The 144,179-nt window shown below is 45.5% G+C and overlaps 3 protein-coding genes across 6 annotated transcripts in view; all 3 read right to left on the bottom strand.

The window, feature by feature from the left end:
- Positions 1–12,944: 12,944 nt before the first annotated feature.
- Positions 12,945–43,273, bottom strand: LOC133347661 (tribbles homolog 2-like). 3 transcript variants are annotated; one of them, XM_061560133.1, is made up of 4 exons: positions 43,258–43,273; positions 17,082–17,425; positions 14,372–14,667; positions 12,945–13,800 (listed from the first exon to the last, which is right to left on the bottom strand). In XM_061560133.1, exons 2-4 carry the CDS (start codon positions 17,358–17,360, stop codon positions 13,302–13,304), a joined length of 1,074 nt encoding a protein of 357 aa, XP_061416117.1. In that variant the 5' UTR covers positions 17,361–17,425; positions 43,258–43,273; the 3' UTR covers positions 12,945–13,301. The 3 variants fall into 3 exon arrangements, with proteins under 3 accessions (XP_061416117.1, XP_061416115.1, XP_061416116.1); XM_061560131.1 differs by lacking the exon at positions 43,258–43,273 and adding an exon at positions 19,922–20,185; XM_061560132.1 differs by lacking the exon at positions 43,258–43,273 and adding an exon at positions 19,922–20,182 and having other exon boundaries at positions 17,082–17,418.
- Positions 43,274–63,980: 20,707 nt separating this feature from the next.
- Positions 63,981–121,674, bottom strand: LOC133347660 (cAMP-dependent protein kinase inhibitor alpha-like). The gene is made up of 3 exons (XM_061560130.1): positions 120,951–121,674; positions 73,621–73,796; positions 63,981–70,272 (listed from the first exon to the last, which is right to left on the bottom strand). Exons 2-3 carry the CDS (start codon positions 73,766–73,768, stop codon positions 70,190–70,192), a joined length of 231 nt encoding a protein of 76 aa, XP_061416114.1. The 5' UTR covers positions 73,769–73,796; positions 120,951–121,674; the 3' UTR covers positions 63,981–70,189.
- Positions 121,675–131,218: 9,544 nt separating this feature from the next.
- The window catches only part of AIG1 (androgen induced 1), a 25,336-nt gene continuing 12,375 nt past the window's right edge, over positions 131,219–144,179 (bottom strand). Inside the window, exons 4-7 of one of the 2 annotated variants that reach the window (XM_061560128.1) lie at positions 143,224–143,339; positions 136,024–136,175; positions 134,657–134,720; positions 131,219–132,257 (exon numbers count right to left, since the gene is read on the bottom strand). In XM_061560128.1, coding sequence (XP_061416112.1) covers positions 132,209–132,257; positions 134,657–134,720; positions 136,024–136,175; positions 143,224–143,339 — 381 coding nt within the window. In that variant the 3' untranslated portion in view covers positions 131,219–132,208. The remainder of the gene's footprint in view (positions 132,258–134,656; positions 134,721–136,023; positions 136,176–143,223; positions 143,340–144,179) is intronic. The other variant, XM_061560129.1, reaches the window with a different exon arrangement.

Raw genomic sequence — 144,179 nt, 5'->3', positions numbered from 1 at the left:
AAAGTGGTTTGTTGTTACGCCTGTTTGGGGCTCTTAGGTGTATTAAAATGTGCGCCTCATTTGTATTGATTTTAGTTTTGTTGTTGCGTTTTAGCTTCCTCCTGGACCCCCCCCACTCCCCCGCGAATTTGCACCCCGTGACCCTCCCATCCCAATTGGCCCACTAATGATGCCTTTTGCTAAATGAGCACGCAAAGTGTATTACACGTGGAGCCACGCACACGTATCACTGGCATGCGTGTCTTGGGCCGTGAAGGCGTAAGCCAGAATAATATTGCTCAAGCCTTTTGGGGGAATGTGGAGGTGGCAAATCCTAAAGGTTTGACATATACCATTAAATTCTATATTTTTGCCACGTATCAACAGAGGCCGGGGGCTCCACCGGCGGCAGGGCGAGCGGCTCACTGTCGGAAGGTTCTGAGTTCGATTCCTGGGGGTCGATAAAATTGGTTGCACTTTACGGGGAAAGTTAACATCCGTTGTCCTTTGAAGAGACTCCCACCATAGGAATGTGGAATTTCCACGATCGACTCTAGGCTGTAAACAATGCTAATTTAAGAAGAATATAACTTTGCCTTGGCCGAAAGTCGGGTTTCCTTCAACGATGTCTCTTGAAAATTGTTATTTTCTGTTTTTACTTTTTTGCAGCTGTCTTCGAACATTTCAAGAGTTGGCTTGAATCCTGATAAGGTAAGTGGGTTGAGAATCATCACCCACTGCTGGATGAAGGCCTCCCCAAGCTGTTGCAGAGTGCTCTCATGCCGAGATAGAAATGTAGAAAACAAACTCGCTGATAGATTAAAACGATCCTGTGATGCGACAATCCACCTAAAGCACCTGCACCCCGTGGGAATTGTGCATCGTGCATACTACAGTTTTCCTCTTGTGTGTCTGTGTTTTTCTGTCGTTGCGGGAATATGTCACGGCACGAAAGGGAGAGGCGGGGGAGCTGTTAACGACGTGAGGGTTAATTTGCTTCCAGCGGAAGCAAGTTAAATCCCGGCCACGTGTACTCAACAGTCTGAGGGCTTCGTTCAATTGCACCCATCGGCGTCGTAACCCCGATTCCTAACGCGCCTCCTGGGGCCGATGATGAGGGCAAGGCATTGATGGGAAATGTGTATTTGTACAAGTGGAACTTTTATTTTGAATTATTTTGTTTCAGGAACGATTTTTTTTCTCGTCGAAAAAAAGCACACATTTAGATGTTGTCCTCCCCACGGTATGCAAGGATTTATGAAGGTTCATTTAACGGCGCAAGTGCAAGGTCTGTCTTGTTCTTAACGCAGGAAACTCCACGCGCACAGTTGAATGTCGGCAGGTAATTACAATGCTTTGAGTCGTGTGTTTTCACACGATGTTTAAATGTTTTCCGTCAAAATAATCACATACCCGGTGTTAATGCGGATCGTGTCACCACAGAGGGTTTCTACTCGATAATGGGATTTTATATGAAACCGATTTGTCCTCGTAGAAAAGCGTTTGCAGACTTTATTACGAGTCGGCGCTAAGTTATGACCTGTCGTTTTCAGGACGAAGCAATTCGCCCGTAAGGCGCTAATTGTGCATTATTAGTTATTGTTCGCGCAGCATATATTTAACTCATTTAATGCTATCTTAGAAAATGAGAGGCTAATACATGCAGAAGGTTATGCTTGTTGCGGGGCGATTTATTACAGCAATCTCGACAGACCTTCACATGTGAATCGTCGTCGTCATCATCATCATCAGCAACCATGGTCCATTCGCTGCCTCCCCCACGCACCAAACGACGCAGCAATCGAAGCACACGAGCCGATGTCATCGCTCGCGTCTCCACGGTGGACGTCCCCTGGTTGCGTATTCCTCACAACGGTTGCCACTTGTACGCATCACACATCATAAGGCGCATTTACAGCCACCTCCGCTTTAAAATCGGGAACGAAATAACAGACTATCAACAGACACGGTCCCCCCCTACCGCTACCCCCCCCCACTCCCTTCCCAACCGTGACCTGAATTGTGCCAGGAACAAGCCACACATAATAGCCCCTCGTGGAGGCAGTCGACTTTCTCGATGTACACGGTGCACAGGAGAACCCGTCGCACCGTCCCTCCCATAGCATCCTCCTAATCGCCCCCCCCCCCCCATTTCCTTCCCCCCACCCTCCTCCATCCCTCATTGAGTGAAAAAAACCACATCGTGCACGTGGTAAGGGAATGCTAATTCATTTGCTTGTAATCAGTGCCGGGTTAAGCTAGTGCGGGGCCTGTAGCATATGGTATAAAGAGGCCCTAAATATGAAAAAAAAACATAAATATTAAAACACGACATTTTTTTACTTGCATAGTAAAGTAATTGTATTTTTTCATTCGCTATGCAGCCAGATAATACGACAAGTCGCTAACCTTAAACACCCAGTCGTTCATAAAAGTTGAAGGCAGTATAGTACTATAGTAATAGAGCAAGTGCAGAATCACTGAACCGGAATTGATAGCTTGAAAGCATTTAGCGCGGGGGGCCCTTGAAAGTGCGGGGCCCGTAGCATATGCAGCTACTTGTGCCACTAGGATAAATCCGGCACTGCTTGTAATGTGAGAACTATTTGAAACGAAACGTATGTGGCATTGCAAGACGGAAGAAGCACTTGCAGCGTGTGCTAAACAATGCTTTGGTACTTGTGTTTCGAGTTTGTTTACTCATTCTATTTCCTCCCAGCAAACAACTAAAAGCTGCGCTTCCTCGTTGCATACGACTGGTTGTAATGTATAGCTCGCAATATCGCTGCCTCCCGTGTCGCCACTTGCGTTCGCACACCAACGGGGGGGGGGGGGGGAGGTCAGAGATCATCTCTAGCCGTAAAGGAACCCCGATAATTAACGCAAATCCAACGCCAACCTGCCTGCCCACCATGCACACACAGTGTGTGTGTGTAGAGAAGGGTGTCGCAGTGGTTCGCATTCTGCACGACGAACCCGCCGAGCCGAGTTCGATTCTCGCTCACGGCTGAAATCGGTGGCGAGTATATGCACCTGTCCTGGGTCTCCCCTAGGTAGACTCAGCCTCAAATGAGTACTGTTGCGATGTTCAAACATCGCCACTGGGGAGACAAAGTCGTGCCGGGCTTCATAGGTGACCGCTAACAGCACTTGCCCCAGAAGTTTGCTAAGGCTATATGGAGGATCTTTGTCGCACCAGGCCGTACTGCGTGTAAACACTTTGTACAACACACAGGTACGTGACCTTCATGCCTTATTCGACCTTAACGCCATTAGACATGATAAGGTTTGATACTTTTTTTCATGTCGTGCTAAAAAATTGAGCAATTTCTGGCATATAACCTTCCAATGGCAATTCTGTTTGTTGTATCAAGACCTCATGTTAGTTCATCGTATTTGCCCATTGATGTATACAAAGTTTGCATGCATACATACATACAAACTCGCGCTCAGGCACGCAGTTCACAAACATATTCTGTGAAGAAAATTAAGTGGGCTTGGGCAGAACACATCGCTGAGAGGGACGATGGCCACCAATGATCGACAGTGGCAGCCACAGTGGGGTGGTGGGTGGGGTGGTGGTGGGAGGACGCAACCGAAACACGTCCACCGTGGAGATGGAGCGGTAAGATCGGCGCGCGTGGTGGTGTTGGTGGTGCTCGACGGACCGTTGCATCGCGTGGCCGCGACGGACGGCGACGACGTTGCGTAGAGATCGCGGCAAGTGCCTGTGGCTGTGGTGGGTATGAGTCACGTCACTTCTCCAGTCTATCGCCTAGAGAGAAATTAAGCCATTTCCTGGGAATATCAATCACGAGTACAGTATCTCATTATAATGAGTATCTCTAGCGTGGGTACAGTTCTAATAACGAAACCCCTTTCCTTGGCTATCCCGCGCAAATATTTGAGCATTTTATTTGTGGGTCCTTGCTGACACGGAAATGTTGGCAGTGGCTCACGTTGGCCGGACATCCAGGGCCACGTTCTTCGCAGTCGCCCGTTGCCAGGCTGTGGACTGGGGTGTTTGAGGGCAGCGCTAATCTGCCGGCTCAATGAATAGCATTGTGTTCCTGTTGGCGCCAATGGCTCCCACACATTCCTGTGCCGATATGTAAACCTGTGCGGTTGTTTACTGTATTGCCGTCATCGTGGTCATCGCCAGCTATGATCGATCTACTGCCGGATGAAGCCCTCGCCCAAGATGTCAACATTCGATGGTCATCCAATTCGGCAGTCCACTTAGATGCTGCGTGGATGCTGATGTCATCGCTCCATCTTTGAGGTGGACGTCTTCTCGGGCGTGTTCCTACTTTGGCCGTCATTCCATCGTAAATATCGACCACCATGCAAGTCACGTGACCTGCCCATGCCCCCTTACTCTGTCTCATCAGTCAACATGATATCTCAAACTTGCGTACGTTCTCTGATGCACGTGTCCCCTTTTTCTCTCAGTGCAAGGATGCTTCTTCGTGAAATTGTCTGTCGATAGGCAATGTTTCTGATCTGGGTGTCATGGCAGGTAGGAAGTGATTGTACCCTGAATAATATGATTTCCCTCCAGAGCAGTAGAGCAGTGTTTTCTCAAACTGCGTACCACTCAACCGATGCAAGGATTTTCGGCGGACCACCCAGGGGGGGCATTTAGATCTTAGGGTTAGGGTAGTTTAATCAGGATAGTTTGCCTGAGTGATTTTTTTAAAATATAAACATCATAATTAAAAACATTAATGTCCGAAAAAACGCAATTGTTGTCCGGATCAACCGGCATTTCCATCAGTCCGCGGAAAACCTGGAGGACCATCCCGGACGACTGCCGGTCCGGGGAGCAGACTTTGAGAACCACAGCGCTAGAGCCAGCTATTCATTCTTAATATAATACCGGCATATGGGGAGGTGTGCACGCTGCCGTGGTGTGACGGTTAGCGTGGGGGACTTGCAATCCAGAGGGCGCCGGTTCTAACTCCCGGCGCAGCAGTTGAAACAATGGCACGTTGCTTAAATCTCCCCGTGACGTTGTCTACCCAGCAATGCAATTGGCACTCCGCCGCTAGTTACTATGCAGGTCGCGTAAAATGCGGGCTCTCCCACCTCTCCCGAGACGTCTGGCCAGCGTGCAGGAAGAGTAGGCCAAATACCATCGAAGGGGGCTCTCTACTTGAGACTCTTTCGTCAAAAGTGGCATGGGAAGGTAATTGCAGGGATTGCGCCTTTAACTTATGTTTACGTTTAAATGGGATGTCTGTTCGGCGGCCTTCTTATAAATATCTTTCACTGGCTTAGTCTAAAGGGCGACCTTTTGTCTCTTTGTTATGAATGCATTCCCCTTTCCAATTGTCTCCACTCGGTGTATACTGCAATGGATTGGTCTGTACCGCAGTGAATTCATCAGCGATATTTTACGAGTAAAATCGAGCCAATTGGGACAAAAGGGACAACTGCTCTTACGTGCAACAGGACTGTACTATCGAGGTGGAACATTTATGAGTAAACAAGTTCCGTGCTGAAAAATCCCAACGTAAATACAGAATAAACAAACGTGAGTCCACGTGAACAGCAACGTTTACTATAAACAAACCAATCACTCGGAATGCGCCCGATCCCGTAAGATACTTAGAAGCTAAGCAGGGATTTGTGCCTGGATAGCGCTTGGATGGGTGACCACCAAACACAAACGGGCCCGTCATAGGCAGCTGCGGGGCTACACTGCCACCAGGGAACCAACCAACCAGTGCATCAAAATCCGTTGTACTGCACGATGCTCCAGCGCCTGTGCTCCCCGTCTTCACGAGCCCGCACTGAGCAGCGTGGTGATGCGTGGTTTTAATAACCCCCACGACCCGCGCAGCGTGTTGAGGTCCTCATGCAGCAGGGAATTGATTGGCCGAAAGGGGATGTGAACGGACACGTGTTTGCACCTTCCCATCCTCACTTCCCCGCACGCTATGCGCACCCCTGTTTAACCCTTCACGACGCTCGCCTTACAGCCATCTCTGGCCCGGCTTGTCCGACCATCTCGAGCGGTGTTTCTCAAACTTTTTCTCTCTAAATACAAAATGAGTAATTTTACTGGAACTGTTTCTTTTACGCAGCTATGAGGTTTATTTGGGGGGGAGGGGGAATTTCAATCTTAGAGTTAGGGTAGTTTAACCAGGGTAGTTCATTCTAGATTTTAAGTTTCCGTGACTGCTTTGGTTCTTTCGGCAAAGTCACGTAGGTGAAAACAAATATATAAAAATATAAATAAAAAATATAAATAACTAAATTAAATTAAATCACGACGTTTCAGAAGCAACACAAGCTTCCGTCATCAGGTGGGACAACCACACGTCGTGATTTAATGTATTTATTTAAATTTCTTTTTTCACCTACGTGACTTTAGCGAAAGACCCAAAGAGTATTAACCGGGGTAGTTGAGCTAACTTTTTTTTCTATTAAATACCTCGAGTAACAATATTAATGTCCGAAACAAAAGGTATAAACCTTTTCATTATTTCCGCATCAATCTAAACTTACATTACAGCCCCGCGGACCATCTGGAAGACGCTTTGAGAACCGCCGATCTCCAGCGATGCATCTGCGTTGTCATGCGGCTCTCCTGCACCACACTGCGTCTCATTGTTCCACCCTAAGCAGCTCCCCCCCCCCCCCCGCACAGGATTTTCTTCCTTGATGCGGGAATATCGCCTTTGGAAATCTAATTCTGTTAACAATGAGGGCAATGTTTCATCACAGCATACCAGCGCCTAAGTCAGCCTGCTTTGCTCGTGAGCCTATTACGGTACAAAAATAACACGAGATATTCTCAAACCGCCCACCAATGGATAAAGGTTTCCCCCTCGCCATCTCGATTGATCACGTGGGTGTTGTGTTGTTTCACAATACTTCACCACACTGTTGAGTGCGAGTTGCTGAAAGAGCAGAGGGTAGTGCCAGTTTTGATATCATTCGCCACTGATATCAGGGAAGCGTGTTAACTGCTATCACACAAAATACAAATATCTCCCATATAGCCTTTAACAGGCTGTTGGGGCAAGTGCTGTTAGAGAACATCTATGAAAACCGGCACGGCACACGAGGCTGTGAGTGGCCAGCACCACGCCTGGCCATCTTTATCTCCCTAGTAGCGATGTTTACCAATCGCACCAGGTACTCATTTGAGGCTGAATCGACCTAGACGAGGCCCAGGACCGGTTTAGATAATCGCCACTAGTGTTGGCTGCGAGCGGTTAGTCGAGCTCGGGTCAGCGGGTTTGTAGCGCAGCGCGCTAGCCACTTCACCACCGCTCCCCCACACAAACTACCCCACACACACAGCTTTGCCATTTAGCAGGCGCGATTGGTGGCTTAGGTCCTGAGGGTATTTCGCTCCTCATCAGGTGGCGGTGCTAAGCAATATCCTCCTCAGTGGGCTCTGCAACAGCGGATGGAATTTTCCGATTAAGTTCGCTCAGCGTCTTTGGAGTACAACGTGAAATTCAAGATATTACTCCACGAATGAAAACAAAAAAACATGGCTTTTTTGGGGCGGGGGGGTGGAGGTGTAAAATGCGACGTGAAAAAAATGTAAACGAAATGCGAACGAGGTGTCACTTCACTCTTCACTGAAATTGTGCTTTGCAAGATTGATGAACGAGCAATCTGGAGACGTTCAATAGCAGTACCAGTTCGGTCAATATTTCTGCAGTCACACCGCGAGATTTAAGGGTGCTTAGATAGTGAGTGGCCTAGCTTGGTAGACATAGGCTTTGGTACAAGGAATGAAATCAATTCCCCCACCCCCCTTCTCCTCCTTCGTGGCCTAGCGCCGGTCTGGTGCAGTCGCACTGCCTGCACACCCAATGGCAACATCACGAGAGTGGGTGCCTTTCGCACCTCCGATTAGCACGGTTGGCTACGTACGGTGCGAAAGAAGTACAACACACGTGTATGCCGTCAACGCTTTTTGGAAATGCACTTTGCTGTATATTGTATTTATTGCGCCTGGAACTCCCAGTAGGTCTGACTGCTTATGAAACAGCTCTCGGAGTATTTTCACTTTATTTTGAGCCTCTTTAATTTCCTGCTTACATGGTAGCGGTGTGCAGTTCACGCGTGACATTTTCATAACTTTTAGAAATGTGTGTGCATCGCCTATCAAGCGTGGCTGCGTTGTTGTTGCAGTTCTTGTTTGCGCATCTTAGCATTCTTGCAAAGCAGCTGGAAGGCACCGGCACTGCTGTTTCGTCAAATTGTATCCCGAGGCCCTAAATCATCGTTCAAGGTGGGCAAAGTTATTTTCTGGCACGTAAAGGGAATTTTATTGCTGATAAACACACAGCCGCCTGGGTGAAGCCGACCCCGGGTGTTACAGGCTTTTATTATTCACATCAAATGGAATGTACAGCAAATGCATCACTGCAACTAATGCAACAAACAGTGCAATGTTGTAGCAAGTGTGTAACAATTCACCCCCTGGCGAGTCGATGCACTATCGTGACTCAGAGCCACAATTTTAGTCAAGGTTATTATTTTTAATGACCGTATTTTTCAGTTTATATAAGACTCTCCCCACCCCCCACGCTGTTTTTTTTACAGCAAAGGTCGGCGGAGCATCTTACAATCCGGTAGGTGTGTGTGTGACCATATTAATAAACCTTAATGACCCCGAGAACACCTTTTGGGTGTGTCTTACTTTCAGGAGATTGTTATAATCCTAGAAAAATCGTATTTATATTGTGGTGAATCCAGTGGCTGCTACCGGCTGCGGGAGTCAAGTTGACCCATGACATAATACTGTGTACATGAGGTGCAGTACTGTACACGTACGAACGTGTACGGGGCTTTTGTCATCCACTGGTGTACGAAGGCCTCGGCACCACTGTGCGGTGATGGGGGTCATTGACCACACGGTATACACACCGCGTTGGTCAGTGCGGGTTGCTGAAGGTGGGCAGCACGGACAAGGAATCATACGCACACTGCAACAGATGTACAAGTATCCCTAGATTTTGCGAAAAGGGATGCGTCGTTCAAAAAAACACACGCGTATAATCGAAATTCCGCACATCGGAATGGATTTTCCCATTAACGTAATGCAAAAATGTAGGGATGGGTTTCGGACAGTCATTCCAACTCAACTTCTAACCTAAAAAAGTACACATGTCACTTTTCGCAAAGCAAAAATAATAACAATAAAGAACATGAACCGTACAACAATTGAATAATCATGCATTTTTAAAAAGAACAATTATTTACCTTTTCAGTTAACACACCAAAAGGGGTCGTCCATAAATGACGTCACGCGATTTTGGACGATTTTTTACTCCCCCCCCGCCCTTCATCACAGGGCGTCACCAAAAGTCAGACCCCCCCCCTCAAATATGACGTCATAAAGCTCTCCCCCCCCCCCCCAAGAAATATAAAACATCCTTCAAATCGCTTTAAACTATTGTGATCGTAGTGCGTATTTAATGTGGCGTTGCACTCTGATGTTGTAGGAGAAAACATTTATTAAAAAGTCCATTTAATTTTTTGATGTGACGTCACATTTCTCAACCCCCCCCCCCCCTAGGTGCGTGACGTCATTTATGGACGGCCTGAATGATGTGCATGTTGGAATGACTGTAAAGGTGACGTTTGGCGCCACTGCTGCACTGCAGGGATACACCGTCACGCTGTCGTGAAGGGTTGCCACATGTTCCCGGGTGATTTATTTTATTTTTCTACCTACGTGACTTTACCGAAAGAACCAAAGAGTATGAATTCCTGCAGTCACGAAAACTTCAAATCAAGATCGGGCGTATCTTGTTTGATCTGATGTCGCGTGCGGTGTGAAATTTCGTTGACGTGGAAAATCGATGTCGTTAAACACGAAAATGTCCATAATATGTCAATTGCGTTAACGCCAAATTTCGTGAACCGAAACGTTCGTAAATCGAGGGTTACCTGTACAGTACCGCATCTTGCTGCACTGCCCTCTGCTGCCGATGACGTCTCTTGGCAAGCCCTCTGACAACCGGGTGATGTGGCCCGGCGGTAGCGTGTTCGCCGCTTGTTATAGAGGGTCGTGTTTACAATCCGGTTGATGCGTTAATTTTATTGAGAGAGGCACAGCGCCGTTGCTTTTAAAGACATTGTACTCACCGCAGAGAGCTGTAGCGACACGACCGCCGCACTCTATGATAGCTAGCGCCAACTGTGCCACACGCCCTCCCGCATGACCTTGTGGGAGCCTTTGTACCGGTAAAGTAATTTTTTTCAGTTTTCATTATGTACACGTACGTCGACGTACACGTATGTGCACGGACGCAATCGGAACGGGAAAGGGTTAACCATGAAATATGCACCATCAGATTCACTGTGGCCGTTAATTCATCACGTGATGTCATTCAAAACCAGTATGCCACTTGTGTGTCCCGGCGTCGCGGTCCAAATTTTGCCAAATTCGAAAACGTATCCTCAATTACTCAATTGTGATCACACATGGCGGACGAATTGCTCGCAGGCCTAGTGCTGAGGAGTCACCTTGTGTCGCACAAAGTCGGTTGCCAATGAGGGTGCCCTTACACATGTGTTGGGTGACATGTCGCGTGTAAAGCGCTTCGACACACCCCGGTGCGAAGGTTGCCCTACCAAAAAACTAATAAAGATTCTGCCATTGTTATCCAGGCTCGTGGCCGCTTATTCTGCGAGATCTAGCAAGATGAGGTGCATTCCGTGTAATTTGGTCACTGTTATGCAACATGTAGCAATCAAAAACAAACAAAATGGTATTTTGAGCTTAAGAATCGATATTACTTGGCAAATCGACTCACGTTACAGACCTAATAATATGCGTGACGAGTGTCCTTTCTAAGACAACCCAGCTGGCACGTGACATGTGTGTGAAGGAATTGAAACAAATACGATGCTGCAAAAATGATCAATAGCCTCCCCAACGCATGCTAATGCATGGACGGTACTGGCCACAAACCAAACACACCGCAGTCCACAACAAAAACAGAGCAGCCTGCGACTGCTTTTCCACGAGATTCACCCCACTGTGCAGAGAAGTTATAGGGCCACCCGGAGGTTCCTGGAGACCCAGGGCAGAATGCCACGTGGGGCCCCTTATTCGCTAGCGACACAAAAAAGTCTATTCTGGGGGTCCTCTTTTGTGTGAGGGCCAGGACAAAGCTGCCCCTTTTGTCCCCACCCCTTCCGTCCATCTGGGTGGGCCTGAAAACAGATACCAGTATGAGCATTTACACTGGGGAACATTCTGAAACGCCATCTATTGGGTTCGAACAGTTTCAGCATATTTATATATCTTAAGACCACAAAAACTCAGGGAAATTTTAAGGTAATCATCACTGGCAATAGTTATCACAATGTTTTTTTTTTTATATAATGTAAATATATTTACAGTCTCCTTAAAAAGTCAATATCAGTCATAATCAAGGGTTTTGGGTTAGATCGCGTTATTTATAAATGTGTCGCATCCCTCCACCACCCGACATGGCCAATCAGTCAAAAATGTGTCAGGTTGACAAAAGACAAATAGTTCACTACTTTAGCCCACCGGTGTGTTGAAGAGTGAATCCACAACATTTACAATTTTTGAGTACGCCGTTTCGCTGGTATCCAGCATCATCGGGCAATTTGCCAGAATATCAGTATTCATCCAATTATTTTAATTGCTCAAATCTGGACAAATGTGATCTGGACAAATGCGATCGCTGCCCCCCTATTGGGTAACCGGGATGACAGCTTCCAATGAGATCACAAATAAAGGTCACATGATGGCCCAAGGATGTGTACAATGTAGACTGAACATTTTTTATGAATATAACTCTTCAGCAAACTCTGTTATCATTAGACAGATAGAACTCTGTTACTCTACGTCATTCCCATACTACGGCGCCAAAGTTGCTCATGATAAATTAGTTGCTGCCTCTAGCAGAAGTTGTTTGAAAATCATAATCAAACGTGTGTGGATAAGTGTTCGTGTTTGTATGGTGTGGCTCTCCTCCTGAAGAAAACATAAAACATATACAATTCGTCCTGACTGGGTGAGTTCAGACCAACACAGACCAATTAGAATTTGTAAACGCAGTTGTTTGGTACGAAGAGTACTTGCTCATAAAAATTAAAAAATGTGAAATGTAAAAAAACGATACTTCCAAAATAATGGTGCAAAAAAATAACACATTCCTGCGGAGGGAGCTGGTAGGAATGTTGGGTTGCTCGCTCAATGGCCAGGGTCAACGGCGGCGTGGTGTATTCTGCAAATATGGCCGACTGTGAGGGCGGGCACAAGCCGGCGTGAGTAGGTTAAACGTTGAGTTTTATAAGGGCATCACGGGGTGACCAGCCCCTCCTCACCCAGCCCCACCCCTCCCACCCCCCACCCAGCCCCTCCCCACCCTCCCCTCTCCACCCAGCCCCACCCCTCCCATTTTTGGTTGCACGACGGACGGACAGACACAATAATCCCCTGTGGGCTTTTGGAACTAGGTGGTTCCTACCAGTACTAATGTCCGTTGAGTGTTAGAGCTGTGGTGTAATGGCAAGCCTACTGCCCGAGTTCGATTCCCAGACATGGCGGCAAACATGAGCACCGAGTTCGACCTGAACCAGTCCTGGGCACCGCCCCTTCGTCACCACCCCACCCCAACCAGCGTGGTGAAGTAGGGTCAAACAACCCCCACGGCCGACCCTGTATGAGGAAGCCTTCATCCAGCAGTGACTTGACAAATGGCTTTTACATAATTCTCTTAAGAATAATAAACATTCACCATGAACATAATGAAGGTGTTTGGGTGAGATCGCGCAAGTATAAATGTGTCGTAACCCTCCACCACCCGGCACAGCCATTACCATCAACGGTGCTCTCGTTGGATCATGTTGGTGTTTTAATAAGCTCACGACGTTGGTCATAAACCTGCAAATGTTTCCACATTTGGGTGAATCCATCAACAGATGAGTCCATGTTCAGTGGCATGTAGTATAGGATGCTTATACTTTATTTGAATAATGCACGTAAAAAAAAATGTACTTGGTCATTTTGCCGTAGAAAATGTGTTTGCACCGTTTCAATTGCTTACGTGACATTTTTCACGTTACAATTCTGGTCTGCTAAACCGCTGACATGTTCTGTTTTGCTATCCTTGTACCCACCTCTCCTCTGGAGATCACCCTTGACAAAGAGCTAACAACCACAATGGAACTTCCCCCGGGAAAACCACGACATGAATTTGAAAAACGCATATTTTTCGCATCGGAATCTAACCGTCTTTACAACATTCAAAAACATTCAACAGAAGCGCGCAACGTTCACTTCAAACAGCCAGCCGTGATGCTGGTTATAAGTCGTAGCAGTCCCTGACGAGAGTCATTTCCGGCACCGTCTGATCGCACGCTGATCCCTTGGGCCCTCCAACGCCAACCGCTCCGAACGGGCCTCCTTCGGCAACGGCTGACTCGACGTGAGTGAAATCTGTCCGGAACCACGGGTGCTCGAGGATTTCCGGCGCCGTCAGCCGCTGAGCCGGATCGTAGCACAGCAGGGCTCGCAGGAGGCAGCAAGCCTCTGGCGACAGGCTCTCCCCGGACACGCCGTTCTGGCCCCAGCACATCCCGTCGCCCTCCTGGAAGGGGTAGCGTCCCAGCAGCATGGCATACAGAGACACACCGAGGCCCCACACGTCCACCGCCCGGTCCAAGCGACCGACGTCCTGTGGAAGGCCCCCCGCGCTCGTGCAAAAGTCAGAGCCGCGTTTCTCTGTGTGAAGGTCGCTCGCAAAGCGGTTGTCACTTGGAGCCGAGTGAGCATCTTCCAGACTGACCAGCATTACGTGGGTCCTGGTGGAAAGAGAAATTATTCCATAATTATGTTGAGTCACGACTGACGGGTACATTCTGTGTTGAGCATGTGCTACTGCCTGAATCATACGTTCAATTCAGGGGGTGACCTTCATTCAAAGGGGGGTGACTTGGTAACCGACAAAATATTATCGTCAAGAGGCTTTCGTTGAGTAGGTACTAGATGAAAGTGGATTTTTTAAAGTGAAATTATTAAGTTGATTGTGCAGCCATATGTGGATTGATGATATAATAAATACCATCAAAAGTAAATTGCAAACTGTTCTGATGAATTATGGTTGTCTTTAATAATGGTACATCCTGCTGATGAAAGCTTAATTGATATAATTTGTCAGGCTGATATGAGATAAAATATACATGTGGATGTGCAGCCCTTTAATCATTCCACTGCTGAAATGACCCAATTCTTGATTTTATCTGGATCTCTCCGAGCTGGTGAACGGGAAAATATCTATGCACCAGCTCTCTTGAAAATATTCAACGATAAAATGAAGCCCCGCTTAAACAAAGGCAACGTTTACAACGCGATAAATAATACAAAGTACGTTACCTCTCCGCATCTGCGAACACAAAGCGCCGCAGGCTGAGGCCTCCCAGGACCAGGCCGTTGCTGTGGCAGTGGGCCACCGCCTCGGCCATCTGTCGGAAGAGCCGGGCCGACTCCTCTTCGCTGAGCCGACCTCGTGAGCGCACGTAGGCACGTGCGTCACCTCCCGCGGCTCTCCCGAACAGTGCGTACGCGCGCGTCTCTCCCAGCACGATCGCGGACGGGCACGCTACGCATGCATGCACCGGCAGGTGGAAGTAGGGCGCCAGCACAGCCTGCCAAGTCTGCAGCTCCAGCACCTGATGGCAGCCAAGGGGCATATGCAACAAAAACGAAATGTCACTTATGTGTCCATTAATATATCTGCCCACATGCTCTGGGTTGTGTTTCGCTGTGGACTGGTACTTAGCCTCGCTCGTGCAGAAATGTGTGCTGTTCTCACGCAGCGCAGAATAATTCGTAAAACATTTTAGATTCCTCTGTGGATACCTGTATAACATTGCGACTTGTGAATTGAGTCAGTTTTGATTACCGTTTGCTACTTTTGCTGATATTTTTTTTTTGCTGGGAGTACTTGTCACTTGTTCTGCTCTGAATGTGTTTTCTGCATCGATTTTTTTTTTCGTGTGTCCAATGTTTGTTCTGTGCTCATATCTTGTACCACGGGTCCGCTTTGCGAAAGAGAATTCCATATTAATGGGCTCGCTGCACGTTACAAATACAGCTCATTGATTTGTTGTTCTGCTGAGAGATGACCTCATAGTTGGGCTTTACCGATCTAAATGCACACCCGTATTTCAGCACTTCTTCCTGGTGCAATGAAAATGTTGACCAAACTGAGATGAACAAACTCCATGGACATAGATCGGTACACTTATTATAACTGTTTTTTTCAATTCGGGTTAGAGGCCACGTTTCAAACAGAGGATTTCGGCAGCGCTGGCACGGTCAGTTTATTATCAGCTCTGAATGACCTATTGACCCTATTTTCTGGGAATGCCGAACTGACAATCACAACCCGATATATTATCCATCCCCTGTTGTAAACATTCTTTTGGTTCTTTTCTTAAGTCTTGCCAAAAAATGTAACGATACAATGAAACCGTAGTAAACCGTGATCATTTTCACGTGACTACTTGGAAACATCCACAAATGTATATGTCCTACTCGGAGCCCTTAAACAGTTGTGCAACAGCCATGTTGGCTCAACACGCCATGATAAAGATTACAACAACCATTCGCACCATCTTTGCATAGATTGTTCTCACCTGGGTAAAATAAATTTCACTAATGGACTACATTTCCTTGTGTTAATTTGTAAAAAAGAAGCTTGCTATCTTAGAATTCCCTATATAGCCAGTGTGTGTTTGCGCTACAATTCCGGCTCGCATTTATGCTGGAATAATGTGCTTGTAAATTGATCATGTGCTTTGTGTCACTGTGGTAATGGTTGTCGTGCATTGGTTTGGCCCAATGAGCACTCAGTACTATCTATGGACAATTCGAGCATTATCCCCTTGTCAGGGCGTGCAGGCCAAGCACTAAGGTTACATTACGTTGGGGCAATTAAATGGAAAACTTTAGGGCAACAGCTACCTGCATTTGTCACCGGCAATAGCTGTGGCACCATTTTTTTTGAGAAAAAATGTTCGGTACCAAAATCTGGATCAATGTGATCACTGCTACCCCTAGTGGACAACTGGGATAGCAGCTTCCAGTGAGATTCCAAACAGGTCACATGACTCCACTAGGTTTTTTGTTTCTCTCTCAAACAATCGTTGTTTGTCAAACACACTCTTCAACGAGCTTCTTACAACTTTGTCACTCATTGCAGTAGTTGCTTACATTAAATATGTTGGAAGTAATAATTTCCGGGTTAGATATCCCTAAACCTAGCTTAGAATTTCCCCAGTGCACCGTGGCCTATAAGGACTGGGTTGTCATGGTGATTGCCCAGAGCACAAAGCTGTGTTTGGCACTTAAAATGCACGATTTTATGGTGTATACCCAAGGTTACGGATCTATCATGAAGCCCAAGAGGGAGGCATGACACTTACGCACACGGGTTAAATGACAACAAATAATGAGTAATGCTTACACACACGGATTATGTGACAAATAACAACTGAGAGCGCTATTGCCAGGGGATCACTTGAAAATAGGCACTAAATATGATCCGAGGGGAGGGGTGGGGAGCCTACTGTCCGTGACTTTCATTTCACACGGTCTGCATACACTTCGACACAACCCGCAAACGATATTTACCCGTCACTGCAAGCATCTTAGCCGCATAAATCGGGTTCCGGAGTGGAGCGTTTACGTCCTGGCGACACTGTGTTTCTAACTTTAGTGACAGAAGTGACTAAAGTGTGTGTATATGTTTATGCGGTTGCCTCCCAAAGATATTTGAAAGTCCTATTCGGCCCTCGGTAGAGAAAGGATTCCCCAGTCGTGGCCTCCGGCCATCTAGGCTGGGCTTATGTTTGTCTTCTTGAAGTAGTACGGAGCTTCTTGAAGAACTACAATTTGCAGTTCAGGAACTTTCGTTTGCTGAAGCAGCTCCCAGCACGTTGAGCGAAACGGACATCGTGCCAAACAACGCACGGTTACTATTCTATTTGAAAACAGATCGGAGAACTTCACAGCATCACCACCAAAAAAACACATACTCATTCATTTTTATCAGTGCTGAGGAGGGGGCGTCTCGCCTCACCTTGCACACCAACTCCTCGCCCGTGTGCGTGTCCACTGCCCGGAGCATCCTGTCTTCCGAAGGGGCCTCCAGCAGCACGTACTTGTCGACGCGTGCCAGCGGGCACACTGGCGAGCTGGCAGAAGGCGGTGCAGGGTCAGGGGTCACCCTCGCCGAGTAGCCTCTCGACGAGAGGAGAGAAGGCCTTCTCCTCGCTCCCCTGGACGCGTGGAGCCGTTTGTGGGATTTCATCGTTCGCCGGAGGGAGCTCGACGCGACGCTAGAATCTCGGAGACTCATTGCCGCAGTCGCTTTCTTGAAACTCCAGGCGAAGGGGAGGATTCGTTTGTGGCGGTGTCTGCGGACTGTGAAAACAACGAATCCAAATTTTTGTTCCAACCGTGCTACCGTGTATCTTGTCGTGGGACAAAGTGTCGATCGGAGAGCTGTGGAACCATTCTTCTTGTTTCTTTCGGTAAAGTCACGTAGAAGGGAAGTAATAAAATAATAAAAATAAAACATAATAAAACAATTCTCACGACGTTTCGGCTACAACGCAAGCAGCCGTCTTCAGGTGAAGAATGAGACACTACCAAACTAGGAGCTTATATATAAGCTGCAGCTTATATATAAGCTCCTAGTTTGGTAGTGTCTCATTCTTCACCTGAAGAAGATGAATCCCTGCAGTCACGAAAGCTTTAAATCGAAATGTGGAACCATTGTTTACTAAATGAATGTCCCGCAGAAGCGGATGTTACAAAGCTACCTCTGAGATTCTCATCCACTGTACACGTTCTCTGCATTTGCGTGTGCGGATTTTGTAACGCGAACGTAAGTGCATATCATCGTCATCATAAGCATGATGGAAGGCCTCCCCAAACAAGCATGTGCACTATGAACCCGGCGACCTGTGTTCAATTCACAGCCATATATCAGTGGCGAGCGATAATGTGAACTAGTGCTGCCCCCCACTTTACCACCCCGCACTGCGCCGCCTGGTGAAGTATGGTCAAACAAATCCACATCACCGACACAGCGTGGTCAGGTCTTCATCCCGCAGTAAATTCACAAATAGATGTAAATATTTTTTTCAAGTAATTACTATATTCTATATGAATTTCATGCCGATAAATATAAGTGTACATGATATAAAAAAATACTACTTCAGTGAATTCTCACGATGACAAAAATAAGGTTAAATAGAAATTACAATTTCGATTTAAAGCTTTCGTGACTGCAGGGATTCATCTTCTTGGTTCTTTCGGTAAAGTCACGTAGAATGGAAATAATATTATTTTATTATTTATTACTTCCATTCTACGTGACTTTACCGAAAGAACCAAGAAGAGAAATTACAATAATAGGATTTTGGACAGGAAAGGAGGCTCTGACTGTATTTGCCAGCTCTAAAGGCTGAGCCCAATGAGACTTCCTCTTTAAGGACCCGGCAATGTTTCCATTGCTTCGATGATAAGTCTTTGCAGTCTCACCATCATTGCAATGCCTGCAATTACGTTTAAAAATATATATATATAAATTCCACAGACAGCACCTACCACAGCGCCACGCTTACCCTCCGCTCCCCGCAGATATGCGATGAAATTTTGATTTAAAGCTTTCGTGACTGCAGGGATTCATATTCTTGGTTTTTTCGGTAAAGTCACGTAGAAGGGAAATAATAAAATAATATAAATAAATTCTCCACAGCAAGATGATGATTGCTTGTGTTGCAGTCGAAACGTCGTGATACTTTTTATTGTTTTATATTTATATTATTTTATTATTTCCCTTCTACGCGACTTTACCGAAAGAACCAAGAATATAGATATGCGATGGTTGAGCATCGATCGCGATTTGGCAAGCAAAGGTTCACCTGCCCATCTCTCAGTTCCAAGTGGCTCTCATCACACTTGCGATTGCATAACAAGGCATGACTGTGAGGAGGAGTCCTTCATCTCGCAGAGCCGTAACATCATTATTACCGTTACTAATTCGCAATGCATGTAGTTACATGCGGGCACGCAAATGCCATGTCAATCATACTAATGCTGGCCAATGTACTAATAACTCGATGTTAGTCATTATTAAGATAAAAACTTGTCAAATACATTTTGAGTTTCCACAACTGGATTGAGGCCGACACTGAGGATGAGCACTGCTCCATGCTCACGTTTTAGCAAGGAAACATTTGAACTGACTGAATAATATTCAGAATAACGATGCAATTTATGTATCCGTTACAAGCCTCACTGAATCTTTCCGCTACGTTTTGCTTCAATAGTTACATAAGGACATTGTTACATAACACTGTGCATACAATTATAAGTGTTAACATGTTAGAGTGCATACGTGAGAAGTATTTTAAGACAATAAGGACCGCAGCACATAGACAATAATAACGCAAGTGAACCAGGAAAGCCTCACCGAGTATCAAGGCTCTCAGAAGAGCATCACTATTAACATTCGGAAGTTTGGCCAATTACGTTTATGATTGTTTGGCTTCTTTATAGGAAGGAAATCGGAATGCCTGGAGAAAACCCACCGTGCATACGAGTGGTGGGTGACACACTCAGCACTGCCATCTCCTGGCCACAACCCCATTGCTTCAACCGCCTGTGATCACCCATCCGAGCACGAACCAGGCTCAAAACCTGCTTAGCTGCTTGAGATCGGACAAGGGTCGGGCGCCTTTAGTTTGGTCACATGCAGCGAGACGCGATACAACGCAACCGCAGCGTATGCCCACTTCACGCCGGATGCATGAAATACTGTAAATATGAGCGCAACTCCCAGATGCACCTTTGCATTATAACCCTCATTGCAAGGCACGCGCAGCGCACGGTCTGCCGAGGAAGTCTCACCTCCGTGTCGCGTCGCCAATTCCAGCCGCATGAAAAAAAAAAGACTTGTGCCGCTACGAAAACTTGGGGGGCTCCCTCCTGCAGTCGAAGACGGGGGCGACGCTGCCGCTTCTGCCGCTGCCTGTCGCGGCGGTGATGATGTGGGAGACGGAGTGAGGAGGATGAGGCGTTTTATGACAGCGCCTCCACCGATCGGCTGGGATGACAACCGCGCGCCACCCACCCCACCTTCCCCGTGCAGTCACCGCCCCCCCCCCCAATCCTCTTCGCTTTAACACCCATGCCTCCCCTCCACTCCAGCACCTCCCCAAGGGGACGCATTCACAGAGTGTACCCAGCCGGAGGAGAGCTACGCCTCACTCGCAATTTCTCAGAGTGCAGCCAGAAGTGCGCGTGCGGGACACACCCGCGATGAGCGGGGGAGGGAGGGGAAGGGCCGTTGATGTATTTGCCGTTCAACCTCGCAATGGCAGTGCGTGCATTCTGAGAAAACGGCCACCGGGGAGATGGAGCGATGCAATCTCGTGCGAGAGACGGCGACAGGCTTTAGGAAAGCCTTCCTCTCAGCAGGCAAATAATCGGAGCTGATGACGACGATGATGATGCTTTCCCCGCGTTATGACACCGTGTGATTCTGAGTAGTCGGTCACATCAGGCTGAGTCCGTCAACCCGCTACGCTTGAAAACCCAGGTTCATCACAGACAGCAGGCGTGGATTTGAGCTCAGCAACTGAGCGTTGCCTGCTCAAGCGCTCAGAACTCCGAGTCGCGCATTGCAATTAATTAGCACGGCACTTTCCCGAATGCAGCCTTCGCCAATCAGAGTGCGTGGCTCCCAATAGGAATGTCTTGAGAACAAATTACTAGCGCTCGTCAATTCAGGTCATCATCTCCCCCGGGATGAGTTATATTAATCGCACGCGGTTGGAAGTTAACGGCGATTGGCTCCCACCATAGCGTTGTACACCGTTTTGTGTCAGTGGAAAGGATGATGGCCAGGTGGTGGAGACTAACGATGGAATGGCAGTCAAAGGGTGGAAACATATATGCTGGAGAGGAGATGGTGCATTGAAATCAGCTCGTGTGCAGGTGCTCGATAGATTGTTGCATCTTTAAGCCCTGAGAGATGGCGGCCGCTTGGGGCGGCATTTATTTAGCAGTAGAATGACCATGGCTGATAATGATGATGATGAGTTATTTGTCGTGCTGAATTGCTGCACATTTTTGACAAATGTCAGGACAATTCATCTTTGGGCTTTTTTTTAACAACCCAAATTCAACCCAACCCATGAATAAATATAGCATCTTTCCTACCCTCATCCAAATTGCCCTAAAAAAAGGAAGCATGAAATACATTCATTATTATTCACCTTGCGCCTGATTCTGTGAATGAGCACAATAGCGGAGCGTCGTGTCGGCAAGGCTCGCGTGATTTCGAGAACGCGCGTGTCGTTTCCGCGTGGATGTGCGCGTGTGCGCGAGTCGTGACTGGCAGCCTCCACCAATCCAGCCCACGCTCACAAGGCTACGTACGGTCAGTCACCGCAGAAGCAGCGATTTTTTTTTGTCTTTGTTAACGTGCAAACATCGTCCCGTTGTTATTCAGCTCCCCGGCTCTCGACGCTCGCTCGCTCGCTCGTACGCCTCCTCGCAAAGGCGCTCTTGATCCGAGAAGGTCAGCAAGGGGGGGGGGGGGGGGTTGGCGAAATGAGGAGAGGCGCTCACGGAACATTCTGTGCTCCGCGCGAGCGGCCTCACGACCCAGAGACGATCTTTATATCCCGGCAGCGGCGCGGGGAAGGTGTTGACGCGTCAATGAGGCTGAAGGAAAATCACCTGAAGAACGACTGCGCCACGCACTCGTTTCTCTAATGCCTCCGCAGGGAGAGGAAGACGGATCGTTCCAGCAAATTAAGCTGTGTCGAGATGACTCATGCATGCGTTGCGATAATTCCGCAACTGTGAGAATTCTTACATTTACATGTTTTGGCATCTCGTGTTGTCATTTAACTGGCTCGTGAATGCAGCTTGATATTGAGGTTCTAGTTGTGTTTTTGCACAAAAAAAATTCCATAGTGCGCCATTGTAAAAAAAATAACAAAATAATTATTACCGTCATCATAAGCCATGATCTGTCCGATGCGGAATGAAGGCCTCTCTACTCCGACGCAAATTCCTCATAGTCTTGCGATGTCCAAACTCCATTAATACTTTAATCAACCCAGTCTTTTAATAACAATAACAATACCCTAGCAACAATGCATCCAATTGGGTGGATTGGTGGTAAGTGCACTTGCACTATGAACCCGAATTCAATTGTGGCAAAGTAGAGAGTCGTGTCTGAACTTGTCGTGACCACCCGCTTCCCCTGTTAAAGATCCTCGTACGAAATGGAATATTTTTTCAAAAATAAAAAAAACACTCACCGACACAGCCATCCCAAACCCCCATTATCGGAAAGCCACTTGCTACTGCCAAAGCACGTTTGAGTACCAGAGTAATCCCTTCATTCATTATCACAAAAGGATAAAGATCCCACGTTAATAGTATTAAAGTGCATTAGAACATAACATCCCTGGTACATAAGAGTACCTGAGTGTTCAGTAACCGTTCTGCCATATTTTCCCCGCATAACATTGTTGGTAATAATTGCTTATTTTAATCTGAGTTGACCGAAAGTAGGTCCTCTCTTCATTCCTAACATCCCTTCTAGCGACCTATCCTGCCCAAACCAACTCACTTAGTTTAACAGTCAATATAATGTTTGTAATCTGTGTATATGATCTAGTTCACGTGTTACTCCTTTTGTTTCTCTTTGTCAATGCAAACATACACCTCTTCGTGCTTCATTGCACATTTTACAATTTTTTGCACAATTTTAATTTTGGTCAATGTCCATGTTTCTGATCCATGTCCTTAAACAAATGCAGGTGGTCTCCGGTTTATGACGGTCCTATGTATATGTACACATGCACACTTCCGATGTGTATGCCACTATGGATCGATTTACGACGCACGAACTGAATTCACGACGTTTTCTTCCGACACGACTGTGAACAGAGTCAGTATGGTTTCCGATGTTTCTTGGCGTGGAGCTTGTGTCATTCTCACGTGGTTTTGTGCGTGCATTTTTACCTATGAAACCTGTTAAATGTGGTTGATAAAAGGAAAAAAACACATCGGCAAGCGATGTTGTGAATGTTTCTGCTGTCTATGTGAACATCGGGTGCGAATTATGACGATTTGATTTACGACGACGTTTCCACGATCGCATTGTCGTCAAACCGGGGACCGCCTGTACATACTTATGAGCACAAATACATATTTGAGAGCATTACATAACCATGCATGTACATGCGTGTATCTTCCTTGTACAGTAATATGTTTTGCTTAATAAATAAATGTGAAGCAATTCGTTTATTTAAAGTCAAATCATGATCAGGGTGGACTTGACCCATCATCCCTCAGGGGCAGTTAAAATAAGTACCACTTTTCAAGACGTTTACTTTGGTTTTTATATGTCAAGACTGTTCCCTCCATAAGAATGTAGAATTTGATCACCTCATTTCACCCTCCATCTCTGCAGTTTTTTTCCCATTAACCAGCTCATTTAATCTCCACCTTCTTCCATCACCCCCTACCCACACATCCTGAAACACCCTAGATGGCTACGTACGGTGCGAAAGAAGTGCAACACATATACACATACTTAATTTTCCTCTCTGACTGCACAGCTTCCCCCATCAATGCTGATCTCCACCCCCGTCCGATCACCTTCTCTTCACCCTGACCATCACTTTACCCTCCCCTCCCACCTCTGTACCCTCGAACCTCACCCCACCCCCTTCTTCGCCACAATCTCCGTGCTCTCGTCCCTGCTGATCTCTCTCCTATCCTCCAGCACCCCCCCCCCCCTCCACCACCACCTCTGACTTTTCCTCTCTTCACGATGACAACACCGCTTCTACTCTTGCTTTGGCTCTCTCTTCTTTTCTCGACACCCTTGTTGCTCTGTGTTTATTTACTCCCCCCCTTCCCCTCAGTCCCCCACCTCTGCCTCCCTCAAGACTCTGCCAGGTTTGCAAAGCCGAGGCGTCGCTGGAAATCCCCCTCAGCCCAGACCCACATACCTTACCGTGCTCTTCTTGCAGCTTTTGAATCTGAAGAAATATAGTCAGTTTCAGCTTCATTTATTTGGTATAGCCCTGTGAGCAATTCGGCTCTTGAATCTGGTGCAACCGCAACAAACAAAAAACAAAAACATGAACAAGAAAACATCTTAAAGTGACTATGCGCAAACAGAAAAATCCAGGAAAAAACTGCAAAGTCTTCCAGAAAAAAGCACCGTTCGCCAACGCTGTGCAAAAATCCCAGTGGGATGCAAGTCAAACAACAACCACAAGACAACTTAGATTAAAGCCATCTTTCTAACTCCGTACTACAACAAACAAACATGGCCAAACCAAACATTTTTTTCGAAATCACCAAAATAAAGCCATAAGCAATGTAACAGTGATCACATTTCCTATCCCTCATATCGTCCCTTGCCCCTCATCCTCGACAACTCTTTTCCAACCGTCAACAACTTGCTCCATCCCTCTGCTTCTACCCTGTGTTGCTGTCCCTCCTCTCCCCGCCGTCACACCTACATCTTCATCTGAGCTCTCCATGGTCATTTCCAAAACTCACCCTACCTCTTCCCCCCTTGACCCCATTCCTGCCTCCCTTCTTCCTTGCCTCCCCCCCCCCCCCCTTATCCTTCTCTACCTTATGTCCCTCTTAATGCTTCCCTCTCCAAATGTGTATTCCCCTCCACTTTCAAATCTGCTATTATGTGTCCTCCCCTCAAAACACTTTCGTTTGACCCTACCATTGCTGTCAATTATCATCCTATTTCTCTTCTGCCTCACCAATCCAAACATTTGGAACGCCTTGTTCACAACCAGCTCTCACTCTACGTTTCTTTACATTTCCTCTATACCCAATTTCAGTCTGGTTTTCACCCTCTTCATTCCACCGAAAGAGCCCTTCTCATTGTCCAGAACCATCTTGCAAAGTCCTTCTATGCCGGTCTTCCATTCTCGTTCTTTTTTTTACGTTTCCTCCACCCTTGACACTGTTGATCACCGCGCTCTTATTTGCACTCTCTCCAACCCCGGCATCTATGACACCCCCCTCTCTTGGCTGAAGTCTTTACCTCTCTTATCACACTTGCTCAGTCTCTTTCAATCACTCCATAGCCCATCCCTCCCCTCTCAGTGTCAGTGTTCCGCAGGGTTCGGTTATGGGTCCCTTTATATTCTCTCACTATATTTCGCCTCTTAAATCTATTTCATCTTTCTGCTTTCCTCATTTCTTTGCTGACGATACCCAAATCCTATTCTTATTTCCTTCATTTGCCCCTGACATTTGCTGCTGTCTTGCTGCCATCCAATCCTGGATGGCGCATCACACACTCTCTCTCTCTCTCTCAATTTTTTAAAACATAAATCATTTTTTTTCCGGCCTCTCTTTCGTCCTCCCATCGCTAACCATGTCCTTCCCCCCTCTCTCCCTCACTTCTGTTTCGTCTTCCCCTCAACCTTCGGTGTCATTAAATCCTTTATATTAAGTTCGCTTGCTTGCTTAGGACCGTGCAAATCTTTCGGTCGTTTTTTAACCCACTTCCCGTGATCCAATCGAGCTGACATTTTGCACACAGACTCGTTGTGCCGGACAATTAATTTTCGTGAAAAATTTTTTTCCAAAATTTTACGCTGTTTAGGGAATTTTTTAAAATATTTATTTACCAATTGGTTAATGCTGGCACACAATCATTTCACCCATAGGTGGCAGCCATCTCAAGCCAGAGGACGAGAGGACTCTAGCCGGCACGCATATAAAGGATTTATAGTGAAAAAAATTGTTTTTACGGGTAATTTTTTTTTTTTACTCTTCCCTCACTTCTTCCACCAACACCTGCCACTTTCAACTATTCAACATCAGAAAATCCGCCCTCTCATTTAAATTTAAACCCTCAAACGCCTTCTCTGTTCTTTAACCGTCTGAACTACTGTCATTCGTTTCTTCTTGGTCCTCCTGCCACTGCCCTCCAACAAATTAAAAATGCTTCTGTACAAGTGTTTTTCAATCTCTCCTTTAACTCACACTTCACCTCTCCTCCTTCAACTCCCACTGGCTTCCCATTTACTCCCGCTGTCTTTTCAAATACCTGACGCTTGTCTTTAAATCTTTTCATGACCTTGGCCCACCATATCTTGCCTCTCTCATCTCCTTCCATGTGCCCTCTCGTCCTCTTAGTTCCCAATCTTCTCTGTACCTCGCTGTCCCTCCTTCTCCCTGTGCCAAATCACATTTGCGGTCCTTCTTCCTCCTTGCACCCCCTCCACTGGAATAAACTTTCCTTGTACATTGACCTCTTTCTATTCTAAATTTCGATTTAAAGTTTTCGTGACTGCAGGGAATCATCTTCTTGGTTCTTTCGGTAAAGTCACGTAAAGGGAAGTAATAAAATAATAAAAATAAAACATAATAAAATAATTCTCACGACGTTTCGGCCACAACGCAAGCAGCCGTCCTCAGGTGAAGAACAGGTCTGTCGAGAAGACAGAGCCTGACTCTGTGGCCGAAACGTCGTGAGAATTGTATTTTATTATGTTGTATTTTTATTATTTTATTACTTCCCTTCTACTTGATGACTTTACCGAAAGAACCAAGAAGACTCTTTCTATTCCTCTTGTAAAGGGCACCTCTTCTTCATTGCCCATTTTCTTCATCTTCCCTCCCGTCGCCTCTCCACTCAGATCTGTCCCTCGCCTACTCTGTCGTGATCCCTAAGTACCTACTATCGCTGTAACTCATCCCTCAATCTTTGAACACCCATGTCAACTGCATCATTCCATTCTGTCAAGCGTCTTGAGTGAGGCACTCTATAAATTCGATTAACAGAAATGATAACTTCCTGCTGCTTAAATGGGCATGGGGAGACTTTGACGCTCCTTTTTTTCCATGCATGACATCCCATTGAGATCCCATCATTTACCAAGAGCCAATTTATCCCGAAAGTACCTAATCTTGTCAAATCTCAGCAGCAAAGCAGGGTGCGACTGTGGTCATCCAGAACAGACCATACAACATCTAATGATGCAACGCCTGATCCACAACTACGAAAGAGACATTACAGCTCTCCACTCTACTACTCTTGACGCGATTGTCTGGCTTGACGACCTGAATGTGGAATTGTAGTTGTTGCTTTGTATCTACACCAGCCGTATAGAAGAATAACTCTGGTTTAGTACTTTGATAGGAGAATGGAAATATCAGTTGTTATAGGCAGGAGATGATCAATAAATAAATATATTCTTGGATCTATCTCTGCAGAGGTTGTCTTTTTACCCCCGCCGCCCCTGCGTTGTTTTTTTTTCGGTTCCCTCCCACATAAGGCAGAACTATCATTAGTGAACTCTGTCAAACATGCCAAGGCAAAACCCTCCTGAAAATAGTTCTGAGACTCAATGAGGCATTCCTGGGTAAATAATGTGCATTGTTATTGTACATATGCACATGCGCTGTATCTCGTATTTTCATCAAATTCTTAAAACATATAGTCAACATTTGTAATCATATCCATAATAATACGTAACATATGCCTACGGAAATACTGTTATCTGATTCTACGAATGAAAAAAAATAAGTTCAACATACATACAATGTCAACAGTTCAATAATTAATTTAAACTATTTTCTTGGTTCTTTCGGTAAAGTCACGTAGAAGGGAAATAATAAAATAATAAATATAAAACAGCCGTATAGAAGAATATTATTTTATTATTTCTCTTCTACGTGACTTTACCGAAAGAACCAAGAAGATGAATCCCTGCAGTCACGAAAGCTTTAAATCGAAATTTAATGTACACTAATTGAGCCTTTCCTCAATAAATTAAGGGCACGTGTGCTATACTGTACTTCTGCGAAAAGGTGTTTTATCTGTCTTTTCATTTTCAAATAAGTGGCAGACAATTTGCGCATTTGGGATATGTGGGCCATGAGGCCATTACACAAATCCCAATGTCATATCCCAGAAACAAGGTCCAATTTATAGCACAGAACACTTTTCTATATAGTGTGAGATTCCCCCATAGACATTAATGAGACCATTTACCGGTGTTAAGGTGTGTCTCCTGAAAAGAGAATATCAGAACATTATGGTATGAAGCCACTTCTTTAATTTGTCAACAGAAATTTGCAACAACAAAAAAACATAACCTACATGAATGTAATATCCATCATCATTAGCCCTTGTCAATTCACTGATGGATGGAGGTCTCTCCATGTTATGTCGGTTGAAGGGATTTGACCAGCTTTTTAATACACTGGTCAGTGGCAGGTTGGTGGAGGCCGGGGGAGGGGCAGGGGCAAGACAAATTCAGCTGTCACTCGCCGGTGATGTTATCCGTCACCGGGAATAAAAAAAAATAAGGTCACCAGACTCAGAGTGCAACGTGAAAATCACTGTGCCAGTGCTTCAGCACACTTGCATGTCTATAAAAAACACAACGCAGGATGAAAACGCTGCTGGTAACCATTTCCTCTTCGACCTGTACTAAATAATGAAGCGTAATTAACATGAATGGCATTTCAATCATTTTTATAACGGCGATGAACTCAATTGCTCTTTGAGGAACCCACAAAGCACGACTGCCAGCACTAAGCTAGGGGAGCTCAGGAGTGGCTTTTCTCCGCGGGTAGTGCTATTTTGAGCTCGGAATCACCAGCGAATGACATCTATGAGGTCCTGCTGATAATGCATTCTGTTTGATTCTCAAAAGGTACGGCAGGAGAAAGAAAAAGGTTCACTTTGTACCGGTGGTGACTTTGTGAGCCCGTTATGGCAACTTTGAGGGCGTCGATGCGTTATAAAAAGATGTGTTTGGTGATGTGGCATCGAGCCATACACTGCAAGGTTGCCAGTGACATTTACATTGCGGACGTTTCATGGATGTGCGTCAAAGTCACTCCATGTACATATGCGGCTCACTTCGAGACCCAACGTCTCGATGCCGAAGCGGATCGCTGCCAAAAAGAAAGGGCGGATTCGAATTCCATCTGCTGCCACGTGCCCCCAATGCCCAAATATCTGCGGATCCAGAATTGGACTCCTCAGCCACCTCGAGAGCCACCACTAAACCTGATGGACGTCATCCTCGAACCCCGAGGGACTGCCGACGACAACATGATTATGTTGTCCTGCTGAAATCACGGAAAAATTGGAGCTCATTTGTGTGAACTGTCAGGATAACTCTTTGGTTCTTTCGGTTAAGTCACGTCTAAAGATAAAATAATAAATTAGGTAATAGCATAATATGCTATTATTTAATTTAATATGCTATTATTTAATTTATTAATTTATCTTTAGACGTGACTTAACCGAAAGAATCAAAGAATAATCCCTGCAGTCACGAACGCTCCAAAATTAAGATTGTCAGGATAACCTGCAGCGTGGTGTGAATAATATTCGTGCCGTTTTATTTTCGCAATTCATATTCATAATTGTATTGTTTTTTTATATATATGTAGTTGAGTCATTCAGAGACACTATTTAGGAGGCAACAACGTTAATTCAACACTTTATGCAACACCGTTACACACGGCACAAAATACACCTATTTCTCATTCTTGTTACACATAGGCCCACAATACACCTATTTCTCTCGCATACGGGATAACTATAATCTGCTCAGAGCAGCCAACGTGCTGCCTGACCCACGCTGTCGAAGACGTAGACGTAGCACTTGGGTTTCACTTCACCTGCAGACAGCCCCGATATACGATCAGAGCTTCCCTTTTATCCTCCTCGGCGCGGCCTGGCTCCACCCTCGGCCGCGCCTACCTCTGGAATATTCCCGACGGATCCAGGCTACATCACACCTGTTCCCTCTCTGGCTCCGCCCTTAACCAGGCCCCCTTCGGGAACTCTCCAGACGTTTCTCAGCTACTCTTCCCGTGTCCCTTCGTTCACCTTTGGCCCACATTCCTCACCCCCTGCCCATCACGTGCTTAACCCGGTGCCGGGGTGACTCGTCCCCACATGCCCCCTACCGCCAGCCGCCCCCACCACACTCCCCCAGTGACCGACTTTGTGGCGATTACCTGCGGCGCCGGCGGAGGCTGCTATCCCCTACTCTGCCGGTAGGACTCATCTGGCTCTCTTCTGCGAGCACCCAGTACCGTGCCCCTAGTGGCCCGATGAGTGGTACTGCACGGTGTGTTCGCCTCGGCGCCCATTTCTATGGCACTTGGCGCTACGCGCAGTAGTGATCCATTTATCATCACTACATATTTATAAGAATATCATACGTATAAGAACAAACTTGGTATCGTATTGTTAGATTTCAGCTGACAGTGAACGAAGCTGTATAAACCAGATGGGGGAGGGTGGGAGGAATGAGATACAATACAAACGAGACAATATACAGTAACATGAGACAAAACAGGTGATTATTGAGAGGTGGCCGGGTGAATCAGAGGTCAGGGTTAGAAATGCTGAGATCCTGGGTTCGAATTCAGGCAGCCACCTGTTTAACCAGATAATGGTCTCAGGCCAGTCAACAGTCAGGGCACAAATAAAAAATGTAGTCGTGGCAAATGTAGTCTTGGCAAAATTTTATTTCCGTGAATTAAAAGCCGCAAAGTAACAGTCTGGACTGCCATGTGACAAAGCTGTTTTCCACGGCAGCATGTGGGAAACTGTGCCCCTTGGTGTGTGGGATTTAAATAATATCACTTGAAGGGATTTTTTCAGGCCATTATATCTCCTTTTGCAGGACATTCTCGAAGCACACAGTGTGATGCACTACTTGCCGGTTTCTGGATGTATATAGTTCGTCGCATGCTGATGGCAGGATTGGAATACAGTAACATGGATTAAAAATACTATATGTAGAAATTTTGTTTGTTATATATATCAAGCCATTGGTCAAGTGGGCCCAGGTTTTAAATTTCGATCCCGAGGATCAAAAAATAGAGCAGTGGTGGGAATTGCAAATTTCCTTTGTTGTGGACCAATCTTTTCTATAGTAATCCCATAGCTAGCTTCTCAACTGCAAACGGATGATGGGCTGAGTTAACCCCTGACCTTCATTTGAACTCACAACCGTCTGTGAATCAGGCACCTGACTCGCAGATAACGATACGGCCTTTAGGAATTCGATGAATTGTCAGGATTTGGGGTTGTGATTTGATTCTAGAATCTATAATTTTGTTGTTGTATAATTTCCACTCTAATATGTTTTACTGTCATCATAAAATGTGTATAATTTGTAAATAATTTAATGAGTTGTGAATGTAAAAAATAATTGACAGTAATTAATAAATCGAGTTATATACGTTCCTGTCTCGATCCTATCTCAAATCACTGTACCACCTGGCTTGATCTTCAAATACTGTATACGACAAGTAATTTGTAGCAGGCTTCCCAGGAAACATCGAATGCTGGGCCAACGTTGGCCCAACATTGCATGTTTACTGGGTTTGTTGGCGTTATATTGGCTTTAGCATCCCATTGTTCATAACAGTACCTGTTGGAAATATGTAATTGGATTCAGCGACATTCAACATCTCCAGATGTAAAATTTGTAGGGCTAGGTTTAAAAGAGGAATAAAACTAATGGACACTCATTGATTCTGTTACTCATACAGTACATTTGTCCTCAGAAGCATTTCATTGAAATCACATGTAATGCCATCACCGAAAACAGAGGGGAGTGCAAGACGTGTGACATCGCCGAAAAGACTGGCCCATCATCACAGTTTATTTATCGCCAAAATTTGACAAACCCTTTTATCAATTTTTCTCTCTTTTCTGCAGAAAAAGTCCACAACTTTAGACGAATATTTCATTTTAAATGGATCATCTTTACAAGGTTTGCCGTAACCCCTAATTACAAACAGCGCCAGTTCATTAACAATTGAAAGCATAGTTGGAAAGTGTTACAAATGAAAATGTTTTTCGGAATTTTAAGTCAGATTTCATATTTTCACTCAGCACCCTTGCATAACCTCTGGTTAGGTGTATTTGGCGTAAGTTCAAAAACATTGTTTTAAGTTTTTGTTTTGTTCTAGTTATTGGCATAGACTCGACAATGTGCCAATTTTCGTCTTTCCAGCCCGTCAATAATGATAGAATCTCAGTCACTCTTCAGTCACTCAGTCGCTCACTCACAACCGTCTATATATATTCCATGTACCTGGATTTAACATGAAACACATTGATGTCCAAATTGCTCTTGAGATCAAACAAACTTAATAAATTGTGCAACACCGAGATTCGACCTTGCATGTTCCATCACCCGCATGTTCCCTGACTTTGCCCAGGCATAAACAGACACCGCCAAAAATAATATCACACAACCTTGTGAAATGTTACAGCTGCCATGAACAGACCTTGGAATGTGGATTTAAGGAATTTTGTATTTGAGGTTTATCCTTGATTCAAGGTAAAAAAATGTGATTACAAAAAAGATTCCTATGCTCACGACACGTGCTTGCACGTTTGAATGGATTTAAGATTTATGCGATTACTTTATCTGGGAATGTCATACTGTTACATGTGGACTGATGAAGTGAATATGTACAAACCAATCAAAACTAAAATCAGAAACAATAGAAACGGGATGGAAAAATAGGATAAAATAATATCATTAATTCATGAGAGTTAGTCTCTTAGTCAGTCTTAGTCAGTGTATGGACTGGGCTGACACCACAGAGATCTTGGGTCCGAATTAAAGCAACTGCCTGTGATTAATCCCGGTTCTCAAGTACAGTGAGTTTATGTTCTCAGCATGTTCACCAATGGCTGCACAAAGAGCCCATCGCGTTATATTTTGTTCTCGACTCAATCTGGCTAAATTCCATCTGAGCATAAAAAATATCGGTTTGACTGTCATGCGAGCAAACATTACTCTCTGTGGTCGCGTGAGTGGAGAAATACTGCCCCCTACCGTGTGGACCAGAGGTCCCTTTAAGGGATCAACTGAAACTAAAAATACACACAGTGAGTGACATGGAGAAAGGCGGACATTGAGGCAGACGCATGCAGATGGTGGTAACATCCCGGTTGTTATTTGAATGCACACCTTATATATTCCACCGAGTCTCAAGACTCATGCAAGTCCAATTTCAGTTTGAATTTGTTTTGCGAGTGAGTGGTAATCGGAGCTCTTCGAGAAATCCCACACAAAACGTAAAGTTTTATGCAGTCGGCCTAAAAACCTGCTCGCTGCGGTTTATACAGTACTGTATTATACTGGTAGGAACCTCCTGGTTACACCATGCCCACAGGGGATTATTGTGTCCGTCCGTCCGTCGTGCAGGGAGGGGCTGGGTGGGGAGGGAGGGGCTGGGTGGGGAGGGTGGGTGGGGAGGGGCTGGTCACCTCGTGGTGCCTTTATAAAACTCAACGTTTAACCTACTCACGCCGGCTTGTGCCCGCCCTCACAGTCGGGCAAATTTGCGGAACACATCACGCCGCCGTTGACCCTGGCCATTGACCGAGCAACCCAACGTTCCTACCAGCTCCCTCCGCAGGAATGTGTTAACTGTCATTACCGGACCTCGTGCCTACATTTGGCTAAGTGGCGCTGTGCAAAACACCAAACCGAAACCTTTTGCGAGGAATCATGTCTGCATTAACCACATATACTTCTGGTGAACATGCAAACAAAAAACCCCACAAGTAAATGTGGTTAATGCAGACGTGATCCCTCGCAAAAGGTTTCAGTTTGGTGTTTAAACATCTTAACACCTGTTTTATTGCCAGAAAGGCTAAAACCTATTCTTATGTTTGATACTGGCAAGAGAGGTCCCATGATAAATTCTACTGTATTGTGATAGTTCCATGGAGAGACCGGCTTACGGCCATGGGAATGAGGAATTTCCACCGATGGCTCAGAATTGGCAATAAAGGTGAGAGCATCACTGCATGGCTCGTGGGAGCAGAAAAGGGCGGCTCTGATTTGATTGTACAACGCAACGGGGGTGTTTTCTTTTGGCCACCGTACCTTGCAAACGTTTTCATTTATTTTATTACAAAAAAACGACTCAATTGTGATGATGCTTTAAGACTATCGCCCCCCACCGCTATTTTCTCAAACCTAGCAGGACCCTCCTGCGAGAGAATCATACAAGTCAGTGAGGCTTTCCTAGCCAAAGACAGGCGTAAATATGAACAATCGGACAGACACAACAAGCTCATTTTCAGCCTTTGTGTCTCACACATAACCCACCAGGAGGTGCTCTTGCCTCGCAGACACGAAACAAGCGGGGGGTCTCTTCATTCCCACCCCCTCTTGAGTGGGTTTGTTTAGAATCAATCGCGTTGAATTGTTTCACTCAAGTTCATGAGCAGAGCCGAAGAGGTCATGCGACAATTTTTTGGCCTTGCGATGTATAAGAGCAAATGGTGGTGGCCACGACAATGGGCCAATGCAAAAAGTGTGTAAAGCCATACTATGTATGTAAAGCACGTACGTGTGTCTGTGCTTAGGAAAAGAGTTCAAGGGAAACTCTGACATATCCTTGCAAAAAAATGTATTGAGTGCGCCTGAGCATTGGTGGCCTTGTTTCTTTTGGCTAATACGAAATCGATTGCCAAATGCAGGACAGTACGAGGGGAAAGTACACGTGTTTTCAAATACGTGTATATAAATGTGTAGAGGAGAGTGGTGGCTTCGTGTGCGCTGTCCGGTGCGGTGACATCACGGGACGTGGGGTCGCACGCGCTGGGCAGTGCACGTGACGTCACCCCTCCTAGGGTATTTAAGGGAGACCCCGTGACGTAAGCGGGGTCACTGGAGGAACGGTGATAGTAGAAGGGGTAAAGAGGGAACCAGGGATAGTGATACGTCTTAATAAACCCTGGCGGAAGCCCCTAACTCACCTCCGTCTCCGAGTACCTCCGTCTACTACTCAACAACTGGTGTGCTGCCGTGGTACAATGGTTAGCACACTGGACTCGCAATCGATCTTCCGTCTCAGCAATTAATAATGGACACTTTTATTAAATCCCTCCGGCCTATCCGCGCCGAAGCAGTTTACATTGTCACGTCAATTAATCGATAGGCAGGTAGGAGGTGGTGGTGGAGTAAAGTGTGGGTACTTCCACCTCTCCAAAGACGTCTGGCCAGCGGAGGAAGAGTATAACCCGTAAAAACAAAGTTTTTCACTATAAATCCTTTATATGCGTGCCGGCTAGAGTCCTCTCGTCATCTGGCTTGAGATGGCTGCCACCTATGGGTCAGATGATTGCATTGCACCATTAAGCAATTGGTAATTAAATATAATATTTTAGTCCTAAAAAGTGTAAAATTTTGGAAAAAAATTTTCACGAACATTCATTGTCACGCACAACGAGTCTGTGTGGAAAATGTCAGCTCGATTGGATCACGGGAAGTGGGTTAAAAAACGACCGAAAGATTTGCACGGTCGTAAGCAAGCAAGCGAACTTAATATAAAGGATTTAAAAATGCTCGTGTTTTATGCGGACGGTCAAGATTTTTGAAGGAGGCGCGCGTGGTTGGTTCTGCTCAAGAGCGTAATTATAATATATATTGGGGGACACACACCCAATATTCAAATATGCTCAAAATGTCCCCCCCCCCCCACCAATATATTGTTATGAAACATATTTAAAAAGTAATAATAATTGCTATTCTATGTAAATAAAAAGAACAATTTGCTAAACCTTGGCCACAATATCTGGACTTGTCTTCATATAAATCAATGGATATATTTCTGTTTATATGATTGTGGTTATGGTTGTACTTTATTAATCCCTAATCTCAAACATTACATACAATGAAACAAGAAATGGTAAAAAAGTAAAAACAGAGCAATGTAATACAATACAATATTAGACATTATTGTAATAAAAAAAATAAAGAGTCCATCCTATGAGTTAGTGAATTTTTAAATATTTTTAGGCAGGAAATGGCAGAAAATTATCTTTCAAATTTCAATATTTTTCTGGGTTGGGACCCCCAGACCCCCTGGAAGATTTGGTCCCCCCCCCCCCCCCCAATGTTGACTCCATGGCTACGGCCTTAGTTCTGCTTATCTATTCCCCAGGACACTCGATTTTATTTGCTATATTCCGTCGCTAGATGTCGCTAGATTAACCTTCGAAAATCCACAGATATGGCACCAGACAAATTTACCCCAGTACCGCTTAGCACTGTCTCAAGCTTATTTTAGTTTAACCAGGCGAGAACTCAACAGGCCAGGAAGATTGTCACTCGCAACAGAGACCTGGATCGACAAAATTATGTAAGCAAAACAAAACATAGCAAAGTACTGTAATCGTACCTGTGTCTGCAACAGGGCGGTCCATATGTCTTGTGAATAAGCAAAGGGGGGGGAAGAAATGTGAGGTTGGTCAATTAATTGTGGGTCACAAGACCTCTGGACCAACCTGCAGATGGCCCTTAATCGCTGTGGGTGAATGCCCTCGGGCTATTCTTCTTTCGAGTGGCGTGTTGTAAGAGATACAGCGACTGATTTATGGAAAAGAACCACACTTTAAACATTCAAACGGCGTTGACTGTGAGCTGATGCATTGCGTGAGGCGACTGGTGCAGTAGCCTCGAATGGGTGTCAGTCAGCAATTGACTACGTTCAACCAACGCTGTAAATGACGATTTAAAAGAAAAAAAACTCATCATAACAGAAATCTTCAGACTCTGTCTTTCCGACAGACCTGTTCTTCACCTGAGGACGGCTGCTTGCGTTGTGGCCGAAAGGTCGTGAGAATTATTTTAAAATATTTTATTTTTATTATTTTATTATTTCCCTTCTACGTGATGACTTTACCGAAAGAACCAAGAAGAAGGAGAAATCTAGTGCACGCCGGAAAAGCACAAGTTGCAAACAACGTCCAAAAGCATGCAAATGGAACTTAGCCTTTGAAAAACACTCGGCCCTAAGAGAGGCTGAGTGCTTTTGACAAGTTTTTATTCGTGAAGTCAGAACTCCTCAATCTTATTCAGAGCACACTTCTGAGCTCGCTCGATATTCTCGGCGCACTGTTTGTCCACCTGAACTTGCGCGGCCACGGATAAGTCGAGAGAGGTCCGGGGTGGGGTGTGGAGGCTGACGGCTGCATCTCCACCGCGACTAATGGAGAGGGGAGGGCAAGAGGTGAGGGGGGGGGGGGAGGCTGAGGTGGGGGCTGGATCGGCCATTGCACGGCACGGAGAGTTCGTCTGTCCTCGCTTGCGAGCGACGAGGTTTGTTTTGTTTTTAGAATTCCCAAATTTCTCCGACACACCTGCGACCGTGCAGTCGCAGGTGAAATAGCTTTTTTTTCTCTCTCTCTCTCTTTCTCTCTTCCGCTTGTGTGGAAGACGATGAGTGCATCGGCCGTGTGATGTCCCAATGCGATTCTCACCCTCTCAGTGAACATGGAACGTTGAGGCCCACATTGGGCCAACGTTAACCCAACGGTTCCAACCACATTGCCAGCGTTGGCTCAATGTTGCATGAACGTTGGGCCCAAGCTGGGCCAATGTCGGTCCAGTGGTTCCAACTGCATGGCAACGTTGGCTCAACGTTGCATGTATGTCGGGCCGAATTCTTATCGAAGATTAAAGCATAATTTTGACCCAGTCCATAAAGACGACACATCATGAGCTTTTAAATAACGTCGAATTCTTTGAAATTAGTGGAGCAGTATAGGAGGGGTTGTATGGCCAATCGTGTATGCAGATTCATTGTCATCACTCATTGTCATTCCACTGCTGGATGAAGACCTCCCCATGCCGTGGCCACTCCTCAAGGCCCGGTGCTGCTACCATCTATCTCACTCTTGCGCATGAACCGATCTTATTGCTCCATCCCTGTAGTGGTTCGGTCTTTTTGGACGCACTCTCTCCTTTGGCTGACATTCCATCACCAATCTCGACCATCGGTCATGGTACAATCAAGCGATGTGTCCTGCCCAAGCCCATTCGCTAGTCCTTATTGTCAATATGACATCTCTGATTTGTGTTGCTTCTCAGATCCGTGTGTTCCATTTTCTCTCTCTCAGTGTAATGTCAAGTAGGTGCCTCTCCATGCTTCTTTGCAAACTTCAAATATTTTGTTCCGGTGTATTTCTCCATTTCAACGTTCCAATGTGTTTCATAACTGGCATATTGCACTCATGAAAATGTTTCTTCTCTAGACACAATGGTATGTTGCTTTTCCTAAGGTCAGTTGGCCAAAAGCATTCCAACCTGTTCTCGTCCATGTCTTTATTCATAATTGTGACAAATGGTCGGCCTTCAATAAGCACCATAGGCATACACACATACTGTAATTTTACTTTCATAATGAAACATAATTCTAAGCTTCGTACAATACACACATGAATGAGGCAAGAGCTGCTATATAAAACGTGTGAATAACCCAATTAAAACTATTTAACAGTTATCCTGTGAATGCCCGCCTAAATCGCTGGAATATAACTTAATTGCAGCATACTCGACGTTCCCGTTCTGTGACGATATTTTATGGAAGTCAGCGGTGTAAAATTGGCCGCAGCCATTACACCGTTGCCGCACTCAGCACTTATCAATCACCGCTCGGTCGTAAGGTGACACTGCCACAGTAAATAAGGTGGGCTTCGTAAGATCAAAGCTTTCCAGTCGAATCAATGTGCTCAGATATAGTATTAAAAATTATGGCAGGCACTCAATTGCCGAGCCCACGTAAGAACCTCCCGGTTTAAATTCGCGCTGCATGCAGTGACTGGTTTGTATTGCACCGCATTGGAGCGTCGCTTAATTGACAGATGTGGTTATCTCCCGACACCAATGAAGGATTAAGATTAGCCCACAGTGTAACCGCGGTCAACAACCTCAAACATTGGACCCCATATTAACACCGTTTTGATCATTTTGCTGGCAGTATTTCCGATACGCATCAGGCTACTTTTGAATCCATCTATTGGCTCATTAACCTCAACGTGAAGATATAAACGTTGCTGATCTTCTGCTCCCCTCTGTACGACAGAAGACGATAGGAAGGGCGTGGGAGCCACACATGTGAAGTTTAATTATCTCCAAGACGACAGTTCCATCCAAGAGTAGTTGTATAACACGGCCAGAGTACGCAAATACTGGGTTCTTTTCACTTGCATTGGTGGAGCGATGGATGCTCCTATCCCTATAATTTACCGTCTCTGTTGGTGGCAGCTCGTCTCAATATTAGGGGGCGAAACAAACATTGCCACGGGTTTTAGAGGTTCGTATGAAATAATGCATACGAACCTCTGAATAATAATGCATATGTTCAGGAGGCACATACCATGGTACATGTGTACATCTATGTTACAGGCCATTTTTGTCAATCCTACGCTGGATGAGGGTCTCGAATGTCGTGCCGATTTCCGTTTTTTTTTTTTTACCATGGGTCACCACAATGGTGAAGGTGCTGAGCATAGGTTTAGTCGCATCGAAGTATAGTACAACAATGCATTTCGCTGCACAACAGGGTATTTTTCCCCAAAGCTTTGCCGTAACATTAATTGCGCAAAACATACTGGAGACAATTGTAATGAAAAATCTAAAATTCTAGTAAAAGATGCAATATTGGGGAAAACTGATGGTTAGGGAAATTGACATATATTGTTAAAACTCCCAATGCCGTGAGCCACTCATGAGAGGATATGTACACAGCAGCCCATTCAATTACCAGCCTGAGGAGGCTGAACATGTAGCCTCCAAAGGCTGGTGTAATGGTTTGTACAATGGATTTGCAATCCAGAGACCATCGGTACGATTCCATCTTCTCGCGCAGCAGTTGAAAAAATGGGTATGTTTCGATTTAAAGCCTTCCTGAATGCAGGCATTAATATTCTTGGTTCTTTCGGTAAAGTCACGTAGAAGGGAAATAATAAAATAATAAAAATAAAACAATAAAATTATCACGACGTTTCGATTGCAACACAAGCAATCATCATCAGGTGTAAAAACCACAGCCGCCACTTTGTTCAAATTTTCTTGCTGTGGTTTTCACACCTTATTTTATTATTTCCCTTCTACGTGACTTTACCAAAAGAACCAAGAATAATGGGTATGTTATTAAACCCCTCCACCCTTGTCCACCCAGCAGCATATATATGTGTGTATATTCCACAGGTAGCCAATTAGCAGTTTGCATGTGGTGGGGTAAATTGTGGGTATGCCCACCTCTTCCAGGAATGTTATGGTCAACGTAAAATAATAGACCAAATACGCGCGAGAGTTCACTCTGCAGAAGGCCCTCTTTTTTTCCAGCAGTGGTGTGACCAAGCAATTGTCTATCTGCACATTTTGGTGTTCTGAGAAGTATTCTGTGAAGCCCTGATAATACTGTACTTGGAGACAAGTAGAAACATTTACAGTTTTTGAATTACCCTCAACAGTTTTCCAAGAGTAGATGTTGAGTATCAAATGAAGCCCTCATAAGTTAAAACACGCAAACATAATTATGCTGCTCCGTGTAAAGCCACTGCTGGATGAAGGCTTCCCTACTCCGTCGGTCATTGGGTTTATTGACCGTGCCACCGTTGGTCAGCTTTGTGTGTTTGGAGGGCAAAATTAAGATATCAATCGCCACCGGTGTCAGGTTCTGGGTTCATAGTTAAATTGTGATAACCCCCAAAATTTAATATATATTCGTAAACTGATTTAGTTTATATCATTCATGTCTCATTATGTAATAACTGACAAGAGAAGAACATTTTAAAATTTGTACTCGCACCAAAATGGACTGAGATTAAAATATATATATGCAACACGGTGTATAAATATCAAACACATAATTTGAGATGTTAAAAAAAATAACTCTGTATAGTTTTAAATGAATATTCATACACGAAACTGTTGACATTGATGAATGCAAAACTCGCACAATAGAGCATGGTTAAATATAGGGCACTCAAATTGCATCTGAATCAACCGTAATTGGTTAATTTGCCTCTTAAAGCGTCAGAGCATGATTGCCGCTCCCCGTGCCGTTGAACACCCACAATTTTCCAGACGAAGCTTATTCATGTCAAGAGGAGGCAATGGAAGTTTCCCCGGTTACAAATTAAAGTCGAGTCTGTGTTTGCGGTGAGACGAGCAGCAGGCAGCAGCTCTCCGTGTCTTCTCGTCGCGGCTGTGTTGCCATGTGATGTGAGCAGTCACCTCCAGTCGGCTGGGTGTTTCCGTGGAAACACTCAGCCGACCCTGCTTAACTCCTCTCCATATAAATTGCATTCATCTTACAACCCATCGCAATGGTGTCGGTGATTGATTTTTTTTCTGCTTTTTGTTTTCCCCAACCCAATTGGACGCTGAATTATGGACATCGGCAAAGAGTATGGAAGGACGGTGAAAAAGAAGTGAAGCTATACAAAAGACGGAGAAGCGTGGAGATTTGGAATTACGCTGAAAAAGAGCGATACGCAGGTATGGGGAACGCAGAGCAAATTAGGGACGTCGTGTTGACCATTAGAGTAATAGCTATCGCACGAGATTGGAGATGGAATGGTAGCCAAAAGAGCAAACAAGCCCAAGAGGATGCCCAGAAAGGAAATCGAGCGATGAGATCAGCTCGTATACAGCAGCGAGATGGATTGTGGTATCAACAAGAATGGCAACGACGTGGGGAGGCGTTCGTTCAGCAGTGGATAAAACATGGCTGCTGCTGATGATGATGACAGTAAAAACGTACGTGATGTCAAATGCAAATTAGCTACCGGTAGAGCAAGACTAATTGTTGCTTCAGCCAATTTAAATCAATGTCAAATACAGTATATGGAGGGAGGGGGTCAAATCAATCGTTCTGCCAATAGACCTTGAAGATTAATATTTTCATTTGAAAAACTGTGACAAAGATACCGTTATTCGGTGTCCCATTCTCTTGGATCATCAGTGAGTCATAGTAATGTCAACACCTTACCGAATTATGTGGTGACGTCTGGATGTAAATCGGTGAGAGCCATCGTGAAGGGCCAAGAGCCCACTTAAAAATAAAATGAAACTTAAGGTGTTAGTGCACAAGTAATGAATGTAAATTGCAGCTTTAGTGAATTGTATGTAAGGAAAAATGTTTTTCATGAATGTGTGTTCCCATACTCACACAAACATGGAGCAGTGTTCATCTCTAAAGGCAGTCGCTATCCAATGGTGGAAATTGGACAATCTTATAATCGGGAAAGTCTATCCATCTGAAAGCCAATCTTCATTGTTAGTATATAACCACTACAGCCATATATATTGACTAGCTGTACTACCCGGCTTCGCCCGGGATTTGTATCCACCACGGCCGGCCGCCTTTGTCTCCCCAGTGGCGATGTTAATACGCCACACCAGTTACTCGTTTGAGGCTGAGTCGACCTATGTGAGGTTCAAATAATCTTGATCGGTGGTGGCCATGAGCGGGAATCTAACTCGGTTCGCCGGGTTGGTAGCGCAGCGTAGCGTTAACCACTACACCCACCGCTCCTCACACACACAGACGCACACACACACAGACACACGCAGAAACACACAGACAGACACAGACAGACACAAAGACAGCACGCTAACCACTACACTACCGCTCCCCACACACCACACACGCAGACACACACACAGAACACACACACAGACAGACACACACACACAGACACACAGACAGCACGCTAACCACTACACTACCGTTCCTCCTACACACCACACACGCACACACACAGACACACACACACAGACACACACACACAGACACACAGACACACACACACAGACACACACACACAGACACACACACACACACATAGACACAGGCAGTACGCTAAGCACTACACTACCGTTCCCCCTACACAACACACGCGCGCGCGTCCATAGGTACACATACACGCGCTTGCTGCAGACACACACATACACACACATACATAACCGCACATACACACAAACACATACACACACATGCATACACACAAACATACACATACATACAAACACACACATACATACACACAAACACATACACAATACACACACACATACATACAGACACACACATACATACACACAAACACATACAGACACATACATACACACATACATACAGACACACAGACATACACATAAACACATACACACATAGTCATGACCCGGCTTTGCCCGGGACTTGTATCCACCACGCCCGGCCGCCTTTGTCTCCCCAGTGGCGATGTTAATACGCCACACCAGTTACTCGTTTTGAGGCTGAGTCCCTCCCTCGCCACTCTGCCTCCCTCGCCACTCTGCCTCCCTCGCCACTCTGTAGAGGACGTGAAATTTGTATGAATTTACCTCAGAGTGGCGTGTTGGGTGTCGAGGCCTAGCACCGTGCAGAGCCTCCCGCCTTGCCTGATTTTCCCACCCGGCGAACGCTGGGTACGGGTGCCGGTCCCCCCCCCCCCGCGCTATTAAAAATGGCGTCCACCCCGCGGAGAAAAGTTGCTACTCGTTGCCAGGGGCAACCGCCGTCCAATGAAAGCGGCGAAGGCGTGGCTAGCCGTTGCCAGGGGCAACCGCCGTTCAATGAAAGTGCAGTCCAACAACAACAACCGCCATTCGCCACTAAGTGGCGGTGACGTCACCACGATGCTTGTGCCAGGCCAAGTGCACCTTGAGGCCACGTGAAGTGTCGAAAGCCCGCTGGCAGGAGGTCACGGGGCAGACCCAGGTGCCACTGGTCGACTGACCGAGATGACCGAGATGACTGGCTGATGCACCACCTGTGCCCCCTACTGTGCCAACTTGCTGTGCTTTAGCCACCCGGCGCTCCGCTCGTTGTTGTGAGCGTCGCTCCTCCGCCCTCCGTTGTTGTTGGAGGGCGACTGCCTCCAACTGCCCAGTAGCGTCCTTCACGAGCCTCCTCCACTGAGGCCGATCTTGACACCGCTGGTACCAGTCATCGGCAAGTCCACTCAGCTCCACGTCCTCCTGTACCACATCACTCCATCTCTTCTCCAGCCCGTGCCGCGCCCGTCTAGCCCCCTCGATCCGGCCGAACAAAAGCTGTTTAGGCATGCGGTGGCTGGGCATGCGGGCTACATGACCCAGCCAACGCAGCCTTGCCTGCCGGAGGAGCTCACTGATGGGACTTTGCCCAGATCTTTCAAGGATTTGTGAGCTCCTCACACAATCCAGCCTGGTTAAACCCAGGATGGATCGTAGGCAGGCCAGCCTAAATGTTTCCAACCGGCGAAGATGCTCCACCAGGGGGGTCCACGTCTTGCAAGCGTAGAGAAGGGAGGGAATGACCGTGGCCGAGAAGACCTGAAGCTTCGTGCGGAGCGACAGACCAGGTAGCTTCCACACAGCGTTACGCAACCGATGAAAAGATATTGCCGCTCGACTGATTCGGAGTGAGACCTCTGCTGATAGACTGGAGCCGGTCATAAGCATACTGCCCAGGTATGGGAAACTCTCCACTCTCTCCACAACTGCCCCATCACCAATTGGGAGTTGTGGGGGTGGAGTGTCCGATGGTACAAAATACCCAGGCAGGTGCTTGGTTTTGGTGGGGCTGATGGTAAGGCCCCACCTCTTAGTGGCACGCTCCAGTCTCAGCAACAGCGCCTCCAACTCCTCTTCTGAATGAGCAGCTATTACCAAATCATCGGCATACATAACGTGGTTGACCAATAGGGAGCCATCCCTTGATCGCACCCGGGCGTCGATCAGCCTCCCATTATATCTGTACCAAACGGAAATTCCCCCGGTACAGCTATTGAAGGCTTCACGAACTACGCGGTCAAAATAGATGTTAAATAATGTGGGAGCCAGAGGACATCCCTGTCGCACCCCAAGGTGTACAGGGAAAGGCTCCGACTCCCGGCCACGTAGTTTTACCCGGGCCCGCTCACCATCATGAAGGTCCTTAATGATCGTGAGCAGAGGGTCAGGGACTCCGAAAGCACGAAGAACAACCCAGAGTCCAGTCCTACTGATGGTATCATAGGCCTTGACCAGGTCAATAAAGCAGAGATGTAGGTCTTTTTGGAATTCCCTACACCTCTGCTGTAGCAGACGGACAGAAAATATGGCATCTGTGCAGGACCGCCCTTTCCTGAAACCGCATTGGGGCTCCGCAAGCCCCTCCTCAGCGTGCCTAGCAAGGCGATGTTGAATAATCCTTGCCAGGACCTTACCCGGCACACTGAGGAGTGAGATGCCCCTGTAGTTGTTACAGTCTGTGCGGTCCCCCTTCTTAAAGAGGGGGACCACCAGGGCATCCTTCCAGTCCTGCGGAACCCGTCCAGTGGTCCAGACTGTTGTTATGATGTCATATAGGGCAGTCTGTGCACAAACGCCACCCTCCCTCAGCATTTCGCTTGGGAGATCATCTCTGCCCGGTGCCTTCCCTGGTCTCAGACTCCGGATCGCCCTCAGTACTTCCTCAACAGCTGGAACCTCAGCCAGCCACTCACAGGGGGTGACCTCTTCCAATATTTGAGGCACCGCAGCCTCAGCAGGGTTATCCCCACTTTGTGCCATGATGTTTTCCTGGCTGAGAGAATTTCCCTCCCCCAGGACCTCACAGAAATGCTCAGAAAATCTGCAAACCTGTTCCTGGGGGTCGGAGATTGGATCACCGTTTTTTCCTCTAATGATGGTAATAGGTGTGGCGCTGCAGGTTACTTTTTTGATGGAGTTAAATAGTGATTTGTGATCACGGGCCACTGAGGCAGACTCCATCTCCTCAGCAACCCGCGACCACCACCCATCCTTACAACGCCTTACGGCTCTCCGAACTTCCGAGCGAAGGCTGCGGTAAACCTCCTCATTCTCTGACGTGGGATGCTGTAGGCGATGAGAGTGGGCCTGTCGCTTTTTCTCAATTAACCTGAACACCTCCTCTGTCAGCCAGGGTTTCTGGGGAGGTCTGGACCGCGTACCCAAAGCAGCCATTGCAGCTGCATGAGTCACAGTCTTAAACCTCGCCCATTTACCCTCGACATCAGGTGGAGTGGGGGACGATGCCAACCCCAGCTGCAAGCGATGATGAAATTCTCGCTTGCAACTTTCATCAGCTAACTGAGACCAGGCCACTTTTGGTTGGAATGGGATCCTGGGTGTACACCCACCACCGGAGTGGAAGAAAGGCAGGCGCATCTTACAGATGACTAGTCGATGGTCAGAGGACAGATCAGCTCCACGGTAGGTCCTGGTGTCAAGGACATGGGTTCGCATCCGCTGGTCCGTCACTATGTAGTCCAGCAGATGTTCTTGCTTGGACCCGGCATGTATCCATGATGTTGTGTGGATGCGCCGATGCCGGAAGAGCGTGTTGGTAATTACAAGCCCATGGGCTGCACAAAAATCTAGCAGCCTCCTACCGTTATTATTGAGCTGATCTGGCCCATGCCTTCCAATCACTCCAGACCAGGTGTCAGCATCATGACCAACTCGGGCATTGAAGTCACCCAACAAGATGACTCTGTCCCGAGTGGCCACTTTAGCCAGCACCTGTGACAGGAGGTCATAGAAAGCGTCTGACTCATCGGCTTTGCTTGCATCCCTCCAAGGATGTTCGTCTTCGGTGGGGGCATAAGTAACCACGACCACCACTCCTCGCCTCTGGTTGATGGGAAGGCGAGCCCAAAGTATCCTGGGGCTTACAGCTTCCCACACCTCACCGCCACGCTCCCACGCCCCCTTCATTCTTTTGTTCAGAAGAAGAGCCACACCCTGTTGTTTGGCAGTCTCCTGCCCCGAGTAGAGGACTGTCCACCCCTCATGGTGGCAGGAGCCAGAACCGGTCCATCGGACCTCCTGAATGCCACAGAGATCCAGGCGGTACCGGTCCAGCTCCCGACAGAGGAGTGGCAGCCTCTCCTCCGCAGTGAGCGTTCGAACATTCCACGTGGCCATCCGCAATGGTTTTTTGTTGTTTCTGGAGGAGACGTCATAAAAGCCTGACCCCCCGGGGCCTCCGGCACAAGCTTATTTGTTACAGGTTTATGTTTAATTCGTGGTTTAGTGGTAATGAATTGAAGGTGAAGGTGAAAGTGCAGTCCACACACACACACACAGACACACAGACATGAACGATTTTATATATATAGATTATGCTGTGAATTGTGAAATTTGTACACTTTGCAATAAAAACTAATTACAGCCCTTTGTCAATCCACTGCTGGATGAAGGCTTCCGTATGCTGTCATAGTCATGGGTGTTCTTTGACCATACTTCATCATGCTAGGCAGTGTAGGTTGAAGGTAGGATGTCCAGGACCGGTTCAGATATGACTAGCCACTTATGTTAGCCGTGGCCAAGAATCAAACTTGGGTGGTCGGGTTCACAGCGCAGTGCACTACCTGCTGCGCCACTGCTTCGCGGCCATAATGCTATAAACAAAACCTTAATATTTATTATAATAGAATGTTCATGTTATTCCATTTATCAATTATTAATCATCATCCAGCAGTGGACTGAACATGACTGCTGCTGCTGATGGTGATGATAGTTGCCATTACCCTGTTATAATCATGAGCCACGATCAATCTTCTGCTCGATGAAACCCTCCGGAAGCCGTCGCCAACCCTCACGGTCCCGTGATGCAATGGTTTAGTACACAGTATTCATTAAATTAGTGCAATCCCTGGAGATGGAGAGTCTCGTTTGTAGGGTTGTCCAGGGTGTCGAGTGACAGATACATGGCAAACACATGATGCATATACATTCTAAAATCTACAATGTACACATTTAAACACTGTCCAATACTTTCATACAGTGTCAGGAGCAACAATAAAAAAACAATTACAGTCCATCACAGCCTGTGAAACGTAAACCAAGTGTTCTCTTTTTAGCCGACTGGCGCTTCGGGTCAATATTTTCCATTGGTAGAGCAGGGCCAGACGACGACGGCTCTGGATTTGATCCCCCGTTGACTTCACAATCCTTTTGCACCCGGGGACAGTCACCGCGAGTTGAACATGTGCCTGTCATGCAACGGATATCTACGGATTGTCCGCCGCTGGGCTTACAAGGGGGAATCATCGAGAAACCTGACAGAGCCCCGCGTTTGCAAATTGGGATTAAGCCGTGTCTCTGGTGCAGGAGCTAATATTAGCATTGTAAAGCCAGTGCAGCAGCAGGCAGAGATGCATGCTTGGTATTAGGGTAAGATGCAGAAAGAGGAATACGTGGATTATAGAACACATGCGGGTTAATGGCATCAGCTAGGCTGTAAAGAAAAGTAAGTGGGGTTGTGCAGGACACGCAATGGCTATACGTGATCGTGGCCGATAGTCAAGAAAAATAGCGGCGTGGCAGCCAAAGAACGGCACGCGTCCACCGAGCAGTGGACGTGCATCGGAGAGATGGAGTGATTAAGTAGGCCCGTATGCAGGTGTTAGGTGGCTTGTTACATTGCCAGATCACCAAAGATGGAGGTGGCTGGGGAGGCCTTCATTCAGCAGTGGGTTGACCATGGCTGATGCTGTTGAAAGCCAGTGTTCATCACGTCAAATGGGATGGAACGCAAGGGGGCATTGTAATTGAAAGGGGGTGTTTCCACGCACCATTTATATTGCTGCAATTTCTCAAGATGTCGATCTCTTGGGCACTTGCTATCCCAGCGTCGTGCCCACAATGCGTGATTGTATTCAACGTGTGTGTGCCCTGTGACCGCTACGCACGGGCGAATACGATGCCACCGAATTTTAATGCGAAATCCATCTCCAGACGGCGGGTACACCGACTGGCTTGGCTGTGAATGCGATGCCACCGAATTTTTATGCGAAATCCTTTTACGGACGGTGGATACACCGACTGGCTCGGCTGTGAATGCGATCCCACCCAATTTTAATGCGAAATCCTTCTACGGACGGTGGATACACCGACTGGCTCGGCTGTGAATGCGATGCCACCCATTTTTAATGCGAAATCCATCTCTGGACGGCGGATACACCGACTGGCTCGGCTGTAAATGCGATGCCACCGAATTTTAATGCGAAATGCTTCTACGGACGGCGGATACGCCGACTGTCCGGGCTGCAGTACTCATTAAATACGGTTCACGACTGTCTCCCATCATGGTGCCAACGCAGTGCAGGAAATAACTTTGATTACACTAGAAGCGGAATGTATTCATTTGATTTATTGAGGCCACTGCGCAGCATATAAAACGTGCATACATCCTATACAGTATCGCTTAAATGTGTTTGTTTTTGTAGGATATGTTCTATGAAGCCCTTTGTTTCTGTTCCAATGCACAAAACATGCAAATCGAAAACCATTATTTTTGCGGTATAATGCCTTGAAGTGCTTCACGTTTTGAAGTAGTTTTTCCACTTAAAACAATGTATTCGATTTTTTTTAATTGAATAACGCTGTCTCTAAAAATAGCTAATTACATTCCTGCCGTGGCCTTGTGACTCTAAGGTCCGTGTTGCTTCAGATGCCATTAAATATCAAACACGAGGTTCATGTGAAGATTGGATTGTTTCTGTGTATAGGTCAGTGACTGAGAGAGCTCATAATAGTTATGTTGGTTATCAGGCCTCTGATTAAACCAGGTTTCTGGTCTATCGCAAATTGATGGGCTCAACTCAACCGCGATCGACTGCACAATACAAATCGTAGACATTTTTTGTTCATACTCTTTGGTTCTTTCGGTAAAGTCACGTAGGTATAAAATGAAATAGATCACGACGTTTCGGGCGCAACACAAGCGTCCGTTATCAGGTGGGAAAAAAAACAAAGAGTATGGATTCTTGCAGTCACAAAAGCTTCAAATCATTTTTTGTTCACTTTGGCCATGCAAATCTCCGACAGTTAAATACTCTGACAATAAAGACATTAACTTATTTAAGAAAGTCTCACTGATTCTCAAGATAGAGCATTAATATGGATAATTTGTGATTTATTATGACTTTACGAATGGTGTATTGGAATGCTGGAACGTATCTACTGTATTTTAGTACATTTTTGTGGGAAATAGCTGACCAGTTAACATTGTATCAGTCTAAGTCGTGTTTTACAGGAATGCTACCCCGACTTAAAACTGATCATGCCAAGTCGTGGCTTTACAAAACAATCCTGTACCCAATAGGGGGCGCACTTTCCCAGACACTCTGCTTTTGGGATTGTTTATCGCACGACAAGCTGATGTTTTTGAATCTAACAAGTTGCAATATTGGCAATTTAATTGCAAACCCACATTTACGAGGATGATTGTCTTGTATAGGCATCGGTGACCAGGCTTCAAACCACCAACCCACTACACTTGGGAACCCAATATCGTCACGGGCATCTGAAATTTGTCTCCGAACTCAAGTATCTCAATTGTGTTGGGTCAGTGTCTTTGATCTCTGAGCCTCCTGGCCACATCAAACTCGCAGCATTGAAATTCTGCCACAGCCCAACTGGATGATGACATGATGACTATTATCAACATCATCATCATGATGATGACATTTATAACTGTGCTTCACGGTCCATGAGGGTGTGTTAACATTTTTTTTGTGTGCATGGACGTAAATGCAATATGGGGTCGTCCATAAATGACGTCACGCGATTTTGGACGATTTTTCGTCACACGGCGTCACATAAAGTCAGACCCCCCCCCCTGAAATATGACGTCACAAAGCTTCAAATCGCTTTAAACTATTGTCATTGTAGTGCGTATTTAATGTGGCGCTGCACTCTGATGTTGTAGGAGAAAACATTTATTAAAACGTCTATTTAATTAAGTAGAACGTGTTGTCTACATTTATTAAAAGTTGCGCATTTTGATGTGACGTCACATTTCTCACCCCCCCCCCCCCCCCCTTCGTCACACATCGTTACAAATGTCTGACCCCCCCCCCACCCATTATGTGCGTGACGTCATTTATGGACGGTTCCTATTGCCTGCAACAGGTTCAAACCCTTGCAACTGCGAGGGATGAGCGCAGTGGGCCCTCCCGTGCAAGCAGCCTGCCGTGACGCCAGACGCCTGTTTGGTTGGTTCGCGACGACGAACTGCACGCGAAGTCACGTGGCGAGCGTGATGATGACAGACGGCGCTCCCAGCACGCGCCCTGTGCCGATGGCGGTGACCACCGACCTGAAAACCTTAAAACGCGACGATTGTGGTCGCCTTCCTCCCACGGCTTGCGTTCAACGTAGCCCTTCTCTCGATGAAACTGGCGCTCGCTCGACGCCCAGCGCGTTTCAACAACAATTCCGTGTTTTTCGCGCATAAATTGGAATTCGATAACAAAAGGATGGATACATTTGGTTTTTGTGTTGCTTCTATGCTGACAAATGTTGCGTTGGTTGTTGAACTGGGTGAACTGATGACAACGGCACTAAAGCCTGATCAGATGGCCTGGAAAATATGACATCGTAAATACACAGTAAAAGTAATACAAAAATAAATGTATCCAACTGAAGGCAGTTGCACCTCATTGAACATTTAGAGCGGCGTTAAACGTCAGTTGGGAACATGAGAGCAGAATGTATTTTTAGACTCACAATGAATGGCCGGGTCTCTTCTTACCTGCAGCTATACCAAATGGACATTGACGAAGAAGACGGACTGAAGAGAGCGCACTGAAGCATCGGGAGATGCACACTGGGACTTACACTGAGAGACCGCAAAAGTCCCGCAGAGATCAGAGATTATATGCAAGTTAAAGATATCATCTACTATATTCTTGGTTCTTTCGGTAAAGTCACGTAGAAGGGAAATAATAAAATTATATAAATATAAAAAATAAAAATTCTCACGACGTTTCGACTGCAACACAAGCAATCATCATCAATCATCATCAGGTGGATTTCACACCCGGTGATGATTGCTTGTGTTGCAGTCAAAACGTCGTGAGAATTGTTATTGTTTTATATTTATATTATTTTATTATTTCCCTTCTACGTGACTTTAACGAAAGAACCAAGAATATGAATCCTGGCAGTCACGAAAGCTTTAAATCAAAATCATCTACTATGTTTACTGCTAAGCAAAGTAAGTCGAGATGATGGCAGGTGGTGAAGGTTCGCGACGGAGAGGCTGGCAAAGGAGGGAACATGCCCGACTGTCGAGATGGAGTGATGAAACAGAGCGATGACATTAACTTGTGTGCAGGAGCTAGATTGATTGTTGCATGGGGTGGTGATGGCTTAAAGAGGGATGCTTTCAACAGTGGATTGATCATGATTGCTGACGGTGAAAGGCCATGTCAAAACATTGAGCAGGAAGCACAATGGCATGAGATGGCCAACTGCATGGCAATGAGGTGCCTTTCAGAAGACGGTACAGCAAGTAGGTTTCACACTTGTTCGTCACTGAGTAACGTTTCAGTGTTATACCCCTCTGGGGTTTCTCTGGATACTCTGGTTTAATCCCAAATTCAAAACATTCCCAATGCAATGTGCTCAACCCGACAAAACAAAACCATCCTGAAAAAGTTAAAAACTCCAACTTTCCTGGCTATAATACATTGTTATTGTTAGCCACCACATTATACAATCTACGGTATGAACTGTGAATGCTTTTCATCCCTCCAAGGCTCGAGATGCCTGACATCCCTAGGGCTGGATGAGAAGGAGAAAGTGGGGTTTAAGATGCAGGGTGAACAATAAAGGTATCATCCATTATTAATGCATTATTATTAAACAGCAGTTTGAGCTCCGTCAATAATACTACAACAGACCCCCTTTATAGACTTTAACAAGCTGTTGGGGCAAGCGCTGGTTGTGAGCCCCTATGAAGGCCAGGGTGGCACACAGAGGGGCGACCAGCACCACGTCCTGCCGTCTTTGTCTCCCTCGTGCTGACGTTTGCACACCACAGCAGGTACTCAATTTAAGGCTGAATCGACCTCGGGGAGGCCCAGAACAAGCACAAATATCCACCACTGTGGGAATCGAACTCGGGTGGCGGTGTTTGTTGTGCGGCGCGCTAACCACTGCACCACCGCTCCCCTCATTCGTCACATCGATTATAATTGAGAGTCCTAGATGTTCGTCAACGTATCGGCTGCGATTATTTCCAATGCGTCCCATTATGTGCTGCTGTTGAAGATCACTTGAAGGATGTATGTTTGTTTACAAACCTTTAATATATAAATAATGTCTGTTTGTTTACAAACCTTTAATATATAAATAATGTTCTCAACATTTCAACCGGACACTTCTTCAAACTGCTGCCTCATTTTAGATAACGAAATATACCTTTCTGGCCCCACTGTACATGTTTTTTTTAAGGTTGTTAGTGTTGATGCTTCACCCGTGCAGGCAGGCTTCAGAGAGTGATTTATTTGGAACCCGAGGTCAACGCTATAAAATAACCCTTTTGTATAATTTAGTGCTCAATATTGATTGACGCTGGTGTACAGTATGGGTCCTGGGATCTATCCCGGTCTATTATGATGCCTAGCTGTCCAGCAGCTATTTTACAGTCCTTTGTTAAACGACTGCTGAGCTGAATGAAGACATCTCCCACAATGTGGTGTTGTTGTTGTTAGGGTTGTTTGTCCAAACATCACCGCGCTGTGGTCAATGCGGGTTGGTGAAAAAAAAAACCGGGGCTCAAATATCACTCGCCTCTGATGGTTGGCCTCTTTCGGGCATCAAACCTCGGTCGCTGGGTTCACAGCGGACGGATGGCATTGACCTCTTCGCTATCCCCGCAGGGCAATTCTAAAGCAAGGGATTCGTCTTAACACATCGTAAGCGTGCAAGCTCTGGGCAGGTACAGGGATGTTGATTGCCACGGGACTTGCTTACTTGGGCTGACTCGGGGCTGTTCCGTCACAGGGCAATGCGTCTTGACTTGTGTGGCCATAATGAGCCCGCTACCCGTGCGCACCCCACGAGTGTTCCGTCCGTGTGTACTGTATCTCGAATTTAAATATTCGCGTTGAGCCTCTGTCGTGTGTGTTTTAGGGGGTTGTGACGCGTGTTCTTCTTCGACACGGTGTCCGACGTTTCGCTGCACGTGCAGTCAAACCGTCAGACATTTTGACGAGTAACAACGCGGTACAATCACCCGCTTCTTCAGGGCGCATGTGCGTAAACTCTACCGTCTATTACTACTATAATAAGCCAAGAATGTCTGTCTGTGTGTAACGCACGTGACGTCACTCCATATGCCGCACCCCCCAGTCATTAATATTCATGAGCGGGTGGATTTTTACACTCACGCAGAAGAAGGTGGAGCGGAAATACATTTTTTCGCAATTTCGCTTTAAGTTTGACATTTATTTATTTAAAAGTGAATCTAATGAATAATTCTACGTAACAACAAAGTGGATTTGGTGTCTTTATTAATTTTTTCAGCACTTGAGACAAAAGTTAAGTCTAATGTATGCTTCGACATTGTGGTAAAATAGACATTTCTCGGTGATTTTCCAGATATTGTACCGAATTCCAATTTATTTCAACCCAGCGACCGAAAGCAGAAGAGAATAAAGTATCAGAGCAGTGAATTTGAACAAATTGAAGGTCAGTAATATGCAGTGCTACAGTGACATGAAGTGAGGTGTTTTATGACATTTATTTTTGTGCTAGAATCACTCCCATTAATACAGTGCTACAGTGAAATGCAGTGAAGTGTTGGATGACATACTTTCGTGTAAGATTCACTGCCATTCAATTTACACAATATATAATTATAATCTGCTCAATTATTTCGTTAATATTACAGTTCCCGTCCTAGGATGGGCAAAGAAGCTAGTAATAAAAAAACGCATTAGTTACGCTTCAGTGATCCTACACACATTTTGATCGTAATTGAATATGGCAATGCTCCTTTTGCTGGAAGCCAGAGTCTTCCCGAAGAAGGCCAGCCAGCCAGCTCAAGCGTAGAGGTCTTCTCCTCAGCGAGACAGATCATTGTTGTAACATTTTGACCTTTTACAATACAGCACAGTTTTCGTGGAGCTGTGGCACAGTGGTTCACGCACTGCACCATGAATCCGACACCTTAGTGATATTTAAACCAGCCTTAGACCCCCCCCCCCTCCCAACCATTCACCAAGCTTTCGTGACCAACGTGGTGAAGTATGGTCAAACAACCCCATCACGAACATGGCATGGGGAGACCTTCGCCCAGCAGTGCATTGTCAAAGCGCCGTCAATATTATTGATTTATCATCCAGTATTGTCAATAAATAAAAATATATACGAAGAATTAAATGAAGTTTTCTTCACTATACATATTCCTAGCCTGCAGCGGCGCCATAGTGGTTAGCTCCTCACCCTATGAACCTTGTAACTTGAATCCAATTACCGGCCACGGCTAACGTCGGCGGCAAGTGATATTTGCACCGATCAGTTAGCATTTCGTCAACCCCGCACTGACCGGCGTGTTCATGGGTGACCAAACATCTCCCATGACTGACGCAGCATTGGAGGAGGCCTTCACCTGTTATGGCAGATTGTTATTACTACTACACTCGGAATAGTTGTTATTGACCATACTTCACCACGCTGGTGAGGGCACATTGATGGAGCACTTCTTGTATTTCATTTCGCTGAGCCCCTGCTTGAAATGGGTGCCCCTATCCAGCACAGCTCCTCAGGTCAACATTTGAAGCCCAATCCGTATGCGCTAAGAATAGGATGCGCGTAAATTGTAATATTTGAGTCTGTGTGTTGTTAACTCCCTGTGCTCAGAACGTTTTGATTGTGCCACTGCTCAAGAAAAGCAGTGAGTTATCCGCATTCGAGTGGAATGATGTCAATAGACCCATTACTGTGCAGTGCATGTCACTGTCCCAGTGACATTCGCTGTTTTCTCAGTAGCTGAAATGAAATAAGCCTCCCTCTGCCATCACGCAGGGTTTACTTTATTCTGGTTAAACTGCGTGCAGAACGTTCGTGAAAAAAAATATGGGACATAAAGATGCCGCAAGACTTTGTCACGGTTACATGTGCGTAACAAGTGTTATTTAACTTGAACTTTACAGCCCTCTATCAACCCACTGCTTTAAACCGCCTTCCCAACGCCCTTTCAATCATGGGGGGGGGGGGGGAGCGGGGTTGACCATACTTCACTATACTGGTCATGCAGGTTAGTAAAAGTAGGGCAGGGGCCCAGGACTGGATAAGATATCACTCGCCACTGATGTTAGCCGTGGCTGGGAATCGAACTGCGGCTCGCCTGCTTCAGAGCGCAGTGTGCTAACCTCCGCTGCGCCAGACATCCACATTGCTCGCACTGAAACTGAACGTTGTTGCTGACACTATTGGTCACGTCGCTTGTGAACGTCGCTGATATTCCCGGCATCGCATCAGGAGTTACGGCGAGACGAACGGCTGCCCCACTCCGTGCCCTTGTCACTATCGCTACCGACTCGGCAGGCAATGTCGAGAGCAATGTTTGGTTTCCCTGAGCGATGTTGAACGTCGGACATCGCTCGGCAACAAAGTTGAGTTTACGTGCCACAGATCCCGAGGAGATGGAGCGATGAAATCAGCTGGTGCACAGGTGGTCTGCGGATTATCCCATTGCAGCAATCGTGGGGGATGGCAGCGACTTGGGGAGGCCTTGCATCTCGCGGCGAGGATTGACCATGGATGATGATGAATGTGTGGGGTGCGACAGTGTGGGGAGTGGTTAGAGGACTGCTATATGAACCCGTTAATCTGAGTTTGATTCCCAGCCATGGCTAACACTGTAAGCATGTTAACACTGTTCGCCACGGCGTCTAGTAGCCATGTTAGTCATGGCATCTTAACACTGTTAGCCATGGCATCTTCACCATGCCAGGCTGGTTAAACAACTCCCAAGAGGGACACTACGTGGGGAGGCATTTATAAAGCAATGGATTACATTTGTTACATTTTGCATATGCAAACATGTGCAGAATGTAAATGCCATATGTGTTTCTCTCTTTGAAATTAAAATTGTTTTTACGGAAGACATGGGCAATTCTTTCTGCTGATTGGTGCAAGATTGCAGACAAATTTGTTCTGAATTCACTGCAGCCATAGAATATTCGTACTATTTTTGAACCGTTTGACATACCTTGTAATTTTCAAATAATGAAACCACAATCTTGTTTTCATTCATCCCCTATTTTTTTTCTTTCACTGATCTGCTTGAGGACCAAAGCATTTCCTCCAATTGCTTACGCCTAGCAGCAGCACCCTTGGGTATGGAGGAAGGCAGGTTACAGAGACGGGCACTGGAGTGAAACCCGGAGGTTGGTGACCAAAGCCAATACCTAAAGGCAGATGGTGGGATAATGTAAGATCAGACCTTGAAGGTCAAGTGTAGAACGACGGAATCTGGCTCAAAGAAGGAAGCGGTGGAGAGGTGTGGTGGTTCCAACGACATTGCCAATAATGACCCCTTGACCTTGATTTAGCCTCTTTTGATCCCAGCCAAATCACTGTCATCTATTTATGAAGCTGCCCTTAAGAGCACAGATTACAACAAACAAATATTAAGCAAGAGATAGTCAAGCATGTTGGAAAGAACGGCGTCTATATTTGTTTTATTAGTGACACAGCATGGTCGAGTGTGTGCAATGTACATGTAGTGATGCAAAATTATTTATTAAAAAGCAAAACATCCTCCGAGATATTATGACAATAAAAGCATTACGCATTTCCACTACCCTGGTAGTTTACAACAGCATTCTTTAATCACACAATGACAACGCAAAGTACCAGTGAGAACGCACAATACCAACGTGTCACTCAAACAAAAACAACATGTGTAACTCATGTCATCTACTGCTATTAGCAAGTTAATCTGCAAATTCTAATGCGGAAATTTCCATTTGAATAACTAAGACACAAGCAGCAACTATCAGCAAGCCTGCGCACATCATAGCCCAGGGAGGTTTTCAGACCGACGTTTTTACAGGGATAACAAAATCGATAAGCAGACAATCGTCTCCTTCACATAAAATGTATATAAACGTATTCCTCACACAACCCATCTTGCCCAACGGCCTTCTGAAAGTGTATAATTTCAGCAGCATTGATTCAGCACGAGCAAATTCTGACTGCCTCGTCAGCAGTCAGGCTTGTTTGATGAATCAACGCTGGTGAACTTGCCGATGTTATTGTCAAGCGTCCTTTCTTGAAGCTATCGGTCCGATTACAAGGATCGGCCTGCGAGATGTGTTCTCGTTTCGAACCGCGTGTTTTCCGCACATCATGCCGAACAACACTTCAGAGAGCTATGCAGTACAAGCGCGATGACCTACGAGGTGGAGCTATATGCAGCGGTATAATATGGAGAGGTGACGGCACTGGGCTTCGACAGAGCACACAACAGGCTGTTGTCAAGGAATCAAGCCCAATTCGAACGTTCCATTCTAAAACATATGGCAGTGGAGAGGGCCCGGCGAAAGGTCAACAATTTATTAAATGCGATTTATTTTCTCCCTTCCTAATCTCACCCTAAAGACCAGTTTTATGATAATCATCGCCAGCAATCGTCAAGGGCAATCCATTTACTATGAGCAGCTGCGGCAACTCAGCATGGCAATGGCACAGAGTGCTGGAACAGTGTCTTACACTATGACCTATGACTCTGCTGATGCGACACGGTATGTCAAAACTGGTCCAGAATTGGCTTGCGTTGAACCAATGCTGCCGATAAGATGCATTCCCAGAAGGTCGCGCTGTCAGTGGGTATTGCGAAATAAACATTTATTTTGTGGGGAGACAAGAAAACCTAGGCATTATTAATTGTGTTAACATCACAACACGAAATTATTATATGTTAATGAAAACAGTATAAATCTTGACTTAAAGCTTTCGTGACTTGCAGGAATTCATATTCTTTGGGCCTTTCGGTAAAGTCACGAAAAACAAAACAAAAAATGTTGGTTACATTTTTTTTGTTCTACGTGACTTTACCGAAAGACCCAAAGAATAAAAACAGAGTATGTTAAAAAAGTACATTTGATGAACAATGATTGGTCTACACTCATTGTGAACTGATTGGAAGTTGCTATACCAGTTGCCCACTCTGTGCAACAGTGATCGCATTCATGCAGTGTGTTTGTTCTTACGACAGAAAACGGTGTGGAAACTTATTCCTGCCAACAACGATCGCTGTCAAAAATGGATCCTCAATCTGCTCAAGTATATCACACGGCCTTATGTGATCTTATTCTTGGGTCTTTCGGTAAAGTCACGTAGATAGGTTCCAATAAAATAACAAAAAAATACAAAAAACTACGTTTCGATCGCAACACAAGCAATCGTCATCAGGAGAAAAAAAATAGCGGGAAAGCTACTGAGGCAGGATGTTTTCTGAATGTTTCAAGAATATGAATTCCTGCAGTCACGAAAGCTTTAAGTTAAGACTTATGTGATCTTCTTGTGATTCAGTGACTGCTGCACAAGTTAAACGTTTCATTAATAAGCTGGCTGAGAGGGTTACTGGTCCTGTCAAAAGCCCTGAACCAGCATTCCTGAAATTTTGAATTTGACTCCCTGATTAAGATATTGAATAAAACAAAATGTCTTTGAAGCTACAGTACAGCACTGTGATTGTATAGTTGCAACCGGGTTAGCTAAAATTATAATTTGCAATTGCTCAGGGCAGCAACACTTCCGGAGAGTATCGAAAATATATTTTGTTGGCAGAAAAAAGGGGAATAACCTATTATCATGTATTTTATATGTTCCACAGGCAAGCATGGCAAAAGCTAAAACAAACCTTTCCTCTGGCTTGACAGATGTCACTCAGGAATGACTTACAATTGCACAACAAAGAACTGTCCCTACGAGCTTGAGTGACAGACACACAGCTACAGCTCCTTTTGAAGCCACATATGTCAAAAGGTCAAGGAGCTTTTCAGCAGGCCGTCGTGTACCTGCACTACGTGTAGTTGTGTTGAGGAGGGGGAGGGGGCATTCTTTGGTCTTGTTTAGGGCACCGAAATGAATAAGGCTGGCCCTGGATTTCAGCAGCCAACAATAGGTGCTCAAAAATGAGTCGTCAAATGTTTATAAATTCCGTGGCATCTCCTCCAATGTTCTGTCAATACTTGTGAATGAAGGTAATGTGTGGTGTGCGTTGGCGTATTTCTCGAATGACGTCTTGTGACCTTTAACTGTATACAGGGTTCCAAAGAACACAACAATCTTGTACAAAGCACACATCCTCTGTACATACGCAGACACCATTAGGATGTTCCTGTAGAAGTGCATTGTGGTCCTCTTTTCTTCGGTTTCCATGAACATTTACGTTGATCAAATTTTACCACCCATAACTGCTGCCTATCAGTCGGGTCAAATTTGACAAATTATATCAAATGATCACCTACGACAAGAGGACCGCAGTGCACGTTTTCAGGAAATACTGATGGCTTTTTCAATGCGCAGGGGCTGTGTGGTTTCTACACAGCTTTTGTGTGTTGTTTGAAATTTAGTTGTCTGCAACTATTAGCCGTGGCAGATCACTGTTACAACTCAGTGGGCTCACATGATATTGACTTCTCCAAGACAGAGGTTCTCTGCAAGCCATCTGGCTATCATGAGAGATTCGTTCATGAGGCGATCCACATATACAAACACAGAGACAACTTTAACCGAGAAGATGGATTCTGGCTCAGCAATCATTGGAAGGACGTAATAAACCATTTCGATACACATTAGGGTGTGTAGAATAATACATAGTGTGATATTAAATGTATAAGATATAGGTTGGTTTACAGCAATACAGTATATAATTTAATGTTGGGTTTATCTATGGCAGTATATAGTACGGTATATGCTCGTGTGATGTAAGAGAATAAGGTTTAGATGGAAGCATATTATAGAATTTTTACGAGGTAAAATTGTAATGTATTACTTGCTGTTAGTAACTCAGCTTATTATAGAGTATAGTAAGTATACTGATGGTGCGATGCAGTTTATACTTTAGTTTTTTATGTAGTTTATACTTTAGTTTTCTACGTGTTGTTGAGTAACTGCAGCTACATATCATTAACATTCCTTTCCTTTGTTACTGCTAATCCCTGCACCCCCCTTGGTTGCTGCTGATCCTGCATAATGCATGGGCATAATATGACTTTGACACCCCCCCGCCCAACGCCTACGCATTTTCCATGAATATGCTAAATCCCTCTTCACATGCACATTCTTTTTGTTAAGGCGCTCTTCAACCCCCAATGCAGCTTATATATAAGCTCCTAGTTTGGTAGTGTCTCATTCTTCACCTGAAGACGGCTGCTTGCGTTGTAGCCGAAACGTCGTGAGAATTGTTTTATTATGTTTTATTTTTATTATTTTATTACTTCCCTTCTACGTGACTTTACCGAAAGAAACAAGAAGATGAATCCCTGCAGTCACGAAAGCTTTAAATCGAAATTTAACCGCCTCTACGGGGAGGGTTTCCACATAACTTTGAGATCCTTCAACAAGCTCCGGGATAAGAAGGCTCAGCTAATCGAGTCTCTCACCTTTCTGAAGAGATGCCGCGACTCTAAGGTAATACCAAACGCATTTACACTAACATCTGCTGCTGTAACTTCTTCTAATGCGAAACGAATTCTGTCTAGAACTAGCTTAGCTCTTATCTCAGAGAAAATCAGACTTACGCGCACCGAACTAGATCAGTTAGACAAGACACTCTACAAATCACACTTATCTTTGAGTGTAACAATGTCCACATCGGATTGGGAACATGTGGAAAAAATGACTGCCTCTTCAGCTGCCGCTATGTCGACTAAATGTAAGGACAACTTGATTTCCAAATTCAATCGCCTCTCAAACAAGAAACCGGACCCACACATTGAAAAGCTAGATATTAACAAAGTCGTAATTAATCGCAGTAACAGTCCTATTTCTGAAGGTTTGAAATCCGTTTTAGCTAAAGGACTAAACTTTGCAGTCACACCTAGACACATACCAGTTAATGATATAATTGCTCGAGTAGATGTAGCTCTCAAGGGCTTGAGTCACATCGCTGCAGACGTAGCAAGATCCGAAATCTCTGTAACCCTCAAAAACGCTAAGATGCCAGCTAGCAACATCAGCAAAGAGGAGCGTTTTGAATTAGCTCAATTAAAAAAGAGGGATGACATTGTCATCCTCTCAGCCGACAAAGGCAATGCCACTGTCATCATGGACAAAATAGAATACAACAACAAAATTCAAGAACTACTAAACGATGGCAGCTATACAAAAATAAAAAGAGACCCCACCAACAGCCTCGTCTCCAAAACCAACAACATCATTGCTGCTTCAACCGCATTAATTGATCAGACCAAACAGTTCTCGTTGAAACCTTCTGCAGCCAGACCACCAAGATTGTACGGCTTGCCAAAGATACATAAAGAAGATACACCTCTTCGTCCCATTGTCTCTACTATCAACTCCCCCACTTACAAACTGGCTCGTTTTTTGTCCGAAATCCTACGGCCTTTCACTGGAAAAACCACCTCTGCAGTACTAAACTCTACTGACCTGGTATCGACAATCAAGGGGATTGCCCTGTCCCCAGACGACCTGCTTGTCAGTTTTGATGTGGTTTCCTTGTTCACCAAGGTACCTGTGCCTGACACCATCGCAATCATTGAAGACTTGGTTCATCAAGGACTGAATGCTGGGGTACCCCCCCTGGTGAGACACTGCTTAACCAATACATACTTCACCTGGAATGGAACCTTCTACAAGCAAATTGAGGGCACCCCAATGGGCTCCCCCCTATCTCCGGTTGTAGCCAACATCTTCATGGAGAAATTTGAGACGGACGCCATCCAGACTGCCACTCTACGCCCGACCTTATGGAAGAGGTACGTAGACGACACTTTTGTCATCTGGCCACATGGCCGGCCTGCTCTAGACCAATTTCTCGACCACATCAATTCCATACACCCAGCCATCAGATTCACCATGGAAGTCGAAAATGATGGCAAGCTACCCTTTTTGGATGTCCTAATCAAAAGGAGACCTGATGGTTCAATGAGCCACTCTGTCTACAGGAAAGCCACCCACACGGATGCTTATCTAAAACCGGATTCCCACCACCATCCATCTCAGAAGAATTCCCTCATCAAGACTCTATATCATAGAGCCCAATGCATCTCCGACCATGAACACATTTCCAGTGAACTCAAACACGTACGCCAAGCTCTTAAGGCAAATGGTTACTCCGACTATACAATCCGCAAAGCCATCACTCCAACCATCAAGAAGGATCCTGTTGAGGAGCCTTTCAAGACCATCACCTTACCCTACATTGCTGGGGTCACAAAAAAGATCTCCAAAATCCTGATTAAACACAAGATCCAGGTCCGATTCAACACAGTACATAAAATCCGTGATCTGGTACCGTCTGTAAAAGATGTGGTTCCAGACATACAGTACCCTGGCGTCTACAAACTAAGTTGCCTCTGTGGTAGCAGTTACATTGGGGAAACCAAACGACATGTCTCGGACCGCATCCGTGAACATAAAGCTGACCTGAAACACGGTAGGACTAACACCTCAGCCGTGGCAGATCACTGTTACAACTCAGTGGGCTCACATGATATTGACTTCTCCAAGACAGAGGTTCTCTGCAAGCCATCTGGCTATCATGAGAGATTCGTTCATGAGGCGATCCACATATACAAACACAGAGACAACTTTAACCGAGAAGATGGATTCTGGCTCAGCAATCATTGGAAGGACGTAATAAACCATTTCGATACACATTAGGGTGTGTAGAATAATACATAGTGTGATATTAAATGTATAAGATATAGGTTGGTTTACAGCAATACAGTATATAATTTAATGTTGGGTTTATCTATGGCAGTATATAGTACGGTATATGCTCGTGTGATGTAAGAGAATAAGGTTTAGATGGAAGCATATTATAGAATTTTTACGAGGTAAAATTGTAATGTATTACTTGCTGTTAGTAACTCAGCTTATTATAGAGTATAGTAAGTATACTGATGGTGCGATGCAGTTTATACTTTAGTTTTTTATGTAGTTTATACTTTAGTTTTCTACGTGTTGTTGAGTAACTGCAGCTACATATCATTAACATTCCTTTCCTTTGTTACTGCTAATCCCTGCACCCCCCTTGGTTGCTGCTGATCCTGCATAATGCATGGGCATAATATGACTTTGACACCCCCCCGCCCAACGCCTACGCATTTTCCATGAATATGCTAAATCCCTCTTCACATGCACATTCTTTTTGTTAAGGCGCTCTTCAACCCCCAATGCAGCTTATATATAAGCTCCTAGTTTGGTAGTGTCTCATTCTTCACCTGAAGACGGCTGCTTGCGTTGTAGCCGAAACGTCGTGAGAATTGTTTTATTATGTTTTATTTTTATTATTTTATTACTTCCCTTCTACGTGACTTTACCGAAAGAAACAAGAAGATGAATCCCTGCAGTCACGAAAGCTTTAAATCGAAAAAAAAACTATTATACTGTTGTGATAATGGGGTTATCTTGTAATTTCCAAATTTGATTATTGCATAAAGGGTTGCGGTTGAAGTCAGGAAATGTAGCGATTTAAGCACTGCGCTGTAGGTATCATTGCTGTTTACTGAATACACTCGCGCAGTGTGCGAAGATCAATGTGGACATGTTGATTGATGTTCAAGCATCCTGTGAGGAGGAACAGATTGAGAAGCCTGTCCAAGCGAACGCTGCACAATTCGGGCAACTGCTATAATTCACTGTATATGCTTGCGGTTCCCTGACCCATTCGACTCCCTGCGCCTTGACGTCTACACAGCGAGGCCTAATATATTAGCATTGATGCACGTTATGCTCTTGCCAAAGGACCCGAGGCCAATTTCAACGTTCCGTTGTAAAGTGCAGGAGAACGCCTTTCATGCGCGTTGATATGTGGGGGGGGGGGGCGAATATCGTGGATCCTGTTATCTGTGATGTGACCGATTAGATTTGCTGAATTTTATCCGTGAAAAATACGGATAATGGATGATATTGCCCTGTAGATCTCACCGATCTGTGAATTGCAGATAACAGGAAGCTGTTTCGCAATGCAACATGGGAAAAGGGCGGATTATAGGAAGAATAGAGGCCCATATAATAGGTTTTTGCGGATCATATAGGCTTCACGGATAATGATTAGCAAAAAGGGCAGCGTATTCCATATAGTCTACTGCATGAGGCAGTGGCGACAGTGAAAGGTCGTTTGTGTAATGTTTTAAAACGCACTTACATGATAACACCTGCTTTTCGAAGTTGTTAAATGAAAAAAGACCACATGACAACAAGAGGAGGGTGACGATGATGATGATGATATCAAAAGCTAACACGAGGTAGGGCTTCATTTAAGAAGGTTCTGTCTCGGTCGGTGACCTGGAAAATATTTTTTCCGAACCCAGAACACCAACTAGTCACGTGCCTATTCCAGTCTATCAGCCTCAGATGACACCACTGACTAAACAGGGGTAACAGTCAGAAATAACAGTCAACATATTCTGTGCATACATTTTATGTATACTGTAACTGGGGTTGGAGTGGTTTGCACGCTGTGCTATGAACCCAGCCAGTGACTTGAGTTTGATTCCCTGCACACTGACCATAATGATGTTATTATTAGAGTACAGTCACAAGCTCTATGACCACAAGACATGGGGGAGGCTTTCATCCAGCAGTGGATTGACAAATGAGATGTAAATAGGTATTTTTCCGTAATGTAAAAAAATATGCTTCTTATGAGACGTGAAATTACCCTACATGACATCCAATTTATATTCCACTCAACCTGTTTTTATATTTATCAAATAGTTAATATTTATGTATTTTAACAGACATAACGCGTACCATTATGCTCACGATCAAATCATCGCGAACTCGCCCAATTCCGTCGGATATTGGAAGCGAAGCAACGAGCAGGGAGAATGCTTTAATGGGTGACCAACATGCAAATCAGGTTGGTCAATGTGACCGCAGAGCAGTGATTGCTTCTCGGTGTCGCAAAATCCTTTGTTGGACTTTGCTTCTTTGCTTCCACGGCTATGCCGCCCGCCTTTTGGACCTGCAAATTGACTGTGCAAATAGGACTGTGTAAAACATTTTTTTTTTTACCGAAGACCATCAACAATTATACCATGTGGAGGTCCTCAGCCAACAGTGGCTTGACACGAGGGCTTTACACGGACATGGACTGTTATAATGGACAATAAGAGAATACATGAACAGACTGGTGAGTACCCATGTGAAGAGAAATGGGCTTCGCTATACACTATTGTTGTGACATCTGTAAGAGGTGCTGTGTCTTGACACCGATAGCATAATTGTGGTGCAATGAGAGTGGCTCGCACACGTTTACATTTTCCTACTTGCAAGCTCAATTTGGGCCCGTTTTGCTAAATGCATCAATACTTAAGCTGTGGTGGGTCTACAACTCGTCGCTGTTAACACGGGGTAAATGTTTGAAGATGCTGGGTTTAAACACCGACGACAGGTTTTACAGTTGCTCCATTACAGTTCGGCCCTCCACATGAAAATTCACCTTTGAGCAGGTAACCAAAAAGTGCCCAATAACGCCAGATTTCAGAAGCTAAGCCGGTTTGAACTTGGTTAGTAATTGTAAGGTGAGCCACCAGGCATTGCCAGGTGCTGACAAGGTGTGTGGCTCGGAGGTGTGGCCAGCGACTGGGTAAACAACGGGCACCTGAGCGTCTTCAAACACATTGGAGAGTCTTCAATCTGTAATTGTCTTGATGACGCACTGTAATCCACACAGAACAAGTATACATTACGAGAGATGTGTGCTTATTGAATAGCCACATAATGACAGGACACAATGTATTAGGCTGGGTTCACAGGATTACTGAAACCCCATAACGACACTTAATGCGCCTCAAGCTGCAATTCAATAACATCAGGGGCGTGTGATTCTAATGTACTGCAAAGTTCACTCGGTTGAACTTTGCGGATTGGTACGTGACACGGGCAGCCAAACGCGGTTGGGGAGGCACAAAGGGGACAGTGCCAAGGTATTTGACATTTTACATGTTATGATAGGTTTGTGTCGTCATTTATAGGATTAGCCGCGATTGACACGCTCTAATGAACAGCGTTGAGTGATGAATGAGAGGAGATAGTATTTCTGTGGCTGTAAGACTACATTGTACGAGACCTAATGTTAAGGACACTAAAGGAAAATTATGTAATTCTTGAGATGTTATTGGTGTGAAATTTGGAGTTCGTTGGATGTCTGTTGTGGTGGAGTAGGAGGCATTGGTGGGCTTGGACCATAATACTTGGAAATACTAAAATGTGAGTTAGAGATATTAATACAATAATGATTGATAATTTCACGTTATTGATCAGAAGCCATCATTGTTGTAATGTGTTGTGTCTTTTATATAAAAACAAACAATTATAGTTTTTACTTAGTTTAGGCCTAACCTAGGCCCAAACAATGAACAGGCACCACGTGACACACACAGTGTGACCCTAAAGTGTCGAAGCACCACGTGCAACATCAGGTGCTCGAGGTTTAGTGAACCCGGTGTGAAAAACGTCGTGGAACCCCAACTTGGGGAAGGCAAGAGCAAAAAAAAGGGGCAATGACACTTAGAAAAACTATTCTTGCATTGACAACGGAGAAAGGATGGCGTGAAATCATAACTGATATAATCAACCAATGGCATAAGCACTCGTTTTAGGTTCTCACATAGCGTTTTAATTAAGTTCCAATTAAAAGTGTAGTTTTTCAAGACGTTTAATTTATTGAGCGTAACGCGTCTGATATTTGTGAATTAGGGTTTGTTTATGTTTTCAGTCCAAGCATTGTGCAAACTTTCTTTGCACACGACTACAAAAATGAGCTTTTCCTGTCTTGTAAATGATAAACAAATATATTACACATAAATTGAAAACTACACGAGTCAAATGTAATATGCGGTCAAGATGATGAAGATAACTTGATATAAAGATTAAGCATATAGCTTATAGCAGTATTTAAAACAAAACTCTACACCAACATCACAATTTTGTCAAATATGCAAGACAAGTTTAGAAGAAAAAAGTGTTGCATGTCTTTTCTAAAAAAATGGTGATGATTTGTGTATAACTTGTATCACTGGTTTATGTTATGTAGACACAGTACTATACCAATACATCTGCTAACATGGCTACAAACGACTCATATAGTTGCATCTTAGTATTTACACAACTTCAAATACCACTTATCCACAGCCCTATTATTATCTGCAACTCGAATTATACGCAAGACCTATAGGGTCTGCACTAAAATACCAACAAATTAATTCCCCCTATTCTTCCTAATATCTTCATTCTCACCTGCCACCATCCTCCAATGAAAAGCTTCCTATTTGCACATTGTATGAATAAGTGTAGCGTGGCAATTCATCCTATTATCCACGAATTCTACACACGATTTATTTCCTTTCGCGGATAAATGGGAGTCATTTCACAGATAACATTGCAGATAATGGAATTTTTGTGACGTTCATCACTCACATCACCACAGATAAGTAAGATTCCTGCTGTGCATACATATGTAATTGAGTAATAAGGACAGTCTCCATGTTCACCAAAATTTGGTTTTCCACAAATAGCAGTGCTCTTCTTAGTGAATGATTACACCAAAATGATGACAAATTAATAGCATTACATGATTTTATGTCCCTTTATTAACGAGGCATTGCGGCCACAGTGGAGTTGAAGGGGCTTCAATGTTTGGAAACTTTCTCTCTTTGTGAAAAATGTATCCACTGCATCGTTAAATGTCAATTCCACACTGTGCATCGCAGATTTGGTTGCTGCCGTTTGATCTCTTGTCACTAAAATCAGCAAGCACAACAGTGTTTTGGGAAAACGGGAACGGCGCACGCTTGACTCCATGTATGCCGATGATAATGAGTTGTGCTTATTCAAATCTATGCTTCAATGATGGACACTTGTGGCTGTTGTACTACTAAGCGTCACAGTTTATATGCACATGGACAGTTATACTCAAACAGTTTGCATTTGCCTTTACACACTTTGGGATGATTATTATACAGCTGATTTAAAACTTTTAAAAAATCACACTTCCGGGTGAACATGACGACACTTGTGACCTTTCTTTCACAAACCCACAATTATCTGAACAAACACATAATCACGCTTATCTGCCTCATTTACATCTGGTAGAGTAGTATAGTAGTTCAAACGGCAACATAATTGTTGGAATGGTAAAAGTCATTCGCTGGATTTTCAAGAATGAGTTGCTTAAGACTCTGCATTATGATTATTACTTTAACTTAGTTGAAGTAAATCTCTTTGATTTCAGTTTTGGTGCTTGTGGATTGTAATGTGAGCAAATGTTTACACTGGTTTTAGAACTAAATTTGTTTGTAATTGCTGGCAATGCTTGAAATTTTGGGGTAAGTCAAAAGGTTAAGAAGCCAAGGTCCAAAGCGCTACGCGGTAATTGCAGGCACAATACCAGGATCATCATGAGGCTCATCACTATGCTCTTTAATCCAGATATCACGTAACACTCTCAGGGGTAGAATTCCCTCCACGTTAGAAAGTGTTCTGCACGCACACTATAACTATACACATACTTCCTTAAGCTGGTGTCATTGCCCGTTATGTATTTGCCACGACTGTTCGAAAATTACAATGGGGAAAAAACAACACATCTATTATTATGCAACAAACGTTTGTGAAAATCCAGGTTTTTTTTTTTACATTTTTAGTGAATTCTAGCCTCCTCTCTTTGCTCTCTCTCCGAGGAAACTCAACGAAGCGTTTGATTCCACCACCTGCACTGGTTGTACAGTGCATTGGTTGTACAGTGCATTGGTTGCCATCAAAATCACCTGTACAACCCTACTTCCAACACACAGTGATAATACCCTAAATAGTCCCAAGAAAAAAAAATGTCTTCTTCTCGTAAATTGTTTAATATATTTTACCTTAAAAACCTAACGTTCAATTCAAAATGTATAAAATATTTTCCTTATGCAATGTACACACACTGATGATGCCGTCAGAATGTAAGCACTGCCTGCGATGTATTATCAGCGGAGGCATCGGGAATCGCTGTGCCTTCCGCTCGACTCCCGACGCTTTACATTCGGCACGATGTTTTCCGAAGACCGTAGCGGTCAAACTGCCCGGTGTCTCAAGCTATAGAGCCACCTCCTCATTTGGAGGACATTAACTTTCCCCTCCTCACACAGTTGGTACAATCACGAAGCCTACGCTACGACGAGGAGAAAAAGGAACCAAAGCGAGCGGGTCAGGTTTGATTGCGTTCCATCCTGGTCGTTCGGGGCGTCGCAGGCTCGGCCGTGCTCAGGTTGGCGTGGCTGTGTACAGGCAGTCGTCCTCACTCCTTGTCGCCTCCATTTCCATCGCCGCCCACCACAGGATCCTCCAGGGTTGGCGTCTGGGCCTCCTGCGACGCACCTTCTGCTTTGAAGAAACAAGAGTCGGGGTTACTACGCTGCGCACACATTTTATTCTTGAAAGGACTTGTTGAATCTGCATGAAATTTAGAGCCACGGTATACAACTGTGCTTTGTAAATGTTTTTAATCAGTTGTAAAAAAGAATATCTGACTGAAGCAGTGCCTCGTCACCACGTCATGACGTGAAGAATCAATGCGGAAATCTCACAGAAAGGTGCACCCCATGTTTTGGAGAAAGGATGCTGAAGATATTTTTTACAGGACTTCTCCAGAAAAAGTCTTCAATTGGTTGTTTTGTCTTTGCACAATAGAGGGTGCATTTTCCCACACACACTTTTGGACATGTCTCCTGAAGCGAGACACACCCGTACTCTGAAGGTGACCGGGTGAGTCAGAGGTCAGATCGCAGAGCAGGCTCCACAGATTCTGGGTCCAAATCTGGGTAGCCAACCGTGACTAAACTGAGTTCTTGAGTGTAGGGAGTGGATGGTCTCAGCCTGGTCACCAATGATTGTGCAAAAAGTAGGTATATTACAATTGGTTTAACAACCAATTTGTAAAAACACCAGTTCTACAAGTGAACAATATCAGCGTGACTGTCGCGTGATGAACAGGGTAATGGAACTTACACTTTAATATTAACGAAGAGAGGATAAAGTTAATAACAGCCAAATAAAAGATGGTAAACATGTAGAATTTTGTTTAGAGGGAAATATAATTTAGACTGATTCATATCTCTAGAGAAGCAAAAATATTAAATTTATGTCACAAATTTAAATAATGAATACATTAAGTTTGTAAAGGAGTTATCTCAAAGTGAGGAGAAAGTAAAAGAGCATGTGTTAGTTCAATTATAAAAGCACGTTGGAAGGATATGGGTGACATGAAAAGAAAACATACCAAAGACAGAATGTGCAGAGCTCTGAAATCCAATTAGAAATGAATAAGAAACATCAAGAATATAACGCAAACATGATTGAATGTCTTAACAATGGCAGCATGAGAACAAGGAAAGGGAAGTTGATGATTGATAAGTCATAAATAGTACTGCTTCGACAATGGTATGACAGGGCATGCCAAATACCCATTAGAGGCTTCCATTATGTCCATAATTATGGTAATTTAAAAGTGCATTCCTGTCAGAGAATTGGGGTGGAGGAGCGTTGCATTGGTGAGCACACTGCGCGACGAAACCTGCCAACCTCAGTTCGATTTGCAGCCACGGCTAACTTTACTGGCGAGTGATATATAAACTGGTCCTGGGTCATCTTATTGGTTCTTTCGGTAAAGTCACGTAGAATGGAAATAATAAAATAATAAAAATAAAACATAATAAAATAATTCTCACGACGTTTCGGCCACAACGCCAGCAGCCGTCCTCAGGTGAAGAACAGGTCTGACGAGAAGACAGAGTCTGAATCTGTCTTTCCGACAGACCTGTTCTTCACCTGAGGACGGCTGCTTGCGTTGTGGCCGAAACGTCGTGAGAATTATTTTATTATGTTTTATTTTTATTATTTTATTATTTCCATTCTACGTGACTTTACCGAAAGAACCAAGAAGATGAATCCCTGCAGTCACGAAAGCTTTAAATCGAAATGGTCCTGGGTCCTTCTCCATCGACCCCCGATGACCAGCCAGGTGAAGTATGGTCAAACAATCCGCACGTCCGACACGGTGCGGAGAGGTTTCCATTCAGCCGTTGGTTTGTAAAGGATTGTAAATAATAATAATAACTATTCATAAAAAGTACGGAGGACAATTTAAAAGCAAACGAATATCCACTAAGTAGCCTGCATACATTGCTTACGTAACAGACTTTCCATAAATGTGGTCAAACGAGCAAACATGATTGCAATCAAAGAACAATACTCCACAGGGGTATAATGCCCTTGATTGCAATTAAGTTTAATTACAGTCCATAGAAAACAAACGTACCTATTGGAGTATAATTACATAAATTGGGTAATTGATATTTATATCTGTGAAATGATACAATTAGTCGATGAGAATGTAATGCTGTCATGAATCAAACTACAAGACAACATTACAAGCTACAAATTTGGATGTTATTTCATTACGATGTAATACATGAATCCTGGAATATGCGCAATGCTTCAATTGAATAGCTCAACGAAGTGACTAATCACATGGACATTTATCCCATCCAAATACTCAAAACGCGCGTTTATAAATGTGGAGGGAAAATGTGGAGGGAAAAACCGGAGGACCCGGAGAAAAATCCACGTGACCACAACGAGAACATGTAAACTCCAAATATACAGGTGTTAGGGTCGGGATTAGACCCAGGACCTCCTGCATACCAGGTGAGGGAGTTAATATCTCACCACCGTAGCGCCCGCAATTAGAGATCATAATAATATCTGTCAGTGTAATAGGGGGGAAACCAGAGTTCCCAGAATACTGAGGGCTTTTAGTAAAAACTCAGCGCAAATAGACGAACAACTTATTTGCTTTAGTTACTCTTGCAGATAATTCGCTGCCCTTACATCCATGCTTGTTGAATTTTAAATCATGTGAATTATATAATGCAGTATCATGGCTTAAAAATCACATCTTATTAATTGAATAACTGCTGAATTTTCAGCGCATGTGACAATTCACAACGAACCCTTGCCAATCCTCTTAAATCCACTGTTGCTGCAAACAGCAGGTCCAAGACAAACATTTGATTGCCATAGACCTTCAACTCGTACCGGTCTTGGGAGCTCAAGGGATCCTTAATCCAGTTCTGTCAGAGGCAGATATGAGAAATGGGCTCGAATTCCACACGCCTGCGAAAACCTACTTGGCATTCAGGGTGTCGTACTCATGGGTGTCTAGGTGGGGAGTCAAAAGCAGCTATGTTGCTGGGTGACAGAATGTACAGGTGGCAGACGGGCTAAGTGACTGGCTATGGAGTAAAATGTCTGGCACGTTTGGATGTATTTTCTCTGACTCGCTTGGTGGCTGGGAGGATGGGTTGATGGACAGCAGGATGGCTCAGCGGCTGGGTGGCTGGATGGCAGAAGTTGTGGGTGGCAGAGTGGTTATGCCATTGGTTGGCTGGTTGCCTGTATGATTGGCTGCCTGTGTATATGTGTGGCTTGTTGACTGTATGCCTGCTCTGGCTCTGCGGTTTAGTTGATAGCTGGGTTGCTAGGTGGCAAGGTGTATGGGTAGTTGGGCGTGTACATTACTTGACCAGGTGAGTGGGTATCGGTGTGGCTGTTTCAGTGGGTGTCTTTATGGTTCATTGACTGTGTGGCTGCATGGCTGTGTAAGGCTGCTCGATCGAGTACGACTGGGTGTTGTAGTGGCTATGTGGCCGTGTAGCCGGCTTGGCGCACCGGTCACGGTGAGCTCGGCGAGTTTGAGTGGCAGCTCCCCAGGGGAGGCACCGGATGGGGAGCCCAGGATGTCCGGCAGGGCGTTACGCCGCCCCGACCTGCCCGATGCCGCGAAATCCGACAGAGACGCTGGCTCAACATCCGTCATCTCTGGCCAAATCCGTCATAATCAGCATCTGCAGGGAGAGACATCAGCAGTTGTGGTTGTGCGCTAAGCAGATTAGAGCAAGGGGCAAAACGCAAACACAAGCTGGCCAGTCACACACACCCACCAGCCAAGGACAGTGCCAACTTGGCCTAAATGTTAATCTTCTGGTGTTTTTATTCCGCCATTAAGTGATGTCATGAAGCTGTCACATTCGATTTGTGTTTTCCAACTCGACTGCTAATGCATTAGTCCTGTCCATTTGTCTGTAACGGGGAAGAACTATGCAAATTGTAAAGATAATCCAAAATGAACGGAGCTTTGGTAAAACATTCCATACCGACTTGGGAGTTACCATACAGAAAACCAGTCAAATTAATCATTAGGGTTGTGCAAAACTTGAAGAAACAAATCAGAGTGAAAAGGACTATTTTCCAGAATACAAGCGCATTTTATCCTGACAGATACCTGTCGCCTGCCATACCACTAATTAAATACTTCCAATGACAATGTACTTTGGAGAGCATCACATAATGCATGCACATGCACAACTGTTTTTCAACTTGTTTCAATACCTCTATAATCAGTAATGCCTCAAGACGAGTCCAAAGACTCGAATTCGCATCTATTCTGTGCAGCTAATTTGGTATACGGTGTAACATGCTCATTCGTGTGCAGCAGGAAACTGGAGTGTCCAGAGACAACTGACACACAGGAAGGGGCGATGCTAAAAATAATTCATAGAGACAGGGCAATCTACTTGCTGTACTTCCATCTCCTGAGCACTAACATAGCCCCTTGGGGTAGGTGCCTCACGTACGCGGTGACCTCTGCGTGGGTCGCCGACCCCTAGGCGCTAGATTACAGGTGTCTACTACTGTGGCCAACATTTTGCAGAATCTTTCAAACCCTGTGAATAACATGCATTAGATATAGCACTTAACATTGTGAAGCAAAGGGGAGCAGATATTTAGATACCTGGGGGGTGGGGTGGGAAGTGATGGTACACCGCTTAACCCAATACAAACGACTTGGTGGAAAATTATATCTAAAGTGGTCCTGGGTCAATCTTAATTTTGGAGCTTTCGTGACTGCAGGAATTATTCTTTGGTTCTTTTGGTTAAGTCACGTCTAAATATAAAATAATGAATTAAATAATAGCATATTACGACGTTTCGATTGCAACACAAGCAATCATCATCAGGCATGAAAGAAATAGCAACAAAAATCTAACTAGAAAACTATAGACAGACATACAAGCAGACAGACATCACAAGGACACACAGAGAGAGAACATATCGACACAAAGAGAGGGGTCGTTTCTGTGACGGTCCCTTAAATATAGAGAGGGGGCGGGGGCGGAGAGAGGGAGGGGACAGAGAATAAGTGGTCCTGGGTCTTCCCTTCACCAACCCACATTGACCAGCATGGTGAAGTATGTACAGTGGTACCTCAGTATGCGTCGTTAATTCGTTCCAGAAGGTAGGACGACTTATACCGAAAATGACGTATACCAAACGAATTTTCCCCATAAGAAATAAAGGGAAAGGAAATAATCCATTCCAGAGTATAAGAAATTATATTTTATATGGCGTATTATACATTGATGGGGTTGTATAAAATAATTTAGACACTACTTATTACTAAAATGCATACATAAATTAAAATAAATTTAAATATTTTTTTTTATTTAACATCACTTTACCTTGCTGAGAGGAGTTGAATTAATTCGCAAAAAGTTCACGTTAAAATGACAAAAAACACGTGAAAATTTACAGAGAGTTATAGCAAGGGTTGTGCACTGAACGAGATCTACTGAACAGGCAGACTGAGGAGCGGCACTTTGTTTCAGTCAAGATCAGGGTAGACGCGGGTACGCGGTGACTCATCCCGACCCATACAAGTTCTAGCAGGCTCGTCGTATCCCAAGCAAGACGTCGTATCCCAAGACATTTTTCTCTCTCGTCAAAACACGACGTATACCAAAGCGGTCGTATACCGAGGTTTGACTGTATGTATATATGTTTAACGTCTTTCGCACCGTACGTAACCAACCGTGCTAATCGGAGGTGCGGTGGGAAGACAACAAACTAAACACAAAAATAAGCTCTAAAGAATATAGTTTTCAACCGAGATGATTTAAAAGTGCATAGCTCCAGTGGCTTCCTAATATCGGAAGGAAGAGCGTTCCAGACGCCCGCACCAGCGCATCTGAAAGCGTGAGATGCAGTGACCGTCTTTGTTCGATGGTTCGCCAAAAGCTTCTGCGAGGTTCACCGCAGGTCGCGCGATGGTTTATGCTCCTCGACGACATCGGCAAGGTGTTGCGTGAGCTAGCGTCATTGCTCCATCTCCAAGGTGGACGTCCTCTTGGGCGTTCCCACCTTTGGCTGCTACTTTGTTGTCAATGTCAACTGTCGGTCGTCATATGAAGCCCAATCAATGATCTTAACAGTGAATACGATGTCTCCGCTTTGTGTCCCATATTTAATCAGCCTGCTGGTGTGCATGATCTTTTTTGCAAGGGAGACACGGGTTACCATAGTTACAGAGGAACAATTGCTTCGGGTTTTTTTTATTAATCTGGAGATAAGATCCTTGAAAAGGAAAATTAATATCAAACACTATTATGCCATTTATAGCCGATGAAAAGAAATTTGACCGAGTGGAAATGAATACAGTTGTCCAATCACATAAATGATTGAGAACAAATTTAAAGATGGAAGAGCTACACTAATTAAATCTTGATTTAAAGCTTTTTGCGACTGCAGAAATCCATACTCTTTGGTTCTTTCGGTAAAGTCACGTAGGTAGAAAATAAAATAAATCACGACGTTTCGGGCGCAACACAAGCGTCCGAAACGTCGTGATTTATTTTATTTTATACCTACGTGACTTTTTCCGAAAGAACCAAAAAGTATCTACACTAGTTTGTCTGTGTTTTGTCTCTCTCGCAAATTTAACAATCTTTGGGAGAACGTAATCAACCAGGTAGGGTGTTGAATGTTATGTTAGCCGACTCTCTGTGTTGTATTGCATTATATTTCTAAGTTTACTAGGCTTGTTTTCTCTTTCATTTGTACCTGATGATAATTGCTTGTGTTGCAATCGAAACGTCGTATGCTATTATTTAATGTATTTTTTCTTTCTACGTGACTTTACCGAAAGAACCAAAGAGTAATTGCTGCAGTCACGAAAGCTCCAAATCAAGTTTTAACAATACAGTACACACATCATAAGAGTCAGGCAAGCCTCTTCACACCAAGATTATAAAACATTTTCTGAAAACATGCATCCACTCGTGTATTACTGATGACACAGTCATTATAACAACCGATGAAAGTAACTACAGAAAGTGCTACACGGGTGGCAAAGTGATTAATGCACCAAGTTCAATTCCAAAGCCACCTGAGGTCAATTCCCAGCCATGCCTAGCGACAGCAGCAAGCAGTCATGGCCTACCCGCCTCACGCTCCAGCCCCTGCCATACCAGCAGATTGCGTGTGGGCACTCCCATCTGGCCAACGTGGAAGAGTAGGCCAAAATACCCTCTTGAAGAGCGCCCCTGTAATGGAGGCACTTCCGCAAGCAAAAACATGAACAAAGCAATTGGAGGGCTGAACTTGAACTTTTTGTCCGATAGTGGAAAAGTCCATCTTCTAAGACACAGAAGCGGAATAATCTAATTGGACAACGAATCCATACAACGGTGGAAATGGCTTTTGAAAGAGAGTGAAAGTGACCAAATAGAAGGAATGAGGATTTCACCGTGGCCTGTCATCACGTCACGGAGGGTTTCACTGTGTCCAGAAGCACACGGGTAGATGCAACAAGGAGTGGCAAGCACAATGCTCCCCACGGAGCCTTTCCATCACAGTGGCATCACTCCCTCGCCGAGGTCTCCCAACCGCTCAGAAATGGCTTCAAGTGCCACTGCGAGATTTGACAGTTGATCCGTATGGTGTTCGAGAGAGCACGGCAAGCGTAGGCTCCAAATCAATTTGCCTGTCGTAACGTTATGAAGGAAAACCGTGGCCAGTCATTTGCACACTGGCGGCAGCGTGCGTCCAAAATTACAATCTTTCTCTGGTAAATTGATATTTTCTTTCCATTTTTATTTAACGGGGCGATTGTGTGTGCTCCTTTCCAATTGTGTGCGCACAATATCACTCCAAGTCTTATCACAGCAGAATGTATTTTAACATGCACACTCATTTCCACTATCATAATGACCGCTCCAAAAGTGAAACTGCATTGGTGTTTATTTCTTGTGACAAAGACGGAATGCGTAACGTGAGGTTGGTTGTAGACCATGAATATTTGCAGCTGCTCAGGTTCAGATGTACTGTACATGTACGTGTTCATCCCAATTTGTTAATCCACTACTGGATGAGTGTCTCTCCGCAGGGGGTTATTTGAACATACCTCACCACGTTGGTAAAAGCAGGAAGCAAAGATGATGGAGGATATAGCAAGCCCACTGCTGCCCACCACGCAGCCGCACAGCCTATCACACCTGTTACTGATGATGGTCACCCACGCAAGCACCATCCAGGCTCGACCCCTCTTTGCTTCTGAGATATGATAATATCAAGCGCATGCCGCGTGATTTGGTGACTTTATCATAGGTTCCAATATTAACGTCTAAAATAATTTCAACATTAAATGCGATTGACGATTTATTTTAAGAAAGATATCTCACTCGCACAGAAAAAACATTGCAGCTGTGCCTTATCTATTATCTCTACCATCCGAAACACACATTTAACCACTCATTGGCATTTATGAATTTAATTATTTTAGAGGGCGATATTATGATTGGGTGGAGCGGTAACCTGAGTTTGTTTCCTGGCCACGGCCGACATCAATATCACCACTGATGTTGGCCACGGCCGACAATAGAGGGGAGTGAGCCGGTCCTGTCCCTCTCCTTCACCAACCCGCATTGACCAGCGTGGTGAAGTATGGTCAAACAACCCACATGGCCCTTATCGAGCAGTGATTTTGTATCATTGCTATATTACATATTATTGCAGCCAACCATACAGGCTATGTAAAGAGCATTCTCCATTTAAGCTAAATTTGAACCTCTCAACAAAAAATCGGAGCGTTCGTATGTTGTCCATCACAAAAGCCCGAGGCTACCCACGCTTCATGAGCATTGGGTGGCTCAAAACTCACATTCCGATGGAGGCCTCCAGTCTCTCCACAGCACAACTGTTGACAGTCCTACAAAGCATTACTCGGGGATGACGGCTGATGGTCGAGACGAACGACAGTGTGGTAGCACAAGGACACTGCTGACAGGGCAACCACCGCGGGGATTATGCAGTGGTTACAGCCTTCTGCATCGGAAGACCCTAAGAGATAGTGACGGCTTGGGCAGGCCTTCGTCCAACAGCGAATAGATCATGGCTTTTTCCGATAATGGTAGAGTGATGGAGGTTTTTTTTGCTTTGCATGTTGGCTTATATAATTACAGGTTTTAACTTTTGTCTTGACCTGGGTTTTGCTTGCACCTGTCCAGTTAAATTTTTCTCCTCGGTCTTCCTTGCAAATGTGCTCCGAGCTTTGACGAAATAATGGCAATTGACGGACTGAAAGGCTCAAAGTCGCAATGACATCCGAGTCACCTTAGAACCCCTGATAGGCCTATTAAAGGTCTTAATATTTTATTTATAAGTCAACCTAGGGTGCCGCATTAAAATATGAATCATGTGACAGGACTTGAATTTATGTCCCTCTTTTATATTTATGAATTTAAAATGACAAAGTAGAGAAGCCAAATTTCCCGAAGTTAAACTGACATTTTACTCATTTATTTTAACAGTGGCTATGTTCATGATCGCATGCACTGTGTAGAAAAGTAAGTGGGCTTGGGCAGGACAAGTCACTAGAAAGGGGTATGGATGGCCAGTGGTCGAGACTAACAACAGGAAGGAAAACACCCTGAGATTACATCCACTGCAGAGATTGATCAAATAATCAGCTCTTATGCAGATGCTTGATTGATTGATTGTGCTGCGGGACCAGATAGGGGAGACTTTCATTCGGCAAGTGCATAGTCATGGATGATCATGATGAGAATATTGATCAGAATATTTAATTTGCCTAGATGAGGTTAGACCGAGTCTCAAATGCATTTTCTGGAGAATCAAACTTGAGAAGTGTGGCCAAATTTCTTACTGAACATTGTTTTGCTCATAGCAAGAAGTTAGAATGCACGAATAAAACCAATGCATAAAAGGGGAATACACTCAAAATGCACAGCGACCTGCTTGCTGATACACTCACCCCCATCTTGAAAGCAATGGACACAAGTAGACGGGGACTATGCAGTGATTCATCATTTTAAAATGATTATTTAAGATTTATGGAATGAATTTAGACTCACGGAGCCAACGAAACTGAATAAATGAGGAAAAATAAACCCAATATAAACGTGATGGTGAAAGCAAGACAAAAAACAACTCATACTTGAATCAAATCTTAAATCCTGAATAGTGACAATTCAGTCGAATCGCTGAGGGAATGAATAATTACATTCCTAAGAATATTAAAAGGTAAAGGCGCAGTCCTGCAATGGCTTGCTCATGCCACTGTTGGCAGAAGGGACTCTACCAGAGGAAGCTTTAGTGAGCCCTTTCTAGAGCGTATATTGGTCTCCTCTTCCACACTGGCCAGAAGTGTTGGAAGATCTTGACTTTACAGCTTTCGTGACTGCAGGAATTCATATTCTTGGGTCTTTAGGTAAAGTCACGTAGATAGGTTCAAAGAAAATTAAACACTACGACAAGCAATGGCTTGTGTTGCGATCGAAACGTCGTCGTAGTTTTCTTTGAACCCATCTACGTGACTTTACCGAAAGACTCAAGAATATGTGTTGGAAGAGTTGGGAGTACCTACACTTTACCCCACCACACGTGACCCCGCTGATCGACATATACTTCTGGGTCTGGGTGGACAGGAGGTGGGGGGAGGGGATTTCATAATTTTGCCCATTTTTTCGATTGCTGTGCCAGGAAATTGAAACAAGATGGCGACCTCTGAATTGCAAAGTGCAGTGTGCTAACTATTTCATCACGACAGCATCCCATCTCAAAAGGGAATGACATTTACATTTCACTTACATTTGGTAAAAGACTTTGGTTTCAGAAGGCCTAAACATTCTAACCTTCAACTGATTGAAAAAATAAGTAATGTTATGCTTTGCAGAACTATCAGTAGAAATGTCATTCAAGTTCTTAAACCTGCCATGGTAGAACATGAATACATTATAATCAGCCACTTTTAGAGTCGGGTGGCTGCAGAGGCCTGCGGAATACAATACAGGACAGGAGTTTGCCGACCAATCTCTGCAGAAATGTGAGCTTAAGTTCAACCATAATGTCAGCACCCCACATCCACCTGAGACCGTGATGGTGGTGTCTGTGGGAGGTGTGAAAAAAACGACAGAGAAAAGTGCGTAGGGACACCAGATGACCTGATAGGAATATAATAATATAGAATTATGTAACATTATTATGGATAGAAGCAGCTCGTGCTCTCGTGATAGGAGTGGCCCTACTCCGCGCCAACCTAGCAGCATTAGTGTCAGTTTCATTTATTAGGTTTAACCCTGTGAGCCATGCGGCTCTTGACTCGGGTGCAACCACGACAAAAGAAAAACATGAAAAAGATACATCTTAAAGTGACTACACGCAACAGAAAAATCCAGGAAAAAACAGCAAAGTCTTCCAGAAAAAAACACCGTATTTCAACGCTGTGTGCAAAAATCCCAGTTGGATGCAAGTCAAACAATAACAACCATAAAACAATGTAGATTCAAGTTATCAGGCTAACTCTATACTACAACAAACAAACATGGCTAAACCAAAACGTTTTCAAAATCACCAAAATAAAGCTATAAAAACAATGTAACAGTGATCATAGGAACTGTGATTGAAATTTAACAATAAACGATATTCATAACATGTACGACCAAACTTTGCAGCCATAGTTGGTTGCATAAGTCACTCGATAACAGCAGGAGTATCAGTAGCAGAATAAAAATTTGTCAATACACCTTTAAAGATCAGCACACTACTGAATATTAGGTGACCAACAGTTAGCAGAGCAAAGACGGGAATACTATCCGCTCCGGTAGAGGAGGACCCTTTGAGGTAGGACAGTTGTTTTAGAACATTACTTTCGTGGATAGGCTGGAAACTAAATTCGTTTAATGTTTGGACAGGGGTGTAGGAAATTGCATGAGCAGGGGTGACTCCCAATAAATTATCAAAAAGTTCATCAGCTTCAGAAAAATGAAGTTTAAAATTGTCGACTGTTTTTTGGGGCTCTGAAAAATAGTCCCCATTTCGGTTAAACGCAACGGGCAGATCATCTGTGTTGGATGCCTTTTCGATACTTTTTATTGTTTTCCAGGAGATCCTGGCATTGCCATGTGATTCCAGGAGAGTGGAGGAAAAGTAAGCATTTTTTGCATGCCGTATTTTTTTACGCATCTATTCCTTAAAATCCTGTATTCTAGCCAGTCATGGACCAAATTACTTTTCTGAGCACATGTCCAAGCCTTGTCCCTAGTTTTCATGAGCTTAGTAATCAAAGGATCAAACCATGGTGGGCGGTTGCTTTTAATTTTAAATCTAATCAACGGAGCATGTTAGTTAAGAATTTGGAGAAACGTGCACCTGAAGGTCTCCCAAGCCGTAGTCAGGTTGGGGATATCACAGACCTTGTCAATATCCGAGTGAAGCACATCACTAGTAAATGCCTGTATGCTGTAGTGTCTCATGGAGTGCTTCTCAACCAATTTAGGGGGGGTTTTGGGTCTGGCTGATGATCTCACCCCAAATATGAAGGAGTGATCACTAAGGTTATTACCGAGAACACCAGTCAGTGTGAAATTGTGAGGGGCAATTTGTCAATAGGACGTCAAGCAGAGATGACTGTCCCGGATTTTTTAGGTTGGGTCTTGTGGGGACATTTATTAATTGAAATAGGTTAAATTCATCTGAATAATTTGTGGCCACGGCCGGCGGGTTTAGCCAATTCCAATTTAGATCACCCACTAAAACTATTTCACCTTTAGGGAGGCCCCCAAGAAGCTATCTCAGTGCAGAGCGCAGCTTCAACATCCTTACCATTCGGCGGTCTATAGCAGCACACTACCAATATTGGTTGATTATTTGGGAGAGTTATTCTGAGAGCCAGACCTTCAAAGCAAATGTTTTTAACAAGGAGTGAGCTGGTGAACATGCAATAGCATTACGAACATAGATGACAATTCCACCTCCTTTAGACCCTCGGTCAAGCCGAAAAAGGTTGTAGTTGTCAATCGTAATCTGCAAGTCATTGACGGCCAGAGTGAGAAATGTTTCTGTTAGGCAAAAAATGTCCGGATACAGGTTTGCCACTTCTAGTTTTAGTTGACTTAATTTAATAACAAGCCCTCTGATGTTGGCATGTAGAACACCAACACCTTTTGGCCAGAAAAATCTACAGAATTATACGAGTTCTTTACATTTGGACCAGGATGAAGCTCAATACCTCCCAGAAATAAGAAAAGTAGAATGAATAATGTGCACAGGTATTTTCTGTGAAAGGATGAATAACAGCAGCTCGCAGATGGCGATATTTGAAAGAGCAGAATGAAGTTTGGAAGGAGTGCTGGTGAAGTAATGGGACAGAGATAGGGTTTAAAAGGATACAATGATGGAGTGTAGAAGTGTCTATAAGCTGTTTCATTAGCAGGTGTAGTGGCATATTGGGCAACAAGTATGGACGAGAAGTAACAAGGGTTGCCGGTAGTAGAGTTGAGTGTGGCCCTAGATATGGCCGGGAGAGACAGCAGTAGGATACACAGCAGGAGCATTGCCATCTTTAAAATGTCAAGGGTACACACAGTTTAACACACAAGCGAAAGAAAATACTTGTAGGCCGAGCGCGAGAAACGTCTCGTCACACATGCACGGCTTCTCGCCCGTGTGCTTGAGTTTTTGGAGATGAGCACCGCCCTCAATGTGACATCAGAGCAAGAGATCACTATTGATCATAGCATTGGAGGTGAAGTGGAAGAGGGTGGCGCGCTCATTGACGGCCTTTAGCTTGTCGCTGCACCTGAGCGGCAGCTTAAGGGTTTCCAGGTCCTTAAGCGAGCGCTGGAGGGCGGCTCCGTGCTTGCCGATCAAGTCGTTGCATGTGCTCATATCCTCGAGCTTGGAGGAACAGCAAGCGGAGCGTGGTCTGCAGTTCCGTCTTGTCGGCCTGTGCGCCTCATTTCTCATCGCCCAAGTCATATGCTTGCAGCACGCTTGTAGAGCCAGCCCTCCTTCGCCACCGTCACCTCTGCTATGGCGTCGTAGTCCCTCTGCCGTGGCTCTCTCGGTATGCTCAAGCACTCCGCCACAGACTCTCCGTGCACCTCACACGAGCATGAGCAACGCGTCAGTCCTCACCACCACGACCACGGCGGTCTGCAGGGGCCTGGGTGCTGCTCCCTGTGACTTCGGGAGACAAAGGCGGCCGGGCCTGGTGCTACCCACACACCTCCTCCTGTGCCATGCCGGCCCCCATTTATGTGGCTCGGGAACAGCACTTGCCCCAAAAGCACGTGAAGGCTAAATGGGGGTCTTCGTCTGAGTGTGTTTGTGTGTCAGTCGACCCGTGGCACCTGGGTCGTGCACATAGTCTGGCAGAGCAATTCAACCCTGCTCACACCCATGGGTTTCTGCCAGGTATCATACGAATTGACCAAATGGCCCAAACAGAACCTTCTCGTAAGATAATCTTGACAAAGTACCGCAATAATATCACAAGATGAATTTACAAATCTCCGGTGCCTTCCGTTCTAATACAAAGCATTCGTTATTGCCGAGTGTGTTTTCCTGCAGTCCAGTAGATCAGTACAGGGGATGCTAAATTAAAAAAAATTGCCTTCAATTTATCCAAAATAGCAGTATAGTTGCCTGCACTGGCAGCGGGAAATAAAGTGTCGCTACTGCTGCTCAGCAGTGGGGAGATTGTTGTTCGACGATGGGTGTGCGGACGCGGTTGGCTGCACAACCTCCAACTAGGTTACCACTTCTGAGGGAGAGAGAAAACTGGACAAGAAAACATCTCGCGGTAATAGGAAAAGGAGAGAAGAACTACGTGCAAACTGCATTGTCTTGAGTGATTTATATTGGCCAAATTACAAAAAAAGGAAACGTTAATGTCCTGGGGAAGACGTACTGATTTCATTAAGACAGCTACCAACACATTTGAAAGATCCTGAAAAAAACTAGGAAAGGTGGCAATCCTAGTTCTAACCTGCGCGACGTTAGCATTCGCCTTGTCCACTTTGAGAAAAAGAAGATCATCAACAACAGCCACCATCTATCCACTGCTGGATGAAGGCCATCACAAATTTGTTGCCATCTCCCCCTCATGATCTCATACTGCAACACATCATCATCTAGCTCCTGCACACGACACAATCTCATCGCTTCATCTCCACAATACACATTCTCCTGTGCATGTTCCCTCGTTTGGATGCCACTCTGTTGTTAGTCGCGACAAGTGGCCATGAAAACATTCTCGCGATGTCTCCTGCCTGAGCACATTGCGGTTCTTAGCAGTCAACACGTGCTACTGCCACAATAAACCCAGCGACCTGAATTTGATTCGCAGCCACGGCTATATCACCGTCGAGTGATATCTGAACCTATGCAGGCCACCCTCCCTCTTTCACCAACGGGCACTGATCACGGTGGTGACAGATTGTCAAACAATCGCCGTCAACGACATTGTCGCGGTGTGGCCCTCATCCAGCAGTGCAATGATGAAGGGCTGTACATTATCATTAAATAATTAATTGTTTACTCCACAACACACAAAATAACTCTTGTATTAAACATCTAGAAAATCCTGCCCTTGTTATTTGAGCAGAGCAAGAGTGGGGTGGGGGGGGGGGTTCGACTTGCATGGAACGAGCTTGCTGTAGACAGGGCAGTGTCTTCAATAATTCACACACGAGGGCTGAGTCACACTTTGGTTTCATGGTCTTTATTGGCAATGTTTTGTAGGAGTCGAGTTCAAAGGTTTGGCTCGAGTCTTGATTTGGTGATGTCTTAATAATTTGTAATAGCACGACCATGTGTCAAATATGCTTTTGAAGTTTAAATGAAAAAGATCACTTCCTACACACGAATCCAGCCTACTGTGCAGTATTAATAAAAGTGGGATATGGCAGGGCACGTCAAGACAAGGGATTATGGCCAGACACAAACAAATCTGCTATTAATGATTTCATAATTATAATAATTCATAGTCCTTTGCCAATCCACTGCTGGATGAAGGCCGCACCGACGTGGGGGAGGTGGCCACACTTTGCGATGCTGGTCAGTGTTGGTAGATGTAGGGCCATTTCAGGTATCACTCGCCACTGACATTATCTGTGGCCAGAAATAGAACTCAGGTCATGGGGTTCACAGTGCAGTGCACTAACCACTGCGCCGTAGCTCAACCTCCTTATTGTTCAGTATATGCTATTATTTGATATGTTTTTTGATCTATGAAGGAACAGTATCAAATGCTGCCCTATCTTCATCTTCTTTCAATATTGAAGCATAACAAGAATAATACTTTACATCAGGTAGTGCTTGTATTTTTCTATCTATGTGACTTTACCGAAAGAACCAAGAATATGAATAGGTAGTACGCAGTGCCGGATGAAGCTAGTGCAGGGCCTGTAGCATATGTTATAAAGGGGCCCTAAATAGAAATATTAAAACACATACATTTTTTACTTGCATAGTAAAGAAATTGTATTTTTTCATTTGCTACACAGATAATACGACAAATCGCTAACCTTAAACACCCGGTCGTTCATACAAGTTGAAGGCGGTATAGTACTATAGTAATAGAGCAAGTGCAGAATCACTGAACCGGAATTGATAGCTTGAAAGCATTTAGCACGGGGCCCTTGAAAGTGCGGAGCCCGTAGCATATGTAGCTACTTTTGCTACGAGGTCAATCTGGCACTGGTAGTACGGCATCAGAGAGTTTGAGTGGTTGACCCATGGCAGCATTGTTAGATATATGAATACCGTACCAGCAATCACTGTGAAAAAGAAGAATATTGGTTGCACGCAAGTCGTGACCAGTGAACCACATCCAGATATTGTGGCTTCAATGCTGTACTCGATATATCAGCGAGCGTCACAAAGGGCAGAGAAACATCTCGTGTCTGACTCTCGGGATGAATTGTAATGAGATGATCAACTCAAGTGCCGTCACAACTCCAGTGCTCCGTGGACTGGGGGGTTGTGGGGGAGGGAATATATATTGTCATCTTCAAAATTGGTGAAGTGGAGATGGGAGACAGGATTGAATCTCTGTATAAATTGCACGTGGGTTTTTTTTTTACTCTGTTAATTTTCGGCAGCAGTCAAAAATATCCTCTTGCTTTAGAAACAAGAAGTAGTGCAATGTAATGGGCAGTTGTATTATGTGGTTTGTGAAAAAAAAATTGTATCATTCAGCAACGAATAAAAAATATATTAACATATTATTAGGCAGTATCAATTGTAAAGTAATTTTCCTCCAAACTTAGCAACCTGCATCCCAATTCGTGGCCACGGCCGACAATGGCGGGGAGTGAACCAGTCCTGGCCCTCCCCTTCATCAACCAGCACTTACCAGCGTGGTGAAGTATGGCCAAACAACCCTAGTGACAGTAATGGCGTTGGAAGCCCAGCAATGGATTGGCCAAGCTACTGTTGAAATTGCCGCTCACATCGTGACAAGCGTCAATCTCGAGGGTGGTAATCCTGTGAATATCACGGGAAGACATCACAACACTATTTCCAGTATAGCATTTCTCACATTCCACATTGTGGCGTCTTTTACAGTTCATCTGACAAGTATAAATGAGTAGCAGAGCTCGTGTAAATGGGCGCAAATCCATAGCAGCTCCTATAGCTCCGTTGCCCAAACATTTGTTTTCCATCCAGGTCTATTTCCCTGCTTTGTTTTGTCAAATTTAGCTCGGCGATGACTCATTTGGCCAGTCATCAGCTACACTCGCATGTAAATCACCCTCCCCAATTCCCACATTGGATGAAACATCGTCATCCAAACGCACAGATGCAAGGCTATTATTGTGCAAATCGCTGCCGCTTTTGTACAAACAAATCTGTTTACGCCTGGGATCGGCGGAAAACCAATGCGGAGAGTAACATTATTAGGTTTCCAAAAACCCGTTTAACAATCAGGAATAATGGGTAAAGAGGTGAATATCGGGGCAGTGACTCATCGCTTACATCTCCCGCTGATATATCTCTACCACGATATCCTAACCGTGCGGGTGCGAAGGTGCCAGCTGGTACTGCACCACATTTCACTAAGAGCTGCTGTCAGCGACAGTTGCCTGACTGTGCACGGAACTCAATAGGGACTTGTCAATACAGGAGGACATGTGGCATATGGAGGGTGACTTCCTTGCTCAGGTCATCGCCCCAGTCAGCACCTGTGTGCTCGTTGGTGCCGGACGGTAACGCCGTGGTGAGCAGTGCCATGGGGGGGGGGGGGGGGGGGGAATTTCGATTGGCCATTCCTTTCATGGTATTTGTAGCCACCACAGCGGCCAAATGAGGGCTCTGAACGGGTTTGAGGGGCTGGTAACCTTGAACTAAATTACCACTAAACCACGTGAAAACTATATCCAACTAAGCTTGTGCCGGAGACCCCGAGGGGACAGGTGTCCATGACGTCTCCTGGCCAAACCCCATTTGGCGGAGCCAGGAGACTGAATCCTTGCCCTTGGGGATCTTCCAGAAACAACAAAAAGCCACTGCGTGTGACCACGTGGAATATTCAAACGCTCACTGCGGAGGAAAGTCTGCCACTACTCTGTCGGGAGCTGAACCGGTACCGCCTGGATCTCTGTGCTATTCAGGAAGTTCGGTGGACCGGTTCTGGCTCCTGCCACCGTGAGGGGTGGACAGTCCTCTACTCAGGACAGGAGACTGCCAAACAACAGGGAGTGGCTCTTTTTCTGAATAAAAGAATGAAGGGGGCGTGGGAGCGTGGCGGTGAGGTGTGGGAAGCTGTAAGCCCCAGGATACTTTGGGCTTGCCTTCCCATCAACCGGAAGCGAGCAGTGGTGGTCGTGGTTATTTATGCCCCCACCGAAGATGAACATCAGTGGAGGGATGCAGACAAGGCCGATGAGTCAGATGCCTTCTATGATCTTCTGTCACAGGTGCTAGCTAAAGTGTTGGGTGACTTAATGCCCGAGTTGGTCATGATGGTAGGAGGCTGCTAGACTTTTGTGCAGCCCATGGGCTTGTAATTACCAATACGCTGTTCCAGCATCGGTGGATCCGCACAACGTCATGGATGCACGCCGGGTCAAATCAAGAACATCTGCTGGACTATATAGTGACGGAACAGTGGATGCGGGCCCATGTCCTTCATACCAGGACCTACCGTGAAAGCTGATCTGCCCACTGACCATGGGCTTGTCATCTATAAGATGTAACTGTCATTCTTCCACTCCGGTGGAGGGTGTACACCCAGGACCCCATTCAAACCCACAGTGGCCTTGTCTCAGCTAGCTGATGAAAGTTGCAGGTGAGAATTTCATCATCGCTTGCAACTAGGGTTGGCATCGTCCCCCACTCCTCCTGATGCCGAGGGGAAATGGGCGAGGTTTAGAACTGTGGCTCATACAGCTGCAATGGCTGCTTTGGGTACACGGTCCAGACCTCCCCAGAAACCCTGGCTGAGAGAGGTGTTTAGGCTGGCTGACAAAAAGCGACAGGCCCACTCTCACCATCTACAGCATCCCACGTCAGAGAATGAGGAGGCTTACTGCAGCCTTCGCTCGGAGGTTTGCAGAGCCATGAGTCGCTGCATGGATAGGTGGTGGTCGCGGGTTGCTGAGGAGATCACTCTTTAATTCCATCAAAAAGTTACTTGCAGTACCACACCTATCACCATCATTAGGGGAAAAAACCGTGATCCAATCTCTGACCCCCAGGAACAGGTTTGCAGATATGCTGAGCATTTATGTGAGGTCTTGGGGAAGGGAAATCCCTCAGCCTGGAAAACATCATGGGGCAAAGTGGGGATGACCCTGCTGAGGCTGCCGTGCCTCAAATATTGGAAGAAGTCACCCCCTGTGAGTGGCTGGCTGAGGTGCCATCTGTGGAGAAAGTACTGAAGACGATCCAGAGTTTGAGATCTTCCAAGCGAAATGCTGAGGGTGGCGTTTGTGCAAAGACTGCCCTACATGATATCATAACAACAGTCTGGACCACTAGACAGGTTCCGCAGGATTGGAAGGATGCCCTGGTGGTCCCCCTGTTTAAGAAGGGAGACCGCACAGACTGTAACAACTACAGGGGCATCTCACTCCTCAGTGCGCCGGGAAAGGTCCTGGCAATGACTAATCGACATCGCCTTTGCAGGCACACTGAGGAGAGGCTTGCGGGGCCCCAATGTGGTTTCAGGGAAGGGCAGTCCTGCACAGATGCCATTTTTATATGCCCGTCTGCTGCAGCAGAGGTGTAGGGAATTCCAACAAGACCTACATCTGCTTTATTGACCTGGTCAAGGCCTATGATACCATCAGTAGGCCTGGGCTCTGGGTTGTTCTTCATGCTTTTTGAGTCCCTGACTCTCTGCTCAAAATCATTAAGGACCTTCATGATGGTGAGCGGGCCCGGGTAAAACTACGTGGCCAGGAGTCGGAGCCATTCCATGTTCATCTTGGGGTGTGACAGGGATGTCCTCTGGCTCTCATATTATTTAACATCTATTTCGACCATGTAGTTCGTGAAGCCTACGATGTCTGTACCTGGGGATTTCCATCTAGTACAGATACAATGGGGGGCTGATCGATGCCCGGGTGCGGTCAAGAAACGGCTCCCTATTGGTCAACCATGTTATGTATGCCGATGTTTTGGTAATTGCTGCTCACTCAGAGGAGGAGTTGGAGGCACTGCTGCTGAACCTGTAGTGTGCCACTAAGAGGATGGGGCTGTACCATCAGCCCTACCAAAACTAAGCATCTGCCTGGGTATTTTGTACCATCAGACACTCCATCCCCACAATTCCCAATTGGTGATGGGGCAGTTATGGAGAGAGTGGAAAGTTTCCCATACCTGGGCAGTGTGCTCATGATCAGCTCCGGTTTGACAGCAGAGGTCTCACTCCGAATCAGTCGAGCGGCATTATCTTTTCATCGGTTGCGTAACGCTGTGTGGAAGCTACCTGGTCTGTCGCTCCATACGAAGCTTCAGGTTTTCTCGCCACAGTCATTCCCTCCCTTCTATACGCTTGCAAAACGTGGACCCCCCTAAATAGACATCTTTGCCAGTTAGAAACATTTAGGCTGGCCTGACTACGATCCATCCTGAGCTTAACCAGGCTGGATTGTGTGAGGAGCTCACAAATCCTTGAAAGATCTGAACAAAGTCCCATCGGTGAGCTCCTCCGGCAGACAAGGCTGCGTTGGCTGGGTCATGTAGCCTGCATGCCTAGCTAGCGTATGCCTAAACAGCTTTTGTTCGGCCGGATAGAGGGTGCTAGATGGGTGCATTATGGGCTAGAGAAGAGATGGAGTGATGTGGTACAGGAGGACGTGGAGCTGAGTGGACTTGCTGATGACTGGTACCAGCGGTGTCAAGATCGGCCTCTGTGGAGGAGGCTCGTGGAGGATGCTCTACAGGGCACTTGGAGGCAGTCGCCCTCCAACAACAACGGAGGGCGGAGGAGCGACGCTCACATCAACGAGCGGAGCACCGGGCGGCTAAAACACAGCAAGTTGGCACAGGAGGGGGCACAGGTGGTGCATCGGCCAGTCATCTCAGTTAGTCGACCAATGGCACCTGGGTCTGCCCCGTGACCTCCTGCCGGCAGGCATTCGACACTTCACGTGGCCTCAACATGCATATAGCCTGGCACAAGCACCGTGGTGAAGTCACCGCCACTTAGTGGCGAATGGCGGTTATTGTTGTACATTGTGTGCCTCTGTGTGCAATGTGTATGCTTATAGTTTGTGTATGAGAGCATGTAATGGTGATGCATATTGTGTACTGTGTGGGTCTAATGTGTGTGCATATTGTGTGTGATTGCACTGTGTGTGTAGGACAGTGTGACATAAGCATGTTTGTGGTTTTGTCTTTTTCAAGGCGTGTTGAGCTTCAACAGCACATAAGCACCCAATAAATGCAAATCCTTAACCTGAACTCACATGAGGCACGGGTAAGACAATAACAACCTTCTAACTCCGTTTTACAACAATTATACAACCATCATGCTCTATAGTGTAAGTGTGTCAAAGGTGGAGCTGTTGTGTAGTACTTAGCCCACCGTGCTGGATTCCATCTGAATTCAATTCACAGCCAGGGCTAACATCAGCAGTGAATATCTGACCCAGTTTTTGACCTCCCCTCGGTCAACTGAGCCTTAAACGAGTACCAGGTAAAGTGTGTAAATATTAGCGGGGCCTGGGGCGGTCACTCCGATTCGCCGTATGCGAGGGACAGAAAGTCTGGTCTCAGCCACTGTGGAACTTAAAAGTGTCGAGATGGTTCATGAGGCCAATGCTCACAGCAGAGAAATGAGGCAACAGCACTGAGAACCTGGCTATCATATCCAGGTCTCAGCCATATATAATTATGAAAACATGTTTCTGAAGCTCAGTGAATTGATGGTTTTATCGAATGACTTAGAAAAAAATCTATTTTGTTAAATTAGATTCACATTTCAGATGTGAGAATTAAAACTGTCAGCGTAATTGTCAATCAGTGGCATGAATGAGTGCCGTTTAATGTTGACGAGAGAAGGCTACTGAAGTGACTCAAGAAATAGTTATGTAGATATCTTCCAAGGTCATGCCCTGACAATGTGATTTACCGTGAGAATTTCAGATCAACGTAGCTTTGTCTCATAATATTACGCAAACACTGCAATGTGGAATATTATAACGTAAAAGTCTCTGTATGCAGGAACACCTCATTGATGCCTAAAGATTGCATTTATGAGGGTTCTGCTACGTTGAGATGTTTGGCCAATTATGTTAACGAGCATTTGGCACGTGAGAAACAAACTGGAGTACTGGGAGAAAACATACACAAGGGGAAAACACTCAAAGCTACACATAGAGTCAACAATCCTTTGCTGTACTGCCACCTATCAGCCCAAATTTACAAACCCTGGTGTAGTCTCCCATTAGCACGTACTAACCAGGCTCAAACCTGCTTAGCCGAGATCTGGACTAAAATTAGACACAGGAGTAACAAATTAGACACAGGAGTAACAAACTGGGACATCTCTGCTGCAGCTGCTGCAGGAGAGGGTTGCTTACTCTCGTTCCGTCTCCGGTAACCCTTCGTGTACCGTAACAGCGTGCTGTCGAATCAATTACAAAACCACCAGTGGTCACGGTAGCGGCTTGTGTGCAGCCACTAATGAGCGGGCTGAGGGCACCGACCCGATATGCACGGGGATTGTTTTAATCTCAGGGGTCAACCTGAGGCTTGAATCCGTGATCACAGACTTGTCGGCCGACTACATTGATATTGACGATAGCACCTCCGAGTCATCCAGCCACATCGTCTGATAATTAGGTTTCACGTTTGCACATGAATCAATCATTCATGTCAAATGAGCTTTTGCACTGAATTGAGGAGAAAGGCAAAATTATATCAATAGAACATTGCGTCCTATCTACCTCCTGCTTATGATGTAACTATTAAACCTGATGCGTTGAATTGAGAGTTACAAGATCGGCTGTAGAAACGTTAAGCATTAGTAGTTATTTAAATTATGTAGTATCTCTGATTAATTGGCGAGTGCTCTAATGAAGGTATTTTACTGGTTTGTATTTTCCCCGTACCTGAGGTAAGGTGCCCTCATTACGACTGCTATGTGTTGACATTAAAATGTTGACGTTTGAGAAGTTTGTAACAAACAAAAAAGGTCTGGCTGGGTGGCGCTGTGCTCCTGGCATTTTTTTCAGCAATCCACAGGACTAGATGGGAGATCATGGGACCTCCTTTGCCAGTACCAAAATATGAGAAGAGGTTTTCCCCTTTTTTATGGCAACAAAACAGGTGTTAAGATGTCAAAACACCAAACTGAAACCTTTTTAAAGGAATCATATCAGCATTAACTACAATACTTGTGGTCAGAATGCAAACAAAAAAATACTCTGATAATATATGCATTGTCTTTGAAACGGATTGGTCCACACCAGAGACAGCTGTCTTTCGAGCCTAGTTTCATACGGTGTTAGACCAGAGGACGCCAAAAGACTGTACGCCTTTTTACGGTTGTGCTGTACGGCTTCCTGAAGAGCGTTCCCGTTGGTACCAGGTGTTCTCCTGGCAAAAAATGACAGATATTTTAATCTGCCTGGCCGAACGAAATGCGGCGCAAACCGCAAAACTAATCAAAGAGCTACGAAACTATGAGCGGCAGAATCTAGCGATCGCACATCACAAATTCTAAGTAAAGATTTCATGAAGGGGGCCATGGCGCAAATGCAATGTAGAGCATTCCAGGAAAATACTGTAATTAATTAAATCCTCAAAAACAATGTTTATTGAGGATTTGGCAAGCAAAGCCAGAATGGCTAAAGCATCATTAAACCCGCGGGCAGGGCACGTAAAAAAAACACATTTTTACCAAATCGAGGCTGAAATTGAAAACGCACCTTTATTACACTGCCAAACTAAATTTGCATTTTGCATTTGTTACGCTTGCGTCGTTATTTGCAATTTAAATGATATTCCATTAAACTTCCTACGTTTTTTTTCTTCATGAAAAGGCAAAGAGATGTTAGCATAATGTTTTCTCTGAATCTGAGACCTGGGTTACATTTTAAGCAATGATTGGTCATCATCATTATTATTATCAGAAAAATACTGGAAGTAGATTTTATATTTACTTCATCGCCATCACCAGCCATGCAAAATCCACTGCTGAATAATGACCTCCCCACAATCGTGTGATGTAATATTCCAACTAGCAACTGCACATGAGCTGATTTCATCACTCCATCTCCATGGCAGCTGTAGTCTTCCAATGGCATATCCTGCCCAGGCCCACTTGCTTTTCCTAAGAGACTTACGTTAATTGAATTTGCGCCTAAATGCAACTTGCATTTCAAGGCACAGCTGTGATCCCAGGTTAACAGATCAAGCATTTTGTTATCGTGCATGAGACTCTTATAAGGTGGTAGACAAAAGACGTCGTTGACGTGAAGGCACGCAACGCCATTCAAATTGTCACAATTTGGGGTCTTGATTCAATGCAAGAGTAGCAGCACCTCTCGTGCCTGCCCAGGTTACGTTACCCAACTGTGTATGATGTTCACGTGGACATGGATCTATTATTAAACGTACGAATCCATTCATTGATCATCAGCATAAGAATTGGTTTAAATAAAGTAAGAGATTAGATCTGTACTGACCTATAGTTACAGATGAAAAAAAAAATTAACAGTAGCACCTCACATCCAAAATACTCAAAACGAAATTGACCAACATTGGGTTATCATTAAAAATGTAAGCGTTCATCGATTATCAATATCCGCATCAATTGCATTGCATGTTGTTTTTAAACCTCGTTATTTGGACCACAACATATGGTCTGTACCTGCCAATGCGGATATTACAGGGTCTTTAACAGCAAACTGCACGCTGCAACATTACCAAGCTCCTACAATGAAGGGAATAAAAAGCTTGACCCCAAGACGCTGGTGTATGCCACAGGTCCATCCTCATCGGGTGTGATTAGTCACGCGTTGCGCAAGGTTCGCCCACGACCAAATCCTTCTGGATGCACCCGGTCTCATTAAACATCAGAAGCTAAGCAGGGGTCAAGCCAGGATAGTGCCTTGATAGGAGACCACCATGCTTAAAACAGGCGTTGTAGGTTGCTACGGTGCTACGTTGTCAGCAAAGGGCAGGGTACATGGGAGCAAAATCCATTGTTGAACTGTACTATGCGACAACATCCATGTACCCCATCTTCACCGAATTGCACTGACTGGTGCGATAAAATACGGTCAAATAACCCCCACGACCCACATCGCACCATGGCAAGGCCTCCATCCAACAGTGGATTAACAATGGGGCTGTAAGTGTTGCACGTGCATGCAAGGCACAATCGGTCATTTGTCAGAAACGTCCGCTGGACGGCTCATGGTCCAGGCGATATGGGGACGACGGAGGGGGGTGGTGGGGTGAAGCAAGAGGAGGAAGGTGTCCCTAGAGGTGTCGGCGGCGGCGGCGGAGTGAGGGATGGGAGCTGGGACTGGCTCGAGTCTAATCTGCACAGGGTGTACCGCCACCGGCGAGGGTGGACAATAGCAGCCTTTGTGCTCGCTCTTAGGCACTTGGAGACCATTGCGCTGAGGCCCCCACCCTCTACAACGCCCGGAATTTGACAGCCGCACGCTTTTATACGCGCGCCAAGTGGGCTTCCAGAATGATCTTTTCTGGCCACTAAACGCAGCTGCAGCTTGCACATTTCAGTTTGCTCTTGCGTCCGTGTATAAACCGGTGTGTGCGTGCGTGCGTGCGACATGCACATGAGATGAAATGCTTGCGCGGTAATTGGCATAATGGGCCAAAATGAAGCCATTACAATTGACATTCCGATCTCACCTGCACCACTGTCCTCCTTGATGTAGCCATGCGAAGGCGTTAGAATTAAATTGGGTTATTAGTCGTACGGAATAAGGCGTTTGTGGTGGTGCACGCCTGACATTCAGCCACCGATACGCCTCCGAGGGACAGTACAGCAAGTAGAATGATGTTTTTTGAGGGGTGTAATTCTTTAACGTGCGTGACTTTTCTCTGGGGGACTGGAGTTTCCTGCCAGGAGCCTCCGGATGCAGGGTCTTGACACCAATTCAAGCTTTTCTGGGTCAATAAAAGATTTAAAACATCGAGTGACAATTCACACTCTGTTGTCAATGTAATGTTAGTCGTGGGGGTTGCTTAATAAAAATAATATACTTCACCATGCTGGTCAATGCGTGTTACTGAGGGGGTAGGAGGGGGGGCCCAATGCTGGTTCAGATTTTCACTCGCTAATGATCTTATCCATGGCCTGGAATCGAACTCTGGTGGCTGCATTTATAGCACAGCACATGGTCTTCTCCACCACCAACGGTCTGTTGTTAACATTTCAACATCCGTGCCTATTCAGTGAGCATGTTTGTACAAACGTTTCTATCACGTTATTGAAGCGTTTAATAATGCATGTTCACACGTTTAATGACAAGGAGGTGCTTGCAAACTAAGCAGAGTCTGTACTCGGCAGTGGACACGAGGGCTGAACGATGAATCGATTTCGAATCTAAATCGCAATTTGAAGCAATGCGATTAGCAAATCGCAAAGACTGCGGATTTTTGCGATTTGAAAAGTCCGATTACTTTCTGATTGGAATTGTTTCATTTTTATTACTATAACTTTATTTATTTAACTTAACAATTGTTCTATGTTTGATTGTTCTATTTCAATTAAAACATTTTAATAAATACATGTTGGAAGCAATTCATATACAGTAAAACATTGGATTGCGAGCATAATTCGTTCTGAAAACGTGTTTGTGATCCAAAGCACTCGTGTATCAAAGCACTCGTATATCAGTTGTGATCACGTGACGCTCGGCAGACAAAGCGTATACACGTACTACTCGTATTGCAAGACCTCGCTCGTTTATCAAATTTATATTTATTTAAAAAAATTGCTCGTCTTGCAAAACACTTGCAGACCAAGTTACTCGCAATCCAAGGTTTTACTGTATTTTAAGTTCTCATCCTTGCATTCGAATATTTAGAGCAGCTCATATTTTGATGGTATCATGTGGTAATGCTCCATCACATGTTTTAAATCTATTAAACAGTGCATTTTTAACTGAAGCTTGACTTTAAAAAATGTAATCGCAAATCAAATCGCAATCTCTGTCAGAAAAAACGCAATTAGATATTTTCCCAAAATCGTTCAGCCCTAGTGGACACTGTCCTGTCGGGATTGATGAAGCATGCCGTCTCCTTCTCCGCCTGCCTCTGTGTTTCTTCCATCATCTGTCTTCCCGCCCGTCATGCCCCCTCTCTCTTCCCCCTACCTCCTTCACACGCGTGTGCCCCGAGTGTCGCCTAGCAGCAACAATGCCACTGTTAATCCTTAAGGGAACTGTGAACTTAGCTGGGTGTCGTACCTTGACACGGGCTTTTGGGGCACTGCGCTTATGGACGTGGCAACTCGCATTGGTTGGAGTGCGATCTCTGAACCAGTCCCGTTCCCCGCCCCCTTCAATGACCCACATCGACCTGCTCCAAGGGGAGTTCTTCGTCCAGCGGTGGATTGACGAAGCGTTTGTGAATTGTTATGGCTCATTAATTTAGAAGACACTGACGTGACAATCTAACGTACCCTGGCGGTTAAGTGATATTGAAATACGTTCTTCGCGTTACTCTTGTAGCTGACATATCAAGCAACGCTCATGATGTGGCACAGAGGAAGAGGCCTTCATCCATTCTAGATTTGAAGTTTTCGTGAATGCAGGGATCCATACTCTTTGGTTCTTTCGGTAAAGTCACGTAGGTATAAAATATAAAATAAATTAAATCACGATGTTTCGATTGCAACACAAGCAATCATCATCAGGTGTGAAAACTACAGCAAGAATATTTTTTTTCATCCACTCGTGCCGAGACACAGGGTTGTGTAAGTTACTATTCTTATAAACCTAGCACCGAAGTTTTCGCAGCCGCTTGTAATCCAAGCGTAGTTTTCCCGGCTTGGGCCACGTCTTCAGAATTTCTTCTCTCGAGCTTTCACCGTGCACTACTGCAGACATCAGGAATCGAATAAAACTCCTGACGACCCGCAGAATCCGCCCCTGGCTTACCATTATTCTATTTTTTGACATATATCCAAAGCATACCTCCACGAGGCTGTGACTTATCTCCAGCAGCTGCTTTAGGCTAACTATCGAACAAAGACGGTCGCTGTGTCGCGCGCTTTCAAATGCGCTTCTGCGGCCGTCTGGAATGCTCTTCCTTCTGATATACTGCAGCTACGCACTTGTAAATCTAGACGGAAAACGAATTCCTTGAGAACTGCTTTTTTGTGTTTAATTTGCTGACCCCCCTCCCCGTACCTCCGATAAGCACCGTTGGCTACGTACCGTGCAAAAAAAGTTCAACATACATGCGTCACTGTTCCTGCACATGCTCCACTCCACACTCGCACTTGCCTGGGCTTGTATCTCCGCATGTGGGCCTGCAGGGTGGCGTCTCCTAGCAATTGTCTGGGTGCCCCCCACCCCACCCACCCCACCTCCAGGCACTGCTGGGCATTTGTCGTCGCTCGCTGATCGACAGGGGCGGAGGAGAAGGGCGTGATGGGCATGGGAGCCTATTGGCTGTCGCATAGTTCAATCAAACAATGAGAATACGTTTTCCCCTTTTTTCTGGCAACAAAACAGGTGTTGAGATGTTAAAACGCCAAACTAAACCCTTTTACAAGGAATCATGTCTGCATTTACTACAATACTTGTGGTCAGAATGCAAAAAAAACATACTCTGATAATATATGCATTGTCTTTGAAACTGATTGGTCCACACCAGAGACAGCTTTATTTTGAGCCTCGTCTCAAACGGTGTTAGACCAAAAGGCGTCCTCTGGTCTAACACATCTTAACACCTGTTTTGTTGCAGAATAAACTCCTTTAAAAGTGTTTTTTTAAACAACGGTTTTATTAACAATTTTGTTTAACTCACGGTCGAGAAGTACGTCAATGGCGTCTGAGACACGCGGCGCCTGCGTTTTGTGTGACCGGATTCCATAGTTTAGGGACCGCGGCGTTTTTGACCTACACAAATATATATAAATAATAAGGCGTCCATACAAAATGTCAATTGCTTTAAAATAGCAAATTAATTGATTAATTTATGCCGATTTTGATACAGGCAAGCATTGTCACCGGATCTGAGTATGTGTGCAAAATGTGGAATTGATTGGACAACGGGAAGTGGACGAAATTGTGAGCACAAGATTTGACCACGACAAACAGAGGAATCAAGTTAAGTAAAACTGTTGGAAAAAGGGGAAAACCCATTCTCATATTTTGGTACTGGCAAAGGAGGTCCCATGATCAATCAAATAATTATATGCATTTCTCTGAAGGTAGGAAAAAATATTGCATAGGCTACGTGTAACGCTCTCCAACGAGCGTTTGTCTTTGGCGGTGCACAATTAGCGGTGTGGAAGCAGATGGGTAGCTGCCAAGGTAAAAAGCGATTGCGTATTAGCAATTGTAGTGTCGTTAGTTCTGCTCTGGTTTGTATATTCAGGTTTTGGACAACTCTTTCATCCATTTGGTCAGTTATCATGAGGATAAGTACTTCATAGCAACACGGCTTTATACGAAAGGTTCGTTAACATTGGATCATCTTTATGATAGTTGTCATGATTCCGGACGGGGACGGACATACAGCACTCTGTATTACTGCTTTGAACAATGAGTTGTAAATCATTGATGAAAATGTGATTGTTTCTTGACATCATTTAATCTTGGGGGGAGTATAAATATTTCAGCAGGATTTTAAAACTTTTTGGAACTGTACTGCAGACAGAATATCGATGTAGTGTAACCTCACTGTGTTGCGATTGATCATTATTATCCTTGCTTTATCCCCTCATTTACCCCAAATGCTACTCTGATTGGGGGAGGCAACACACTATGATAGCCTCGTTCGTAATACTGTACAATACCAATTCTAATAAAGGTTTGCAAAAATGTACTCAGGTTTAATTAATTTAACCAGTGCTACGGACATGACCAATGGCTCTTGTGTACTCTGAAGCCAAATACTGTGCACCAGCATGGACCAGAAGCAGTCGCACTCCACTTGTTGATGTCCAATTGAACACTGCAATCGGTGTATCGATGGCACCCTCAAGTCGATCCCAACACTCTGGCTGCCTGCGCTGTCAAACATCTCTTCGCCACCCATCCTCCGCAACGCTGCAACCCTCCGGGAAGTCCTCCGAATCGAGGAAAACAGTCTCCTTCCCATTTATCAGAATTTCAATAACCTCCTTCGGCATCACTTGAAGTCACGCAAAGCCCTTTTGGACCCATACGCTTAACCTTAACAAACGTGAAATAAACCCCGGTGAAGCCTGGAGAGCTGAATGGAGTTCAAAAGAACTCACAAACAAACACCACCTTGTGAAAGACCCAACACAGACTATCCCTGGGTTTGATCTTCCAGAAAGCTCATGGTCGACCCTAAATCGCATCCGCACAAACCATGGCAGAAACGGATATCTGATGCACAAATGTAAAATTAAAAACCCTCCGATGACTGTGGTCATCCAGAACAGACCATACGTCATATAACGATGCAATGCCCGTTTCCACAACTACAAAGGAGACATCACGGTGATAGACTTCGCTGCTCCTAACGCAGTTGTCTGCCTTGACCACCTGCATGTGAGATTGGAGTTGTTGCTTGGCATCTACATCAGCAGCCATACGAAAGAAGAAGTTTAACCAGGTGAGTCTATAATAATTGGTTTTTTACCCTTCTATCTGGCAACAAAACTGACACCTTTTTACAAGGAGTCATGTTTGCATAGACCACAATACCTGCAGTCATAATGCATCTGGTCCAACCCATGTGAGACTGGGCTCTGGGGAAGGCTGTCTCGGGTGTGGACCAGTCAACTTCAAGGACAGTGCACATTATCAGAGTTGTGTTTTTTGTTTGCATTATGACTGCAGGTATTGTGGTCTATGCAAACATGACTCCTTGTAAAAAGGTGTCAGTTTTGCTGCCAGATAGAAGGGTAAAAACCCAATTATCATATTTTACTGGCAAATGAGGTTCCAATGGTGCAGGTGGCTCACCAAAATCTAATTACATATGGGCCTTTTACTTAACTGTATACTATCTCAATGGGTGTCCAAATGCAATTTTAACCTTATTCTTTATTATAATCCTACCATTATATCAACTGAACTTCAGACGGGATGATGGCAGAGTGGATAGAGCACTGTGATATAAACCTGGATACCTGAGTTTGAAACCTGACCATGGCTAACATCAGTGATGAGTAATATCTGAACTGAGCCCCCCTCCCCCCCCCTTCACCAACCTGCATTGGAAGAGTGTGGTGAAGTATTGTCAAACAACTCCCATAACCGGCATGTCATAGGCCGGTTTTTGGCCTGTGGATTGACAAAGGGATGCCATGTTGTTGTGTTTTATCCACTGAACTTAACCCGACCAAAAACCTTAACCTTGATCTCAAAGCCTCCTCCCACACCAACTACAAACTGTAATCATTTCACGATGCCTGCTGTAGACTAAATCCAATGATAACCCTACTTCGAATCACAAGCTTACCAACAACCCTAATAATAACTAACCCCATTATCCCCCAATCAAACGCTTACACCTATCTCTATTATTAGCCCTTAATACAACCCCAATTTGTTTCTGATTGTCAGTCAGTCACTGAATGTCAGAGTCCAAATCCTCAGTCTTTAAACAGATTTCCATAAGTAAGTAGAAGAAATACGAGGATTAATTTAACATATTCATTTAAAATTGTCGCTTTGGATTTGAATAATGCCGTTGTTTATCTTACAGCCACAATTGTGTGCTGTGATATGTGCATCGCTTTTAGAATAATATCCTGGTCATCACGGCCTGTTACTGGATGGAATACATGAGGCGTAGCCGATTTAGACTCCAAATTCATTAAATGCATCCTAAATGTATTTCAACAAAGTAAACAAAATGTCAGAATGTGTTTCCGGTTCGCACACAGGATTTTGTTCATTGGAAGGATGTAAAACATAATCATTGCTATATCGATTTTACAAACAACTCTCATTCAAATTAACACCACTTGAGAATATTTTAATTTAACAAAAAAATGAGAATTGTAAACCTGATAACAAACTAACTTGCTTTGGATGGCCAGTTTCTTTCAAATTTCAGCACAACGACACACGCACAGCAGAAATGCCAGCAAGCATCAGAATATGTATTTATACTGGAGGAGGAATCCGATGAGTTACAAAGCTCTTTTTCACAAATGTCCAGTAGAAGGGAAGTAATAAAATAATAAAAATAAAACATAATAAAACAATTCTCACGACGTTTCGGCCACAACGCAAGTAGCCTCGACAGACCTGGTTTTCACTTGAGGACGACTACTTGCGTTGTGGCCGAAACGTTGTGAGAATTGTTTTATTATGTTTTATTTTTATTATTTTATTCCTTCCCTTCTACGTGACTTTACCGAAAGAACCAAGAAGATGAATCCCTGCAGTCACGAAAGCTTTCAATCGAAATGTCCAGTAGTTCAAAAACGTCCAGTACAGGAACCGTAATGCCATTATATCGACCGTAAAGACGGCGGCGATGTGTCAGTGTCACTGTGAAATGCTGCTGCTGCTGCTGCTCTGTGACACACTAAACACACACAACAGGCCGCAGCATGCGCTCTGGGACAACATTTCCACGCGGATTCATCGCCAGATACTTCCACCGGGCTAAGCCCATTTATGGAGAACTGTACCGTATTGTATTCTGAAAATGGTAGTAGGGTGGCTTCATGGGGTCAAAGTACGGGGCTGACAACCTGGCGTCGATCCGTGTTTTTCAGCAGCCCGGTGATTAAAATGGGTTCTCAGATTTGGTGAATTGATGGGCTTGACCTTGTCACTGATGACTGCATAAAAATGAATAATGTTCGATTTGTATTGCACTTAATTTGGATAATGCAGGCTTTTGAGAATTCAAGATTCCGGTTTGATTACAATGCAATGAACACGTAGTAGGCGGTGGAATGATACATGCATTGATTAATACAGTATCTATTTTAAGCTCATCATATTTAATGTCGATTCTTTAAGCTCTCAGCACATGTGCAAGAAGCAATGTTGTTGATGTGTGGAAAGCATGTTTACATCGCCACCACTTCCTATGAACTAAAAAAAAAATGATTTTACTCACATTTCTTCTGCTATTCGTTGCGCACGGTGGCAATTTTACTTTGCTCTGTCGGTGTTAGCCGCTGAGGGCGTGACGGGTTTTACGTTTTTCATTCCCGTTGCTGTATGCCCCTGTACGCTGTTCCCGTTCTGCCATAATGTGCACTGATGCCTACTTTATTGTCGACGATATTGACACGTAAAATATTGATTGATTGCAAGCACTAATGGAGCTACTATTTACTGCAACGATATATTACGAAAAAAAATCTTCGATCGAATCATGACTTGAATCGCAATCACAGGGGGAGGGAGGGGGGATGAATCATTCTACCCACAACGGGCACTCTCCGCGTGGCATGCAAAATTATCCAGTGTGTTTGAACTAGTGATATCGCCACGCGTCACGAGATGGCATGATGACGGTCCCACATGTTCACAGCTGGATTATGCTGCAATTGATGTTGAACGCGTGAAACGAGGAGAATATGCAATGTATATGCGTGGATTCTGTACAGCACTTTCCAACAAGCGTTCGTCCTCGGCAAATTTCAATTTGTGGTAATAACGGTCGCCTAGGAAGGATCGATAATGCAGTGATTCCGCACGTCGCAATAAGACAACGAATGGGGCTCGGACAGGGCTTGTGGAAACCTTTAATCAATTTGGCGGGTTTCTCTAAAGGGTAAGAAGTCCCGAACAGCAACAAAACATGACACTACAAATGTGTTCATACAATATACAGGGTGTTTCAAATTGATGGACCCAATTTCAAAGCAGTATATTTCACGATGGCAGCATGTTACATTTCCACAAAAAGTTACAAACGGTTTAATGGGTTATCAAGTTTTGCTAACCATTTAATAAATGCTCTATGTGCCCTCCACCTGCTGTACGGACAACATCGAGACGATAGTTGAATTCGTCCCAAACGCCTCTCAAAGTGTCGTCTTCTTCCATTGAAGTCACCGCTGCCGTGATTCTGTTTTTGAGGTCATCCAGATTAGTCGCTAATGGTGGCACAAAAACACGGTCTTAGACGTATCCCCACAAGAAAAAGTCGCAGGGTGTCGTGATGTCTGGGGATCTTGGGGGCCAAGAGAGTAGCGCCAAGTTTGGGGTCCCGTGCGACCCCAAGATGGACCCGATTTCAAATCAAATCGGGTCCATCTTTTTGAAACACCCTGTAGTCTTTACGCAGTAATCATGTCCCCTTCCCCATCGTCTCCCTGTCGTTACAGAGGGTAACAGAGCTAATGCATTAATGGTTTCAGCCTTGAAGCACATTAGTAAGCGCCGTGCTAAAACCTGATACAGGCAGACAACTTGTGGGCATGCCCTTTTACGAAAGGGATATTTGTTGTTGGCATGGGGACAGCGGATAGAAAAAAAATATCTCCTGGAAAACGCAGGGATGTAACGCACGGCTTTGCCACCAACTCAAATGTAACTTACAAGCCCATTTTTACCACGTATACACACACACAGAGAGAAGCATTATGTACGTACGGCGTGTGTGTCTTTGTTTTTGCACGCATGCGCCATATATGGGATAGCCAAAATTGTTGGAGAAACAGCGGTGACATTTATTTTCACAGACCATCCCCCGTATACTTCTGTTTTTCACCGCAATGATCTTCAACAACGTGTAGTGACGCAGCGATGAAAATCAAGTATTAAGTCACAATACACGCATCCGACTGCGTGTGAGAATCTATTATTTACCATTTATTAATATTATATGCAGATCACATGCTCACGCCACATGTGGCCTAATGGAGGGGGACAAACCCGTATCAAAACGAGACGCATCAAACGAATGAGACAAACCGAGTGAATTCTTGAACTGAACAGAAACCAGCAATCATGGCAATTCACTGAATCTCTAGGGGGGGGGGGGGCAGGCGGGAAGGAGAGTAATAACAGTTACATGCCAAAATTCTACTACCATGTGTATAATATGTACAACAAATTTCATGCAGTAAAGCTAGGTTACTCTGACTTTTATCAACTCCATTGCTCAGAACGTTGCCGGCTGCGGTGACACGTCTGTACTGCTGTGCTTTTGGACCTGAGGTTGGTGGATCATGCAGAAGTCCTCGTGTGCCTGAGTCTCTCGAAACTGTTGTGCTAAGATTGTGGCCAGGGGGTGGAGGTACACAGAGGCGTAGCTAGGATATTTTGCGCCCGGGGACGAACTATAAAATTGGCGCCCCCCCCCCCCCCCCGTTCAATCACATACCAAAATGTAATTACATGACATGTAGGCTGTGTGTGGCGGGATATATAAACTTTTAGGTTGAGGTGTAGATTCGTGCAGTAGTTTCAGGCTGCCGCGCCCGCCGCAATAAGTTCTAATGTAACGTTGTAAGCCTCATTTTGGCGCCCCTTTACCTTGGCGCCCGGGGACAGGTGTACCCCCTGCCCCCCCCTAGCTACGCCTCTGGAGGTACAGCAAGTGGGTTGATGACCTGTCCGTGTGGAATCTGAACATCGTGTACCCGTCTGCGTGAGTGTCTTCCGGGTTGCACCCTTTTGCAGACTAAAATACTCGATAAGTAACTGGCCAAATGTTCCAAACAAGATCCCGATTATTGTCTTCACAGACCCAGTTGATGTTATTCTGGGTAAATAAATAATTATGCTCCAGTGCAGTATATTTAGATTCGCGTTATTTAATATATTTTTTGACATGATTGTGCATATTTTATTCACACTAATCTACTACTGTGTAGAAAAAACTATAATTGAAATCGTTCACAGCCCTCTGTCAATCCCCTGCTGGATAACACAGTGTGGCGGTAATGAGATTTATATGACCATACTTCACCACGCTGGTCAGTGCGGCTTGGTGAAGGGAGGCCCAGGGCCGCATAACATATCACTCACCGCTAATGCTAGCTGTGGCTGAGAATAGATCTCAGGTGGCTGGGATCATAGTTCAGTGTGCTAACCACTGCGCCACCACTCCACCATCTTGCATAAACTGTACTACTGTACAGTACTAAATATTCCATTGTGCAGTCATAACACTTCCCACTGCAAACACAAACCGTAAAATAACGTTTAAGCCGTTTGCACAAATGACAACAAAGACAAAGAACAGACAAATGACCACATGTGTACGGAAAGTTGATACTGTATACAATAATGGAACCGGGTTTACTCAACAGTGATTAATTATGTTGCGTGTTCTTGCTTCAAGAATCAAGTTACTATATAAGCAACACTGTCTCCCACTGCGATCGCCATTTTCTTCTCAGTGCAATGAAGTATTGAAAATCCATTCACAAAATTCACAAATTTTACAAGGCATTGAATATCGGGTTTTTTAGAGGTAATCAAAAGAGAAAAAGTTATCGTTTACACAAGTTGCAAAGAAATATCGAATATTGGTAATGTGTTCTTGGAACAAAAAACGATTTAACAACCATTGCCATTGCATGTAAAGCAATAAAACATGGTTAATATTTCTTTATATTTCACAAGAGGAAAAACATTAAATGTGAATAAATGTGTGGCCTTGTTGGTCCATGCAGGATACATGCAGATTAAGCTCACTGCGGTGCTCTGTATTTGAACGTATTAAAAAAAAGATGAATCTGAGAATGCGTTTGGCTTTGCAATTCCAAATATCCTACATTCTAATAACAATAATAATATTCCTTTATTTACCCAGGAAAGCCTCACTGAGTATTTAGGCTCTAAATTTGTGGGCTCCTTGCATATAATGTTTGCCCAATTCTCTGTTCAGGGTTTTGCATGTGGAAAAAAAAGGAGTATACCCTGAGAATTCAAACACATTTTGATTAAATGAGTTGGAAAATAATTGTGTATTATTAAGATAGAAAGCCACTTCTTCTCAGCACATGATCCCTATGTGATCCACCAACACCACTGACGTAAAAGTAAACAGATTGGTCTTTCTTTCCTTGGTTTTTCCAATTGTGCTATTAATGGCATATCATGAGACAAATCATCTACTTGTAAATTGCACAGCCCTGTATGTGAGACCATGGTAAAATTTTACATGATCTATGAAAAATTTCTTCACAGTAAAGGTCCCACCTTCTCCCATACTCTGCTATGAGATTGTGTGATACATAATTGTCAATCCAATATTTGTAATTCTGAGAGCTGAAATGTACCCAATTTAAATGGAGAATAATATTTATTTTCACGTAACTTTTTGTGCGCAGACGATGATGACTGAGCAGAGACCATCAACTAGCTCCACTAGAAACCCCAGTTTAATCCGGAGTGGCTGCCTGATATCAAACCAACACCTCCAATTAGCACGGTTGGCTACGTATGGTGCAAAATAAGTTGAACATACATACATACAAACACACGATCTTATTGTTTACATACAAACCCAGGACCTCAGAAGTGCCAGCTCAATACCACAATATCTGACCCAACCGGCCACCCGAATGACATTTAAAAAATAAATAATAGAATGCAGTAATTGGAATCAACACAATAAGGCTTACACATGCAGCATATACAATAGAATATAATTATCACGAGGAGTCAACACCCCGCGTTGCACTGTAGCCCAGCTGAAGCAGCCTTAGAACAATTCTGCTGCATCTAGCAGAGGGCAATACAGCTAATCCGATATTGTACTGTTCTTCTATGCACCCACATTTGTACTCTCCACCTTCACCAACTTGTACTGACCTGTGTGGTACAGTATGGTCAACTAACCCCCACGCTTCCCACACGATGTTGAGAAGGGCTTCATGCAGCAGCGGATTAAAGAGGGCTGTACATTTACAAGTGAAGTATTGGAATTGACGGCAGGAACTTCTTGACGGGAACACACTTTTATTAAATCTTTACGTGTCACAATACAACGTGTGGTCTCCCTTCTTCCGACTACACACTCCACTAATCTCGTGTAAACTCTAGGCCTCTGGCTACACACGATACACTTCACTCGTGTAGACCCTATGCCTCTGGCTACACAATACACTCGACTCGTGTAGACCCTATGTCCCTGGCTACACACAATGCATTCGGCTCGTGTAGACCTTATGCCTATGGCTACACACACTACACTCGCCTCTGGCTACACAGAGTCCCGGTCCCGTTAGGACAGCGGGACTAGGTACCGCAGGGCCCTAGGTCTTCATCCCCGTCTTCATTCTTCGCTGGTTACACACTGCCCTTACGCCTGTGTGCATCCCCTTTTATAGCCCCTGCTCACGAGAGACGGAGCTGATGCGGACGTCGACGTGAGCATCGTTCCTTAGTGAACCAATCACGACGCACTCTCTCTACGATCCGTTTTCCCCAGCGCGTGTTAACACTCCTCCTCCAATCACACCGCGCTGCCACCTGATCACTCCCTCTCAGTGCGTCACTGGCCCCCAGCCAATCAGTACCCCGTAACCCACGACCCCGCGCTGACCCCTGATCCTCCACCGTCAGCGCGCGTCACCACCTACACAGCCAATCATTACGCGCTGGCATACGATCCCTAATCCCAGCGCGTATCACCACTACATCACCCCCTCCCACATAGCTTGCAGCCGGCCCGGCTGTTAACCAACAACACAACCTAACGTCAACGCAGTAATAAAGAAACTCCACCTCCCAGTGTGCCCCGTAACGCAACAACAACAACACAACACAACACTTAAATACGAAGCAATATACAGCCCGACGAACAATACAGTAAAAGCGAACACCGTAAAACGAACACGCCAAGTGTCCCTCTGACTAAACGCAGTGCCGAGGCGCTCCGGCTGCCTCGACTCCTCACGTGGTAGGTCACACGAAGTAGCGCGACCTAGCGCGAGTCCGTCTGGCCGGTCCGTCGTATGGGACGGGACGTTGGCAACCGTCCGGTGGCTCCGGCCGCTCAAGATCCGGCCGCCGGTGGTCGGCAGCTGTCAGTTCCGAGACACCTGGGAGCGGATCAGGCAGAGACATGTGAGGAGCAGGCAAAGACAATTCCCCCTCAGGGTCGCCGGTCACGTCACATGCTCGGCCCTCACGACACAAGGGGAGGCCATACGGAGGCGAGAACGGTTTCAGTCGGGAGGGGTGGACGTACCAACGGCGTTTTCCCCATTTTATCTGAACGCACTGGGGGCGTGCAACCCGCACGACCTCCACGGGTCCCCGCCACGGCTTCAACAATTTAGGCGACGTAGCCAAAGGTGCCTGAGGACAATGCAGCCAGGCCCTGTCACCTGGTTCCCAATTGTGCACGGACACCTTCCGTGCCCGCAACCGCTTGTTTGCAATTTGGCGAGCCCGCGAATTAAGCCGTGCGGCCTCCCTTGCCTCTGTCAGCTTATGAATATTAAATTTAATATGCTCTGCCAATTTCGAATTAGTTCGTGGTGCGGGCAGACCCAGCTGCGTTTCCATGGGCGGGTCGGCTTCCCGACCGTACATTAGATAAAACGGGGAAAATCCCGTTGCTGCATGGGGGGCCATTCTATACGCGGCGAGGACCCCAGGGACCTGCAGGTCCCAATCAACATGTGCCTCACACACCTGCTGGCACAGCATAAAAGTCAATGTCCTGTTAAGCCTCTCCACCATCCCGTCCGTCTGCGGGTGGTACGGGGAGGTACGCACCTTCTTGGTACCCAACAGGTCGCACACCTCTTGCAGTAATTTACTCGAAAAATTTTTCCCTTGGTCAGTCAGCAAGCGTTCGGGAGCCCCCTTGTCCAGGACGTAGCCCTGGACAAAGGCGTCCGTCACAGCCGCCGCCGACTGGTTGGCGAGTGGCCACGCCATAGGCCACCGGGTAAAATATTCGACCCCCACCAACAGGTACTTATTACCCCTAGGCGTGACCGGAAAAGGCCCCAGAATATCGAGTGCAACGAGCTCGTTAGTGCGCGAGACCTGAATAGATTGCAGCGGTGGATTAGCTGCCACGGGCGGTGGTTTCCGTCTGGCGCACTCAACACAACCCTTCAGAATATTCACCACGTCACCCCCCATTCCCGGCCAATAATAGTCACGCTGAAGCAGGGCAAGCGTTTTGTTAACTCCCAAATGCAAGAGGCGTTCGTGTGCGGCCAAGACAACCTTCCCCCTCACAGCAGAAGGCACCACAATCGCATGCCGCCGGGACAAACTGTCCCATCTCATCAACAGGCCTTGCTTAAGCTCGTAGGAGCCAGTTCGGTCGTGGTTACCTTCGGAACCCCCCGTCTTGCGGCGCAATGCCAGCAGGGAGCTGTCCGCCATTTGGAGACGGCCCCACTCAATCAACGACAGTGAGAGCAGCGAGTCCTGACCCCCTGGGTTAGCGGGACCATCCCCAATTGGTGTGCTCGCGGTCGCAACCAACGCCTCCCTACCTTCCGTAACCGGCGGTTTACAGCGCGCCGATCCCGATAAGCACGCACATTTGTGACAAGGCAACAACCGCGACAGGGCATCGGCATTTGTGTGTCGCAACCCTTTACGGTACGTAGTCGTGAACTGATAGTCCTGGAGGACTTCCAACCACCGCGACAATTGGCCCGAGGGCTGGGCGACCCGCAATGAATACTGAAGCGCCGCGTGGTCCGTCCGGACCGTGAAATGACGACCATAGAGATATGGCCTGAATTGTTGTACAAAAAAAACAATGGCAAGCAGTTCGCGACGGGTAACGCAGTAGCGCTGCTCTGCCGGCGACAACACCCTGCTACCATAGGCGACCACTCGTTCGACCCCTCCAACGACTTGGGACAGCACTCCCCCAATGCCCGTGTTGCTAGCATCCGTGTCTAGCAAGAAGGGACTCGCAAAGTCCGGATAGCGCAAGGGTGGGGCCCTAACCAAGGCGTCCCGGAGGGAGCAGAATGCAGCCTCCTCCTCCGGTCCCCATTGGAACTTCACTCCTTTCGCCGTTAGAGCGTGCAAGGGTTTTGCAATGGTGGCGAAGTGCTCAACGAATCGGCGATAATACGAAGCAAAACCGATGAAACTGCGCACGTCTGACACTGACGTGGGCGTCGGCCACGAACTGACACAGTCCGTCTTCGCAGGATCGGTAGAAATCCCCGAAGAGTCGACAATGTGACCCAAGTACCTCACGGATTTACGAAAAAGGTGGCATTTGGCCGGTTTAAACTTTAATTTAGCCGATCGCATTCGCAAGAACACCCCTCGCAATCGCTGGAGGTGTTCTTCAAACGTTTTACCGAAAACAATGACATCGTCAAGGTAAATGAGGCACGTATCCCACTGCAAGCCCGACAAACCCAATTCCATAAGACGCTGAAACGTCGCAGGAGAGGAGTGAAGTCCCATGGGTAACCGGTTAAACTGAAACAGGCCCCCTGGAGTCCGAAATGCAGTCTTAGGCTTAGACTCTTCGTCGAGTGGCAACTGCCAGAATCCGGATAATAAATCAAGAGTCGAAAAGTATCGCGCACCAGACAATGCGTCGAGAGACTCGTCCATCCTGGGGAGCGGATACGCGTCGGCCACAGAGATCTTATTCAGGCGACGGAAATCGACGCAAAATCGCAGGGACCCGTCCTGCTTTTTAACGAGCACAATAGGTGCTCCCCAAGGACTGGAGGAAGGCGAAATAATGTCGGCTTCTAGCATATCGTTAACTGCCGACTGAACATGTTCCTTCTCAGCAGGACTCAGTCGGAAGGGATTTTGCCTGACCGGTGCCGCATCGCCCGTTTCAATGTGGTGGCGTAGCAGGTCCGTGCACCCAATGTCATACTTATGTTTACTGAAGACATCCGAAAATTCAATCAGCAACCCGCGCAGCGCACCCAACTGTACCGCTGACAAATCGTCAGAGTCCGCGCACAGCGAATCAACCCAATCGAGGTCCTCCTTCAATGTTACGTTTTTCGTGGGACTCGGATCAGCCTGCGCAACCAGCCTCTCCTCCGCAGGGACCCGCGCCGCGTGAGCTAGCACGGTGCCCTGCTGAATGACGGCCGGCCGCGCCCCAGCGTTTAAAACCATCACAAACGGATCCCTGTCAGCCCCAACCAAAGTGTGAGCCACCGACAAATCGAGACCTCCAACAGCCCTATTAGAAGGACCCAAAAGCATGCCCTGTTCCGAGGCCTCCTTCACCCATGGCTTCCGCAACCGGAGGGGAATTAACATTTGTGAACCCGGGGGCACGTGCACGGTCTGTGTCGCTAACGCCTGTATGGTAGCGCACGCCGTCCGAATTACATTAGGGCTCGTCAAAAATGAAATACGGCGACCCGATGGTAGTTCAATGCAACGCTGATCAATGAGAATTTTGATGGGCATTTTTGCCAAAAAATCAGTGCCCAATAGACAAGGGACCGCCAGGGAGGACGAAACGAAAACGGGTCCCGACAATTTGATATCACCAATGCAAATGGACGCCCTAATCTGACCGATAATGCCCAACGATCCCCCGTTAGCGGCGTAAAATGGCACATCCACCGGAAGAAGCGGACGACATTGTACAGGGAGAATATTATAAATGAGATCCGATATAATAGTCGCCGATGCCCCCGTGTCCACTAACACCCTGACCTCGACCCCATCAATAGATCCGGTAACGACGGATGAACCCGCTGAGGCAGCCACTATTCTGTGCCCCAACTCCGACCATTTAATGTCTCCCCGGTCCCGGCCGAACCCCCCTCTCCGAACCGAATCCCCGAACTCTACTCGGCTCTCCCCCGCCGCAACGCGACGACCCATATGTGTCGAGTATGCGGGCCAAGCATGTGAGGTGCCGCGACTTGCCGGGGTTTGCAGGGATGACTTGGGCCCTTGTTCGTCGTCCAGCCGAGGTCCCATGGCGCGCTGACGTGGGGCGCGGCAACCGGAGGCCACGTGGCCCCGGAGGCCGCAGTTATAGCACGTGATGACAGTCGTCGGAGATCTCGGTTGCTCCAGCTTGCGGGCCGCTCGCAGAGGCGAACGACCCCCCGACCTCCAGTCCCCCGGTCGTCCCGCGATGAACGCCTCCTCTCGTGGGCTGACGACTTGGGGCACGGTGACAACCGGGCCCGGAGTTGAGGCCACGGCAGCGTTGCAGACGACCCCCTGTTTACGTTGAAGGACCTCGTGCGCTTGTATGCTTGTGGCGACCCGTAAGGAAGAAATATCGGTCTCGTCGGCCGTATTGATGGGGGCCCCCAGGTCCTGCGCCAACTTGAGCAGCTGCTCCAAAACCATCGCATCTTGGCCCTCCTCGTCCATACGAGGGAACGCGGCGTCGGCGAGAGCAAGCAACGTCGTGCGGTAGGCGAGCACGGTCTCCAGCGCATCCTTGAGCGTGGAGCGGTCCGACCTGCGTGCGGACGTGATAATAAATCAAGAGCGCGTTGTCGTCCAGCATGGCAGGCAGTGCCCGCAGTGCCGTAGCGTCGGACCAGGCGGACATCTCCTGATGCGCCAAAAATCTGCGCTGAAATTGGCTCCAATCCCCGCCTTCCGCCTTGAAGGCTGACAACGTGGGAAGGCGCTGCTGAAAGATGAAATTCGTCCTCCTCCTCGTGCTTCCTCTCTGCCGCCCCGTCGGTGTGTAAGATGGCGGCCCCAGTGGCGGGTGTGTGATGGCGGTCCGCCGCGCGCGTTGGTGACGTCAGCGGGCGCGCATGGAGAACCGCTGCCACGTGGTGATGGCCGTTCCCGCCAAAAGTCGGTGCAGATGAAATGGCGGGAATCGCCAAATCGTTTTGGCGGGAATCTGCAGGGCGACCCTGTAGAACGTCGGCCGCCGTCCCCGCTCCTCCCGACGAGCTGATCTCCGCCAGGATGGACGCGGCGGCGAGCAGCAGCTCCGCCAGACGGGAGTGCGCCTCGCGGAGCACGGCGTCAGTCCCCCGTCGCTCGTCCGGCGCCGTCGGCGGATCCTGCCCCGTGGGCAACTCCTCTTCCTCATCCCCCGATGCCAGCTGGCCCGCGTCGTCGAGGTTGTCCCCGTGGTCAATCCCGTGGGTCCGACGGCTCCTCCTTGTATCCATGCTTGGAAGACCGTTTCACTTCTGACGCCAGTTGAAGTATTGGAATTGACGGCAGGAACTTCTTGACGGGAACACACTTTTATTAAATCTTTACGTGTCACAATACAACGTGTGGTCTCCCTTCTTCCGACTACACACTCCACTAATCTCGTGTAAACTCTAGGCCTCTGGCTACACACGATACACTTCACTCGTGTAGACCCTATGCCTCTGGCTACACAATACACTCGACTCGTGTAGACCCTATGTCCCTGGCTACACACAATGCATTCGGCTCGTGTAGACCTTATGCCTATGGCTACACACACTACACTCGCCTCTGGCTACACAGAGTCCCGGTCCCGTTAGGACAGCGGGACTAGGTACCGCAGGGCCCTAGGTCTTCATCCCCGTCTTCATTCTTCGCTGGTTACACACTGCCCTTACGCCTGTGTGCATCCCCTTTTATAGCCCCTGCTCACGAGAGACGGAGCTGATGCGGACGTCGACGTGAGCATCGTTCCTTAGTGAACCAATCACGACGCACTCTCTCTACGATCCGTTTTCCCCAGCGCGTGTTAACACTCCTCCTCCAATCACACCGCGCTGCCACCTGATCACTCCCTCTCAGCGCGTCACCGGCCCCCAGCCAATCAGTACCCCGTAACCCACGACCCCGCGCTGACCCCTGATCCTCCACCGTCAGCGCGCGTCACCACCTACACAGCCAATCATTACGCGCTGGCATACGATCCCTAATCCCAGCGCGTATCACCACTACACAAGGAAGATTCAATGCTTGGATAATTAATTGATTGTTGATTTTGATCAATGCCTCCTGCCTTATAAGAGTATTTATATAGTTTGCATTATTGATAAGTGTGAATATTTCCACAGTATAATGGTGTATTAATATTCATCTAAATTAAGGGTTTGTGGCATTTTACATATTTGTGTTTTGCAATTTTTTAACTGTTTCTCTGTTGTCAGCTTTTTGTATATTTACTTTTTTCATCTGTCCCCCTTAACAATGAGACTTGTAACCTCTATGGCCTCTCAATGAGTTATAAAACGTTTTGTTGTTGTAATGAAACTTAACATGGCACTGGAGTGTAATGGTCATATCCACCGTGGTAATAATAATGTGAAAATATTTACAATACTTCAGTATCATTGGAATAACGGTTGTATTATAGCCTTTGATGAAAGCCTCTGTTAATATAATCCTGTACATTAACCACATGTTGTTTTGCTTTTCAATTGACTCATGTTAATATGTTTTAATGTTAATTGCATTGAGATACTGTAATGTATTTATTTTACAAACGGAAAACTGTACAATGCACAGGCTGAAGATGAATTAAGTGAAATATCATCATTCACTGCCTATCCACTGCTGAATGAAGGCATCCCCAAAGCCGCCAACCATCTATCACGATCACTTTGATAAGAGAATCCACCTCGCATCTGCACACCGGCCGATTTCATCACTCCATCTCCTCTTCATTTCCTTTAGTGATGTCCGACATGTGCTATTTAACGTCACTCAGGGAAACCAAACATCCCCTTGAACGTTGCTGGTCAAGACTGTAGCGAGACCCCTTCCCCCACGGTCCTGTGACGCTGTAATCCATCTCACTCCTGTGATCTCTGTTATCGCTTACAAATTAACCAGTTACGACACATCCGTCTCATTAAACAGGCGGACACTAAGCCAAAAACTTTTTCCACGCTTTTAACTTTTTTTTTACAGAGGAGTTTTACTTTTTTCTTTTGTTTTACAGACATCGAGCAGTAACGCTTTCAAATCAGAATGCACAGCCTCACTTTCTCAAAGTCAGCAATCAAAGTCATGACTTTGTTTTTTCTTTCATTCCATTTGAGCCTCGCGGCTCCCTTGGGCACAGCCCCAGTTATATTTCAGGATGAAAGCTCAAGTGTGAGGCCCTTAGTTAGGCCTGAGTTGAAAAAGAAAAAAATGACCTCCACGACATGGGAACTGGAAACTCGGGGAATCCCCAGGAGAAAAAAGGAGTGGGAAACATTTGCAGCAGCCGCGTGATGCAAAGCGACCACACAACCATGTCCTTAGAAACCCGGGCATCCGTGCACATGAACAACTCTCAATTTTATGGATAATAATCAACTTTCCTCTGTCTTCTTCCAGGAAAACTAAATTCCAAAAATGTGCTGCTTAACGCACATGAAGCCTTGAAAGAGATTACGTAAAATTAGGTTATTATTGGTTAATTTTAGTCTATAGTACCTGTCCTTCTGTCAGATTGGCACCCACCAAAGGAATGTGGAATTTCCAAATCTGGCTCAGGACCCCATATGGAAGTGAGCACCACCAAATGCTCATTTGAACAGAGATGCATTCACTTTTTAGTATTTTTATTTTAAGGAAGGGCGTATTCTACACAGCTCGCCCTGATCGTTTTTTCCCGTGGCATTGCACGAGTGCTTTGTTATGCACTCTGAGCAAAAGGGCTTACAGTGTAATATATTTGCATCTTGTGACCTCAATTACTTCATTGCAAATGCAAGCCTCAGTCATATACTGTGCAGTATATTATTAAATGAATGCTCCTGTGTAAAGCGACTGATATGGGCACATTTGTTATTCTTAATCTCACTGGTGGGTATCTGTATTGTAATAAACAACAAAACGTTACCGTCACTGACGGAAACATATAAAAACAAGATGGCTTATCTGTCTCATGGGGCCATGACCAACACGTGCCTCTCTTCACCGCTGCCTAAATACAATTACCTTTTTTATGACATATTGTCTCCTATAGTGGAAAGATATTCGTTTATAAATATGTACATGCTGTAGAACATGAGCTCTTTTAACCTTGGAAAACCTCCACTAAAATCAAATCCTCTTCATGGGGGTCCTGTGGATGGGGGATGCTGCTGTGCTGTCATGGGTAGCACACACGACTTGCAATCCTGAGGTCACCAGTGAAGTCCTCCCAGCTCTGCACTTGAAAACGATGGGGCAAGTTCATTCAATCCTCCCGCCTCTCTCCACCCAGCAGCATAAAGGGGTAAGCCACAGTCAATCGGCAGGTCACGTGTTTCATTTTATTGAATTGTATTTATTTATTTATTTTCACCTACGTGACTTTACCGAAAGAACCAAAGAGTATAGGTCACGTGTCGTTGACCAAAGTCTGGGTTTACGTCCGCCTCTTTCAAGATGTCCGGCCAGTGTGTAAGAGGAGAACAAACACACTTCAGAGGGGAGGGAATCTCTTAGAGCTTCATCTTGTGGAGGCCCTTACGCTAGCAGTGACAAGAAATTGCAGGACTGAACCTTTACCTGTTTGGCCAATCTGTCACTGAATATGTTTGCATGTGGGAACAAAGTGGAGATCTTGGGGAAGAGAAAAAAACATGCCTCATGCAAGAGGGGAAATAATAAAACCTCCATACTGATAGGGGAGACACCTGCCGAGCCTTGCAGGTGTCACGTGCAACCGAGGTCAGCCATCACTCAACAGGAAGACGGTTGTTCTCTGCTGTTGTTCCACATTGTCTGGAATTCGTTCCTGACCCTTCCCCTGTTCGAGTTCTGGCTCAAGACTTTCCCATAATCTTTGCCCTATAACTGGATCTATGAACTGCTTTCATTCCACACTTCTACCAGAATGTTGTCTCAACTCCCTATCTGGCCTGAACAATTATATTTTCTCTTTCTGTACTCTGGAGTAGTCCTCAAAAACAAGTCCCGCAATGGTTTGAATGCTCCAGCTTTATCCACATGGTCTTCCCCGTGTTTTTACAGCCTATTGAGATGCGGATGCATTTAGACCGCTTCATACTATCATTCCAATTAGAGTACCTCGTGAGAAGGTGAATTACTACATCACAGAATCACAAGAGGCCGTGGAGGCTCGGAGCGGTCTTCAACAAGCATCGGATTACCCGGAGCTGAAGATGATGATGAATCAAAATTGTATTACATTTGGTTCTCTATATATGGTCAACCATCTCCGCCCCCAAAGCTGTGGATTCAAGGCACGTGCTTGGAGTTGGCAACTCTAAGATACAAAGCGCCGGGACATATTTGGGAAAAGAGTGCAACTACATTTGTCAAAATGAATGTGTTTCTACACAACTCACAAAAACGTCAAGGTGTCGTATGACGTACAAGGACAGCTACCTCAAATGAGGAAATCCAGAACGGGTGGCAAATCCTACGTGTGCCACTGTGCCCGGTATATCGACGGTATGCCTGAGTGACGTGATTTCACCATGTGAGAACGAGTCACGTGTGTTTTTGCAATGGAAGACTTGGACCAAAAACACGTGACAGCAGTGTCGGTGAATCCAGAATCTTTGCTTGAGAGCAGCAGGTAAATATTGTATCATGAATCTTGATGATTCGAAGCAGACACCTTGGTTGACAAAATCATCATGTTGTTCAATTTTTTTTTTATTATTGCTACTATATATACAGGACTGTTTTGCAGCTAATCCTGAATTACAATGAAGAATCCTCCTGAAAGAGCCTTCAGCCCTCGGTGAGGCTTTCCTGGATGAAGGGCATTTACAGTGGAGGTATTTTTAAAACCCATAAGTGACGTGGCATTGGGAAGCCTACATCCAGCGGCGTAGTGACAGGCCATTATATTAGCAATTTCTAAAATAGCTGTGGCGATTGATGTCTGAACAGGCCCTGTGCCCCCACTCTGCCTCCCCCCAACACACTCTTAACTACCATTGACCAGCGTGAAGTATGGTTTAAAAAAAAAGACAATGACTCATAATCGACATGGCATGGTTAGAGGCCTTCATCTAGCAGTGCATTGACAAAGGATTATAACTTAAAACTGCCACTCTTATTACATCGACTTTCTTTATTATCTTTATAGCTTCCCGCTTCAATTTGCTCTTGCCTCACCACGGCAATGTAGGTTGAAGTTTACTTGCTGTGCTGCGCTGCACATGTTTCTCACTCGGATTACATCTCGAAGACCAAAGTTCAAGTTTATTTTGAACGCGCAATAACACACAGCAAGGAACAACCGGGCACTTTGAAAAGGGAGTACAGTTTGTTCATGAACACATTTTCACGAATGAAGCCCTCCACGCAACCGGCCGGGGTCAATGACAGTAACAAATCATTCTTCCGCGAAACAAATTACAGCGTCTGTTCGTTACAATCCCGTCGCAACTTAATTTATTCTTTGCAATGCGCGTGTCGTGTGCGGCGGTGCGGCGTGGATGCAGACTGAGGAGAGAGCAGCGCTCATCACTTGAATGGGGGAGACAGCAGGTTGTGCATTCCAAAGCAGGCATCGCCAACAACTACGACTCGGCATCGCAGTGTCTCCACGACAATGAGAAATCCGATGAGCTACTAAGCTCTTGTTCACAAACGCAATGCCCACTTCAGAATCACAATATTTATTTTGTTCCGGAGGAATCCGATGAGCAATAAAGCTCTTGTTCACAGACGCAATGTCCACTTCAGAATCACAATATTTATTTTGTACCGGAGGAATCCGATAAGCAACAAAGCTCTTGTGCATAGACGCAATGCAAAAGTAAAATGTCACTCGTTGATCATCAGCAAGCCTCGAAAAGTGCGCGGTGGTGCAACGGTGATCAGAGCACCGCGCTCCGAACCCAATGCAAGGGGCATCCGAGTTGAATTCTCGGCCATGGCGATTTGTGACATCGGTGGCGATTCATTTGACTGATCCTGCGCCCCCCCCCCCCCCCACACAGCCCCTCTGCCAACAAGACGTGACCAGCCCACACCGAGTAGGGTGGTGAAGTATGGTCAAACAACCCCCACAACCGACGACATCCAACCAACAGTGGATCGCCAAACAGGGGCCTGCACATCATTTTTAATTGCACGACTGTGTTGCATATGCAGTGTTTCTAGAACGGTGAAATGTGTAAATTTTTTTTGGGAGGGGGTGGTTACAAAAACACCAACAACATTCATCAAAGCATTTCTCTAAACACTCGCTTTACGTACAATACAATCACTAAACATCGCGTACAATAACGTATGCAGTGACACATTAAGTACACACAACATCATCATCACCATCACCATGCTGCCCGGTTCCCCACCTGTTATCGGTGCCCAGGTCGACACAAACCACACATCACCACCACCAGTGAGTGCACCTGAAAATACAGCCGGGGCAGCATTTAATCTTATCTCGTGATGCGGAGGCCTCGCCTCCCGACCACGACGACGTACTTGTTAAACGAACGCAGCCCGCAGGGAAAGAAAGTGAAACGTCTTCCTTCTGTTGCTGCTGCCGCCGTTGCTGAGCGAGGTGGAAGAAGCGAGTTGGAAGAGGAGAATCCCGCGGTCCTTCCTCCCTCCCTCCCTCTCCCTTGCTCGTCTTCTGCGCGGGCACAGAAGCGCCGCCTCCTCCCTCCTCTCTCAACGCGGTGCTATGTGGCGACAAAACGTCTGGCGGGGCTGCACCATTCTCCCTCGTCCACTCCCTTTCTCCCTCCTCCGCTTTGACGCAACTCTGCGAACGCAAAGCACTCGAAGACGACGCGCTCGGCCCGCTGGATGATGATGATGAGCGCACGTGGCGGGCGAGCGCGCGCGCGTTCGTGGGTTCTCGTTGCGTGAAACCCCAAAAAGATGAAGAGGTCGAAAAAGAATAAGCCCCCACGATGTTCTGGCGTTACTGTTGGCAGCAATGATTGTGTGTTGTGTGTGTGTGTGTATTATGCAATGGTTTTTGCTCTTACCCTAAATGGGCAGGGGTGTCTGAGCGTTTCGCAGTAATGGTATAATCCAGTGGATGGCCTTATCACATAACAGCAGACCTCTCTCCCTTTTGCTCCAAGCGTAGTCTCAATTTTGGTCAATAAATGCAGCCAGTAATACATATTTCCACGGATGATTTTGAAGCGTGTTATCAGATGTACCTTTTTCTTTACTGAACCTCAACCTCCATCCCATATTTACCATATTCTACAGTGTATAAACCCCACTAACCCTCCCCGTCCCGCTGTATTCTAAAGCAAAAGTTAGGGGTGCGACAAATTATCCGGTAGGTGTGCATGAGAAGTCAGATTTTTTTTGATTGATTGACAGCGGACAAAAAATGTGGGCACGCGTCTCAACTTCCCGGAGCGTCTTGCAATCCTGATCATATAGCAACGGCAGCAGTTTGCGTACAGAACGCGAAACGTGTCCCCAGGAATGAAATGTGTGCCGGTGTTATTATGACAGGAGTGAAAGGTATTCGTGTTTCTCCTTCGGTAAAGTCACGGAGATAGAAAAAAAAATGAAAATAATAGGGTTACCTGGAATTAAGTCGTCACCAAAAATTGCAGTCCCTGATCGAAGAAGAGCTTTCGCCCAGAGTTGGCATGCATGTGCAAGATGCCTGTCCCCCCCCCCCCCCCCCCCACTGGTTGAGTGCAGACTCCAACCTCGTTCGCACTGCAGCACAGACCCCCCCCCTCCCCCCGCTGGGCAGGCTTAGGCAGGCAGGCACACGCCCGTCACGCAAACTATAAACTACGATGGAAACAAAAAAGAAGAATAGCATTGACCCTTTCTTGCAATAAAACAGGCGTGTTAAGATGTTCAGACACCAAGTAGAAACCTTTTGCAAGGAATCAAGTTCGCATTGAACACACGTACTTGTGGTGAACGTGGCGACAAGCATGATATGCTACAATATATATGCATTATGTTTGAAACTGATTGGCCTACACCAATCTATTATATTCACTAAGTAAAGTCCACTGGGCTACAGTACTGACATTTTTTGCTGTAAGGGGCGACCTGGAGAAACGCAGGATAGGCCATGAGCCTCTTCGATGAGCCAAATCATCTGAACGCAATGTTTCTAAATGTGTAGGGCAAAAAAAACCGGGGTGAACACGGAGAAAAATTCATGCGACAACCACGGGAAGATCAAGCAGACTTCGCGAATACTCGAAACAGGCATGGTCACGGTCGGGAACGAACCCATGGCCCTCCCGAGTTCCAAGCGAGTGGCGGTCGCATCTCAGAGCTGGCTCGAGAGCAGAGTGGTGGGCTGTCGTGGAGTTATGCTGAATAATTCAACTTGAAATTGGAAGGTTTTCTCGACTAAATCCTGCTGAAATTTCAGGTGATTGAAATAATATATATCAGAAATGTAGTGATGCCGTTCCAATTTTTGCTTCATCCAAATACAGTCAGTGCACGTTATAATTTGTTACATTCCAATCACACATTTCCAGCACTTTGTTAATACACTGCCGGATGAAGGCCTCTGCTGTGCATGTCACGGGGGAGGTTGTTTACACATACATCACCACAGCGGTCAGTGCGTGTTCGTGAAGGAGGAGACAGGGCGGGTGAGGACTGGTCCATATATCACTCGCCAGGCACCAAGAGAACGGATAATTTCATTTACAGCCCTTTGGTAATAATCCGCTGCACGGCCCGCTAATGCTGTGAATCGAACTCAGGTCGTCGGGTTCATAGCGTAAGGCGATACATATAACCACACTGCGCCACGTATTACCCCTGAGCTACGTATTACTCGATGTATTTGTGCACATAGCCTGGCACAAGTGTCGTGGTACGTGATACCAGTGCGAATGTGTTGTTATGCGTGACTGGTATATAGTGCAATTTTTTGTAGGGAACGTCATTGTACATAAACACTTTACATTTATCCTTATTTTCTCCAAAGTACAGCAACTGTAGAAAGCAGAAAAATGCAGCATGTAATCACGTTACGTTACAAATCGTAACCGTGTCATAACGGGACCTCCGATGAGTACGGTTGGCCACGTATGATGCGAACGAAGTTCAGCATACGTACAGAGGGCACTTGAAGCAAAACAAGTTGCTGACTGTGTATATGCAGCACTACAATACCGTAAACGTTTAAAACTTTGACAAGTGCTTGCTCTTCTCGCCTTTTGGCATCCTCTGGTCTGACACCGTTTGAGACGAGGCTCAAAAGAAAGCTGTCTATGGTGTGGACCAATCAGTTTCATGAGCAATGCATTTATTATCAGAGTACGTTTTTTGTTTGCATTCCGACCACAAGTATTGTGGTTAATGCAGACACATGATTCCTTGTAAAAGGTTTCAGTTTGGTGTTTTAACATCTTAACACCTGTTTTGTTGCCATAAAAAAATGGGAAAAATCAATTCTCAAGTGGTTGCTCATTTGTTGTTGCTTATAACGCGTGGTATTTATAGTGCAGTATTGATTGTTCTTGTTGTGGTTGTAAATTGTCCGGTCGGTGAAGTTTGCGGACGCATCCGGATCGACAGACAGGACTTGAGCCCGCCTCTCACTTGTTTGTTTATTGGCCCCACAGCTGCCAAGTGGTGCCTCCACCCGTCGCCGTTCAAGAAAGTGCCGTGTGGCTGTCTGGGTCTCTGAAATGTTAAATCAAATAAGTATTTTCAGGTTGTTGGTTCAGTCGGAAGCGTAGAACTTTCAACACTCTGACTCATACATGCACACACTCGTGTTACGAGATGGTTTGATACATAACTGTCAATGCAATATGTTTTTTTTATTCTTAGAGCTGGAAAGTAGCCAATTTAAGCGTAGAATCATATTTATTTTGATGTTTTTGTTGTGTGTGTGTGTGTGTAGACGATGATGACTGAGTGGGAACCATCAACTAGCTACACTTGAGAACCCAGTTTAATCCGGAGTGGCGGCCTTATATCAAACCGCACCTCCGATTGGCACATTTGGCTACGTACTGTGCGAAAGAAGTTCAATATACATACACATCCGATTATTTTAAGTACAGCAATCGATAACTGTTCTCCACCTATTCTCGCTTCGATTACTCGACTAGTTGGATCACAACACAAAACTAATTGTTGAAGGGGAGGGAATAAGCTCTCTAATTCTCCTGTCTAATTCCGACGTGTGCCGCTGGACGGGAGGTGATGGGCGGTGGTTCATTGATATAATCGGTAGCGTCCCGTTGGGTGATCCTTCGTAGGGGGCTTCCCTCCTTCGCGAGGCTGCTATAGTTACAGGGACCAGAGAAATCAACTCCCAAAAAGTATAGCCATACTCTTTGGTTCTTTCGGTAAAGTCACGTAGGTAGAAATATATATATCACGACGTTTCGATCGCAACACAAGCTGTCGTCCTCAGGCGGAAAAAATAATCCAGCAGAGGAACTGCTGAACCAGCGAGAGAGCTCTTACAACAATGTTATAACAACTTGTGTTGCGATCGAAACGTGATATATTATGTTTGTTTAATTAAATTTTTCTACCTTCCGTGACTTTACCGAAAGAACCAAATAGGATGGATTCCTGCAGTCACGAAAGCTTAAAATCCCAAAAAGTAGTCGATTATAACTTTGTTTGGTGAAACTGCTGTAATCTTATAGCCCCAGCTCTAAATATTCAGTGGAAAATGTTGCTTTAGTTGACAGCATCTCCCGCCACAGTCCACAGATTAAAACCCAATGTTTGTGCGATAAGGTTACGCTAGAGAAAGTCAGATTTAAAAAACTACGTACTCTAAGGCAGTTAACCACAACACGGTAGTTAAACGCACCCGTCCTGACCAGCGTGGTGAAGTATGGCCTTCACACGCAGAGAAATTGACCAAAGGGCTGTAACATAATTCGTGTTGTTACCATTACCGTTAGCCATTTCAACAACAGACCTTGTCTCTAAAGACTCATTTCTAATACAGGGTGCTTCAAAAGAATGTTAACGCTTCCGAGAATTTGCAACTAAACCAAAATAAATGTGCCTCCGGGTTCTGGAGACCACCTGGAGAAGATTCCAGGCACGTGTTGACAATGATGGCGAGTAAGTGGAAACTCTTTGACTTTTTGAAGCTATTAAAATACATTTGTTATCATGATAATTGTTTTTTTACCACAATACCTGCGGTCAGAATGCAAACAAAAACATAGCTCTGATAATGTATGCACTGTCCTTGAAATTGATTGGTCCACACCCGAGACAGCTTTTCTTAGAGCCGAGTCTCACATGGTGATGGACCAGATGACGCCAAAAGGCGCTCAACTCTAAGACAATGCACAATCAGAGTATGAGAGCTCGGGGTAAAGGTGTCAGTTTTGTTGCCAGCTAAAAGGGTAAAAAAACAATTATCATATTTCGCTACTGGCAAAGGAGGTTCCAATGGTGTAAATTTGTTATCATGTTACAGTGTATCATCCGGTCTTTTTCCATTAAAAACGACAGTGCCAAGTGTTAAACATTTTTTGAAGTACCCTGTGTATGTATATATTTAAAAAAACACTTCTACGAGGCGCTATTTGTGCTCACTTTAAGAACTTTTAAGTCCGTGGCCAATCACCCAGAATGCGCCCGATCTCGTCAGATCTCGCAAGCTAAGCAGGCGTCGAGCCTGGACGCAGTCAGATAGTCTTTGGATGGGTGATAGTGACGGACAAAGCAGGCTGTTGTTATCAAGGCTGCTTCGTGGCTATGTCGTGAGCATCACCCACCCCACACTGACGACCTGCGTGGTGAAGTATGGTTAAATAAACCCCACTCTACCCACGTGACAGCCATGTGGAGGCCCTCATCAGGCAACAGCCAGTTAGTTGTAATTACAAGTTAGTTGAAGCTAGTTGTAATTACTGGCGAAACGTCGTACTCAGACTATAAATGTTGTGGCTTGGCTCTCCAACACACCGGTGTGCTGTACTAGTGACGAATTTACGTGACAACCCTTACTAGTTGGCTGTGTCGGGTGGTGGCGGGTTTTAACGACACATTATATATTTACTCGATCTAAACCAAATAACCTCTATTATGGATTATATTGGTCGCAAAGGCCTACGTGTTAAAATGTTCTATTCGCAAATAAATATTGTACAGCGGCAAAGAGTCGATCCGTCACTTGTGTGTGAATACTGAATGACAATGAGCAGCGTTTGACTTGAAGTCATCTCGATTTGATGTTTTTCGCTTGCATTCCCCCATGGGACATCAGGATTAGGGGGTTTCCATGGAGACGACTGACACGCAGTGCCAGGCTGCCATCTCCTGGAACTTTTATTAATGCAGTACTGTACACACAAAAAAACAGGTTGAAACAATGCATCCAATTTGTCCATTGATATCCACTCTAAAGTTCACTGCATACATACATCCCCCGACCGGACAAGGGCTGTCGCCACCTCGCACAGGACATGGGGGTTACTGCCCATGCTTTGCCACGCTGGTCAATCGATGGTTGCTAAAGGCGGGGAGCATAGAGGTAGAATTCAGCAATGGATTGTGTGGCACTGCCCTTTGCTACTCTTGGCTTGTTCGGCAACCTGTTTGTGCATGATGGTCACCAAATCAGAGCACTATCGATGGGTCATCTTCCGAGATCTGATGAGATCGGATTCGTCATTGTGATTTGTCTATCGGCTATAACACAACATTGATTGGTAAATAATACTGCACAGTGCTGTTGTTTATACGTTTGAACGACCACTTGTTCAGATCAAATTAAGTGTTTGTTTAAAAAAAAAACACATCGGCATGCATACAGCTTGAAACGTGAGAATCTCACGCTGATTTTGACAGTTTCCAATATAGTTTGCGACCAGCTAATTCCCAGACCGAGTATTTATTTTAGAGTTCTGTCGAGATGTGCTTAGATTTGCACAAGCCACCGTGACCTCTATTCCCCATATCCTTCATCACGTGGAAGCTCTCAAAAAACAAACTGTTTTAAATAGAGTACTTGAAGACAAAACAACAATTTGGATCAATATGTCGTGAAATAATGAAATATACCGACATTATTAACAAACATGAATGTATCACAATACTTTTTTGAACTGCATCAACCACACACGTGCAGTATTTGTCAGTGGAAACATGTTCACATTTAAATGTTTTACATCTTCTATAGTTATACCCTAGGAGGCTTTTGGTTGTTGCAGATTTTCAGTGTTTACCTTATTAATGCTGGCATTCATTTGCCTAGATTTGTGTTTGTTATTGTCAAGGACACATCGGTTTAAACACAATTAAACTTTCATTATTATAGGTGGTAATAAGCTGTAGTCGGTTTTGTTTTATTAAAATTAGGGATGGGGTATATAACGTAAAGAACACGAGGAAATAATGTCCAACACGTCAGTTATGAATATGAACTGTGGTGCGTGTATGGTTAAACTCAAAATTTAAGGTAAAAAGCTGCATTACCTACAAAACTATACTCAGTCTCGGCGTTAGTGAAATTAGGAGGTATGATTACTTTCTGCGGCGCTTCATATATGTTGGTTATTAAAGGCAAACACAGGTGGAAAACATCTGGGCACATGAGATTTCTGTCGAAGAGAATTGGGTGTCATGAGCAAAGATTGATGGCAAGTGTTGATTAAAAATGAAGGTGTGTGGGGGTGAAATAATGGATATCTGCAAATTACGTGATGAGGATGCACTCAAAATAGTTATTACAAGACATGGGAATATGTAACAAGGGCACCATTTGGAGTGTATGATTAATGATTTGCAATTTCAGGGGGAAATGTATTTTAGTGGAAACAGCCGAATGAAAGTAAGTGTTATAAATAGGGAATTGGTTAATAAATAGGTCAAAGTGTCTTCCTGCTCAAACAAGCATTCGAAGTTCTGAGGGCCACACAAACTTCATGCGATGAGGGCCACACTAACAGTGGCCCTCAATCAATTCTACACACTTCATGATCGATGGGGTACAATCTCTGCTACTGCTTTCTTGAACTTCATGAACACAACATCCAAAAACATACATAGAATGCATGCTGTGTCCTGTGTGCAAGTCTTTTGTCCATCCACTGCTGGATGATGGTCTCCCCTCGCTGTGCAACATCGTGGGGGCTATTTGACCACACGCTGGTCAGTGTGAATTGGCGAATGTGAGGAGCAAAGACGTTAGAGCATAGTACAGTACAACAATGTATTTTTTTAATCCAGCACCGTCATCTGCTGACAGCATGCTCCCCGCCGCAGCCTCTACAGCAGCTGCTGTATGTATTGTGGTTGCCCATCTAAGCACTACCCAGACTCACCCTGCTTAGCTTCTGAGATATGATGAGGTCTGGCATATTCTGAGTGATATTAACGCACACAATGCAGTCATATCCTCACTTTAATTTGGGAGTTCAATTTAAATATAAAATACTTAAATGCAACCTTGCTACACACGACACTGCCCTTAGCCACAACCCACTTTACTTACTCTTATCAAGAAAACAATTGAATTCAGAATACCTAAGGGCGCCTATTCAATATTCACGTTACAGGCTGGAGTTTTAATTACTTGCTGAGTCCGAATAAGCCACCTGTTTTTCTCTTCCTAAATGACATCTTAAAAATAATGTTGCTCATTCATCAATACTTAGAATTCATCACAAGAGTCAAATTTACACCACACTTAAGCACAAGTCCCTCAAGGGGTCAGTGAGATTCCAAAGCCAATCACGCCTGGTGTCAACAAGAAGCCTTATGAGGTCAAACGACTTCGTAAATCCGGGATCGGGACTACATAACTATAGCGTGTGACATCAATGCAATTCTCACAAGTGTGTTGTACCCAACGTTTGGGCATATCACCCACGTTTGAGCATTTGGCAATGTTATAAACCACATATGTGGATTGGCCCCAGTGTTCAAGCAAACATTAAACGCTGTTTATACTTTGGCTGGAACTCATCACTCGAAAAGGGATTAGAAGGTGGCTATTCCTAGAGCCATATCATATTGGGTGATGGAGTCCTTTCCCATCCTGCTCCTGAGCAGGGGATTTTCTGCCGATTCTAAACTAATGGATGGTTTTCAATCAAGTCACAATTTTTTTTATATATTACTGCGTACTTTATGCGGTTGTGCTGTATTAACCCCCAAAGTACCGTGTGTTGTCCGGTATATTATCCTACATTTTGCTCCACATGCCGGGAGTTTTTTCGGGAACTGAGTTCAGTACTGGGAGCTCCCAACACATGGGAGCAAAAACAGCTGATAAATGAGGCCTCAAGAACTGGTTCTGATATCAACCATGGCTGGGAATGGAATATATATTTGGTTGTTTTTGCTTTAATTTCTATTTGCTTCGTTTGTGTAGTATAATTTCATTTCATTGTTATTGCTTTTGTAATTTTGGAGACCGTGCATCCGAACTTGAAACTTCAACTCGGATTGCTGGGTTCATGGCCCAGTACGCTAATCACCATGTTAAGCTCATGCAAATGAAGTCAAACGTTCGTATAAACGGATACTAATATTTATTTTATTTAAATTATTCTGAGCTGTAATGCAAATGCTTTTTTGTGTTTTTTGTAATGAATTCTGCAGTGCACTCACCACTGCACCTCCACTCGCCTCATTAAAATAATAATACCTAGGAAACTAAACTATACAACTGGGGAAAAGATTAATTCAATAATTGTTGTTCCCACTATCAACTTGGGCTATTTATTTAATTAACAAAATAATGCCCCTCGCAATACTGAGCTATCGCTAATCTGCATATTGATGGTATTGTATCAATATCAGCCAACACCGCAACACCCATCACGACTGTTTAACTAATCGTGACCTGAAATAGTTTTTTTTCCCCCGTGGGAGGTATTGAGTCTCAATTGGCTGTCACTGGTGGTATCACTTTGGACTCTTGTTTTAAAAAAAAAACATGTTTGAGTACTTTTCTGTATTACAGGAGCAACATGACAAAGGTTGTTGTTGTTGTTGTTACAAAAAGGTCAAGGTGCAGCCCTGTAATTGCTTACTCATGCCACTGCTGGCAGGAGGGCCTCCACTAAACGGGAGTTCAATCGCATGTTTGGTCTCCTCTGCCATGCTAACCGGACGTTTTTGTATCTAGACATTCCACCACCACACGCGATCGGCCGATTGACTAACTGTAGAGTAACCCACTCGCATATTCGCTCTGCTTGGTGGACAAAGGCTGAGGTGGGGGGGTAGATTTTCATGAAAACGTGTTTTGACATAAGCACGATCACCAAGCCTGTTGGTGTCTGAACATGTAATCATAATGTACAGTAGAGGGCAGCATTCACTGTCCATGCTGCGATTTGTAGTTCGAACACTTTCTGTATATGACGAGTCACTTGCCGGGCAGATTGCGGCCTTCTTGATATCGATTGGCCATTGCATTCACACGGTCCGCATTGTATTTCTGTTTTACAATCGAACGTTTCCCAACCGTCCTTCCACAGTCGTGGCATGCGATGATTGACATTTCCCTCTGGAAAGCAACAGCATCGCATCGCATCAGCGAATGGCCGTGGATGACGACAATGCATAACTACGGGGTAATCCATTCACCGATACCGAAATCGGTTCCCAGAGCAGTGAACGATTTGTTACTCGAGACTTTCGTGCGTTCGATTGGCCGAGGCGAAACGATTGTGTGAGCCCCCTCCCCCCCCTCCTCACCGAGCACACCTCACTTGACCCCCAGCGCATGATTTCTTGCGCAGTCACATCGCTGACCGTGCGACGAATCCGCAAAGATATCAGCGGCCTCGGCTTGTGCATCGCCATTGAATGCTGCGAGCGAATCGCGTTGGGGGGAAATGCATTCGGAAGTGTCCAAAGATTTTTCTATGCGTGTATTGAGATTGGTTTGAGACTTGCAGAGGCTTTGGTTTAAAATCATTTCTCAGATCTCTCGGTATTTTAGAAGGGTTATGATTGGAGAACCCTGTACAGCTGGGGTCAATCGAGTCAACCTTTTAGCGTTGGGACGGCTGACGCAGGCTGAGCATACCTCTCTTGTGCTCGAGCTCAAACTGTTCGTAAAATTTAACACAAGTGGCATTTTCTTTCCCTTCAAGTTCACTAGTTCGCCAAACCTTGCGAGCTAGAGCAGTAACGCATCATCGACGAAAGCAGATCTTATCTTTCATTTCTCATTCCGTTTAGCACGTACCATCTGTTACATAAAGTGTGTTTTAATATTAACCGTGTCATGCCCACCCACCCCGGCCCTTCAGTAACCGTGACCTTTCAACAATAGGCACGCTCCAGGGCTGCGTTAAGTAGTGCTCTCTCATCTAACGCTGGCTATTGTCTCAAGTAAAGCATCTCGTTCTTGAGAGCTGAATTGATAACTGCGTTGCGTTTAAGACAACATCCTTAAGATACACGGCAATTGCAAAGACGACGTACACTTTGTGAGATAGGCATTGTTTATAAAGGCGATTACTGGACAAGACTTTTCGATCAGCATTCCAGCAATACAAATGGGTACAACACAGTTAGTGAATCGGCAGGTTGCACGGAGTGGGGTAAGCGTTGCTACTCCCACCTCTTCCAAGATATCTGGCCAATGTGGAAGAGTAGGCCAAAAAATACCCTCTTCGAGGTTCCTCCAGTGGTGGACCTTCCATGGGCATGAGCTTGCAGAGAGCTTGCAGAGCTGCACCTTTTCCACCTTCACCAAAAAAGCATGGCAACGTTTATGTGACTCTTGCAATGCTGCACCAGAGTTACATATTACTTGAGATGAGAACTTTTCAGCTGTGACTCAGCGTTAGTCCGATTTGGAAATCACCTCTTCTCTCCCTGTAAATGATAGAAACACAAATGACAGTATACAGTGTTATCGTATCCCCCCCACAGATTATGAGACACACTTTCCCGCCCCCCTGTATTTTAATGCAAAAGTTTGAAGGTGTCCATCTTATCATTTGGTAGGTGTCTTCAGATTCGTACAACTGCATTGACGCTGTGCACAAGAAGTTTGGGGTGGGGGGGGGGGGTGCGTCTTACTTTCCAGAGCATCTTATAATCTGGAGGATACAGCAAAATTATAATTTACAACCATTCATCAATTCAGGTCTTGCCCATGCCATGACAGTCACGTGGGTTGTTTGGCCACTACGTCATCGCACTGGTCAGTATGGTTTGGTGAGGAGGAGGCTACCCCAGGAAGGGTTTTAATATTACTAAAAAAAAACTCTTGATATCCATGGCTGGGAATCAAATCATTCGATAGTTTTTTGCTACAATTTATATTTGCTTCATCGTTGTACTTTGTTATTGCTTCGCTTTTTTTTCTTTCATTTTGGTGAACCCAGCTCATTGAGACTATCTTGGTCTCTTGAGTTCTCAACGGGTTAAACAAAATAACCGTGAATCTAAACTGGACCTCATAGCGTGGTACCTCTAACCACTATGTTAAGATCTTCGCAAATTGAAGTATATTTTCATACCGATGAATACGAATAAATTAAATGTTATTGAACTTATTCTGATCAGGAATGCAAATGATAGCGTTTTTTTGGGATATAAAATTTGAAGAAGAAAAATTCAACGGACGAAAGCGATGCAAATGTAATGAAACCCTCGTGACCTGTGGAGGGTTAGCCAAGGGTCATCAACGGAGGAGATGGAGCGACAAAATCTGCTAATTTGCAGGGGCCAGATGGATTGTTCCATTGCAAGGCAGGGACCATGAGAGATGGTGACGACTTGGGGAGGCCTCAATCCAGCAGTGGATAGTTCAATGTCGATGATGAATGATAAAAAATATATATTTAAATAACATTCAATAACATTCCTTTTACGGAAACGTCTGAGCAACTGCGATGTTGATATTATTCTGTGTGTTTCTCTATGTGAGCTAAGCAGTGCCTTTATGATTCAGAATGGCCAGGAATGTAGTATTAAAATAAGACGGTTACCTATACGGTGTTTTCTTTTCATCTATTGGCCAGGTGGAGGAGCTGTCGACCAATCAGTTACAAGTTCAAATTTCAGTGAGGGGGGTCAGTCATCTCAGCTTATCATCCCTCTAGAGTCAATACAATGAGTACCAATTTTAGGAAAGTCAACAGTGGTTGTATGGATAGACTAACCCTGAGCAAATGAATGCAGAATTTCTACCAGAGGCTCAGCATTGTGAGCAGAAGTTGAGTGCAATCCAACATACCCAATTGAGCAGGAAAGCACTGTTAATGTATAACTCTAAATGCGAATACTCTTTGGTTCTTTCGGTAAAGTCACGTATAAAGATAAAATAATAAATTAAATAATAGCATACGACGTTTCGATTGCAACACAATCAATCGTCATCAGGTATAAATGAAATAGCAACAAAAATCTAACCAGAAAACTATAGACAGACATATAAGCAGACAGATATCTGTCTATAGTTTTCTGGTTAGATTTTTGTTGCTATTTCATTTATACCTGACGATGATTGCTTGTGTTGCAATCGAAGCGTCGTATGCTATTATTAATTTATTATTTTTTCTTTATACGTGACTTTAACGAAAGAATCAAAGAGTAATTCCTGCAGTCACGAAAGCTCCAAATTTAAGATCTAAACGCGACTCTCCGTAAACATACATTGTCTGCTATGTGCTGCCAGTCTTCACACGAAAGGAGCTTTTCGAAATAAAGCAATGCCGCTTATGACACGTAGAACATACAAATACACCAGCAATGTACGATAACCAATGCCGATCACAACACATATCGCCACCATTACCGTCCAAACAACCTCGCAACACAAACATGAACGTCCCTCGTAATCATGTGAGAATGAAACCAACCCAGGGCGGCTGATCGGCACAGGCTGCACGGTGTTGCGTGATTGTGTTTTGAGGGCACTTGGCAGTGTAGGAAGGGGCAATGTGTCTGCATCGCTGTCTGGGTCACCGAGCTGGAGTTGAACAGAACTTCTATAGAAGACGCGTGCGTGGCTTTTGAACGCACGTGTTTGCGGATGATTTCAGGCATTTCAGGGCAGGATAGGGCAAGCGATTTTGAAGCTGGTAATATATAACATTCCAGGCGGGCGTTATGTACACGTGTAAATGTACAGCCCTTTGTCAATCCACTGCTGGATAAGGGTTTCCAAATGGCATAGGGGTCGTGGGGTGTTGTTTGACCATACTTAGTCACACAGGTCAGTGTGGGTTTGGCGAAGACAAAAGTGCATGGATTTATGAACATACAGTACGATGGATTTTCCTTCCCTGGCCTCTGCTGCCCACCACGAAGACAAAGACCCCGTATAGCCTGTAACAGATTGGTTGGGGCAAGAGCTGTTAGCGAGCACCTATGAAGGCCAGAACGACACACGAGGGGGAGGGTGGCCAGCACCACGCCCGGCCGTCTTTCTCTCCCCAGTGGCGATGTTCACACATCGCGCCAGGTACTCATTTGAGGCTGAGTCGACCTAGAGTCGCCCGGTTCGAAGCGCAGCTTGCTAACTGTCACACTAGCGCTCCCCACCACACGCAGTCGATAACGCTCGTTACATATGGTGTTTACCCATCCAAGCACATGACGAGATTAGAGACTAAATAAAAAACAGCAGCCTTTGATGGGCATGTCCTGGGCACACGATGCAGGAGGGCAGCTCACGAAGACTTAGAGACTGGCGGCCAAAGTGAAGTCCGAAATTTGGACAGCAGCAGTGATGAAACAGTAAGAATGGGCTTCTTGGTTCTTTCGGTAAAGTCACGTATAAGGGAAATAATAAAATTATAAAAATTCAACAGGGCTGTCGGAAAAACAGCGTCTCATTCAGATGCTGTCTTTCCGACAGCCATGTTCTTCACCTGAGGACGGCTGCTTGCGTTGTGGCCGAAACGTCGTGAGAATTTTATTTGATTATGTTTTATTTGTATTATTTTATTATTTCCCGTCTACGTGACTTTACCGAAAGAATCAAGAAGATGAATCCCTGCAGTCACGAAAGCTTTAAATCGAAAAGTAAGAATGGTTCTTGAAGGGCAAATGTCGACTGTATAATAAGGGGATGATGCGAAGCGAGAACGTGGCGGCGATGTTAATGATGCTGTAAGAGAAGAACTTGGTGGTCGGGCTTGTACTTTATAAACCACCACGGCATCTATACTAAACTCCTTTAAAAAAGTTTTTTTTAAACAATGGGTTTATTCACAACTGGCGCGTCTGAGACACGTGGCGTCTGCTTCTTGGGCGAGGCGATGTAAAAGTTTAGAGACCGCGGCGTTTTTGATCTACACAAGTATATATAAATAATAAGGCGTCCATACAAAATGTAAATTGCTTTAAAGTAACGATTTAATTGCTACCGCAAAATTTGGAATTGATTGGACAACAGGAAGTATACTAACTTCTGATTACAAGATTTGACCACGACAAACATCGGAGTCAAGTTAAGTATAAAACCGTTGAAAAGGGCAGGAAGCGATGGCGACATGTGGCATCGTCAACAGCGCTGGGTCGCGACAACCTCTCGGCACCGTCTCGTTCGTGTTCCTGCACTGCGTTAAACACACACAAAACAAAAAAACAAATCACAGCAACCCATTGCTCGCTCTCCCAGCCTCACCCCAGACGAAGCTGTCTAATTTCTCCCCAGCGACGTAGAGACAGCCGACTGCGAGCACGGCAAGAGCGAGAAGCGCACCCAGCACAGGACGTGCGAGCCGTGCCAGGAGTGGGTAAACGGAGATCCCAGCCGCTTGCTGCACCCACAGAACCCTGCAAAGAGAACACGGTGTTTTGTATTCGCGGACGGCTGGGGAATTGAGTAGCGCTCCATCGCTATTTTTATTATATTATTCTCATCGTTTACGGCGAATGCCGCATATCCAGCGTCTTTGTGAAACCACTGCCAGATGACGGCGTGCCCGACTAACAAGAGCCATATATGACGTGGGGCACAAAAAAATGGCCCAAAATCTGGTTCCTCCATTCTGAACTGCTCCTGCGTGACACCATTAAGACGGTACAGACATTGTGTCAATGCACTGCTAGATAAGGGCTAGCCCCATGCCATGTGGGTCGTGCGGGTTATTTGACCATTATTTGCCACTGTGGTCAGCGAGTGTTGGTGAAAGCGGGGGGGGGGGGGGGGGGAGCAGCAGAGACACAGGAGCATAGAAGTATAGTGCAACAATACCTTTTGCTGCGCTTGCTCTCCGCTTGCCCATAACTCCAGGGCTATAATTCGTAGGCTGCATTGGCAATGTCAAACCAGACGCAGCGAGCGCCTATATCCGACCTCTGTATTCAGTAAAGCAGGCTTTAGGGTGGCGCACATTTGCGAATGATGATATGCTCGTAACTAGTACAAGCGGGCAGAAGTCAGAGACCGCTTTGAGCATGTGGCACTGACTTCACGACAGGCTTAATAACGAACTAAATATAATTGCGCTGTTTTGTGAATGTGTTTTTTTTTCTTTAGCGACGGTCGGTTTGTTTGCTTTATTCATTTTAGCCGGATCCCCTTCCATTAGAGTACTTGCCACAGTATTGGTGAAAGCTGGGGATCCGGGGGAAATAAACAAACAGTTCTTTCAAAGGATTCTAACCTGGCAAGAAGTTAATAAATCATTCACAGCCTTTTGTTAGTCCACCGTGGGGGGAAGGCCTCCACATGCTTTGTCAATTAGGGGGGTTGTTTGACCATATTTCACCATCCCTGGTCAGTACGGCTTCAGATATCACTCGCCACTGATGTTAGCCATGGCCGAGAATCAAACTCAGGTTCCCAACAAGTTCATAGTGCGGTGCGTGATGGACAGTATTCTTCAGAAAGCAAAGTATGCATGTGTATTGGGATGAATCTTTTCAGCTGGAGTGGCACGATTGCTAATGGAAGGTTGGAAATTCGAATTCTCAGTCGGCACTTCACATGGGGTCAATAAATTAGTACCACCTTGTAGGAAGTCAATAACCGTTGCTTTATGGAGAGACTGACCACCACCAAAGGAATGTGGAATTTCCAACACTGGCTCCGGGTCGCCAAGTTAAAGAGGTACTGCACCATTACTGTTGAACGTAGAAACAAATGTCGTTTGAATGTTGACCTATTCTTACTGTAAAAGTAATATTAACCTTGGAAAATCTCATTTGAGTCTTATAACTCTTTTTGCCGGAGTCATGTTTGAAAAATTCAGCATTACTTTGCTTTATGCTGGGAGAAGCTGGAACACCCAGATAAAGCCAAACTCGTAAAGCAAGCAACTAACACTCAACACGTCTGATCCAAGGAAGAACCTACTTCCTGTACCCCCACCTCCGTGCCACCTCCCTGGCCTGCAGGCACGTGCACATTTCTCACACAAGTGTGATCTCTACCTGATCCACCAACCCCAGCACTTGCCAAATGTCCCGGTTTCAGGAAGCCTGTCCCGGTGTTCCGAAGCCTTTTGTGAACATCAAGATTTTCGTCTCATTTTTAAATGTTCTGGTGTCATTTCATGCACGCTGTGGACAATTGATGGCGGACCGTCATTGGAAAGAGTGAGGCGACTCAAATTGTAGTCGGAGGAGCCAGTGGTTGAGGGTGCATGCATATGCAAATGTGGGAATGACTAACAAAGAGAAGGAATGACTGCCGGCCCACCATGTAAGCATATTTAACTTTTGTCGCACCCGTATTTAGCCAACCGTGCTAATCGGAGGTGCGGGGGAAGGACAACAAACTAAACAACAAAACGCAGTTCTAAAGAAATGTATTTAACGTCTAGATTTAAAAGTGCATAGCTCCAGCGTCTTCCTGATATCGGAAGGAAGAGCGTTCCAGAAGCGCATCGGAGTGCGCGCGATACAGGGACCGTCTTTGTTGCGACGGCTAGCCACGTGTCCTGGTTAAGCCACGTGTCCTGGTTAATCCTCGCAAGTCGTTTGCAGAAATAATATATTTGCACCTGATGATGGCTACTTGTGTTGCAATAGAAACGTCCTATTGTAATATTATATTTTATTTCTTTCTCCGTGACTTTACCGAAAGAACTAAAGAGCAATAATATAATCAACCACTCCTCCAGAGCACCGTATTACAGGCACGCACCACCACCAAACACCACCACCACCACCACGGGTGGCCACCCATATGTAATCGCCACCCGTACACTCATTCCAAACGGTCACGACTAGAGGAGGCCTTTCAGCGGCAGTCGATCTATTCTTTCAGGGCCCGGGGATACATTGCTACGGGCACAATAAATCATCGGGCCAGCCGCAGTGACTTGAGAAAGCGCATGTATTAAGTTGCTATTGAGTAACCCTTACAGTGTGGGGTCAGTTTTGACTCGGGTTACCGTGGATTACATTTTCAAAAGGCACGGGAGCTCCAGCGTGCACGGCAGCCGGATACTGTTACTACTAATGCGGCGGGCTTGACAAAGTTTACTCCGCTCTAATAATCATAATTGATATCGACTTACAGGCGAATCCACTGCTGGATAAAGCAACTTGCCAATCTGTTGCCGTTTGTTGAAAATTGCCATCCGTGTGTGTTCGATGACGATGTCGAACACAGGCGGAGGACGCGCTCGAGAGGCGAAGCATGACACGGATGACCTCAAAACGGTGCAGAATGAACAGCATCTGTGCGCGGTGGTCCGCGAATCAAATGTTGAGGGGGGTGCCAGTGGACCAGCGGATCAAGGGGAGGTCAGGATCTGTCGCTCTATGCAATTTGCAAAAGGACACGCTTGACCCGATTCGTAACTCTGCACACAAGCGAGGCCGCACTTGAACCTTATGGCGGCGAGATCCCAATGGTCCCATGAGCCCCCGGCTCTCGCCATCAACTGCGTTGCGACGTCATTTTATGTCTGTTGAAGGAGAACGACGCGGCAATCTATTCCGCACGACGAGCTCTACACGATGCGCTAATCAAAGTTTTGTTTCTTCTGCGCATTCGTCCTCGCCGCTGCGCTTGGACACGACAGGATGATTCGCGCCAGGTGGGTCGCGGTGTTGATGTGCGCGGTGTGGGACGGAGTCGCCAATTTTCTTTTAACTAATTACGATTTTCACTTCCGTTTATTCGGGACCCCGGGGTCCCGCCATAAGGTTCAAGTGTTGCAGTGTTTTCCCCTCCCCCCGCCCCCTCCTCTAACGTGTGCTTCACTGGGTAAACTGCCTCCCTGACCACATCGGATGAAGCATTATGCTAATACTCTTGGGTTCTTTCGGTAAAGTCACGTAGGTAGAAAAAAAATTGTATTTTTTTCTACCTACGTGACTTTAACGAAATAACCGAAGAGTATGGATTCCTGCAGTCACGAAAGCTTCAAATCAAGATCATAATGCTAATATTTAGGCAAAGTAGCTCGATGTCTAACCAGGCTGATGCACATTCGCCTTGTACAGCATCAACTGTTTCATCCCCACTTTTTAGTGGGGTTTTAAACACTGTACGTTGTTTAACGGTGGGTTTTTTTCAGGGTTTTTTTTGTTTGTCAGAAACTTGGGCGTATTCCGATTACGCGTTGGTGTCACGCGTTGACATCTCGCAGAAAGAGACGACCCCAGAATGAGCAGCGTACATCGCCGAATAACTCGTTGATTATCACCCAGCGTCACGCCGGCGCCAAACCTGAGCGGTCAGTTGAGCAGCCAAATCGCGACCGCGACCGCGCAAACGTAAATCGCCTGCCGCTCTTTTTAAATCCTTTATATTAAGTTCGCTTGCTTGCTTAGGACCGTGCAAATCTTTCGGTCGTTTTTTAACCCACTTCCCGTGATCCAATTGAGCTGATATTTTGCACACAGACTCGTTGTGCGTGACAATGCATTTTCGTGAAATTTCCCAAAAAATTTACTGTTTAGGGAATTTTTTTTAAATATTTAATTACCAATTGTTTAATGCTGCCAGACAATCATCTGACCCATAGGTGGCAGCCATCTCAAGCCAGAGGACGAGAGGACTCTAGCCGCCCCGATGCCACGCATATAAAGGATTTATAGTGAAAAACTTTGTTTTTACGGGTTTACTTGTTTGTCCACATCCGAGCTGGCGGTTGCGCAACGGTGACATCGCAACGGCGCGCTTCATGGATTGCAGCAACCGGTCGCAGCTCGCGCGACGAAATACTCAGCGACGAATCGCTGAGCGGATCGCCGCTTTGAGAGTGGAGTTGTCTCGAGTGTGAGAAAACCGGTTGAGCAGCTGATCGCTCAGGTGTGTGGACCCGGGTTTCAGATAGGACTCCTACGTGACATGTCAAGAGTATTTGTTACGCAACAATCGGCCTCCATTTTACTCCGCAGAGTTGGAACGGTCCCCAATCAGTCGCGTTCAAATGAACAAGGTGGAGCGCTGGCACTGCAGTTAGCACGCTACGCTTGCCAACGCAACAAAATGAGCGTGATTCTCGGCCACAGCTAACATTGGTTTAACACGTAGGCTTTCGCGACCGGTATTATTCAGAATATAGGTTTATGGGTCAGATCGCGTTATTTATAAATGTGTCGTAACCCTCCACCACCCGACACGGCCAAACAGTAAAAAATGTGTCACGTTTTTGTTAGCTGCTCTATTTAAGACCGGGAGCAACAGGAGAACTTCACCATTCTTGCCCGATAAAGCTGATTGTAATTACCAGCGAAACGTCGTACTCAAAGTTTAAAATGCAGTTGATTCTCTCTTCAACACACCGGTGGGCTAAATAATCTAACATTGGTTACGAGTGATATCTTAGCCAGTCATGAACCCTCTCCTTCACCGACCTGCACTGACCAGCATGGTGAAGTATGGTCAAACACAGTGGCGGAAACGTGCTTACGTATGATGACGTAAGCACGTTAGTGCGAGCCCTCCCGGAAGCCATAGAGAATGCATTGCAGCGCCCGCCTTTCGAAAAAAAACATCTTTGAATGTAAGTCTATGGGACCACACGGGGCGATTCTCAGCCAGAGTGAAATCGCCCAAAAAGAGGCGGTACTCCACAGAACGTGACATGACGCTGATTGGACTATATCCAGAGGCACAGTAACGGCTGAGATTGGTGGTGCGTCGCCCAATCGCCCTAATGAAGAAACCGCCCCTGGTCAAACAACCCCATGACTGGCATGGAGAGGCCTTCATCCAGCAATAGATTAAAAATAACTTTAAACAAATATACAGGCACAATGTCGTCTCTCAATATGGAGTGCAAATAGAATGCAAAATATATATTTTGTTCATTTCTGGGCCAATGTTTGTTTAAGGAGGCAAACTCCGGACTGGTCTCGACTTTTTGAGTTTCGCCAGCATTGTGTTACTTGCCACGCAAATGCTGCCGAGTTGCTAGATGTGTTGCTGGTGAACAGCAAGAGCACTCCACCAACTTCTGGAATGCTGATTGATTGTTATATTCAGAGATGAGCCGCCCAACCTGCAAGTGCTTGAAACCCACATTTGAAACTCAACATCTTCGTGGTTTTGGCTCATTGCTCAGGTATGCATTTTGAGCCCTGTCTGTCAGCCAGTTTTTTTTCTTAATTGCTATTCTCATGACCCAGCACAGTGCACTGTTTCATTGCAGTATTACCTTCATGTTCTGTTCATAAACAATAACAATTGACATTCACAAAGCGCCCGTAAACAATCATTCTTAGGGCGCTATGCATGAAAAGGCGGAAATAGTTAACATCAACCAAGGAAAGGTGATGTAACAAAGACGTTTGAAAATAACTAAAGAGAGAAAGCGATTTTAAACAGATCTGTTTTTAGTCGAGATTTGCAGTGTCTTGGAAGTCCTGACCTCGAAGGGCAACGAGTTGCAGAGTTTTGGTGCCGCAATTACAAAAGGCACCGCCACCCCCAAGTGTGAAGCCGTGGGACAGTGAGCAATGCACAATCCGAGGATCTTAATAGTCTTGATGGAATATTTAGCTGAAGGAGGTCATGAATGTGGGGAGGAGAAAGTCCATTTAAGGCCTTGAATACCAGCAAGAGAATCTCAAAATCAATACTGGTACGGTCAGGGAGCCAGTGAAGGGACAGGAGGACAGGTGTGAGATGATCCTTAAAGGGTGTAGGGGCACAACCGAAGCTACCGCACAAGGCGTGCACCTGTGGTTGGTAGTCATGGAACACTGTGCTTACTCTTTGGTTCTTTCGGTAACGTCACGTAGGTATAAAACATAAAATTAACATTAAATCACGACGTTTCGATCGCAACACAAGCGACCGTGATCAGATGGAACCGATACAGCAGGGCAACTGCTGTTTTATACCTACGTGACTTTACCGAAAGAACCAAAGAGTATGGATCCCTGCAGTCACGAAAACGTCAAATCTAGAATGAACACTGTGCTGTGGTGGGCTGCGAGAACAGGAGTTGAAGCACTGCTGCAAGCCGCAATTGTCCAGCTTGTCTATGTATTGTGATATTATAAATATGACTATGTTCCTCGAAAAGCCCCCCCCCCCTCCACCCAGCTTCCCCCTGCCACCCCTACAAACCCCTCCGATCATCACCCTCCTCCACCACCACCACTACCGGCGCTCCCAATGACCCTTGAACTTGAAATTTCCATTCGCTCACCTCTAGTCGCGAGAACGGCACCATCAATAATGACAATGCCTTCAAGTCTTAATTGAGGTCGCAATGTGAAATCTCACGCGCCGCCTGCCACGCAGCCCCAAGACCTCGTCGCTCCTGCCGCGCGGCTGCGATCGGCCCACAGCCCCTGCTGCCCCTTCACCACTCTCCCATCATCTCGCACGCACGTCTGAGTCGAGGGAGTGCGATAACTTTGCTCAATCCGTGGTTTGACGCGAGGCGCCCAACCAAGGTGTCCCTACCAGCCGACGTAGGCGACGCTGAAGAGCATGGTCCCGAGGAGGCCCATGGCTCTGCTTGGGTAGCGATGTGGCGTCATGAGGATCTCCAAGAGCAGGAAGAGCAGCACGGTGCTGTGCTGGGGGTAACACGGGGGGGGGGGAGCGGGGAATCTGCGCGTGTCTTTTTTAAAACAAAAATCCCCGAGCTTGTGTATGTGGAGCGGTGATCGCTGGCGCTGCAAGGTTTGAACCCGTGAGCGGGGCCGGGTTAGGTTTGTTGTAGTCTTGGGGGGCACCTATCTGTATTTTCACTTCGTTACCTTGATTGTTAAATACCTCCACATATGTCCGTGTTGCTTAGCTTGGCTATGCACGAAGTGTAAAACTCAATGAAAATGTCTAGACTTGAAGCTTTCGTGACTGCAAGGAATCATATTCTTAGGTGTTTTCGGTAAAGTCACGTAGGTAAAACATCAAAATTAATAAAAAGAATAAAATAAAAATAAAGATCACGACGTTTCGGAGGCAACACAAGTCTCCGTCATCAGGTGGGACAGTCACAGCCAGATCAGCTGCATCAAGTGAGGCAATGATTCAAGATGTAATCCCTTAAAAGCGAGTTGAGGGGGGGAGGAGAGGGGAAAGATGTTATTAACCACGCAAAAAAGACTTAATTACACTTTTTTGACCATCTTATCTGACAGACACTAGTTTACTTTACTTTACCGAGTGTTAACTTCCCCAGTGTTTAACAGTAATCTCTTCATTGTTTAGCCAGCATTGGTATAAACATACGCATTTTCTTTTCTTTTCTATCATGTGTATCAGACCTCCCCCCTCTCTGCCCAATGCGTTGGCGTGGGCAGCAGTGTGTCGCTTGCGCACAATAGCTTCCACGCCGTCGCCCACCTTTTTGTTGGCCCTTCTCTCCCGATACTTTCTATTCATTGGCTACCACATTCTGATGAGCCCCTCCC

This window comes from Lethenteron reissneri, chromosome 26 (genome assembly GCF_015708825.2).
Source record: "Lethenteron reissneri isolate LAM-NWPU_2019-01 chromosome 26, ASM1570882v1, whole genome shotgun sequence".
NCBI classification, from domain to species: Eukaryota; Metazoa; Chordata; class Hyperoartia; order Petromyzontiformes; family Petromyzontidae; genus Lethenteron; species Lethenteron reissneri.
The sequence above is the reverse complement of the archived record's forward strand: the minus strand, read 5'-3'. Positions and strand labels throughout refer to the sequence as shown.

Bases quoted from the DNA above. Each gene is read 5' to 3' on its own strand.
- LOC133347661 (XM_061560131.1), bottom strand. From the start codon at position 19,952: ATGCGGCTGGAATTGGCGACGCGACACGGAG. The intron at 17,426-19,921 runs GTGAGACTTCCT...TTGTTTTCACAG, and splicing joins ATTGGCGACGCGACACGGAG to TCCGCAGACACCGCCACAAA. The intron at 13,801-14,371 runs GTAACGTACTTT...TCTTTCCACCAG, and splicing joins GTGTTCGCAGATGCGGAGAG to GACCCACGTAATGCTGGTCA.
- LOC133347660 (XM_061560130.1), bottom strand. From the start codon at position 73,768: ATGACGGATGTTGAGCCAGCGTCTCTGTCGGATTTCGCGGCATCGGGC. The intron at 70,273-73,620 runs GTGCGCCAAGCC...TCTTCAAAGCAG, and splicing joins CGCCGAGCTCACCGTGACCG to AAGGTGCGTCGCAGGAGGCC.